This window comes from Molossus molossus, unplaced genomic scaffold, assembly GCF_014108415.1.
Source record: "Molossus molossus isolate mMolMol1 unplaced genomic scaffold, mMolMol1.p scaffold_m16_p_7, whole genome shotgun sequence".
In the NCBI taxonomy this organism is placed as follows: Eukaryota; Metazoa; Chordata; class Mammalia; order Chiroptera; family Molossidae; genus Molossus; species Molossus molossus.
The window spans coordinates 81,492,244-81,636,422 of record NW_023425401.1 but is presented as its reverse complement, the minus strand read 5'-3'; the positions used below and the strand labels follow the sequence as shown (position 1 = coordinate 81,636,422).

At 36.5% G+C, this 144,179-nt stretch overlaps 1 pseudogene; it reads left to right on the top strand.

The window, feature by feature from the left end:
- Positions 1-60,027: 60,027 nt before the first annotated feature.
- LOC118619669 lies at positions 60,028-60,667 on the top strand (annotated as a pseudogene).
- The last annotated feature ends 83,512 nt before the right edge of the window (positions 60,668-144,179 follow it).

Sequence of the window (144,179 nt, the reverse complement as noted above, 5' to 3'; positions counted from 1 at the left end):
ATCTCTAATAGACTATCTAACCTCAAAACTTAAAAAACTAGAGAGCAAACAAAAAGAAAACCCCAGAGCAAGTAGCAGAAAGGAAATAGTAAAGATCAGAGCAGAAATAAATGACATAGAATCCAAAAGAACAATTCAAAGGATCAATGAAACCAAGAGCTGGTTTTTCGAAAAGATCAACAAGATTGATGGAGGTCCCAGTTTGGTTTCCAGCCAGGGCACATGCCCACGTTGCAGACCCCATCCCCAGTGGAGGGTGTGCCGGAGGCAGCCAGTTGATGTTTCTCTCTCACATTGATGTTTCTATCTCTCTTCCCCTTCCTTTCTCTCTAAAATCAATAACAAACCAAAAAAAAAAAAAAAAAGAACCATACTTAAAAACCCTCTACAGGTATATGCCAGCAAATATTCAGCCATTCTGTTGCCTTGCTCTCAGAAACCAGTAGGTGTATTATTTGGAATTAGTCATAATAGCCAGGATCATATGTTCTAAAATTAAAGCAAATTCCTTTGCAAACCCATTGGGGTCCTGGAGAGAGTCACAGATATCTTTAGTTAAATTTCTTTATCCTGTTCTAGTCCAAGGAACATATACAATCATGACTTCCTCTCAACCTGAAACAGGCTTTTCCCCAAAGGCAGTTGCTAGAATTCCTGGATTTTCTTTGTCTTAATTTGATTCTCATTTTCTTCTAGGTCAGTAGGGAGTGGTCGTGAAGGAGATAGGAAAAAGAAGAAACTCAGAGAGCAAAGGGTATAGTGGAGAAGCTGTAGAAGGGGGAGATATAGGGTAATAGCATTTATTGGCTTTAGAGCCTTCTTTATTTCAGAGACAGTCTCTAAAATTGTCTTGTTAACTTCCTGAAGGGAAGATAATTTATCTGAGGTTCTCCTAGAAGCTTCTAATTTTCAATCAAGATAAATTTTCCACTTATTCCATTTTATTTTAGAACCAGCTTTAAAAATATATATTTATTTTATTTTATTTGTTTTTTAAATAATTAATTTTTGTTACAGATGATTCTCCATTTCCACCCATTGACACCCTCCTCCTGATCCCACCCCCCACTTTCACACCATTGTTGTATACGTCCATTGGTTATGCATATATGCATATGAACTCTTTGGTTTATGTCTTCCCTCCCCTTGCCACCCTCCTCTGAGGTTTGTCAGTCTGAACCCAACTTCTATGTCTCTGGGTCTATTTTGCTCATCAGTTTATTTGGTTTATTATATTCCACAAATAAGTGAGATCATGTGATATTTGTCTTTCTCTGATTGGCTTACTTCGCTTTGCATAATACTCTCCAGGTCCCTTCTTCCATGTTGTCTCAAAGGACAAGAGATCTTTCTTTATAGTATAACCTGAAATCTGATAATGTGATTCATCCTACTTTATTCTTCATTTTCAAGATTACTGTGGCTATTTGGGGCTTTTATGGTTCCATATAAACTTTTGGTTTGTTCTAGTTCTGTGAAGTATGTCGTTGGTATTTTGATGGAAATTGCATTGAATCTATAGATTGCTTTGGGTAATATGGACATTTTAATGATGTTAATTCGTCCAAGTCATAAATAAGTTGTACGCTTCCACTTTTTTATATCTTCCTCTATTTCTTCTTTTCAATGTCCTATAGTTTTCTGTGGACAGGTTCTTTACTTCTTCGGTTTATTCCTAGGTATCTTATTTTTTTATTTATTTTTTTATTTTGCTGCAATGGTAAATGGAATTTTTTTTTTTTTAATTTTCCCTTTCTGCGTTCATTATTGGTATATGAGAATGCCATGGATTTCTTGATGTTAACTTTGTATCCTGCTACTTTGCTATATTCATTTATTAAATCTATGTTTCTAGCTCTCCCTTCCTTTCTCTCTAAAAAAAAAAAAATTCAATAAATACATGTTTTAAAAAATGGACCTTTGTTAGCAAAAAATATTTCCTGCGTATATGACTACCTGCCATAAACTGCCTTTCGTTAAAAAGGTTTCATTTCAGCCATCCCATGTGGTTACTTTAGGACTCTGAGTTTGTAAAGCCACCATGCAGGCCTCCTCTGAGCTTGTCAGGTTTAGTAGATTCCTGCCTTTCATCCATACTTGATATATATAAAAAGCATTAAAATGTATATACACAGAATTATACTTCTATGAGTTTACCTAATTGAGATGTGTACAAAACATGTTTATGGATATTCAACAGAACATACTGTATCCTTCTTTTCTCACATAACAGTATACCATTCTCCATTTCAATAAGACATTCTTTATAAAAATCTTTATTAAAAGCTTCATAATATTTTATATTGGAATTCTACACTTTATTTAGTTATCACTCAAGTGTTACTTCTGCATTTTCTTCATTACAAATAATGTTGCAAAGCATACCTTCTCTGAATAAATTTTAGGCTAGAGTCTTAGAAGAGAATTACTGGGCAAAAGGGTGAATACACTTAAAATATGGATGCATATGTCTTAATTTATTTCAAATTAACTTTGAGTGATAACTCAGTTTCCAATAGCAGTATATATGAACTATTTCACTGTGACTTTATTAGTATTATATTTTAAAAATAATTTTAATTCAATACATTTAAAAACTCTTACTATTGCTCTTTTATTTTCTGTTGTACATTTTAATCTTTTGTTACATTTGTGGTTAATTTGTAATTTTTCTATTTATTGTCTTTACTGTTTCTGTATTAATCCTTCCTTAAGTGGTTTTGTACTACAGATTTGTATGAAATTTATATATTAAACATATCAACATCACTAGTACACTGTATCACAATTTTATGTAATTACAACAATATATCTTTTTTCTTGAGAAAGAAACAAATAATTACATATTTTAAAAATATTTATTATTTCAAAAACTAATTAAATATTCATCTACATCGTTGTTTTTGCTTTACATTTATGCTTTAATTTACTTGGAATACATAAATTTGCCGGAGGGAGCTATGATTCCAAATATTTTCTAATATCATTTGTTTAAAAAAACTACTTCTTCCATTTTCTTTTTTTATCCTCACCTGAGGATACTTTCTCACCTTTTGTTTAGATAGAGTGGGAGGGAGAGAGAGAGAAACATCGATGTGAAAGGGACACATCGAGTGGTTGCCTCCCGCACGACCCAACCAGGGCTGGGAATAAACTGCAACTGAGGTACATGCCCCCAGCAGGAACCAAACCCGGGTCTCTCTGGACTGCAGGCTGATGCTCTAACCGCTGAGCCAAACTGGCCAGGGCACTCCTTCCGTTTTTAATTAATATACAACTAATTCTTCCTTTATTTTGTATTAGTTTTCTATACATAGCTTTATTATATATTAATTTTCTATGCACACTTGGCCGGTGTGGCTTAGTAATTAAAGTGTCAGCTCATGCACTGAAGGGTCACAGTTTCAATTCCCAGTTAAAGACATCCCCAGCCCCAGTTGGGGCATGTGCAGGAGGCAATCAATCATTATATCTCTCTCCCATTGGTGTCTTTCTCTCTCTCTCACTCTCTTTCTCTTCCCCCACCCCTTCCCTTTCACTCTCTCTAAAAATCAATGGAAAAAATATCGTCAGGTGAGGATTAACAACAACAAAAATTGTACTGGGCATGAAGTTAATGCTTACTAAAACACCTCTTAAAATAATAAAATATAAGATGAAAGATAAAGTTTCTAACATAGCAAAATGCTGAGAACCAAGAAAGACACAGTATATACTATAAGAGTTGTTAATTATAGCAAGGTTTAGTAGTCTTCAGTGGACATTTGAAGAACTGATTTTGCTAGAGGTTTGGAAAGAGTGGAATCTTCCCAACTGAGACATAGCAATGGCTGGCTTGAGCTCAGACTACCAACCTTAGTCATTCACTTAGCAAGATTCAGCTTCCTGAAATTAGACTTTTAGAAAAGGTAAAGAAAAGAATTATAAACTGCATGTACTCACACAAGTACAAAGATGACTAACCTCTCAAAGGTATTCTAACTTCAAACTCAGGAGATGACAACTGGATAAAACATCGATTACATTTCATATTGTTTTATTAGAAAAATATACTATGATGAACTATAAAAGTAAATACAAATGGGATTTATGAGTTTTTAGAAGATGCCTTGGGCCAAATTTCAGGGTCAATTAATTTCTTTCTGACTATAATGCTCATAATGACTCCTTTATACACCTCAGAGTAAATAGCTTGTCTAATGTTGTCTTTTTAGAACACACAGTAAGTGAAGTTTTCTTCACACAAAAAAAGTGTTTCTTATTAGAATCAAGTTAGTTATTGAATCTTCTCAACAAAGTTGTTATAAATTCTAAGATAATACTGAATTGTATAGGACTTCTCTCTGAAAATATCATATATTTATTTCTCCACTGGAGTCTCATTTCTAAAAATAATTCTTTAGGTATATGGCTAAAAATAGAGGCTAAAAATAATAGAGGCTAAAATATAACAAAGTGATAATAAATAGGAGTGGTTTATAAGCACTCAAAGGAGAATAAAAAAATGTTTTATATTTTTTTCATTTGATAAAAGATTCCTAAAATCATATACTTAGGAAAATTAATTTTAGGAGGATTAAAATAAAATTAACGTTCATTCATATATATAATCACTAACACGCACACACATATATATACATATATATATATATGTATATCCCACCCATACTTCCCTATTGGTGTATATTAGTGTATTAGTGTAAAAATAAAATATATTGTTTTAAATAACACATGTACATTTTTGGTGGGGAGTGGACTTTGATACTGTTTATAAAGTGTTGATTCATTGCCAAGAATAAACCAATGGTGCATTTATATGTTTTTTTACTATATAGAGATGATTACTAATATACTACCTCGTAATCAAGAACTGGAATATTCCCAGAATTCCAGTGCAAATGAAATATATTTATTTATTCACTCTTTTATTTACTAAGCATGCATTGTGTACCCAGTATATTTCCAGACACTGCACTTGCCCTATGGATGAAAAGATGCATAAGAAACGGGTTTAAGATACTCATAACTGAGGTTAGTCTAATAGTGAAGCTCACACTACTAAAAGCTAAAATTCTTTTTCCAAAGACACTGAAAATTTTTTTCTTTTTCTTTCTATTTTTTTTATGGTTTCACACTGTTACTAAGTTTTCTATATTATTTATTTTCATTTTTATTGGATTTATGATGATGACATTGGTTAATACGATTATGTTGGGTTCTTTGTCTTCCTTTTGTTGAGTTGTATGAGCACTCTGTATACTTTGGAAATTAACCCCTTATCTGGTGTATCATTGGCAATTATGCTCTCCCATACAGTGGGTTCCCTTTTCATATTCATGCTTGTTTCTTTTGCTGTGCAAAAGCTTTTTAGTTTGATGTAGTCCCATGTGCTCATTTTTTTTCTTCATTTCTGTTGCCTTGGGTGATGCATCAGGGAAAATTCTGCTGTCTGAAATTTTGTTGCCTACTTTGTCTTTTAGGATTTACAACTCACATTTAAGTCTTTTGTCCATTTTGAGTTTATTCTTGTGTATGGTATAGGTTGATGGCCTAGTTTCAAACATTTTTTGCAATGTAGCTGTCCAATTTTTCCAACATCATTTATTAAAGAGGCTGTCTTTACTCCATTGTATGCTCTTGCCACCCTTGTCAAATATTAATTGAGCATAATTTCTTGGATCAATTTCTGGGTTCTCTGTTCTATTCCATTGATCTATATGTCTATTCTGTGCCAGTACCAGGCTGTTTTGATTACAGTAGCTTTGTAGTATAACCTGATATCCAGTATTGTGATCCCATTTACTTTGTCCTTCATTTTCAAGATTGTTGTGGCTACTTAGGGTTTTGTTGTTGTTGTTGTTCCATATAAATTTTGAAGTATTTCTTCTAGTTCTGTGAAATATGTTGTTGGTATTTTGATGGGGATTGCATTGAATCTATAGATTGCTTTGTGTAATACAGACATTTGAATGATGTTAATTCTTCCAATTCATAAACAAGGTGTGTGCCTCCACATTTTTATATATTCCTTTATTTCTTTTTCAATGTCCTGTAGTTTTCTGCAAATAGGCCCCTTGCTTCTTTGGCTAACTTTATTCTTAGGTATCTTAATTTTTTTCTGCAGTGGTAAATAAGATTGCTTTTTAAATTTCTCTTTCTTTGAGTTCATTATTGGTGTATAAGAATACATCAATTTCTTGATGTTAATTTTCTACCTTGCCGAATTCATTTATTAAATCTAGCATATTTTCAGTGGAGTCTTTAGGGTTTTCTAGGTAAAATATCATGTCATTTTCAAATAATTACAGTATCACTTCCTCCTTTCCAATTTGGATCTCTTTTATTTTTTTTTCCTGTATGATTGCTGTGGCATATTCCAGCACTGTGTTAAATAAGAGTGGTGAAAGTGGGCAACCCTGCCTTGTTCCTGTTCATAAGGAAAATGTTTTTAGTTTTTGCTATTGAGTATGATGTTGGTTGTAAGTCTTTCATATATGGCCTTTATTATGTCGAGATATGATCTCTCTATTCCCACATTGCTAAGCATTTTTACCAGAAATGGGAGTGGGATTTAGTTGAATGCTTTTTCAGCATCTATTGATATGATCAAATAGTTTTTATCTTTCTTTTTGTCTATGTGGTTTATTACATTTTTTGATTTGCAAATATTAAACTAGCCTTGCATTCCTGGAATGAATCCCACTTTTTTATGGTGAATTATTTTTTTAATGTACTGCTGGATCTGATTTGCTAGCATTTTGTTCAGAATTTTGGCATTTATGTTCATCAGGGATATTGGCCTGTAGTTTTCTTTCTTTGTAGTGCCTTTATCTGCTTTTGGAATTAGAATTATTCTGGCCTAATAAATCGAGTTTGGAAGTCTTCCTTCTTCTTGAATGTTTTGGAATAGTTTGAGAAGAATGGGTGTTAATTCTTCTTTGAATGTTTGGTAAAATTTTTCCGTGAAGCCTTCCAGGTCCAAACTTTTGTTTGCTGGGAGAGTGTTGATTACATCTTCAATTTCCTTAGTTGTTATTTGTCTGTTCAAGTTTTCTATCTGTTCCTGGTTCAGTTTTGGGAGACTATATGTTGCTAGAAATTGTCCATTTTGCTTAGATTGTCCAATTTATTGCCATATAGTTATTCATAGTATTTGTTAATGATCCTTTGTATTTCTGTCATGTCGGTTGTTACTTCTCTTTTGTTTCTGATTTTGTGCATTTGGGTTCTGTCTCTTTGTTTCTTGGTAAGTCTAGATAAGGGTCCATCAGTCTTGTTTATCTTTTTGAAAAATCAGCTCTTTATTTCATTGATCCTATGAATTGTTTTTGTGGTCTCTATGTCATTTATTTTTGCTCTAATCTTTACTATTTATTTCCTTCTACTTGCTCTGGGGTTTTCTTTTTGTTTGCTTTCTAGTTCTTTAAGTTGTGAAGTTAGATAGTCAATTAAAATTTTTTCTTATTTCTTAAGGTAGGCCTGCAGTGCTATGAACTTCCCTCTCAGAACTCCTTTCACTGCCTCCCATAGACTTTGTGTTGTGTGTGTTCATTTTCACTGGTTTCTAGGAAGTTTTTTATTTCTTCCTCGATCTCCTTGGTAACCCATTCATTGTTTAATAACATGTTATTTTGCCTCCACATGTTCAATTTTTTTTGCACGTTCTTGTTGCAATTGATTTCTAGTTGAATGCCATTGTGATCTGAGAAGATGCTTGATATGATTTCAATCTTCTTGAAATTGTAGTAACTTAACTTGTGTCCTAACATGTGGTCTATATTTGAGAATGTTCCATGTGCACTTGAGAAGAATGTGAATTCTGCACTTTTGGGGTGTAATTCTCTGTAGATAACTATTAAATCCATTTGGTCTAGAACTTCATTTAGAGTCTGTGTTTTCTTGTTAACTTTTTGTCTAGATGATCTATCCAGTGATGTCAGCAGGGTATTGAAGTTCCCTGCTATGATTGTATTGCTGTTGATTTCTCCTTTGAAGTCCTCCAGAAGATTTTTAATATATTTTGGTGCTCCTGTAATGGGTGCATATATGTTTACCAAGGTTATATCTTCCTGTTGGATAGATTCTTTCAAAATTATTCAGTGGCCTTCTTTGTCTCTAGTTATGGCCTTCATTTTGAAATCTATTTTATCAGATATGAGTATTGCTACTCCAGCTTTTTGTTTCTTTCCATTTTCTTGGAAGATCAGTTTTCACTCCTTAACTTTTAACCTATGTGAGTCTTTTGTTGTGAGGTGGGTCTCTTGTAAACTGCATATATATGAGTCATGTTTTCTTATCTTACCAGCTACTCTGTGTCTTTTGATCGGAGCATGCAGTCTATTTACATTTAAGGTTATTATTGATATGTACTTATTTAATGCCAGATTTGTTTATTGTGGTATATTTTTCTTCCAATTTTTTTATGCTAATTACAGTACTCCTTTTAACATTTCTTGCAGTGCTGGTTTGGTACTAATGTATTCACTTAGCCTTTTTTTGTTTGGGAAGCTCTTTATTTGACTTTCTATTTTGAATGATAGCCTTGCTGAATAGGGTAGTCTTGAATTCAGATCTTCATTTTTCATGACCTTGATTACTTCATGCCATTCCCTTCTGGTCTGTAGTGTTTCTGTTGAGAAGTCAGCTGATAGCCTTATGGGGGTTCCTTTGTAGGTAACCTGTTGCTTATCTCTTGGTGCCTTTATGATTCTCTCTTTATCTTTATTTTTTGGCATTTTAATTATTATGTGTCTTTGTGTGAGCCTGTTTGAGTTCCTCTTACTTGGGGCTCTCTGTGCTTCTTGAACTTGAGTCCCTTCTTCCTTCACCAAACTAGGAATGTTTTCTGTTACTATTGCTTCAAATATATTTTCTAACCCTTGCTCATTTTCTTCTACTTTGGGGACTCCTATGATGCAATTATTATTACGTTTCCAGTTGTCCCACAGTTCTCTTAAGCTGTCTCCCTGTTTTTGAAATGTTTTTTCCTTTTGATTTTCTGATTTTTTTATTTTTTCTACACTGTCTTCTAATTCAATGATCGGGTCCTCAGCTTCTTCTACTCTGCTTGCTATTTCTTCCAATGTGTTCTTTAATACTGCTTTGTTATTCTTCATTTCCACTTGGTTGGTTTTTAATATTTCTATATTTTTACTCATGCAGTTGAGCTTCCTCAGTATCATTGCTCTGACCTTTACCTCTTATAACTTGCTTAATTGCATTTTATCTATCTCATCTTTAGTCGAGTTGTCTTGTTCTTTCATTTGGAATGTGTTTCTTTGATTTACCATTTTGGCTCTCTCAGTGGGTTTTGAAGCCTGCCAAATTTTCTTTGTGGTTGTTGATGTTCTGCTAGTTGTGGTTTCCTCTCCTGGGTTTGAATGAGTGTGGGAAGACCCACATTAAACATCACTGTCAAGTCTTACTTTCCTGGGTAGATTTGCAAGCCCAGGGAAGGTTCAGTTATTCTCTAGCTTTTTTTCCTGGAGGTTATTAGTGTCAGTTACTTGATGAGCCTTGGATTGTAGCCCTCAGCTGAATGAAAAACTCCCTCAGGTATTCAGTGTAAGAGGATTTCCAGAGCATGGGGCAGATGCTGGTTGTAAATGAGTCTAAATTGCATTTCCCTGGCCTAGCTGGGTGAGGATAAATCTCTTAGGGAGGAACTAGTGCTTCTTCCTAGAGCTCCAGGAAGGGGTTTCCCGAGCAAAATTACCACCTGGTAGACTGCCACTGTCCTATGTGGCTGTGACTCAGCAAAAATCTGAGGGCCCTCTAAATTCTGAGTGTCCGGGCACAGTTCAAGTCCAGTCTGCCCTCCCCCTGCTGGAGCCCAAGGTGAGTGGCTAATTTAGTGCTCTGTTCTGGCCCTCTGTGCTGTGGAGCCAACTTAAGATTTTAACCCAAAGGAGCTCACAGCTGAAACAGCTGCTGTTCCTGGGCTCCTAGCCCACACTCTTGCACCTCCACAGGCCTACCAGGTTTCATTCAGTGTCTTTTTTTCCTGTCCGTGGTTATGTGAGTTCTCTCCAGCTGCTTTTCTATTGCTTTTTCCTGACAATTTGTCTTTATTTTAAATGTAATTCCAGTTTGGTCCTTGGAGATGGTCTGTGTAGCTCCCATTCACTCTGCCACCATTTTGGAACCCCCCTCCCCAATTCATTTATAGTTAGAGTGATAATTCAGATGTACATATTTAAAAGGTCCTATATAATGCAAGAGTTATTTCCACTTAAATTGAGGTGGCAAAATACTGATTGTCAGTATACTCATGTGTAGTAAAGTGTAAATTTTGTTAACCCTAGATTTAAAAAAAATTAAAATTGCAATAAAGTAAAAATAATGCTAAAGCAAAAAGTATCTATTAAGGTTTGTTTAAATACCCACCCCTCCAAATAAAGAATAGATAGAGGAATAATAAACAGTGAAAATAAGCAGGAACCATAATAAAACAATTGGCCCAACTCCAAACATATCAATATTTATAATAAATGTACTTGGTCTGAACAAATCAATGAAAAGATAGAGATTTTAAGAAAGGATTAAAAAATATGACTCACTGTTACCTTTTTACAAAAACTCAAAGTAAAATGACATCGGTGGGATGAAAGAATAAAATTATCATAAAAATATATATCATACTAAAACAAGTAAAAATAAAATAGTGGTAGCACCTATAGTCAACAATACTATATTGTGAATGTAAAATTTTATTAAGAGTTTAGATCTCACACTAAGTGTCCTTACAAGTGAGAAAGAGACTGAGAGAGCTAGAGAGAGAGACAGAAAGAAGGAAACTTTTGGAAGTGATGGATCTGTCTATTACATTGATTGTGGTGATTGTTTCATGGGTGTTTTCATATATGCAAGTTCATTACATTGCAAACATAATATATGTAAAATTTTTTAATATGAATTATACATTGATGAATTGATAATTCTGGATGTTTTAAAAATAAGAATGAATCTTAAGAAATTGAAGAAATACAAAGGAAGATGCTAGTGCTGAAATATAATAGTGTTGACTACAAGATGACTCCTTGTAAAGTATCTTGCACAAGAGTAGGAATAAGAGGAAAATGCTAAATAGAAGAAAGATGTTTACAGAGATAAGTGGAGATGCGAGAGATGATATAGTCTCATGGAGAGAGGTGAAGGTGAGCCTAGAAGTGCAATAATTCTCCAACTACAATCTCTACCATGACCTTGAAGCACTGTACCCTTGGATTCTATCTATCTGTATGTCATAGAAGTTCCCTGAACTATCTGGAGTAAAACCTTTCTTTCTTTGTAACTACAAGAACTTGGACTAGTGAATGGAATCAAAAATAGAGTTCCTGAGCATTATTAACATTGTAATTTTTAGTTTACATTCCTGAATCTCCTACTAAAAATTCGGAACATTATGAGAACATGTTGTTGACCCATTTATATTTGTATAAACAATGCCTAAACACTAAAACTAATGGTTTAATAAATAAATGTAAAATGATTTCATTTACAAAGAGAACCCATGCCCGGCCAGTGTGGATCAGTGGCTGAGCACTGACCCATGCACCAAGAGGTTGCTGGTTCAATTCCTGGTCAGGGCACTTGCCCAGGTTTTGGGCCTGGTCTCCAGTGGGAGGCATGCAGGAGGTGACCAATCGATGTTCTCTCTCTTCAATGTTTCTAGCTCTCTCTCCTTCTTCCTTCTTCTCTCTAAAATCAATAAAGTAACAAAATTTACAAAAAAGAAAAAGAAATAGAACCCATTTTCCTCTATTCTCTTAACATCACTAACCTGAGAAAAAAGAGCAGGCATTATAACAACACAAAGTCACTCTTGTAAAAAGGAAAAAAAAAAAAAAAAAGATGGGATTTGGGAAATAGTAAGGAGAAGGAAAATAATTCTAACAGTCATGGCTTAAGGGAAATTTAAGAGAAGATTCAGGTGGGAAGAGAGGATACCAGCAGATAAGGTTTAGTTTGTTATTCTGTTTAATAGCATGGATACTTTCAATTTTTAAACCAAATGATTTATTTTCTACTAAAAGAAATCTAGGCATTAATTATGTACACATAGATACACTTCTCTTTTATTCACCTGGAATATGCCTGCATATTTCTAAGATCTCGATTGCATTCTTCTCATTCGGAAACAGAGGAGTGGAAGGAGAAGAATACTCACGGAGGAAAGCCTTGGAATTATAGCAGCCTAAATACATCATTTTCTTCATAAAGGTATAAATATCTACCACTATCAGTTGTTCAGCAATAAAAGAGGTTGAAACCCACATCCACTGACACTCTCAGGACATGTTTAGTCCTCAGGGTTTTCAGTGGAAATATAACAGCATTTTATTCTGAAGGCACCTTGCCTGCTGTGACTTGAAATTGCCTTTATTCAGAATTTCCATCACCTTTAATAAAGATCCTCTGCCTTGATTTTTTTTTCTCAGTAATATTACAATTGTATTACTCTCCTTTGACATCCTAAGAAGGACTCCATAAATGCGCACTGTTCATTGAATTTCTAATGCAACCACACTGAGTGCATTTTTGACATCATCACAGTGCCTTAGTCTTGCATTGACACAAATGGTATTTACTACAAAGTCACATTGACGTTATATTGGGAACACTGTGAAAGCATCTTATTTTCCATCAAAGTGAATAAAGTACATTTGGATAAATTCACTTGAAGGAAAAAGTATGACATAGGACCTAAACATAATTATCATAGTTTTTACATTTTCACAATCTGAATATTTATTATTATTATTATTTTTTATCCTCACCCAAGGATATTTTTCCATTTTTTGTACAGATAGAGTGGGAGGGAGAGAGAGGAAGGGAGAGAGAGTGAGAAACATCGACGTGAAGGGACACATCGAGTGGCTGCCACCCGCACGACCAACCAGGGCCGGGGACAAACTGCAACCGAAGTACGTGCCCTTGGCGGGAACCGAACCCGGGTCTCTCAGGACCGCAGGCCGACGCTCTAACCGCTGAGCCAAACTGGCCAGGGCCTGAATATTTATTAAAAGTTTGTTCTAGTTCAGTGGTAGATAAAGAGACCAAACGTTGCAGTTTTTACAAGTATAGAAAAAGTATTTTGCCTGAAAGAGAGTAGCTGATACTATAGACAGTCAGAGATTGCCAGTGAGTCTCCCCCATTGGTCAAGATGGTGCAGGAGGAGATTCTTACACTGGGCATGCCAAAAGTTAGAAAGAAGAATGGACAGGGCCCAAGTGCACTAAAGATAGCATGATAATTAGATAGAAAAATAAGCCCTTTCCTCCCTATCCCTATAAGTACTGTGGGCTTCAGCACGAATGGGGAATGATCTTTGAAATGGGAGACCAACATCCTCCTGGGTCACAGTACCTAAAAAAACCTCTTTCCTTTTTCACCAGCACCTGCCTCAGGAGTTTGGCTTTCATGGTACAGGCAACAAAACCTGAATTTTTTTTTCAAAACTGAATTTTGGTTACACTCACATAAAGAATTTAATGTGTTAACTAGATGCATATTAGTAATTCACAAGTAGCTTGGAAGCTCTTTAGCACTGACTGCATATTATTTAGGGTAAATTGCTAAAAAAAATTTTGTTTTTCTGAAGCAATACTATAGAAGGAACAAGGTATGGTTTATGCCTAGATGTTACTGGAGTGTACATGTTCAATTGTATCATATGAGACATTCTTTAGACTGAAGAAATGATGAAATCCTGTTAGAAAACAGAATGACTATATGATCAGATATAACTGAGCATAGTGAATTACTTTTTATTCAGTTCATAATAAAGAGGAATCAAAATATTTCAGTATCAATATGTCAGGAGATGTTATTTTAAACTATGTAGGTAAAGTCGACATTTAGAACAGTTGACTCAATAAAGAAAAATAAATTAAAAAGCTTGATATTCAGGTAGAGACACCAAGAATTGACCATCTGTCGGAAACAGAATCCAGCAAAAGTGAACTTGATATTTCCCAGGAGGAAATGATAGGACTGATCCATGGATCTAGTAGGTTAGTGGTGCTGGGAGGTGGTACCTAATAGTGCTTGTCACCAGAAAGTCTTTGCCTTTATAGGTTACTGGCATGATTGCAACAGTAGAGTGTCTGGTTGGGTAGCAGCTATTAAGCATTACACAGAATTATTTCAAATAAATTTTATTTCCAGGATGTAGAAGCTTCCTTTTTATAAAAATCATTTTTAACAGCAAATTAAACACAAAAGGCTCAAAGACCAATACTTGAAGAATGCTTTCAGGTAATAATAGTGTGGTTAAGAGCATGGACTTTAAAGGCAGAACACCTTGGTTTGAATTCTGACACCTGAGGTTTCTATACTTCAGTTTTCTCATCTTTAAAATAGGGTAATAATAGTACTTTTTTTTGAGTTTCACTTTATCATTTTATTTTTATTTTTTTATTTTTTTTATCCTCACCCGAGGACATTTTTCCATTTTTTGTTCAGGTAGAGTAGGAGGGGGAGAGAGGAACAGAGAGAGAGAGAAACATCGACGTGAAGGGACACATCGAGTGGCTGCCATCCGTACGACTGACCAGAGCCGGGGACAAACTGCAACCAAGGCACACGCCCCTAGCGGGAACCGAACCCGGGTCTCTCGGGACCGCAGGCCGACGCTCTAACCGCTGAGCCAAACCGGCCAGGGCTATTTTTTTTATTTTTATTTATTTTTTTATTAATTAATTTTTGTTACAGATGTTTCTCCTTTTCCCCGACTTATTCCCCCTCCCCCTCCCTCCCTGCGCTTTCCCCAGTTTGTTGTCCATGTCCACTGTTCATGCATACATGCATATAAGTTCTGTGGTTTATCTCTTCCCCACCACCCCCCTATTTAGGAGATTGTCAGTCTGTATCACATTTCTGTGTCTCTGGGACTACCCCCTTCCTCAGACTGTTATGTTCATTATATTCCACAAATAAGTGAGATCATATGAAACTTCTCTTTCTCTGTTTGGCTTGTTTTGCTTAGGATGATACTTTCCAGGTCCCTCCATGTAGTCTCAAAGGATAAGAGGTCTTTCTTTCTTACAGCTGCATAGTACTCCATTGTGTATATGTACCACAGCTTCTTTATCCATTCGTCTACTGATGGACACTTGGGCTGTTTCCAGATCTTAGCTATTGTAAATAGTGCTGCTATGAACATGGCAGTACATATATTTTTTTCTGATTGGTGTTTCAGGCTTCTTAGGGTATATTCCTAGAAGCGGGTTCACTGGGTCAAATGAAAGTTCGATTTTTAATTTTTTGAGGTAACACCATATTTTTTTCCATAGGGGCTGAACCAGTCTGCATTCTCACCAGCAGTGTACTACAGTCCCCTTTTCTCCACACCCTCGCCAACACTTGCTGTTTGATGATTTGTTGATGGTGGCCATTCTGACAGGTGTGAGGTGATACCTCATTGTTGTTTTAATTTGCATCTCTCTGATGATTAGTGATGACGAGCATTTCTTCATATGTTTCTTAGCCATTTGTATGTCCTGTTTGAAGAGGTGTCTATTCAGTTCCTCTGCCCATTTTTTAATTGGATTCTTTGTCTTCCTTTTGTAGAGTTGTATGAGCACTCTATATGTATTGGAAATTAACCCCTTATCTGATATATCATTGGCGATTATGCTCTCCCATACAGTGGGTAGCCTTTCCGTTTTGATAATTGTATCTTTCACTGTGCAGAAGATTTTGAGTTTGATGTAGTCCCATGTGTTCATTTTCTCCTTTGTTTCTATTGCCTTAGTTGATGTGTCAGTAAAAATACTGCTGCGTATGATGTCTGAAATTTTGTTGCCTACAGTCTCTTCTAGGATTTTTATGGATTCATGAGTTACATTTAAGTCTTTTATCCATTTTGAGTTTATTCTCATGCAGGGTATAAGTTGATGGTCTAGTTTCATTTTTCTCCAAGTAGCAGTTCAATTTTCCCAGCACCACTTATTAAAGAGGCTGTCCTTACTCCACTGTATGCTCTTGCCACCTTTGTCAAATATTAATTGAGCATATTGTCTTGGGTCCATTTCTGGGTTCTCTGTTCTGTTCCACTGGTCCATATGCCTGTTCTTGTGCCAGTACCAGGCTGTTTTGATTACAGTGGCTTTGTAGTATAACCTGAAATCTGGTATTGTGATCCCTCCAACTTTGTTCTTCCTTTTCAAGATTGCTGTGGCTATTCGAGGCCTTTTTTGGTTCCATATGAACATTTGAAATAATTGTTCTAATTCTGTGAAGTACTATGCTGTTGGTATTTTGATGGGGATTGCGTTGAATCTATAGCTTGCTTTGGGTAATATGGACATTTTAATGATGTTAATTCTCCCAATCCATAAACAGGGTATGTGCTTCCACTTTTTTATATCTTCCTCTATTTCTTTTTTCAATGACTTGTAGTTTTCTGTGAATAGGTCCTTTATTTCTTTGGTTAAGTTTATTCCTAGGTATCTTAATTTTTTGCTGCAATGGTAAATGGAATTGTTTTCTTAGTTTCTCTTTCTGTGAGTTCATCATTGGTGTATAAGAATGCCATCCATTTCTTGACGTTAATTTTGTATCCTGCTACTTTGCCAAATTCATTTATTAAATCTAGTAAACTTTTGATGGAGTCTGTGGGGTTTTCTATGTATAGTATCATGTCATCTGCAAATAATGACAATTCCACTTCCTCCTTTCCAATTTGGATCCCTTTTATTTTTTCTTCCTGTCTGATTGCTGTGGCTAAGACTTCCAGTACTGTGTTAAATAGCAGTGGTGAAAGTGGGCATCCTTGCCTTGTTCCTGTTCTTAAGGGAAATGCTTTTAGTATTTGCCCATTGAGTATGATGTTGGCTTTAGGTCTTTCGGATATGGCCTTTATTATGTCTAGATATGATCTCTCTATTCCCACACTGCTGAGCATTTTTATCAGAAATGGATGCTGGATTTTGTCGAAGGCTTTTTCAGCATCTATTGATATTATCATGTGGTTTTTATTCTTCATTTAATTTATGTGGTGTATCACATTTATGGATTTGCGAATATTGTACCAGCCTTGCATCCCTGGAATGAATCCCACTTGGTCATGGTGGATAATTTTTTTGGTGTATTGCGGGATCCAATTTGCTAGTATTTTGTTTAGGATTTTGGCATCTATGTTCATCAGGGATATTGGCCTGTAGTTTTCTTTCTTTGTTGTGTCTTTTTCTGGTTTTGGAATTAGAATTATGCTGGCTTCATAAAACGAGTTTGGCAGTCTTCCTTCTTCTTGAATTTTTTGAAATAGTTTGAGGAGAATGGGTATTAGTTCTTCTTTGAATGTTCGGTAAAACTCCCCCGTGAAGCTATCCGGGCCGGGGCTTTTGTTTGCTGGGAGAGTCTTGATTATATCTTCAGTTTCTTCTGTTGTTATTGTTCTGTTCAAGTTTTCTATCTCTTCCTGATCTAGTTTTGGGAGACTATGTGTATCTAGAAATTTGTCCATTTCACTTAGATTGTTGAATTTGTTGCCATATAATTGTTCATAGTAGTTGTTAACGATCTCTTGTATTTCTGTGGTGTCAGTTGCTATTTTTCCTCTTTCATTTCTGATTCTGTGTATTTGGGTTCCCTCTCTTTGTTTCTTGGTGAGTCTAGCTAAGGTTCCATCAATCTTGTTTATCTTTTCAAAAAACCAGCTCTTTGTTTTATTGATCCTTTGAATTATTTTTTTGGTCTCTATGTCATTTATTTCTGCTCTGATCTTTACTATTTCCTTCCTTCTACTTGCTCTGGGGTTTTCTTTTTGTTTGCTCTCTAGTTCTTTAAGTTGTGAAATTAGATAGTCTATTAGAGATTGTTCTTCTTTTTTGAGGTAGGCCTGTAATGCTATGAACTTCCCTCTCAGAACTGCTTTCGCCGCGTCCCTTAGATTTTGTGTTGTTGTGTGTTCATTTTCATTGGTTTCCAGGAAGTTTTTGATTTCTTCCTTGATCTCCTCGGTGACCCATTCATTGTTTAATAACATGTTATTTAGCTTCCATGTGTTCAAATGTCTTTGTATGTTCTTGTTGCAATTGATTTCTAGTTGAATGCCATTGTGATCTGAGAAGATGCTTGATAAAATTTCAGTCTTCTTGAACTTGTAGAGAATTAGTTTGTGCCCTAACATGTGGTCTATCTTTGAGATTGTCTAATGTGCACTTGAGAAGAATGTGAATTCTGTAGTTTTGGGATGTAGCTCTCTGTAGATATCTATGGAATCCATTTGGTCTAGTGCTTCATTTAGAGTCTCTGTTTCCTTACCAATTTTTTGTCTAGAGGATCTATCCAGCGATGTCAGCGGGGTGTTGAAGTTCCCTGTTATGACTGTATTGCTATTGATTTCTCCTTTGGAGTCCTCCAGAAGTTTTTAAATATATTTTGGTGCTCCTATATTTGGTGCATATATGTTAATCAAGGTTATATCTTCATGTTGGATAGATCCTTTCAATATTATGTAGTGGCCTTCTTTGTCTCTAATTATGGCCTTCATTCTGAAATCTATTTTATCAGATATGAGTATTACTACCCCAGCTTTTTTTCTTTTCCGTTTGCTTGGAAGATTTTTTTCCATCCCTTCACTTTCAACCTATGTGAGTCTTTTGTTGTGAGGTGAGTCTCTTGTAACCAACATATAGATGAGTCATGCTTTCTTATCCAATCAGCTACTCTGTGTCTTTTTATGGGAGCATTCAGTCCATTTACGTTTAAGGGGATTATTGATATGTACTTATTTATTGACATTTTTGTTTAGTGTGGTTCTATTTCTCTTCCTATTTCTCCTGGTAATTACAGCAGTCCTTTTAAAATTTCTTGCAGTGCTGGTTTGGTGCTAGTGTATTCCCTTAGCCTTTTTTTGTCTGGGAAGCTCTTTATATGACCTTCTGTTTTGAATGATAGCCTTGCTGGGTTGAGTAGTCTTGGATTCAGATCCTTGTTTTTCATGATCTTGATTACTTCATGCTATTCCCTTCTTGCCTGTAGTGTTTCTTGTGAAAAATCAGCTGAGAGCCTTATGTGGTTTCCTTTGTAGGTAACCTGTTGCTTATCTCTTGCTGCTTTTAGAATTCTCTCTTTGTCTTTAATTTGTGGCAGTTTGATTACTAGTGTCTTGGTGTGGGTCTGTTTGGGTTCTTCTTACTTGGGGCTCTCTGTGCTTCTTGAACTTGAATGCCTCCTTCCTTCACCAATTAGGCAAGTTTTCTGTCACTATTTCTTTGAATATATTCTCTAACCCTTGCTTCTTTTCTTCTTCTTCAGGGACCCCTATGATGCGAATATTATTCCGTTTCCAGTTGTCCCACAGTTCTCTTAAGCTGTCTTCCTGTTTTTTAATCATTTTTTTTTTTTTTCCTTTTTGTTTTCTGATTAGTTGATTTTTTCTAGCCTGTCTTCTTCACTGATCCGGTCCTCAGCTTCCCCTACTCTGCTTTTTAGACCTTTCAATGTGTTTTTCATTTGTGATATGTCATTCTTCATTTCTTCCTGTAGGTTTTTAATTTCCATCTGGTTGATTTTCAACATTTCTATGTCTTCACTCATTGTGCTCATATCCTTACACATGCTGTTGAGCTTCCTCAACATCATGGCTCTAAATTCTATTTCTGTTAACTTGCTTAACTGCACCTCATTTATCTCATCTTCCATAGAGGTCTCATGTTCTTTCATTTGGCTTTTGTTTCTGTTTTTCACCATTTTGGCTATCACAGTGGGCTTTGGAGTCTGCCAAATTTTCCCTGTGGGTGTTGTTGTTCTGCTGTTTGTGGTTCCCTCTCCTAGGTTTGGATGAGCCAGGACTGACCCACTTTAAACACCACCTTCAAGTCTTAGCTTTTCTGGTTAGTGTTGCTAGCCCAGGGAATGGTAGTTATCCTCTAGCTTTTTATTTTTTTTTTTTTTGCCTGGAGGCTATTTGTAAAGGTCACCTGAGACCCTTGGTTTCTGGGTTGCCTGAAAAACTCCCTCAGGTGCTCAGTGTAAGGGGATTTCCCGAGGTTGGGGCAGCTGCTGATTGTTAATGTGCCTCATGTAGCATTTCAATGACCACCAGGTGGGACTGAATCTCTGAGGGAGGGGTCTCCGCCTAGCCTCTCCCCAGGGCCCTGGGAAGGAGTAAAATGACCACAGTCCTGTGTGGCTGCACTCAGTGAAATCTCTTAGCACCCTCCAAAACCTGAGTGTCCCCACACATTTTCAGTCCAGTCTGCCTTCCCTCTGCTGAAGCTCAAGGTGAGTGGCTGCTGCCAATTTAGCCTCTGTCTAGACTCTGCGTCTGGAGCTGCCTGGGTCTTTTAACCCGAGAGCGCTGCTTCCTGCCAAGGGTGGCCACGGCTGTGGCACCAGCAGAGGGTTTTGCACTCACCAGAAGCCCCAGGACTGAGCCGCAGTAGCAGGACTCTGCTGGGGTGGCAGCAGCTTTCAGCAGAGTCCCCTGGTCCCCGCAAGTCTGTGCGGCACCAGCCGAGGGCTTAGCATGCAGAGTTCACAGGAGGAAGCCTGGGTAGCGTCCAGTTGAGACCCCTGTTTGGAGCCAGTCCGTGCCAGCTCGTGCGGCACCAGCCGAGGCTTAGCAGGCAACAGGGTTCGCAGGTCTCAGGTGGGGTCACAGCGGAGGCCTTAGCAGCAACTTCCCGCCACCACCGCCGAGTTCCCTGGCCCCAGGGAGTGCATGATGCACCAGCCAAGGGCTTGGGAGGCAGCAGAGTTAGCAGGACTCGGCAGGGTTGCAGCAGAGGCTTTAGCAGCAACTTCCTGCTGCAGTGTTTCCCGTCCCCACCCTGGTCGCGGAGGCTTTACCAGCAACTTCCCGCCACCGAATCCCCAGGTCTCCACTCAGGCCTCTGCAGACTGTGGGCTCCCGGCCCCCTCTCGCGTCCTCACAAGCCTACCAGGATTGAGTCGATGTCCCTGGTTATGTGGTCCTCCAAGGTGTCTTTCGGTTGCCCCTTCCTGAAGATTCGCCTTTATTTTCCTTGTGAATCCAGTTTGGTCCTGGGAGATGGTCTGTGTAGCAACATTCACTCCGCTGCCATTTTTTCGGATCCTCATTTTATTTTTCTTAAACTTTTTTATTTATTTTTGTTACAGATCTTTCTCCTTTTTTTTTTTTTTTTAATTGACACCCTCCTCCCCATCCCCCCACCCCATACCCAGCTCTGTTGTCCTTATTCATTGGTTATGCATACATGCATGTAAGCTCTGTTGTTTAACTCTTCCCTCTCCCTCTTCTGAGGGTTGTCAGTATGTACCCTACTTCCACATCTCTGGGTCTACCCTATTCCTCAGACTGTTATGTTCATTATATTCCACAAATAAGTGAGATTATGTGATATTTGTCTTTCTCTACTTGGCTTGTTTCGCTTAGGATAATACTTTCTAAGTCCTTCCATATCATCTCAAAGGATGAGATCTTTCTTTCTTACAGCTGCACAGTACTCCATTGTGTATATGTACCACAGCTTTTTTATCCACTTGTCTACTGATGGACATTTGGGTTGTTTCCAGGCCTCAGCTATTATAAATAGTGGTGCCATGAACATGGGGGTACATATATTCTTTCTGATTGGTGTTTCAGCCTTCTTAGGGTATATTCCTAGGAGTGGGATAACTGGGTCAAATGGCAATTCAATTTTTAATTTTTTGAAGTAACAGCATAGTGTTTTCCATAGCAGCTGCAACAGTTTGCATTCCCACCAGCAGTGTACGAGAGTTCCCTTTTCCCACACCCTCACAAACACTTGTTGTTTGATGATTTGTTGACAGTGGCCTTTCTGACAGGTGTGAGGTGATACCTCATTGTTGTGTTAATTTGCATGTCTCTGATGATTAGTGATGTTGAGCATTTCTTCATATGCCTCATGGCCATTTGTATGCCCTGTATGGAGAGGTGCCTATTTAGCTCCACTGCCCATTTTTTAATTGGGTTCTTTGTCTTCCTTTTGTTGAGTTGTATGAGCACTCTATATATTTTGGAAATTAACCCCGTATCTGATGTATCATTGGCAATAATGCTCTCCCATACAGTGGTTTGCCTTTCCATTTTGATGGTTGTTTTTTTTTGTTTGTTTGTTTTTTTTGCTGTGCAGAAGCTTTTTAGTTTGATATAGTCCCATGTGTTTATTTTCTCCTTTGTTTCTCTTGCTTTACGTGATGTATCAGTGAAAATTCTGCTGCATATGATGTCTGAAATTTTGTTGCCTACATTTTCTTCTAAGATTTTTTATGGATTCACGGGTCACATTTAAATCTTTTATCCATTTTGAGTTTATTCTTGTGTATGGTATAAGTTGATGGTCTAGTTTCATTTTTTTTGCATGTAGCTGTCCAATTTTCCCAACACCATTTATTAAAGCGGCTGTCTTTACTCCACTGTACAATCTTTTCTTCTTTCTCAAATATTAATTGAGCATAATGTCTTGGGTCCATTTCTAGGTTTTCTGTTCTGTTCCACTGGTCTATATGCCTGTTCTTGTGCCAGTACCAGGCTGTTTTGATTACAGTAGCTTTGTAGTACAACCTGATATCCGGTATTGTGATTCCACCTACTTTATCCTTCTTTTTCAAGATTGCTGTGGCTTCAACCTATGAGAGTCTTTTGTTGTGTGTGGGTGTCTTGTAAACAACATATAGATGAGTCATACTTTCCTATCCAGTCACCTACTCTGTGTCTTTTTATCAGAGCATTCAATCCATTTATATTTAAGGTAATTATTTATATGTACTCATTTATTGCCATTTTTGTTTAGTGTGGTTCTATTTTTCTTCCTATTTCTTCTACTAATTACAGCTGTCCGTTTAACATTTTTGCAGTGCTAGTTTGGTGCTAATGTATTCCCTTAGCTTTTTTTTTGTTTGGGAAGCTCTTTATTTGACCTTCTATTTTGACTGATAGCCTTGCTGGGTTGAGTAGTCTTGGATTCAGAACCTTGTTTTTCATGACCTTGATTACCTCATGCCATTCCCTTCTGGCCTGTATTGCTTCTGTTGAGAAGTCAGCTGAGAGCCTTATGGAGGTTCCTTTGTAGGCAATCTGTTGCTTATCATTTTCTGCCTTTAGAGCTCTCTCTTTGTTTTTAGTTTTTGGCATTTTAATTAGTATGTGTCTTGATGAGGACCTGTTTGGGTTCTTCTTACTTGGGGCTCTCTGCGCTTCTTTAACTTGAATGCCTTCTTCCTTCACCAAATTAGGAAAGTTTTCTTTCACTATTTCTTCAAATATATTCTCTAACCTTTGTTCATTTTCTTCTTCTTCGCAGACTCCAATGATGCAAATATTATTACGTTTCCAATTGTCCCATAGTTCCCTTAAGCTGTCTTCCTGTTTTTATTTTATTTTTTCCTTTTGGTTTTCTGATTAATTGATTTTTTCTACCATGTTTTCTAATTCACTGATCTGATCCTCATCTTTCTCTACTCTGTTTAGTCCTTCCAATGTGCTCTTTATTTCTGCTATGTTATCCTTCATTTCTTCTATGTAGTTTTTAATTTCCAATTGGTTGATTTTCAATTTTTCTATGTCTTACTCATGGTGTTGATGTTTTTACTCATGCTGTTGAGTTTCCTCAAGTTCATGGCTCTGAATTCTAGCTGTGTTAACTTGCTTAATTGCATTTCATTTATCTCATCTTCATTAGAGGTCTCTTGTTCTTCATTTGGGATTTGTTTCTTTCTTTCACCATTTTGGCTATTTCAGTGGGTTTTGGAGCCTGCAAAATTTTTCCTGTGGGTGTTGGTGTTCTGCTGTTTGTGGCTCCCTCTACTGGGTTTGGGAGGACCCACATTAAACACCACTGTCAAGTCTTACTTTCCTGGGTAGACTTGTAAGCCCAGGAATGGTTCAGTTATCCTTTAGTTTTTTGCCTTGAAGCTATTAGTCTGGGTTACTTAAAGAGCCTTGGGTTCTCAGTTGAATGAAAAACTCCCTCAAGTGTTTAGCATAAGGAGATATCCAGAGGGTGAGGTAGATACTGGTTGTTAATGAGATGATGGTTGTTAATTTGCATTTCAATGGCCCACCAGGTTGGGTTGAATCTCTGTGAAGGGGCTGCCACCTCTCCCCACATCCCTAGGAAGGAGTAAGATGACCACAGTCCTGTGTGGCCGCAACTCAGCAAAAGCTCTGAGCACCCTCCCAATCCCGAGTGTCCCCACACAGTTCCAGTCCAGTCTGCCCGCCATCTGCTGGAGCCCAAGTAAATGGCTGTGGCTATTTTAGGGCTCTGTCCCAGCCATCTGCCCTCTGGAGCGGGCTTGGGAGTTTAACCTGATGGTGCTGCTCATAGCTAAGACTATTGCTATCTGTGGGCTTCCAGCCCGCCTTTCGCACCTCTGCAATCCTACCAGAATCAATTCAGTGCCCCTGGTTATATAGTCCTCACAAGCTGCTATTCTGTTGCTTTTCTCCTGATGATTTGTCTTTATTTTAGTTTTAATTCCAGTTTGGCCCTGGGAGATGGTCTGTGTAGCTTCCATTCACTCTGCCACCATTTTGGACTGAGTTTCTAAAATAGGATAATAATATTACTTTATTAGGTTATAGAGATTACGTAAATTAATATTCATAAATAGTGCATGGCATGGCATGTGGTATGTGCTATATAAGAATTTGTAAATAAAACTGGTTTGTTATAAAAATTGAGCATTTAATTCTGAAGATGTCTGCCTTAAAAACTTAATAAACATTAAATTATTTCCCTCCATACTTTATTTTCATCTTTCTCAATATATGGTATTTTTAACATGGTTGTAATTTGTTCAGACAATAGATTTGTAGAATGATATTTAAGGGAAAAACATAAGCACATACAGTTTTAATTGTGTACTTATATAAAAGCTCCCAAACAGATAGGTTGTCCTGTATGTAGAAGTAACCACTGTTGTATGCGCCTTAATTGGGGATTGAACCCACAACCTTGGAACTTAAGGACTATACTCTAACCAACTGAGGGTCCCGGCCAGGACACAGCGATGTATCTTCATATGAATCTAGATATCAAGTGAAGTGATCTTTCAAGAAGTATAGACTATCTTTAAGTCAAAATCTATTTTTATTAACTGTTAGAGTAGGCCAGTAATATGTTTAAACCCAACAGTACATTTTATTTTTTTATATTTTATTTTATTTCTTTTTCTTGTCACTCGAGGACATTCTTGCATTCATCTTCAGATAGAGTGGGAGGGAGAGTGGTAGGAAGAGAGAGAGAGAGAAACATTGATGTGAGAGAGAAACATCAACTGGTTGAAACCCACATGACCCTAACCAGGACCCAGGACAAACTGCAACTGAGGTATGTGCCCTTAGGAAGAACCGAACCCCGGACTCTCCAGTTCATGGGCCGATGTTCTAACCACTGAGCAAAACTGGCCAGGGCTCAACAGTACATTTTAGATAAACATTTTTGCATCTGCTGTATTATGTCATACATATATTTGTAATTGCCCTGATAAAATTTAATAAATATCTCTAGGTATTTGCAAGACAGGGGAAAAAATAAAATTATAATGGCTAATATTTTTATAGTATCCACTCTGTGCCAAATTCTGCTAACCCAACATTTTATGTATAACTTAATTTAGTCATGTAAAAAGTCTTATGATATATCTGTAATTTTTACTAACACTATGCCAATGAGAAAAACCTTTCAAGCGGTACATCATTTTTTAAGGGCACAGAGCCACTAAGTATTGGAGTTGGAATCTGAACAAGTCTGACTCAGTGTCCATGTTACAAAACCACTTTTTGAAAGAAGAGAAAAGGAAAACTGGAGCCAGAAGTCTGCATGTGGTGGGGTGTGGTTGAGCATACACACAGATATCTCCACTACCTTAACATAGTGTTTATTGTTTGCATTCCTTCCAGGGAGGTTGGTAGAAAGCAAGTGTCTCTGACCAACAGCAATGACTGGTAAACCCACAGTAGGACTTCCACATTATGTCTGGTAAGATCATGTCTAAAAGGAATAGCTGAAGGTCATCATGTTTCAGAGAAGTGTGAATGGGCTTTTCTAGAATCAAAGTACCACCAGGTCTTCTGAATTTTAGGCTATTGCTACTACTACTCTGGAAAATACTTCTATTTTATAAATTATTTAGGTTTAGGGTTCAGCATCATGGGGTATCTAGTCCCAGTTTAGATATCACCTATCATATATTCAGAAATATTAATTTTCATACTACAGTTTTATTTTAGCTGTAGCTACTTATGGCTTAGTTCATTTAACTTTATATTTTGATTCTCTTAAACATACTTTGGCTAAACATTATTTATTTTCATTAATTGTATTACCAAATTGGCAGAGTTCCCTCTAAATAAACGTCAGAGCAGCAGCAACTGGGCTTCCAAGTCAAGTCACTTATGCAAATTAATCTAATATACTTTATTTTAGGTACCAAATTATTATTTTTTAATAATTATCCAATATTTTTGTCAGAATCTTCTGCCCATATAAAAATTTATCAAATATTTTCCATGTTGATTTCAGGAAATATTGAATTTTTTTTCCTTAAAATGTCATTGTGTAGAGAGAGCCACTAAGCGACACTGGAACATTTTCTATGACCTGAAATTTTTCAAGTCAAAAACTAAATACATTTTTTTCTGTCTCACTTATTGGCCCTATGATGTGAATTCACTGATTCATCATTCAAACATGGAATTAACTTGGTGATGTCTTAAGACAATTTAACAAAATAAAATAATTTTCTCATGCTTTTAGTTCTGACCTGAAATTGCCCCAAAATGTTAATCACTAGATAATTACTCCTGAAAAAAATTGCTCAACTTAATTCATTTTTTCAATTATGGTCTTAGGAATTTCAATAAAATGTGTGTTTCCCAGAGACTTCAAAATAAATGGATTTTCCTGGCTATGTTAAAATTATTCCTACATATGGGAGCTGGATGAGACTCAACATAACCAAATATATTTCTAGTTTGTTGCCTTCAGTTTAGAAAAAATATTTTGTGTAAGTAATTACCTTGAAAGTGAGTGCTACCTGAACCCCTGAATTTATATATATAAGGTGGGTTAAAATATGACTTTTCCCAGAAACCTTAAAATTTACATATAATGTTTAAGGATTCCTTAGATTCACAATTTCTGTAACAATACTCAAAATCATCCCATAAGTAGGTAGGTATATGATAAAAAATCTGAATTAACTTACCAAGGTGATGCTCCAAGAGCAAGACCAGGAGGGTATGGAACTCATAGCAGTATAACTCTGAAGTTAATGCTCTGACATTTTCTGAGGAACTTCAATAGCACAGAGAAATTATAATGATATTATTTAGATAGGAAACAAATTCCTCACTTTCTCTTCCCATCCCACTGAGTATCTGGTGGAATGCTCCTTTTCATTTTTACTTTCATGTTTGCTGTAGCATACATATTTTTAAATATGTAGCATTCACTCCAATTAAATTCTTCAAGGGAGCACTTGCTGTTTGCCTATGGCACCTTTTGAACTCACTGGAAGTCTTCAGCAGAAGAATGAGCCAAGAGGAATTTACCTGTGGAACTGAAATGAAATGTCAAGACACATGCATGAGCAAAGAGAGAGAAAGGATAGATTAGAAATAACGAGATGAATATATATATATATATATATATATATATATATATATATATGCATATACACATATATTAGTTAATTAAGGTTTTAAATTTAAACCCTGGTATTATATCTATTGAACTGACAAGTCTTATTGCCATTCAACACTACTTTTATCTTGGCTAGAAAAACATGATAGTATTAAAGACAAGATGCAAAAGTCATGTCAAAGAAAACTGATTAACTATTGAGCAATGTTGACTTTGAATAAATGGGAAAAAAAAAGCACAAATCTTGAGATACTTGAATGTGGAAAAATTCTGAAAAAAGTACTTACTTCGTCTTTTATTTAGAATTAAATGTTCAAAGGTTGCAGCTTGGCTGATGGGCTGTAAGCCTTTGAAAGATTTCTAGTTTGACATAAATACAGGTTCAGATTTGCCTTAAAAAGATCAGCTAAGTAGTTGTGCAGGTAATGGTCTGAAGTAAGTGAAACCAGAAGGGTGAGGGATAGACAGGGCAGAATTAGGGCAGCAATAGAAATTGTGCTAACTTTAATGTTTATAGCCTCACACATGGTAAGCACTGAAGATGTTAAACTGTTACACATTTCCTTTAAATAACTCAATCCTTAATAAAGAGCTCCTTGATTCTAAGAGGGTATTTGCTACTTCTGAGCAGTATTTGTCATGTAGGGATTTGATTGATATTCTTTCAAATAGACAGAAAATAGGAGATTTTTCTTTCATTTATTTTCATGACCATGAAGAAAAGAAAAAGTCTAGAAACTCAATGCCCAGTCTGTCATCTCAGGTTAGCTCCTGCCTCTTCCATAAGGAACAGTTAGTAAATATACAGGCATGGAGATTCTGAGTGAATGATTAACCACATTAAAATGATTAAAAATGTCAAGTTCTAAATATATGCTAATATTTTACACAATCAGTATATTAAGTATTTATATTTACCACCTCATTTTTGATCCTCCGATTTCTATCTTAAAAGATTAGTGGGGGAAAAAAAAATGGATGTAAAACTTGTTTAATCAGTATGTAAACCCCATAAGAGCTGGCCTTCAAAATATAACACAAAAATGCTGTATCCATAGGGTATGCTTTGATTGTTGAATTTCTAAACCTGCTGACAGATTAAGGTATGTACAATTTGTTAAGCTTCTATTAAATTTAAATGAAACTTGTAAAATAAGCTAACCTTTTGTATAGATAATTGTTTTTCATTTATGAGAGCAACATCTCTATTACAATCTAAGAATGTAAGATATCAACAGTGACTTCTTTCTAATTAGTTTCATTTTTAAATCATCAGCTTAATTTATCAATGGGTATCTCCTGTTTTGGACCTCTATTTATGTTAATGAAAATAAAAATTATTATAAGTTACTTTTAGGAAATGTAACTGGCTCAAAAGGGGTATGAGCAAAATATAAACTACTTTATCTAGGCCTAGAATTTCAAATATAAAAACTAATTATGAAAATTATATAATTTTGGATAAAAAATATAAAATGTACATCTTTATGTACATTTTCAATTATTTTTATATTTTATATGTGTATTTGTTAGGAGCTCAGCTGGGCTAGGACAGAGAGAATGGAGCTGTCAAATATAGGAGGAGCCAGTTAAAGCAACAAACCATAGCTTGGCCGGGTGGCTCAGTTGGTTGAGTGTCATACCATGAACAGAAAGGTCACGTGTTCAATTTGCTGGCTCAATCCCCAGTAGGGGTATGTGGGAGATGGCTGATTGATGTTTCTCTCCCTCTCCCTTCCTCTCTCCCTAAAATCATTTTTTTTTTAAAGGTAACACACCATAAGTGGAAAAGAGATAAGCCTTTTTATCCACTCATCTACTGATGGGCACTTGTACATTTATACTACTTGGCTGTAAAAAACAAGGACATGTTACCTTTTGTAACAGCATGGATGGACCTGGAGAGTATTATGCTCAGTGACATAAGCCAGTCATAGGAAGACAAGTAGCATATAATTTCACTCATATGTGGAATCTAATAAACAAAATAAACTAATAAAGTAGAAACAGATTCATAGATATAGAATATAGACTGCCAGTGTCAGAGGAAAGGAAGATGGAGGACTAGGTGAAAAAGGTGAAGGGATTAAGCAAAACAAAACCCTCATAGACACAGGCAACAATACGGTAACTACTACAGGGAAAGGGAATGGAGGACATAGAGGAGGGTAAAGCAGGGATAAATGGTGGTGCAAGGAGACTTCACTTTGAGTCATGAACACAGTAGAATATAGAGCTGATGTATTATGGAATTGTACACTCAAAACCTATATAATTTAATAACCGATATCACCACAATAAATTCAACTCATTTTTAAAAGTGATAAACTTTTAATCACTTACTTTGATAAGTAAGCAAGAGTCAATGGGGGAAAAGGAGAAATATCTGTAACAAAAATAAATTAATAAAAATAATTTTTTTTAAAAAGAAACATTTTTCACTATGGAACAGGCACACTGGCCAAGGAGCCCTGAATAAAATGTCAGGCAATTTTCTGGTGGAGGATTAGGAAAGGCTAGGAATAGGAAGGCACTGAGTACTGAATCAGAATGCTGAAAAACGTCTTTAAAGTTCCTCCTTCCCCCCATATGGAGACTTGGCAAGTGTGTGAAGATGACCTCTGCCCAAGGCAAAGTCTCAGATACGGAAGCTAGGAATGAAGGCACCTGAACTAGTAATGAAAATATGCGAGTCTGGCCGGTGTGGCTCAGTGGTTGAGCATCAACCCATGTACCAAGAAGGCGCTGGTTCAAGTCCTGGTCAGGGCACATGCCCAGGTTGTGGGCCCAATCTCCAGTGGAAGGTATGCAGAAGGCGGCCAGTTGATGTTCCTCTCTTCCTAAAATCAACAAAGAAAAAAAATTAAAAAGAAAATATGTGAAAGAGCATGAACACCCAGCAGGGCCTGAGTACTGGATCAGAAAAGACAAATACCACATGATCTCACTTATATATCAAATATAATGAATGCAACAGTCTGAGGAATAGGGTAGACCCAAAAATACGTAAGTAGGGTACAGACTGACAACCCTCAGAAGAGGGGGTGGTGGGGGCTTGGAAGAGATAAACCACAGAACTTATATGCATGTACGTATAACCAATGGACATGGACAACAAAGCTGGGGATGGGGCGGGGGAGATGAGGAGGAGGGTGTCAATGGGGTAAAAAAGGAGGAACATTTGTAACAAAAATAAAAATAAATAAATAAATAAAAAATAATAATAATAATAAAAGAAGTCCCTTCAAGTACTACAATGACTATGCACTCACACTCAATAAGGTGTGTGGAGGGCAGTTTTCCTGTGGGGCCTGCCAGGTAAAAACTCTATAATTGCCTCTAGTCAGTCTTGAAAATTACATTAATTGTTGTGGAAAATAACCATATCAAATAAAATGCCTGTTAGTTTAGTACTTCTGCATGGCTAGTAAAAAAGGCCAGTTCTATAACCTGACTGTAAAAATTAGTATACTGGTAACTCTGTGCATTTTTGGCACATGAATGAAGCACCTATCTAATTGATGGACTAATTTTCTATTTCCCAGTTAGGATTATATCTTCTGTATACAAAAGTTACCTCTTCCATAATCCATGTTTTGGTAACAGATAATTACACTTATTACTTATTTTCATTACAGCTTATTCTTTAGCTGTTTTTAACTGTGTTATTCCTTGGGGTTTTGTCAAGATAATACAAAATTAAGTAATTAATCTGAATTCAAGACCAGTGAATTGACTGTTCTCAATTTATTGTTTATATATTGCTGGCTATTTTATTTTTTTAACTTAAATTTTTTTTTCCTTCATTGATTTTAGAGAGAGAGGAAGGGAGAGGGAGAGAAAGATAAAAACATCAATGAGAAAGAACATTGATTGGCTACCTCCTGCATGCCACCCACTGGGGATCTGGCTCACAACCTAGGCATGTGCCCTGACCAGGAATCAAACCAGTAACCTGTTGGTGCATGGGTTGTCGCTCAACCACTGAGCCACACTGGCCGGGCTTCCTAACTATTTTACATTTTGCTGCTACAAAATGAGTCTAGAGATTAAATGAATAATAAATGTACAGTCTTCCAGGCTTGGAAGCTATGTAAATACACAAAATTTTTGTTTTATTTTTACCCAACAGTTAACTGAGTTGAGTCATAAACCTGTTTGTGAAATTAAATGACACTTATCCCAAGTTATTTAAATTTAACTTTTCCAATGTATATATTTTAAAAGTAGTTTGCAACCCATATCCATTTCTACTTCTCCTTCATTTTATTTGTGGTAATAAAAATAGCTTCTTCATAATTTTACATTTCTTCATGTTTGCCTATTGAAAGGAATGAATTATACCCAAAGATGAGAGAAATGAATCAGAAACCAGAGATCATTAATTTTAACTGAGTAACTTATATTGTGTGTGTATTGATAGTTTTTAAACTTATTTTTAATATATCTATTTATTTATTTGAATATGAATAACAATGCCTTAGGATGTTGGGAAAGATAAGTTTCCTAATTTGTAATTTTAGCAAGGATTTTTTTCCGAATAAAATCTACCTAAACTTTTTATCAAGCAAGAGCAAAAACATAAAGTAAATTAGGACAGCCTAGCTGGCGTGGCTCAGTGGTAGAGCATTGAGCCATGTGCCAAGTGGTCACTGGTTCAATACCCAGTAACGGCATATGCCCAGGTTGTGGGCCCAGTCCCCAGTTGGGGGCAGGGGCATACAGGAGGTGGCCAATCGATGTTCTCTCTCATTGTTGTTTCTATCTATCTCTCCCTCTCCCTTCCTCTCTGTAAAATCAATTAAAAAATATTTAAAATGAATAAATAAGAATATTTAATAAACATTAAATAATTAAATCTGAGTAATTGTGTGAATTTAAAAGTAACAATACTTTCCTTGCTTCAATGCTTTCCTTGTAATTCAGTATATTCATTCATTCAGGCCTAAGTACTCCAGATTCGAGGCATCTTAATTTTTTGTGAAATGATCAATGTGTCCTGTCTTTCAAATGAACTACCAGATAACAGCAAACCTAGAAATCAAGAAAACAACAGTCTATTATTTATTTAGCCCTCTGAGATTTCACTCCTAGTTTAGTCATCAAAAAGTTCACCTATTTTTTGAAGAAACACCATATTGTTTGTTTGTGGCTGCATCAGTCTGCATTACCACTAGCAGTGTAGTAAAGTACCCTCTTCTCCACATCTTTGCCAGTATTTGCTGTTTAAGGATTTGTTGATGGCTGCCACTCTGGCAGATGTGAAGTGATATCTCATAGTCATTTTAATTTGCATCTTTCTGATGATTAGAGATGCTGAGCATTTTTTCATATGTACCCTGGCCATTTGTATGTCCTCTTTGGAGAAGTATCTATTCAGGTCCTCCGCCCATTTTTTAATTGGATTGTTTGTCTTCATTTTGTTCAGTTGTATGAGTACTTTATGTATACTTTTATATTAACCTCTTATCCCATGTATCATTGGCAAATATGTTCTCTCAGAGAGTGGGTTCCCTTTTCATTCTGATGCTGGTTTCTTTTGCCATGCAGAAGCTTTTTAGTTTGATGGAGAAAAGGGGACTCTAGTACACTGCTGATGGGAATGTAGACTGATGCAGCCACTATGGAAAACAATATGGTGTTTCCTCAAAAAATAAAAATAGGACTGCTATTTGACCCAGGGATTCCACTTCTGGGAATATATCCTAAGAATCCTGGAACACCAATCAGAACGAATATATCTACCCCTATGTTCATAGCAGCACTATTTGCAATAGCCAAGATCTGGAAACAGACCAAGTGCCCATCAGTAGATGAGAGAATAATAAAATCTGTGTTATATTTATACAGTGGAATACTATGCAGCTGTAAGACAGAGAGATCTCTTATCCTTTGAGACTACATGGAGGGACCTGGAGAATATTATGCTAAGTGAAATAAGCCAATCAGAGAAAGACAAGTACCAAATGATCTCACTTATTTGTGGAACATAATGAACAAATAAGCTGTCAAGCAAAAGAGATCCAGAGCTATGGTAGTAGGGTACAGACTAAAAAAACTCAGAGGGATAGAGGGTGGGAGGAGTGGGAAGAGATAAATCATAGAATTTAAATGCATATATGCACAGCCAATGGACCTACAGATATTAAGTTGGGGAAAGCAGGAGGAGGGTGGGAATGGGAAGGAGGGGTCAGTGGGGAAAAAAGGGGGACATGTGTAATACTTTCAAAATAAAAATAAAAAGTTGTCCTATTAAAATAGCTGCTCAGAATCAGCCCCAGACTGGCTGTTTTTATAAATCTCTTGCAAAAATATTAATTTAGAGACAAAAATAGAGTTTTGTAAATTTTTAAAAATTATGATCATATCAAGTAGTTGTTTATATTTCTTGACAAAAATCTAAACTATGGAAGCAGAATCAATTTAGCAAATGTATTAGCCAATAGCTAAGAAATTTAATTTATTCTGTTCTTATTAAAAACTTAGTTCCAAAATTCATTATATTTTCTTTAGACAACAGAAGAAAACTTATTTCAACAAGTGTGGGATTCCACAGAATTTGGCCAATATTGACCAATATTACCTCAAAAAATCTATTTATTCTTCTAATTATAATTCTAATATACATAAATAATAATAATATACAAATATAATTCTATATACATGTATAGAATTCTAATTATACCTTCTCATCTTGTCTTCGTGACAGTCTTCTAAGAGGCAGAAGGCTGAAGGAAAGAGAAAGGGGAGAATTGTGGTTGAGAGGCAGAAAAAGAGATGGACAAAAATTGAGGAACATAAAAAAAATTGGAATGAACCATATGAAATTAATGATATTCTAAAATAGTCATAAGATGCTATTATTAATTACTACTTATGAACATATATATTGTTATAGAAATGTAAAGTCCTAAAATATTTTCATAACAATCTATTCTCCAAAAGATAAATTCTACTTAGTGTAACTTAATATTCCTTTTAGAAAATATATATGAAGAATATATTGATAAAGAGTAAAAGTGTATTTGGTATATTCACAAGGACTATATTTGTAAATATTCTCTATATTCAAAAATATGTTTTTCTGCCCTTCAATCTCCCTCTTTCTCTGTCCCTAGTTCTCCAGCTATTTCCATATGGCTGGGAATCAGGAGGGCATTAAATATTACCTTAAAACATTTTAGGAATTCAATTATTACATATAGTAAATTTTTGATGGAGTTTTTAGGGTTTTCTATGTATACTATCATGTTATCAGCGAATAAAAAAAATTAGCCTGGTACTGGCATAAGGAATGTAACAGAATAGAGAACCCAGAAATGGACCCAAGGCAATATGCTCAATTAATATTTGACAAAGGTGGCAAGAGCATACAGTGGAGTCAAGACAGCCTCTTTAATAAATGGTGTTGGGAAAATTGGACAGCTACATGCAAAAAAAAAAAAATGAAACAACCATCAACATACACCCTACACGAGAATAAACTCAAAATGGATAAAAGACTTAAATGTGACTCATTAATCCATTAAAATCCTAGAAAAAACTGTAGGCAACAAAATTTCAGACATCATTAGCAGCAGAATTTTCACTGATACATCACGTAAGGCAACAGAAACAAAAGAGAAAGGAACTCATGGGACTACAACAAACTCAAAAGCTTCTGCATAGCAAAAAAATCATCAAAATGGAAAGGCAACCCACTGTATGGCAGAGCATAATTGCCAATGATATATCAAATAAGGGGTTAATTTCCCATATATAGAGAGTGCTTATACAACTAAACAAAAGGTAGACAAAGAACCCAATTATAAAATGGGCAGAGGAACTAAATAGACACCTCTCCAAACAGGACATACAAATGGCTAAGAGACATGAAGACATGCTCAACATCACTAATCATCAGAGAGATGGAAATTTAAACAACAATGAGGTATCACCTCACACCAGTCAGAATGGCTGTCATCAACAAATCATCAAACAACAAGTGTTGGCGAGGGTGTGGAGAAAAGGGGACTCTAGTACACTGCTGGTGGGAATGCAGACTGGTGCAGCCACTATGGAAAACAATATGGTGTTACCTCAAAAAGTTAAAAATTTAATTGCCATTTGATGCAGTGATCCCACTACTAGGAATATACCCTAGGAAGCCTAAAACACCAATCAGAAAGAATATATGTACCCCCATGTTCATAGCAGCACTATTTACAATAGCTAAGATCTGGAAACAGCCCAAATGTTCATCAGTAGATGAATGGATTAAAAGCTGTGGGAATGGATAAAATAAGTGAGATCATCAGATGATCTCACTTATTTGTGGAATATAATGAGCTTAACAGTTTGAGGAATGGGGTCATCCCAGAGACGTAGAAGTGGGGTACAGACTGACAATCCCCAGAAAAGGGGGAGGTGAGGGAGAGATAAACCACAGAACTTATATGCATGTATGCATGAACAATGAACATGGACAACAAAGCTGGGGACAGGGCAGGGAGGGAGTAGGAGGGGAGAATCAGTGGGGGGAAAAGGAGAAACATCTGTAACAAAAATAAATAAATTAATAAAAAAATTAAATTCCAAAATGTGGATCAAGGTTTTTCACATCACAACTATTTATGTAATAGTAAAATGATTAATAATTCCTCACATTAAAAAATAAATTAAACATTTTCACTTAAAACAATAAGTGCTGGTGAGGATGTGGATAAAAGGTCACTTTAGTACACTGCTGGTAGGATTGCAGATTGGTACAGCTACTGTGGAAAACAATATGGTGATTCCTCAAAATAATAAAAATGGGACTGTCATTGAACCCAATCATCCCACTTCATTTTATTAAATATTTTTAATTGATTTGAGAGAGAGAGGAAGGGAGAGGGAGAGAGAGAGAGAGAAACACTGATGAGAGAGAACATCAGTTGACCACCTCCTACATGTCCCCCACTGGGCATTTGGCCCACAACCTGGCTACATGCCCTGATCAGGAATCGAACCAGCAACCTCTCAGTGCATATATTCATAGCAACACTATTTACCAATCAGAAACAATATATGCACCCATATATTCATAGCAACACTATTTACAATAGCTAAGATCTGGAAACAGACCAAGTGTCCTGTAGATGAGTGGTTAAATGAGCTGTGGTATTCAACAGAAGCACAGACCAGCAGCTGAGAAACGTCCCCAAAAACTATATCAAAGGCTGAGCAGGAGTAGAGCCCCATGGGGCAGCAGCACTCCCCAGCTGCCAGCAGTGGGTCCTGGGGCTCCACAGAGGCCTGTGGTACCCAGTGGCCCACAAAGGCGGTGGCAAGGCAGACCCCGAAAGGGACACTGGTACAATACAGCTGCCTGTGGGACCTGCAGGGTGCGGGGGCACCAGAGAGGCCTGTACGACTCAGTTACCCACAAGATAGGCATAGAGCCAGGTCTCCAAAAAGACTGTGCAATCCCGTTACTTACAGGGACTGTGGGGTGCTGGGGCACCAGAGCAGTCTGTGCCACTCAGTTGCTCACAAGTTAGGCATTGGGCCTGGTCTCCAAAAGGATTGAGCAATCCAGCTGCCTGCAGGACCTGTGGGTTGCTAGGGCACCAGAGAGGCCTGTGAGACCCAGATACCCACAAGATAGGTGTGGAGTCGGGTCTCCAAAGGGACTGTGCGATCCAGCTGCCCACAGTACCAGCAAGGAGCGTGGCTCCAACAGGGCCTGAGCTATACAGCTACAGTTGGCACCAGCTACCATCTGGGAACACAGCTCCAGAGGGGCCCACATGATCCAGCAGCAGCACCTACCAGGACACACCAACACCAGCCCCCAGTAGTCAATCCTCCAGGATCCACAGCAGGCAGGAGGTGACATGCAATGAAACATTCTGGAGGCAGAGTAGCCTTGTTTGATATACAGTGAACTGCATACACATCCAAACATCTCTCAGGGGGTCTAGAGCTACCAGACGGCTAACATGGGGAGACAAAGAAACAACCAAGGGAAAGAAAAAGAGGAATACCAGAAAAGGAACTACAGGAAATGGAAGACAGCAAGTTCTCAGATGAATTCAAAGCAATGATTTTAAGGGTGCTCAAACGATTTGGTGAGAACTACAAGCAACTTAATAAGAATTATGACGAGCTCACTGGGAACCACTTCAGCTTAAAAAAAGAGGTAGAAGCTATGCATAAAAATCAAGAGGAAATAAAGAATGACATAGCAGATATTAAAAATACCTTAGAAGGGTTTAATAGTAGATTAGAAGAAGCTGAAGACTGAATCAGTGACTTAGAAGACAAGGTAGAAAAAAACACTCAAATAGAGCAGTATATGGAAAAAAAATTTAAAAGCAGGAGAAAAGTTTAAGGGAGTTGTGGGACAATACAAAACATAACAACATTTCCATTATAGGGATACCAGGAGGAAAAGAAGCAGAGAAAGGTATAGAAAACCTGTTTGAAGAAATAATGACAGAAAACTTCCCTAAACTGGTGAAGGAAAAATTGCACAAGTACAGGAAACACAGAGAGTCCCAAGCAAGATGAATCCCAGAAGATCCACAGCTAGACACATCTTAATAAAAATAGCAAACATTAAAGACAAAGAAAGAATCTTAAAAGAAGCTAGAGAGAAACAGAAAGTTACCTACTAGGGAGCTCCCATTAGACTGTCAATTGATTTCTCAATAGAAACGATTCAGGCCAGAAAGGAGTGGCATGAAGTGTACAAAGTAATGCAAGGCAAGGGTCTGAATCCAAGACTACTCTATCCATCAAGGCTATCATTCAAAATTGAAGGAGAAATAAAGAGCTTCACAGATAAAAAAAAAACACTAAAGGAATTTACCACCACCAAACCAGAACTGCAAGAAATGCTGAAGGAACCATTGTAAGAAGAAGAAAAAACAGAGAGATAAATGAGAGAGAGAGAGAGAGAGACAGGAACACAGGCATGAAATTAAAATAGAAACTAATAACTATCTATCAATAATTACCTTAAAGGTAAATGGCTTAAATGCTCCAATCAAAAGACATAAGGTAACTAATTGGATAAGAAAACATGACCCATATATATACTGTCTACAAGAGATGAAGAAATAATGACAGAAATCTTTTGTCACAATAAGATTTACATAGGATGAAAGTGAAGGGATGGAAAAAAATTTTTTCCAAGCAAATGGAAATAAAAAAATAAAAAAAAACTGGTATAGTAATACTAATATCTAACAAGATAGACTTCAAAACGAGGGCCATAATAAGAGACAGAGAAGGTCACTACATATTAAAAAGAGCAATCCAACAAGAGAGAATATAACCCTGGTGAACCTATACACACCAAATATGGGAGCACCAAAATATATTAAAAAACTTCTGGAAGACTTCAAGGGAGAGATCATTAGCAAGACGATCATAGTGTGTGACTTTAACACACCACTGACACCACTGGATAGATCTTCTAGACAAAAATTAACAAGGACTTAGAGTCCTTACAAGACAAACTAGATCAAATGGACTTAATTAATATTTAGAGAACATTTCACCCCACAGCTGCAGAATATACATTCTTCTCAAGTGCACATGGGTTATTCTCAAAGACAGATCACATGTTAGGACACAAAGCAAGTCTCTACAAATTCAAGAAAGTTAAAATCATATTAAGCATCTTCTCAGATCACAATGGCATGAAACTAGAACTCTATTACATAAAAACACACAAAAACACTCAAACACTTGGAGGCTAAATAACATGTTATTGAACAACAAATCGGTTATTAACGAGATCAAGGACAAAATTATAAACTTCCTGGAAACCAATAAAAACAAACACAAAACAACACAAAATCTATGGGACACACCAAAAGCAGTCCTGAGAAGGAAGTTCATAGCACTACAGGCCTACCTCAAGAAACAAGAAAAATTTCTAATTGAATTTCTAACCCTACAAATTAAAGAACTATAAAGTAAAAAAAAAAGAAAAGAAAACTCCAGAGCAAGTAAAAGAAAAGAAATAGTGAAGGTTAGAGCAGAAATAAAAGACATAGAAACTAAAAAACAAAAAACAAAAAAAAACAATTCAAAAGATCAATGAAACAAAAAGCTGGTTCTTTGAAAAGATAGACAAGATCAATAGACCTTTAGCCAGACTCACCAAGAAACAAAAAGAGAAAAACCAAATAAACAAAATCAGAAATGAAAGAGGAGACAGGACTTCTGGTCAAGATGGTGGCCTAAGTAAATGCGGTATGGCTTCCTCCCACAAGCACATCAAAATTACAACTAAACTACAGAACAACCATCATTCATTCAAAACCATCTGAAATCAAGCTGAATGGAAGTTCTATTAATTAGGAAATTAAAGAAGCAGCAGCATCAAGACTGGAGGAGTGGTGGAGGCACGACAGGCTGGCCCCACATCCACATGCGGTGGATAAAAATTCGGAGGATACCTCTGCTGGGAAGGTACTCCCTGAGGACTGAGGGGTTCCCACCCCACACCAGGCACCTGCTCAGGGTTCCAGTGCCAGGAAGAGAAGCCCCCATTACTTCTGGCTGGAAAACCCAGAGGGAACAGAGGCTCAGGGAGGCTGAGGTGGCTGGAGCCCCAAGCAGCTCCTCTTAAAGGCCCGTGCACAAGCTTATTGGACTTACTCCTTCTGAGCTTGAAGAGGAGGCAGCTTGAGTGGCGCCAGAGACATACAGGAAAGAACTGAGCTGTTTGGCATTGAAGTGATGGCTGGAGAGGCAGCTTTCTCCTGGACAATTGTGCTGTCAGAGGTCTTTGTCCCTTTGGTGAGCCCTTCCCTGGAGTGGCAGACAGCCGCCATATCTGGGACTCCAGCAACCTGGCTCACACTGTTTGCCCCGCCCTGGTGATTCCCTGAGGATCTGCCCCTCCCAACTTTCAGGCCCACCCAAGCTGGTGCCAGTTGCTTTACCATAGGATTGGCCTGTCTTGGATTCTAAATTCTTTCAAATCAACAGCATCTGGTCTTAGTTAGCCCCATACGTCTCATTAAGTAATACATAGAAACAAACACAGGGAGGCAGCCAAAATGAGGAGACAAAGAAACAGGTCCCAAATGAAAGAACAGAAAAAAAACCCAGGAAAAGAACTAAGTGAAATGGAGCTAAGCAACCTAACAGATGCTGAGTTCAAAAAACAGGTGAACAGATTAAGAAGTACAAATAGGTTGCTAGACTGACAAACCTCAAAGGAAAGGGGGGTTGGAGGGAGGAAGAAATAAACTAAAGAACTTGTATGCAAATATGCATAACCAATGGACACAGACAACAGTGTGGGAAAAGGCAGAAGGGGGCGGGAGTGGGGAGGAGGGGGTCAATGGGGAAAAATGAGGAACATCTGTAATACATTCAACAATAAAGATAAAAAAATGAATAAATTTTAAAAATTAAAGAAAAGAAGCCCGACACCAATCTGAAAGAATATATGTACCCCTATGTTCATAGCAGCACTATGTACAATAGCTAAGATCTGGAAACAGCCCAAGTGTCCATCAGTAGAAAAATGGATAAAAAGCTGTGATACATATACACAGTGGAGTACTATGCAGCTGTAAGAAAGAGAGTTATCTTATCCTTTGGGACAACATGGAGGGACCTGAAGAGTATTATCCTAAGCGAAACAAGCCAAGCAGAGAAAGACAAATATCACATGATCTCACTTATTTCCGGAATATAATGAACGAAACAAACTGATGAACAAAATAGACCCAGAGTTATAGAAGTAGGGTGCAGACTGACAATCCTCAGAAGGGGGTGGGGGGAGGGATAAACCACAGAAATTATATGCATGTATGCATAACCAATGGACATAGACAACAAAGCTGGGACAAGGTGGAGGGATGGGGAGGAGGGTGTCAATGGGGAGACAAATGGAAAATCATATGTAACAAAAATAAATTTTAAAAAAGAAATTAAAGAGAAGTAACAACTGACACCACAAAAATACAAAGGATCATTGAAACATACTATGAACAATTATACATCAACAAATGGGACAATGTAGGAGAAATGGACAAATTTCTATAAACACATAGCCTCCCAAAACTGAACCAGGAAGAGATTAAAAACATGAACAGACCATAACAACAAAGGAAATTGAAGATATAATCAAGAAACTCTCAGCAAATAAAAGCTCAGGCCCAGATGCCTTCACGGGGTGGCGGTGGGGAGGGGAGGATTCAAAGATCTAATACCCATTGTCCTCAAACTACTCCAAAAAATCCAAGAAGACGGAACACTTCCAAATTTATTTTATGAGGCCAGCATAATCCTAATTCCAAAACCAGAAAAAGACACTACAGAGAAAGAAAACTACAGGCCAATAACTACGATGAAAACAGATGCCAAAATTCTGAACAAAATATTAGCAAGTCAGATCCAACAATACATCAAAAAAATTATTTATCTTGACCAAGTGGGTTTTACCCATGACGTGCAAGGATGGTACAATATTTGCAAATCAATAAATGTGACACACCACATAAGCAAAAGGAAAGATAAAAACCATACAATCGTATCAATAGATGCTAAAAAATCATTCAACAAAATCCAGCACCCATTTTTGATAAAATCCTTCAGCAATGTGGGAATAGAGAGATTGTATCTCAAAATAATAAAGGTCATATATGAAAAACCACAGTCAACATCATACTCAATGGGCAAAAACTAAACACATTTCCCTTAAGAACAAGAACAAGACAGGGAGGCCCACTCTCGCCACTCTTGTTTAACATAGTACTGGAAGTCTTAGCCACAACAATTAGACATGAAGAAAAAATAAAAGAGATAAAAATTGCAAAGGAGGAAGTAAAACTGTCATTATTTGCAGATGACATGATATTGTACATAGAAAATCCTAAAGATTCCATCAAAAATCTACTAGATTTAATAAATGAATTTGGCAAAGTAGCAGGATACAAAATTAACATCAAGAAATCAACGGCATTCTTATACACCAATGATGAAATCACAGAAAGAGAAACTAAAAAAAAACCTCATTTACCATCGCAGCAAAAAAAATTAAGATACCTAGGAATAAATTTAACCAACGAGTAAAGGACCTCTTCACAGAAAACTATAGGTCCTTGAAAAAAGATAGAGGGAGATATAAAAAAGTGGAAACATATACCTTGTTCATGAATTGGAAGAATTAACATCATTATGATGTCCATACTACCCAAAGCAATCTGTAGATTCAATGCAGTCCCCATCCAAATACCATTGACATACTTCACAGAACTAGAACAAACACTCCAAAAGTTTATATGGAACCAAAAAAGCCCTGAATAGCCTCAGCGATCTTGAAAAAAGAAGAACAAAGCAGGATAGATCACATAACTAGATTTCAGGTTATACTACAAAGCCACTTTAATCAAAAGAGCCTGGTACTGGCACAAGAATTGGCAGATAGGTCAATGGAACAGAATAGAGAACCCAAAATTGACCCAAGACAATATACTCAATTAATATTTGACAAAGGTGGCAAGAGCATACAGTGGAATCAAGACACTCTCGTCAATAAATGGTGTTGGGAAAATTGGACAGCTACTTGCAAAAATATGAAGCTAGAACACCAACTTACACAATACACAAGAATAATCTCAAAATGGTTAAAGTACTTAAATGTAACTTGTGAATCCATAAAAAATTCTAGAAGAAAATGTGGGCAACAAAATCTCAGACATCATACGCAGAAGAATTTTCACTGATACAACACCTAAGGCAAGAGAAACAATGAAAAAAATGAACACATGGAACTACATCAAACTCTTCTACATCAAAAGCTTCTGCACAGCAAAAAAAAAAAAAAATCATCAAAACAAAAAGGATCCCACTATATGGGAGACCATAATTGCCAATGATGCATCAGATAAGGGGTTAATTTCCAAAATATATAGAGTGCTCATACAACTCAATGAAAGGAAGACAAAGAACCCAATTTAAAAATGGGCAGAAGACCTAAATAGACCCCTCTCCAAACAGGATATACAAATGGCCAAGAAACATATGAAGAAATGCTCACCATTACTAATCATCAGAGAAATACAAATTAAAAAAACTATGAAGTATCACCTCACACCTGTCAGAATCATCAAACAAGTGTTGGTGAGAGTGTGGAGAAAAGGGGACTTTAGAACACTGCTGGTGGGAATGCAGACTGGTGCAGCCACTATGCAAAAAATATGCTGTTTCCTCAAAAAGTTAAAAATTGAACTGCCATTTGACCCAGTGATCCCACTTCTAGGAATATACCCTAAGAAACCTGAAACACCAATCAGAAAGAATATATGTTCCTCTATGTTCATAGCAGCACTATTACGATAGCTAAGATCTGGAAACAACCCAAGTGTCCATCAGTAGATGAGTGGATTAAAAAACTGTGGTACATGTACACAATGGAATACTATGCAGCTGTAAGAAAGATCTCTTATCCTTTGAGATGGCATGGAAGGACGAGGAGAGTATTATTCTAAGCAAAACAAGCCAAGCGGAGAAAGACAAATATCACATGATCTCACTTATTTGTGAGATATAATGAACTAAAAAATCTACTGAACAAAACTAACCCAGAGACATAGAGGTGGAGTACAGACTGACAAGCTCAGAGGAGGGGGGGGGGAGTTGGAGGTGGGAAGAGATAAACCACAGAACTTACATGCATGTATGCATGACCAATGAACAGAGACAACAAAGCTGGGGATCAGGCAGGGAGGAAGGGGAGGAGAGTGTTAATGGGGAAAAATGAGAAATGTCTAACAAAAACAAATTAATAAATAAAAAATAAATTAAAGAAACATGAGCTGTGGTACATTTACACAATGTAATACTATGCATCCATAAAAAAGAAAGATATCTTACCCTTTGAGGTGGTATGGAGGGACCTGGAGAGTATTATATTAAGCAAAATAAGCCAGTCAGAAAAAAATCAGGTATCACATGATCTCACTTATTTATGGAATATAATGAACAAAATAAGCTTATGAACAAAATAGATCAAGAGACATGGATGTAGAGAACAGACTAAGAAATCTCAGAGGGATGAGGTTGGGGGAGAGATAAACCAAAGAACTTATACGCATATACATACAACCAATGGCCACAGACAACAGAGTGGTGAAGGCAGGTGGGGTTGGGAGTGGGGAGGAGGATGTCTACATGGGGGGAAAAGAGGAACATCTGTAATATTTTTGACAATAAAGATAATATATATATATATGTATATATACACACACATACATACACACACGCACACACATTAAATTGGTAACTTTAAATAGTTCCAATATTCTAATAGAGTGAAATTTAAAGCACAAATTGTTATGAAGCACTTTTAATATTATTCATTATAAAGAAACTGAAATGCCTAGATATCACAAAAGTGATATAACTTTCTTATAAAATCAGAGTAATTAGAGCAACTGTTTGCATGAAAACATTATAGACCTTCTTTCTCTGAATTATTATCAAACAGGCAGGACTGGTACATTTGTGCTTTATTTTTATCAGACTTAAGACAGTACTTTAAAAATATCCTACATTCATAAAATTTTATATTCACGTTAAATATTTCATTCATGTAAAATTTATAGTTTATTAAAATAGTGTACTGAATGTCCTTTGAATTGTTTTTTAATTAGAGAACTTCCATTCCCTTCTCAAGGTGATAAGTTGTCAGATTATTTTAGAAACAACAAAATAGAAAGCAGGAGGCAAGCAGATATTCGTTTTACGTTACTTTACAATAAACTTTTCCTGGAATTTTTGTAGAGACTTATTTTCATCTGGAAAACTATTATTGGCTCATTGCTTCAATATGGGATGGTGTAAATTTCTGCTCACAATAACAGAAAGAAAGAACCAACAAAAAGAATTAGAAATTAGCGTGTCCCAAGTAAGGTATTTATGAAGAGAGGTCTGGACTCACAGATGTAAGATTCCAGGCTGGCTTCCCTCCAAATCAATATCCTTAATATAATATAATATGTTCAATATCTGTTAATGTGAACAAGTATAAACTGATTGTCCACTTATTAAAAATGCATATTTCTGTCTTTATATTCAAAATAATGGTCATGCTATAAATAGGAAATATAATATTCTATTTTAACTTATTATCTATTTGGATTTATGTTTATATCATTGTTTTTTTCTTCACTCCTGTAATGAACAGTATGGTTACTCAGGCTCAAGGTTTGGGTTAGCAGACGTTTTCCATAGGATTGCCAGATTTATATTTAAGACAACAACAGCAAGATAGTTAAATTTGAAGTTCTGATAAGCAGAAAATAATTTTAAAAGCAATATATTCTGAATAATTTATCCTATATTTTAATCTAAGTATGTCTCAATTTTAAAGTATATTTATACTACAAGTGTATTTATTGCTTATCTGAAGTTCAGATTTAATTGAATGCCCTGTATTTAACTTGGTAACCCTACCACCCATACTGAGGAATGTGGAATTCAAGTTAAAACATAATAGCCAGAATTTTCAATGCCCCAAAGTCTTCACAAGATATACATTTTTAAAAGAATTAGTGCAGGCTACGTATCCTGGGCAAAGAATGCTTCTGGGAGGTAGATGCAGTTGGAGAGCTCAGGCTTTTATCTATTCAGACAGTAGATAAAGGATCCTTACCCTAGGAAGACAGTGGAAGAACTAAAGAGAAAATAGAATTATGGAATACGAAAGTGGTAAAATAAACAAGGAAAGCTACTTGTCTCAACCAGTGATTTTCAAACTTTTTCATCTCATGGCACATGTACACTAATTACTAAATTTCTGAGGCTCATCAAAAATATATTTTGAGGATTTGACAAAAAATAGGTATAATTTTGACTCATTGAGCTTCACTTGGTCATCCCCCAACCTTCTAGCTACACTAGCTCTCTGTCTCTCAGGCCTGGTATTGCTCCTTCTGCAACAGGGCTTTTGAATTTTTTTAAATTTAATTCTCTAAGTCATGTGACTCCCATACATCCTTCTAAAGTGTCACTTTCTGTCAGAAGTTGTTCTAGACCTCCCTGGCTATATCAAATCATATATACTGTTATAAAACTGGTTGTCTCTTCTCTCTACCACTTGTCAAGAGTTCAATATTCTCATGGTTACCACTCTTCATTATAGCAAATATTAGAGATAAACAAATAGAAAGAGTAAGATAATGAAGCCTCAGTTCCCCATTGTCCAGATCAAATAAATAGCAATTAATAGCAGCCTCATTCACCATGTCCTCACCCAGACACCAGTCATATTATTTTGAGACAATTCCCACTTCCCCTCAAATAATTTATTAAAGGATACTCTAAAGAATACTCTTTTTAGAAAATATACTGCAGCTTAAATTTTAAATATGTTCGCATGATTATTTGGATTATTTGATTCATGTCTGTCTCCCCCACTGGACTATAAAATTCAAAAGGACAGAAACTATATCTGGTTTTAATTATCCTTCTATCACAATAACAAATACAATTTTGATTGCAGAGCAATTTCTCTAGCCTATAGATGTTAATTCAATCTTCTATATATTTTTTTTTAAAATGTACCTTACTCTTTTTGGTCTAAATTTTTATTTATATTATTTCTAGTTTTATATTTTATAACTAGAAACATAATTACTACCACAGGGTAGTATAAGTTAGTACCTCAAAGTCTTTATAAGCATGTCAAATGAATTTACTACTCCTGCTACAGTTGTAGTTTAAGGATATACTCAAGGGAAGGTTGATGGATGAATGCCTAACACAGCAGAACCTGAAATGCAGTGAAGTCAGGCAGAAAGTTTCCTCAAATGCTGATACACCACATATAATTTTTAGAGTAGATATTTTAATAAAATGAAATCTCACAAGATGAAATGTAATAAAGACCTACACTCATAGTTAAAAAACACTTCATAATTTCCAAGTGAAGACATGTTTAATGAAGCTCTATGGAAAAGAATAAAGAAATTTCATTAAATGTGTTTCACTAAAATGTATAAACTCACTGTTCAATATCTGCTTGCCTATAACAGAGACTGTACTCAGTAGATATTCATTAAGTACCCAATGAATGCAAACAAAATGAGTGAACTGTCAGTTCTAACTGCTACAAAAATTCATTTAAAGCTTCAGTTATATTAACTGAACCAGGGAAGAGACAGCCCTGTTCTACTCTTGATAGCCAGACTACAACTGTGGTAGGGTTGTATTCAGTTCTAAACCATATACTTTAAGTGGATGTCTAAAGCCAGAATAGTCAAAGGAAGGTTACCAAAATGATGACAACACTGAAAACCTAATAGGAATAGTCAAAGATATGACTGAAAGTGATTCAGTAGAGTCACCATGTTTAAATGTACAAAGAGCCATTTATATAAAAAGGTAATGGGTTAGATTGGCTCTAGGTGGTACCAATGGATAGAATTAGACTAAGTGACTAGAAGAAAAAATTCAGCTCAAAATGCAGGATGTGCTCCAAGTAAGACATCCACAAATGCCAGGGAAGAGTTCGAAACTAGCTTTTTGTTTTCTTTTTTCTTTTTTTGTGTTTGTTTTGCCTTTTGAGATGTTCAAACACCACGAGAATATACAGAATCCTACATGAGGTCTGGCCAGCAGAGAGCAAATAAACCTCATCCCACCCTCACCTCTGTTAATGCAACATCACAGAATACCATTGACTTACATTGAGTTTACAACCACTGAAGCTAAAGTTCTTCTCATTACTCAATATAAATTGTCCTGTTAACTAGCACAAGTACTGATTAGCAAATAATCAAAGTGTCTATATAAATAGTATTATGAAGTTCCCACATAGTAATAAACTATTACTCAATTAGCAAATAATACAGTGAGTGTTATTAATCCCATTTTATGCAAAAATTAAATGCAGATTAAGTAACATGTTGAGACTGATAACCAAGGATTAACAAAAATTAATCTAGAATTATCCGAGGCATGTGCATTGACCATTTCACTCTACCATATTACCCTCTCATGAATATTTTCCATAATCTTCAATAAGCACTATTCATAACAAGTAAAATTCTTCATACAGCAATATGTAATGAATGAATAAAAATATATACTATTAATGTCCTGTTTTCTATCCTCCTGTGTACATACTTTAAAAACATGTGACCAAAGGTTTGTGGGGTTTTTTAACACTTTTGAAAAAGAAGTTTATCTTAAAATATTTTTTTTAAAAAACTACCTTTAATTCAAGGTGACAGGTAAGGGCCTAGAATTACAAAGCTAGCATTTTATACTAAGACTCTTGAGAGAGCAAAAAAAAATAAGAATGATGTGCTTAAACAAACACATAAACTATGGTTTAAAAATGTATTATTATGAACTTAAAGTCATTTTAAAAATTGAAAATAATATAGTTTTCATCAGCTTTTCAGTTTCATTCCAGCAGTGAATTGAACAAATCCATTACAGCTAAAAACATATTTCAAAAGAGAGAAAGTTCCTGTAGGATCCTGCTGAACAGACTGTGGTTGATGCCCAGGAAGCAACAGGAAGGTCCTTGAATTGGGATACCTGAAGAACTTTAATAAGTGTAATTTATACATCACTTGGTAGGTCTGGAAAATCCTTACTTGCTTCTATTTTCAGAGACATATATGTAGTAACATCTGCAATTAATTATTTTTGTAAGTTGCTGTAATATATCATGGGATAATATCACAAGGGCTATTTAAAAGAGAATCACATTTTCTCTAAATTCACTTGGAGCTCTGTACAGCCTTCTGGTGCATCTTGTGGAAAACAAGATGAAAATTTCTCATCTGCAACTACTAATTATCTCCCAAGAGTGGGGACACGCTGATCTAGCTATGTCTAGCAATCATTACTAGACAAGTGATGTTCATTTTGTAATGTGACCAGCTATGACAACCTCTCACCTTCCCTGATGATAACACGCTCCATGATCATTGAAAGTATGCCATTTTACCTTGTCATATTTTATTCATTCTCTTGCCTCCTCCTCTTAGGAGCCTCGTTGGGTCCTTTCTGGCTTGATAAGAAACACACTCTGCAACCTGAAAAGGTTTTGTTCTATAAAATATTCATTAGGTCATGCAGCAAAATGCTCCCTTATTGTTTTATTCTCTCTTTCAAGGACAATCAAGAGTAAAGCTTTCCTTTCCCTTTGAGAAGTTTAAACACTTACCTTTCCTCTAGAGAGACACATGGGGCTTGCAGAAATTGCACTAATATATATTTTTAAAATTTATTATGGATTATTTTTAAATGAAAAGAAAACTGGACTTGAGGCCTTGTCACTGAATTCAAACAATACCACCTATGAGGATAATAAAGTTATCTCTGAGTTTGGATTTCTTTACAGACTTAACACAATATCTATCTCTGAAAGATATTGTAATAAAATTACAAAAAAGTGTGTAAAAACTCCTGGCCCAATTTATGGTATTTAGTAGTTCTCTTAAATGTTTGTTAAATCTTAAGCAAATACTTCAATTAATATGATACTTTGTTTATTCTTAACTGGATACATAATTCTTTAGACAAACAGCCATTGTTTTCCAAAGACTAAACCATCTTTTAGGAGTTTGTTAAATGAATAAAAATGATTAACCAGGGACACAAATATATATTATGGTAACAGAAGGTGGTAAAATCTCTGAAGAATAAATTAAATGTGTGCTACTAACTATACCTTACATATTGACAACATCATTAAAAAGCAACCCCGGAATATTATTATTGCACAGATTTCATTCTGAATACCAGAGCTTTATGTCCAAAATGACATGTTTTACATACGTTGCTTCTAATTTTATATGAGAAATAAATACCAAATATCTATAGCAGTCAAAAGGCCTAAGAGAAGAGTGATGTTTACAGGTCACAGAAATCTAAAATTTTATTTAAAAAAATAAAATTTCTTCTCTTTTGCTCTCTCCCACACCCCATTATTTCCTTACTGATAACAATGTCAGCATTAGTTCTTGACAGATATAGGGGCCACAACAGATTCCTTTTTTTATGATAAATTGGCTTTATATTTTAGATACAGAAATAGAATGTTCTTGAGGACACAGAATGCCTGCTTTAGCTTTCTTCTAAGTGATAGGGTTCCCTGCAATTTTGTCACTACAGAGAACTGGAGGAAAAAAATGTAAGATAACACTCCTTTGTTCATCTGAATAAAATTCCTATTGCAACAGAACAATGAAAACTTACAAAGAATGTGACCATAACATTTGTATTAGTGGATACATAGGTATATTTTAACTCTTCTATAATGTGGTAAAATTTTGATTTTCAGAAGCTAGTAGTAAATTTACTTTTCATGGAAGAATATGGATGAAAGTGATTCTTGGGATCAACTCACTTTTCAGAGAAATCTGAAAACCAGACCTCTTGAGAGTGTATCATTTAATGTGAGAGCATGTAACGTAAGAACAACACGTTCTTTGTGTGCACATTTAAACAACAGAAGACTAGCAGGAGCTTTTCATGGCATTAAGCACATGTATAAAATACATATATGAACAAGATTGGGAGGCATTTTTTGTTAATTTTATAAACTGTCTCAAGGTAAATTATCACATCTCTAAAGAAATAAGCAATAAAACCATTTAAAAATTTAAGTCTTCTAAAGGACATACTGCAAGTTGAATGCCTGATATAATTTAAATTTATAAGGAGTCCAGTATGTAGTTCTCAAACACTTACAACTTTTGATATTGTCAAAGGTGACCTAGAGACTGAAATGCTAAAGAAACCTGGAATGGGATTAGCTCTGAGACACTCTTCCAATACAGACCATATCATATCTTTACCAGGGTCTTTCCAGATACTGAGTTTACAATCCAAATGACCACTAACCATGTGAACTTCAGTTTTCACTCATATTTGAAAGCAATTTTTTGCTTATTTCCCTAAAGCATTTTGTTACTTATTTTACTGTATGTTGTTTATAGACATATCACTTACTTATCAAATAATACAAAAACTCTACAAGACGTTGATATCTGACTGCCAACATATGGTATCATTACTTTCACAGTAACTCATCATGAATAATGATAATTCCTTCTTTTATTCTTACTTCATTTTACAATGCAGCTACATGTGTTCTGATTTCTCCTCATTCATTGTAACACATGTTGTATATCTCATTCTTAAATGTAACTTGATTCAGTTATTTGTTGTCTGTAGTTTCCTCACTATATTATGTCTTTCTTATTTATTAATTTGTTTTTGTTATAGTTGTTTCTCATATTTCTCCCATTGACACCCTCCTCCCCTTCCCCCTTACCCCATCCCCAGCTTTGTTGTCTATGTTCATTGGTCATGCTTACATGCTTATAAGTTCTATGGTTTATTTCTTCCCCCCAACAACCCCTCCTCTGAGGCTTGTCAGTCTGTACAGATATTATGTCTTTTTTTAAGTTTTAGTGCATGTTTTCTTTTTTCTATCAAACACTGACAAAACACCCATAGGGAGGAATAAAATCACAGTTCTCTTATATTCAAGAAAAATTAGGTAATAGATATGATTTACTGAAACTTACAGTGGATTTGGATATTATTTTTATTATTTCTGTGTACATAATACTTTAAGAATTATTGTATTCACTATTACAAGCTTTATCATGAGAATTTGGAATTTTTTTTTTCTGTTGCAATGTAAGGTTTTGATAGTAAAATTGATGAAATGTGTTCTACGTTTGTTCAAGTGTTTCAAAGAGAAATAGAACTCATGTAAAACTTCTAAAAAAATGAACCTTATTTCTGTTGATACCATGATTTTTAAGGCATTCAATTTTTTGCCCCTCGTTTCCTACATAGTCTCAGTTCTCAGAGACTTCTTACAACTGGCAATATTCATCAGTTCATAAATAAAACATAGTCTATTATAGCAAATCTTGGTCATATGCAACTAGAAAATGTGAAGGGAAGAAACAAAAATCAGTATGATATCAATGAAGATAGTTTTCTTTCAATTGTGTACACTATGTAATTAAAACTGACTCAAAAAAAGCATATATGCGTGTTATCATTTTAATAACAAATCTTCTATAAAATGCCTCTCTAGACAATATAAATTATTGGGAGAAATGAACATCTCTTGAAATATTTATATCAATAATTCAATTTCCCAGAACCTGGAAATGAGCCTCATTACATCAATAAATTATGAGAGTTGGAGAATATATATAATTACTACTACACCACCATGTTTTTTTTGACTTCTAAATTTTACTTCATTGTTTTTCTTCAGTTTTTCATTTGTTCAACTAATGTTGATGTTATGTTTGTGTTATATATGTATAATTTTCTTTCAGAATAATGAATGAACTATTTTTATTTACTTATTTAGTTATATTTAAATTTATTTATTTATTTTTGTTACAGATGTTTCTTTTTCCCCCCCACTGATTCCCCCCTCTCCAACAATCCCGACCCTGTCCCCAGCTTTGTTGTCCATGTCCATTGTTCAGGCATACATGCATTTAAGTTCTGTGGTTTATCTCTCCCCCATCACCCTCTTTTCTAGGGGTTGTCAGTCTGTACCCAACTTCCACGTCTCTAGGACTACACCATTCCCCAGACTGTTAATTATATTCCACAAATAAGTGAGATCATATGATATTTGTCTTTCTCTGTTTGGCTTGTTTTGCTTAGGATGATGCTTTCCAGGTCCCTCCATGTCGTTTCAAAGAATAAGAGATCTTTCTTTCTTATAGCTGCATAGTACTCCATTGTGTATATGTACCACTGCTTTTTTATCCATTCGTCTACTGATGAACATTTGGGCTGTTTCCAGATCATAGCTATTGTAAATAGTGCTGCTATGAACACGGGGGTACATATATTCTTTCTGATTGGTGTTTCAGGCTTCTTAGGGTATATTCCTAGAAGTGGGATCACTGGGTCAAATGGAAGTTCAATTTTTCATTTTTTGAGGTAACACCATATTGTTTTCCATACTGGCTGCACCAGTTTGCATTCCCACCAGCAGTGTACTATAACAAAAAAAAAACAAAAAAAAAATTTAAAAAATTAAATAAAATAAATAAAACAACCAGGTACTCAGGTGAGGATAAAAAAATAAATAATTAAAAAAAATTTTTAAAATTAATTAGGCCTACTTAGTATGTTAAATTATATAGGAGACATTGTCAAATAAATGATACTAAATCTTTGACAATAAAAAAAAAATATGCTGGTCTCATAAACCTATTTTGGAAGTCTTCCTACTTCTTGCATTATTTTGGAATAGTTTGAGGAGGATGGGTGTTAGTTTTCTTTGAATGTTCAGTAAAATTCCCCCATGAAGCCGTCCAGGTCTGGGCTTTTGTTTTATGGGAGAGTCTTGATTAAATCTTCAATTTCTTTTGTTGTTATTGGTCTGTTCAAGTTTTCTATCTCTTCTTGGTTCAGTTTTGGGAGACTATATATTTCTAAAATTTTGTCCATTTAACTTAGATTGTCAAATTTGTTGCCGTATAATTGTTCATATTATTCGTTCACAATCCGTTGCATTTCTGTGGTGTCAGTTATTATTTCTCCTCTTTCATTTCTGATTTTGTATATTTGGGTTTTCTCGCTTTGTTTCTGGTGAGTCTAGCTAAGGGTCCATCAATCTTGTTTATCTTTTCTAAGAACCATATCTTTGTTTCATTGATCCTTTAAATTTTTTGTGGTCTCCATGTAATTTATTTCTGCTCGCATCTTTACTATTTCCTTCCTTCTACTTGCTTTGGGGTTATTTTTTGTTTGCTTGCTTTCTAGTTCTTTAAGTTATGAGGTTAGATAGTGTATTAGAAATTTTTCTATTTCTTGATGTAGGCCTGTAGTGCTACAAACTTGTCTCTCAGAACTGATTCTTCTAAATCTCATAGATTTTTGTGTTGTTATGTGTTCATTTTCATTAGTTTCCAGGAAGTTTTTAATTTCTTCCTTGATGTCCATGATAACCCATTAATTGTTCAATAACATGCTATTTAGCCTCCATGTTTTCAAATGTGTTTGCATGTTCTTGTTCCAATTGATTTCTGGATTCATGCCATTGTGATCTGAGAAGTTGCTTGACACGATTTCAATCTTCTTGAACTTGTAGAGACTTAGTTTGTGCCCTAACATGAGGTCTATCTTTGAGAATGTCCCATGTAAATTTGAGAAGAATGTGGATTCTGCAATTTTGGGGTGTAATTCTCTGTAGATATCTATGAAAACCATTTGATCTAGTGCTTCGTTTAGAGCCTGTGTTTCATTGTTAACTTTTTGTCTAAAAGATCTATCCAGTGATGTCAGCAGGGTATTGAAGTCCCCTGGTATGATGGTATTGCTGTTGAATTCTCCTTTGAAGTCCTCCAAAAGATTTTTAATATATGTTGGTGCTCCTATATTGGGTGCATATATGTTTACCAAGGTTATATATTCCTGTTGGATAGATCCTTTCAATATTATGTAGTGGCCTTCTTTGTCTCTAGTCATGGCCTTTATTTTGAAATCTACTTTATCAGATTTGAGTATTGCTACCCCAGCTTTTATTTCCTTTCCATTTGCTTAGAAGATTTTTTTCCATCCCTTCATGTTCAACCTATGTGAGTCTTTTTTTGTGAGGTGGGTCTCTTGTGAACAACATATATGTCAGTCATGCTTTCTTATCCAGTCAGCTACTCTATGTCTTCTTATCAGAGCATTCAAATTATTCACTTTTAAGGTGATAATTGATATGTACTTATTTATTGCCACTTTTGTTTAGTGCGGTTATATTTTTCTTCCTATTTCTTCTTTTCAGCAGTCCTTTCAGCATATATTGCAGTGCTGGTTTGGTGTTAATATATTCCCTTAGCCTTCTTTTTGTCTGGAAAGCTCTTTATTTGCCCTCATATTTTGAATGATAGCTTTGCTGGATAGAGTATTCTTGGATTCAGATCCTTGTTTTTCATGACCTTGATTACTTCATGCCCCTCCTTTATGGCCTGTAGTGTTTCTGTTGAGAAGTCAGCTGAGAGACTCATGGGGTTTCCTTTGTAGTTAACCTGTGGCTTATCTCTTGCTGCTTTTATGATTCTGTCCTTGTCTTTAAATTTTGGCATTTCAATTACTATGTGTCTTGTTGTGGGCCTGTTTGGGTTCTTCTTATTTGGGGCTCTCTGTGCTTCTTAAATTTGAATGCCTTCTTCCTTCACCAAGTTAGGAAAGTTTTCTGTTACCATTTCTTCAAATATATTCTCTAACCCTTGACCATTTTCTTCCTCTTTGGGGACTCCTATGATGTGAATGTTATTATGTTTCTAGTTGTCCCATAGTTCTCTTAAGCTGTCTTCCTGTTTTTAATTGTTTTTTTCTTTTCTTTTGGTTTTCTGATTGGTTGATTTTTTTCTACCCTATCTTCTAAGTTACTGATCCAGTCCTTAGCTTCCCATGCTCTGCTGGTTAGTCTCTCCAATGTGTTCTTAATTTCTGCTATGTCATTCTTCATTTCCACTTGGTTGGTTTTCAATGTTACTATATCCTTACTCATGGTGCTGATGTCCTTACTCATGCTGTTGAGCTTCCTCAAGATCATGGCTCTGAACTCTACCTCTGATAATTTGCTTAGCTGCATTTCATTGATCTCATCTTCAATAGAGTTCTCCTGTTCTTTCATTTGAGATGTGTTTCTTTGTTTCACCATTTTGGCTATCTCAGTGGGTTTTGGAGCCTGCCTAATTTTTTCCTGTGGGTGTTGGTATTCTGCTGTTTGTGGCTCTCTCTACTGGGTTTGGATGAGCCTGGGTGAGCCCACATTAAACACCACTGTCAAGTCTTACTTTCCTGTATAGATTTGCAAGTCCAGGAAAGGTTCAGTTATTCTCTAGCTTTTTCCTGGTGGCTAGTAGTCTCAGTTACTCAGTGACTTGGAATGTAGCCCTGGTGTTCTGCATAAGAGGATTTCCAGAGGGTGGGATAAAGCTGGTTGTTAATGAGCCTCAATTTGCATTTCTTTGTCCCACCTGAGAAAGGCTGAATCTCCAAGTGGGGGGGCTGCTGCTTTTCCCCACAGCTCTGGGAAGGAGCACAATGGCCACTGTCCTTTGTGGCTGCAACTCAGCAAAAAAAACTCTGAGTGCCTTCTCAATCCAGGGTGTCCCTATAGAGTTCCAGCTCAGTCTGCCCTCCCTCTTCCGTAGTGCCCAGGTGAGTGGCTGTGGCTATTTTAGCGCTCTGTCCCGGCTTTCTGTGCTATGTAGCTGGCTCGGTCTTTATTTCCCAAGGGTGCTGCTCACAGCTAAGACTGCTGCTGTCCATGGGCTCCCAGCCTACCACCCTCTCATGCCTCTGCAGGTCCTACCTGTGTCCCTGATTATATGGTCCTGTCCTGCTGCTTTTCTATTGCTTTTTCTCGAGGATTTGTCTTTATTTAATTGTTATTTCCATTTGGTCCTGGGAGATCATCTGTGTAGCTTCTATTCACTCCGCCTCTATTTTCACATCCTCTAAGCCTATATTGTGTGCAGCTGAGTAGCACAGGCCTTTCTGGTGCCCCCGCACCCTGCAGGTCCTGAGGGTAACTGGATGGCACAGTCCCTTTGGGGACCCGGCTCTATGCCTATGTTTTGGGCTGCTGGGTCGCACTGGCCTCTCTGGTGCTTCAGCACCCCACAGTCCCCTTGGGTAACTAGATCGTGCAGTCTCTGCTGGGTTGCATAGTCCTCTATGGTGCTTCAGCACCCCACAAGTCCAGATGGCAACTAGATTGCATAGTCCCTGCTGGGTCACACAGGCCTCTCTGGTGCCCCTGCACCCTGCAGGTCCTGTGGGCAGGCAGCTGGATTGCACCAGTGTCTCTAAGGCTTCACCCTGATCTTATGAGCTATTGGACCACACAGGCCTCTGTGGAGCCCCAGGTACCACTATTGGTGGCTGGGGAGTGCTGCTGCCCCAAGGGGCTCAACTCCTGCTCAGCTTTTGATGTAGTTTTGGGGGATAGGTCTTAGCTGCTGGTCTGTGCTTCTGTTGCCAGGGGATAGATGTCTGCTCCCCAGCCTCTGTTGCTGGGGGTATATCTGGACTCTGATCAGGCTGCTACTATGGGGGATGGTGCTGGGCTCCAGGCTATTTGCGGCTTCTATGACTGGCACCTTGGGAGCCCAACTACTGTGCATTGGTTTCTATTGAAACAGAATGTCCACTGGTTGGATGGTGCCAGGTGCACTGGTTGTCTCAGGTCTGGGCCTTAATTGCTCCTCGTGCCTCCTCCCAGGGAAGACCAGGGATCTTCCAAAATGGTGGGACCTCTCTGCGGTGCAGGGAGAAGTACCCTGAAGTGCAGCTTATCGAGGTAGCCGGCTGCTCAGGTCCACAGCACAGAAACCTTCTGCTCAGCGGCTCAGCACTTCTCAGGTTTGGTTGTCCACCTTCACTTCCACTCACACTCTCTCTCACACTCTCTCACACACTCTCTCACACACTCTCACTCTCTCACACACTCTCACTCTCTCACACACTCCCCCTCCCTTCGGTCCTGCCTGCTGCCATCTTTTTTCATGAATGAACTATTAAATACAACCTGAGGGTGAGCTCACCGTTTAGAAGACTTCAGCTGTCATCTAGATTTGAGAATCTCAAATTTACCACATTTTTATTGAACATTGTTCTTTTCTCCTCTGAAAAGTATAGGATTTTAGTCCATGGGTTGGTCAGCATTCTCTAGTAAATATTTTAGTATTCATAGGTTATGTACATTCTCCATCACATTACTTGTGTTTTTTGGAAACTTTAAATATGTAGGACACTATTCTTAGCTGACAGTTGTATAAAAACAGGCGATGGGCCTACTTTGATCGGAAAGCAGTATGTTGGGAATTGCTGCGGAAAGTGCTAAGGTACTTTGAGGGCTACTTCTCTCACTCAAGGCTGCTTCACACTGGCATGATGTTAACTCTCAAGGAACCAGGCTTCCTGGCTTCATCCTCTCTCCACTGCTCTAATGGAAGCCTCAGCTACAGTTCCCTGTAGCTCCTTTCTGAAACACTCTCTGAACAGGACTCAATAAACTGTGCTCATGAAAGGTGCTGAGCTTTGGAGCTGTACAAGCCTGATCCAGATTCTGGCTGTGTGACATCCTGGCAGTGTGTACTCATTTAAGTTAAAGGGTGATGTATTCAATTTCCTTCCTAGTGAAACAGGGATACTAAAACCAGTACTGTGTAGATGCACTGAAATATGATAACATTTGAGCAAGTGAGTTCTTACAGCCTAGAGATTGTATTGGCTCAGTCCCTGCCAGGTTCCTCCTCCTTCCTCCAGGCCACTGCCCAGCAGCAGGAGCAGCTGCAGCAGCACCAGGCGCTGACACCTTGTAAAAGTCAGTGCTGCATGGCCCAGGCAGTTCCTTTCTCTCAGCAGCTGGCCAGCTCTGTGTTACTCTCAGAATCCTTTCTTTCCACTGAATTCACTGTCTGCAAACATTTATGAGGACATAGCTGTTTGTTAAGGCACCTAGTCAAAATGCCAGAGCATGGAACTAAGGAAATGTGTCCATGAAAGGGTGTTCTAGAAGCCTCACACTCACCTACCCTGGAACCACCTCTTCCCTAAACTAACTCCGGGAAGGTATTTGGTTTGATTATGTAAACTTAATGAGGTAATGTCAAAATAATACTTATTATTTTATATAAAGAGTTGACCATTTCTGCTTTTAGAAGTAATATTATTATATCATTATATTTGTATAAGAGAGCTCTATTTGATTTTACTATTAAGTCTTTGATATGATTTTGTACCTTCTTAGATTGTTCTCTTGAATCATGGTCATCAATTGTTACAGGGATTTGCACCCACTGTGCAGATCAGTGCAATAGCTCCTAGATCTAAAAAATAACTAATTATTTTTTAGTTTCATTTCCCTTATTGTTATAAAACACCTAGTTTCCACTACTGATTATCAGTTCCCAAGCCTACAAAGAGATTTCACACTGAAATTCCTGGCAGGTAGTCTACAATGGTATTGATAATAAATATTAATAATTTTAGAAAATCAGATTCTTCCTTCAGACACATTATTCAAGACACAACATGCCACACAGGTCTATCCTGTTATGTGCCATCCCTGTGCAAAAGTTTGCATCATGCTTCTTCATTCTATGATCACATAGTCAACTAACCAAAATTTACTTTATTGAGCCCTCAACATTGTGCTAGACCAGGAGTGTTGAATACTGACTTTGCAATTAAATTTCCTATGGCAGCAATTTTCAACACATGTGACCTGGTGTGACACCAAAATTTTTAAAGGGGCTGGGAGGGGGGCAGAAGGAGTCCTCCACCCTAGGTGGGAGCTCCGCACTGCCCACAAGATGCCAGTGTGGGCAGTCTGAGTAGCTGTAGCTAAGACCTGGGAGTAGGCTGCACAGGGTAAAGGAAACACAGCACATAGCAGGGACCATGGAGGGGCAAAGCAGCCACTGAAAAATTGTGGTGGTGAGGGATACAGAGTGTGGCAAGATGGCACTGTTGCAGGTGTTTGCCACAGATGCCTGCCCCAGGAGTTATGTCACCACCACATTGGAGGACTACACTGCAAGCTTTGAGATAGACAAGGGCTGCATTGAGCTCAACATGTGGGACACTTCGGGTTCTTCTTACTATGATAACATCTTGTCCCTGGCCTATCCTGATTCAGACACTGTACTCATCTGCTTTGACATTAGTCTACCAGAAACACTGGAAAGTGTCCTTAAAAAGTGGCAAAGGGAGATTCAGGAGTTTTGCCCCAATGTCAAGGTTGTGCTGATTGTCTATGAACTGGATATGCAGATGACCTGGTCACACTGAGGGAGATGTCCAAGCAAAGGTTTATCTGTATTACACTTGAGCAGAGCATTGTGCTGGTCAAGCAGGTGCATATTTTTCCCAGTCCTCTGAGTGCTGCGTCATAGATGTCTTCCATGTGGTCACTGTGGCCTCCCTTGGCCATGGCCATAGGCAGCTGAGTCATACTGACCCCCTCTGGGGACTGCAGTGATCCTGTCAGCTGGCAAGATGGCCTGAGTTGGAAAGATACACAAGGATGGACAAGAGTTAAAACCTCATGTGAGGAGCCAGGGAGGGGCAGAGTGTCAAGGGATGGTGAAGGGCACAATTGCTCCCCTGCCTATACCCTGGCATCTTGAACTCCTGACTCTGGTTGAGACTTCAGGGCAGGCTGAATGAGCAGTTGTCCTAGGCAAGGGACTTGGAGGCAGAGGGTGCCACCATTCCCATATCCTCATGTCCCACTTCTCCATAGGAAGGTGAAGGAGCTAGCAGGCCAGGCACCTGGGCCAGGGGCTAGGATGGGGCAGCAGGGTTGGGGAAGTGGCATCAAGCAATGATCTTGGTTGAGTCTCAGTATATGAAGGGTGCCTTCCCTCCCTGCCCTCAGTCCCTATATCTTTGTCCTGGCTTTCTTCCTTAAAGGAAGTGTCCATTCCATGACTTTCCCTTTTCCTTTTCTCTTACTTCTACAGTTGTTTTCACTCATCCTAACCTCCAGGCAACATGTTTAATTTTTATTATTATTCTATTAAATATTCATTTTTCTCCTAATATTAAAATGCAAGTTGAGAAGCCCCAACCCCTGTATATCCATCAGTCCCAGCTCCTCTCTCTCTTCTCTCAATGGTCCTTAAATAAAACACATATCCAATGAAAAAATAATAATAATGATTTTAAAAACATGCAATACCTGACTATGTAGTCAGGGACACTGACCTCTATTCCCTTAGATTGTCAAATAAGAAAAACGACAATAGCCAAAAGAACAATAACCATTCAGTGTGAATGAATCAAAATTATAACTACTCTTTTTTGTTGTCAGGTCAGCAAAAAACATGTTTTTCAGTGTGCCACAGAATTTTAATAATTAGTTTATGTGTGCCATGAGATGTAAAGGGTTGAAAGTTGCTGTCCTATAGCAATCTTTCAATATTATATAGATGACAAGGCCCTATGCCAGATAAGGATTAGGATACCACTTTGTAATTGTCATTTTTAAAAAATCATTTGCAAGTGATTATGATTTGTATTTAGAACTGAGAACATCTGAGCTTGACCTTGCAAGGATACAGAAGGACAAATGAAAAACTTTAATAAGGAATAACCTAATAAGTGCTAAGTCTTGTGATTAATTTATATTGCAACTTAATCTTTATTATTATTCTATTAAATATTAATTTTTCTCCTAATATTAAAAATTATGTTCTAACTATAAAATAGCTTTCAAGATGAAGTCAGACCTCCTACCCCAAAAAATGTCTGGTCATTTCCATCAGATAAAAACCCCACAACCACCCTGGCTGGTGTAGCTCCATAGGTTGGAGCATCATCTCATACACCAAAAGATAATGGGTTTGATTCCTGGTCATGGCACATACCCAGGTTGTGGGTTTGATCCCTGGTCAGTGCATGTACAGGAGACAGCAGCTGGATGTTTCTATCTCACATCTATGTTTCTCTCTCTTTCTTCTCTCTAACAATAAAAAACAAATAACAAAAAAAACAAGAAAGAACCACAACCTTGTTAAGGCAATGAAGCAGTTAATGACTACCAGGATTCCAGGTAGTTAATGACTACCCTGCCCAGATCTTGAAGGTGTCTAGTGTCCCAGTTATTACTGGCTCTACACAGCTACAGTATTTAAGGCCAACACCTTGCAGATGCAAGGCCACTTAGGTTGTAAGCTGATTCAGCCAGAATAAACCTCAGAAAATTTAAGAAAGGCTCATTTTCTAAATGAAGTTTAAAATGTATTTTCCTCTGCCAAACCTGGTATATCTGGAGGAAGGTTAAGAACAACTTTGATAGTAAAGATTAAGTAAAATAATCTAGGTAAAGTTTCCAGCAAGAGGATTTATGTCGGTAAATATCCCAACAGTAACAACCTGCTCCTTCCTATTTCACCCTCTCCTGAAGTGGAAAAACTAAAAACAAAGCAAAACTGGAGCTCTTCTAAATGCCAGGTCAATTGGCTGGTACACTGATGCCTTATTTACTCCTACAGGCTGACATTTTTTTTTTTTCTTTTCTTTGTATCTGTGATCATAACTATCTCATTGTAACTCCTATGGCATCACAGGCCAGGATAAGCTCCTGCGTGGTTATTAACACCTACAATTGAGCCTAGCAGGTCACCCTATGATACAATCATTAAACTTTCTGATCACTTATTTGCATGGATATCCTGTGGGATTATAGGCTTTCCCTTGCTCTTAACAACACATTTTTCTTAATTACCACTCTGTCTTGCCAAGACACAACATACTTAAATTTGGAAGAATTTATGAATTATAAATCTATGAGAAAAAATATCCTTAGTTGTATGTCAATCATACTTCAATTTAAAATATAAAATAAAGATAGAAACACACACAGCTGTAGATACAGAAAACAAAGCTAAATTGCTTTATAAAAATGTGATTTGTGAAAACTAAAGTATAGAATATGGCAAGGTTCTAGTCTGAAGATTTTGTGAAAGATATTACCCCATTTGTAATGATGACAGGTATTGTTATAATACATGGCCTCATGCCAGCACATTATAGATGCTTATCAGATATAATCTACTAGCTCCCATTATCTTTGCTTTCTATTAATGTATTCATCTACACATTGTTTATTAAATATCACTAATTATATTAGGGATCCTTAAGTGAAAAATATTGTCATCCTTAAGATATCCTACTTCATACATCATGGTCCTCAGAATATGAAAAAGCAGGGAGTAAATATAATTCAGTTTCATAAAATATTTTTGAGATGGAAGATAATACCTAGATTTGAGATAATATTTAATATTTGAGACTAATTTCCTTCCAAAACACATATATTATTCTTAAATAATCAAATATTTATATCTATATAACTATATAACTATACATTTTCTACCATACAAGTACACTTAGAAGTAGGACTGTCATCTCTAGGAACACCATCTACCACTTACTTATATGGTTTTCTCACTACCTAGCTATGCTTTCTTTCCAACCTCCTTTATAAATGCTGACTCATAATCTTTCCTTGGACCTAACACTTATTTAACATTTCTCAATATGAGCTCCAGGCAATATAGTTTAATTCTACACAAATTTCTATTCTCTTCTATAATCCCCATTAATATGTTCAGCATAAAGACAAGGAAAAAAACATTTGTTTCCCCTTTCTTCATATTTTGTGAATGATAATATTTTGATCAATCACTTCTGTGACCTGGCTGACAACATCTAATGCTCTCCAGACGCCATAACTAGTGCTCATATGCTTTCATATTTTAAATGTATTCATCTTTTCTCTAAGTACAGTGACCTCTTTCTTCCCCTGTTAAAATATGCTTTAAATCTCTTAATGCTTATTCATATACTTACATATTTACATCTACCATAACCTAGTTTGCTCACATTTAAGTGTCTTGTCAGTTCCAATATTGCTTATTGTTCCAGCCATATTATAATGTTCTACATTATTACTTTATTTTATAACAAAATGGAATCCTAGCAGGTTTCACAATATTACCATTAAATTTTTCTAATAATCTCTTGTTTCAGGAAAAGCTTTTCTAGCATAATTATGCCAATTTTATATTAAGTGAAAATAATGCAGTCTTCTCATAAGAATGTACATAATTATAAATAAAATGGAATATAGCTGGTTTACTGTTTTGAGAATAGAACAAAATGACAAGACTGTTGTCTCCAGATGCATTAAGCCCTGGAAAACTCTGAGGTCACTAGTCACTAGAGCTTGTATTTTGCTTCTTTAAATCCAAAAGAGATGGAAATTTCAACAACTAGTCCAAATGGTTTATTTCTTATTTTTCCTCAGTAAAATAGCAAACAATATTCAGATATTACCTACCATCTTTTTAACTCTGTTAAAATTAAATTCTTAAATAGTCCTAACAGTCCTAGATCTCAACTTCATAGATCACAACTTGGTTTGTTGCAGTGGTTGAACATAGAGAGACTTCGTAGCATACAGTAGCACTATCAGGTTTAATCATGTGGAAACTACAGAAAAAAAGGCTTGTTATGTTACCTTTTCTGATGTACCCTTTCGGCAGAAATTGGGGGCTCTTATTGGAATCCTTCTTGACTCTGTGACCTGTGCAAGAAGGTGCAGGTCCTACCTTGTGCAAAGACAGCTTATCCACCTGCACGAGTCTTTACTGGCACTTCTCTAACTGACCAGTCTAGAAAAACACACTGCCTTCCACGGGAAACTTCTCAAACTGCAGGTGGGGTCGGGCGGAGGGCCAGGGCATGTGCGGGTGCCCACACCAAGGAGCAGCAGCGCTCAGCGCACATTGCACGGTGTTTCGGGCCTGGCGATCTACAAGTCTGGCCTCCAGAAAAGTGCGCAGGTGAGCGGGTAGGTGCCCCACAGACGAAGCACTGGTGTGGAGATGCTGAGGGAGTAGGGAGAAGCAGGAGCAGAGATCATCTGAACTCATCCGAGTGATTTTCAGTCCACTCCCCAAAGTATGACATCGGTTTCCTTCCATAGAAGGAAAGGTGATTGGCGTTGGGCTCCTCAGGCCAACGGTGAGAGGAGTGATGTGCCAGCAACCCGGCACACAGAGCTCAGAGGTTTAAGGGGTGCCCGTGGGGACGTGGGGAAGTGCAGCCAAATATTCTGATGGGGATCCATAATCTGAAGAAGAATCAAATAGAAGAGCTAATTGGGACACTTAGGGGGAGGGCTGGACATTTTCTGCATCCCCTTGGAGGTGTGGTGTTTCCCCTTCCAATTCGCCTCTGCACCAGGGAGCAGGCCACCCAACTTCACAGTGTTCTAAGGGTAGCTTTCAGTTGGCTGGTTTTAAGTGAATGCATAAGCAACTCCTACAACAGAAAGAACAGAAATAATACAACCCCATCAAGGAAAATAATAGTGGTAGCTCTTATAGATTAGTTTAGACACATCTTGAATGAGGCCAGGCTGAAATTAGAATTTAGTTAGAAATTATAATTTTGTTAAGTACATACAGCAGCATTCTTTTATATTTACCCAACAACTTAATATTAGAACAACGTTGGGGAGAAATCAGGCAATAAGAATAAAACCTTGTGCAATATGTCAACTGTATTGTCTGAAAAAGCTTTTAATAAAATTCAAATGATACACGTGCACTCACACTGTCTCTCTCTCTCACACACACACACACATTGAGTCACAAAGGACTGGAAAATACTTCCATTTTGGTATCTAAGACTAAGTGTCACTTGAGAAGGAAAACATTACTATTTCATTCAAGTCATGGATAGGAAGTGATTATCTATAATCACTATTCTGTGTTCATTAGAAGTAAAATATGAAATATCAACAAATAACCTAAAAATATATAGGAGTACTTGAAATAGTATAACGTCCCTAAAGATCAATTAAAAAGAAAAAAAAATGAATGGAATGTTTCACTGTGATCCCCAAATGATATCACTTCTTAAAGTGTGATTTCTTCCCACACCAACCTTCAAGTGACTTAAATTCAAAGAGAGTATCAATGAGCTTTTTATTTAAATTATATTATGTAAACTAACCATCAGGAATAACACACTTGTAATAATAAAACATTTTAGGGGAGAAAACTGCTGATGTAACTTTCCATCAGACTAATAAAATATTTTCTAGAGTTTCATTCATTAAAATAGAATCTAATTGAGAGAAGAACCACACATATTAAATAGAATAAAAAATTACTCTAGTGGGCTCAACTGTTGCCTGGCTATTATGATAGTCTGTAATCTATTTATAGTCTCAGTTTTGTATCACTATTCCATACCTTCTCCATCATCATTCAGTAATTTATCCACCTGTCTTTAGATGGGCTGATAACTTTCTTTTTTATATATATATATATGTTTGTAATAACACCTTTATTGAGACATAATTCACATCATAAAATTTAACCTTTTAAAGTATACAATATTTTAGTATATTTAGAGTAGTGCAACCATCATCTATATCTAATTCTAAAACATTTTTTTTTAATTTTATTAATTTATTTTTGTTACAGATGTTTCTCCTCTTTCTCCCCAGACACCTTCCTCCCTATCGTGTGCACCCTGCCCCAAGCATTGTTGCCTATGTCCATTGGTTATGCACACATTTATAACATGCATATAAGTTCTTTGGTTTATCTCATCCCTCCCAACTCTGCCATCTCTCTCCTCTGGTTTGTCCATCTGAACCGTATTCCTTTTCATGTCTCTGGCAGCTTTTTTTTTTTTTTTCATTGTGTTCCACAAATAAGTGAGATCATGTGGTATTTGTCTTTCTCTGACTGGCTTATTTCATTCAGTATAATACTTTCTAGGTCCCTCCATGCTGTCTCAAAGGATATGAGATCTTTCTTTCTTACATAGTGGAACACTGCATAGTGTTCCATTGTGTATATGTATCAGAGCTTTTTTTTTTTATCCTCACCCGAGGACACTTTTTCTTTTTGATATTTTGTTCAGATAGAGTGGGAGGGAGAGAGAGAGAGAGAGAAACATCGACATGAAAAGGACACATCGAGTAGTTGCCACCCGCACAACCCAACCAGGGCCGGGGACAAACTGCAACCGAGGCACGTGCCCTTAGCGGGAACCGAACCAGGGTCTCTGGGGACCGCAGGCCGACGCTCTAACCACTGAGCCAAACCGGCCAGGGCTATCACAGCTTTTTTATCCACTCATCTATTAATGGACACTTGAGCTGTTTCCAGATCTTAGAAATTATAAATAGTGCTGCTATTTATATAGAGATACATATATTATTTCTGATTGTTGTTTCAGTTTTCTTAGGATATATTTTTAGATGTGAATCACTGGGTCGAATGGCAATTCTATTCTTAATTTTTTGAGGAAACACCATATTGATTTCCACAGTGGCTGCACCAGTCTGCATTCCCACCAGCAGTGTATTAGAGTCCACTTTTCTCCAAACCCTAGCCAGCACTTGTTTGATGATAAGAAAGCATGACTCATATATATGTAGTTTACAAGAGAACCACCTCACAACAAAAGATTCATATAGATCGAAAATGAAGGGATGGAAAATAATCTTCTAAGCAAATGAAAAGGAAAAAAGAGCTGGGGTAACAATACTCATATCCGATAAATTAGACTTCAAAATGAATAGAGATGAAGAAAGCCATACATAATATTGAAAGGATCTATCCAACAGGAGAATATAACCTTGGTAAACATATATGCACTCAATATAGGGGAACCTAAATATATTAAAAATCTTCTGGAGGACTACAAAGGAGAAATCGACAGCAATACCATCATAGCAGGTGACTTCAACACCCCATTGACCTCACTGGATAGATCTTCTAGACAGAAAATTAATAAGGATACAGAGTCTGTAAATGATGCACTAGATCAAATGGATTTAATAGATATCTACAGAGAATTATACCTTCAAATTGCAGAATTCACACAGAAAATTATAACTTTCTATTTGATTGAAAAGAGGTAAAGCCACTAGAAGATAATTGGCTCAAGCTCTTAAGACTACATTTGCCCACTTGGGTGCACCTTGCTTCTCTTTTGTAATTATGAAATATCCCAGCTCCCATATAAGTTAGCCCTTCCTCTTGGGAAATAGAGTTCACCTCTTAGCTTCTTAAGGATATTGCTCATTTCATTATTCCCTGTAAGTTGTGAGATAATGCACTAGAAAGCCCTCAAAAGTATCTTTCTTTTAGTGTAACTGCTTTTCACTCGGCCTGTGTCAGTGGTCATCCATCCAGTTGTGGTGATATCCTAATGAAGAGAAATGCCAGCTGGATCTCATTCCACCTATGCTCCAGTGTAAAATGAATTTGATTCATCTTCTAGAATAAAAGTGAATTTATTCCATTTAAGTATCACTAGTTGATGTAAATTTTGGAATAGTCATTGTTTATTTCTAGAATATAGTATATTAACAGACAGTTCAGTGCCAGAAGGAAAAATGTGCAGCTATCCTGCTAGAACCTGGTGCAGACCCAAATCTCTGTGATAACAACAACAACAACAAAACACTGTTGTACATTCTGCAGCTTGTGTAAAAGCATGTAAGTATCAGCAACACTGTGATTAGATTAGCCCGATCTGAATAATTCAGGATAACCTCCTTGCTAGCATCCTTTTATCTACAACCTTTATTCCTCCTTGCCATGGTAATGTAACATAACATAGTCTATTCATAGGTTTTGAGGATTAGGATATGGGTATGTTTGGGGACCATTATTCTGCCTATCACACTGCTTGGTTTCTTAGTTTCTATCCTTACCCCTACACTTGAAAAGTTAAATGCAGTTTTTTAAGAAGTGAGTGTGTGACTGGAAAGATGGCAACAGAGTAAGTGGGTCTCTTTCCCACCTTATCCCAGAATCTAACTGGGATTAGAACTGAATTGGGGAATATTCACCCTGAAATACCAGCTAAAGAGTGGCTGAAGAGTAGACTTTTAAACAAGGAAGGACAAAGACTGGTAAGAATGGCGGGGGCATGAGAGGCACTGGCCAAGCTCTCAGGAGCTATGGCTTAAAGATGAGGAGCTATGGCTTAAAGAGAAGAGAGAGGCCAGGACTCCAGGCAGGGCACCTCAGCCTGGACAGTCAGAGTCGGCAACAGCTGCCCATGCAGCAACCAGTGGTAGCATCTAGCAGCCAGATAGCTGAGCTGTCCAGAGAGGAATTCACTTTTTAAAGCACAGGTATATAGGATTCTTATTCCCACTCACCCTAGGGTTTGGCAGAGAAAGGGTGATGCTCATTGGAGTCGCCTCAAGAAAGACAGGAGGAAGAAATTAGGGAGAGTGGCAGGGAAGACAGCTATCAGGACCTGTGCTGAGTCATCCCCTGATATACCAGCAGCCGTTTCTCCTAAAAAACAAGCCACTCCCAAAAACTGAAGCCTGGAGAAAAGCAAATACTCCACCCCTTAAAATACAGTTTGCCCTACCCTAAAGAGTCCTGCTCACCCCACATGCACCACAACCCCAGCTGAGGAAACAGCAGCCTCATAGAGTAACAGTCTCAGGGAGCATCAGTGGCTGGTTGTGGGGTGGAGACATCCCCCCAAATTCCTGGGAACCTGGCTGGCACTTCTCTGTCATGGGAGAACTGATAGAAACTCCTGTCTTCCAGCATACCCAACTAGCCTACCTAAGAGGTACCCTACCTAAATAGGGTACACAACTTCCTCTTGCCCAAGGGCCCCATGCTGCTAAAAAGTTGACCTAGGAGCTCAGCTTGGCTCCTCCTGTGGGCAGACAATCCCAGTGAAAGCAGCCAAAAGCTGTGAATCACTTAAACTTCAAACAGGATGCCAGAAGACAAACTTGAACAGCTTCTAACATTCCTGGCACAAAAGTACCTCTCAGGAGGTCCTAAAGCAGCATATAGAACAGCCTCAGACAACATAAGAGCAGAATCCAAAGGGAATCTGAGCAGGCACTAAAATCTGCTGAGATGAACTTCATTTGGAAGTTTTTTGTTTTTCAATATTTTCTTTCTTTTTTTTTCTTTTGTATTACTTTGGTAGTATTATTATTATTTTTTCTCTTTTCACTCTCAGTTCTTTCATATCTCTAATTTGCTTCCTTCCTTTTCCTACTCCACTCTTTATTTTTATTTTTTGATTATTTTTTTCACTTTATGATTCTCTTATTTTTACCATTTTATAATTGTATAATTTTTATTTCTTCTTATCATTTTTACTATTTTTCTTTTCCTACTCTTTACTCTTATTTTTTCTTTCCCTTCTTTTTTTTTTCAGATTCTATTTTCTGCCTTTTTTCCCTTCCATTATTCGTTTTATTTTTATTTTATTACTAGTATTATTATCTTTTTTGTTTGTTTATTATTATTAATCTTTTTTCTCTTTCCTAATTTTTGTGTGTGTGTGTGTGTGTGTGTGTGTGTGTGTGTGTGTGTTTCTGCTGATGCTGTCAGGATCTTTTGTGTGTTTTTGTTTGATTCCTCTTTTTTTGTTTTGTTTTGCCCTCTGAGCACCTATACAACAGATCACATGACCTGGGTGGAGTTGAGCTTTACATTTAGCCAGGAACAGAAGAGATCCCACCCACAAATGGGACAACAACAATCAAGACCCAATTATAACAGCAAAGCTCAAATAACCCACAAAAATGTCACTTAGAATGCACCCAGTTTGGGAATTCAAGGATACCATCCCACTGGGTCTCACTGGCCACTTACTACAAAAGGCCACCCCATAAAAACTAGGAGTTATAACAGGTTTATCTAATGAATAGAAACAAACACAAAGAGACAACTAAAATAAGGAGACAAAGATATAACTCCCAAATTAAAGAAAAGGAGGAATCTCCAGAAAAAGAAATAAATGACATGGAGGTAAACAACTTATCAGATATAGAGTTTAGAGTAATGGCTTTAAACGTGCTCAAGGAACTTAGTGAGAATTACAAGAACTTTATGTGAACTACAAGGAAATTAGTGTGAATCACATGAGCATAAAAAAGGACTTATAAACTGTGAAAAGGAACAAAATAGGAATGAAGAATACTGTATCTGACATCAAGAACAAACTGAAATAAATTAAAATCGGGCCTGAAGAAGTTTAGAATCGAGTCAGCAATATGGAAGACAAGGTAGAAAAAACAATTAATTAGAGCAGCAAAAAGGAAAACACTTAAAAACTATAAGAAAAACGTATACAATGAGTTAATATGAGAAGAAACATCTGCATCATAGGGGGACCACAGGGAGAAGAAAGTAAGCAAGGATTAGAGAAACTGTTTGAAGAAATAATGACAGAAAGCTTCCCAAACTTCATGAAGGAAAAAGTCACACAAGCTCAGGAAGCACAGAGTCCCAGTTGAGAGAAACCCAAGAAGCCCACATCAAGACACAAAATAATTAAAATGGCAAATGTTAAAGATAAAGAGAGAATCTTAAGGGCAGCAAGGGAGAGACAGTCAGTTATCTACAAGGGAGCTACCATAATGCTGTCAGCTGATTAATCAACAGAAATACTACATTCCAGAAGGGAATGACATAAGGCATTCAAATAAATGAAAAGTAAGGATTTGAAACCAAGACTACTGTATCCAGCAAAACTATCATTCAAAATTGAAGGTAAAATAAAGAGCTTCCCAGACAAACAACAATAGCAACAAAACATAAAGGAGTATATTACCACCAAACCAGCATTGCAAAATGCTAAAGGGACTGTTTTAAGAATAAGAAAAAACTAGAGAGAGAGAGAAAGAAATATAGGCATAAAGAAAAAAATTGCAATAAATAAGTACCTGTCAATAATAACATTAAGCGTAAATGAATTAAATGCTCCAATCAAAACACATAACATAGCTGAATGGATAAGAAAGTGTGACCTGTACATATGCTGTCTACAAAAGACCCACCTCAGAACAACAAACAAACAAACAAACAAAAAAACAAAAACCCACACAGGTTGAAGGTGAAGGAATGGGGACAATTTTTCCAAGCAAATGGAAACAAACAAACAAAGAAAAGTAGAGTTAGCAATTCTTATAACTGACAAAATAGACTTCAAAACAAAGGCCATAGCAAAAGAATTTTAAAAAGTCACTACATAATAATACTAAAGGGATCATTCCAATATGAGGATAGAATGTGAGAGAGAGAGCAATACAATAATAGTAGGGAATTTTGACACCCCACTGACATCATCACTAAATAGATCTTCCATAAAAAAATCAACAAGGAAACAGTAACTTTAAAGGACAACTTGGTCAGATGGATTTGATTGAAATTAATAGAATATTTTATCCCAAAGCTGCAAATTATATGTTCTTCTCAAGTGCATGTAGGGCATTCTCAAAGATTGATTACATGTTAGGACACAAAACAAGTCTCTACAGGTTCAAGAAGATTGAAATCATATCAAGCATCTTCTTGGATCACAAGGGCATGAAGCTAGAAATCAACTACAATTTTAAAAATTCAAACACATGGAAGCTAAATAGTATGTTAGTAAACAATGATTGAGTTATCAGTGAGATCCAGGAAGAAATAAAAAACTTCTAAGATTCTAAGTGAAATAAGCCAATATCACATGACCTCATTTATTTGTGGAATATAATGAACAAAATAAGCTTATGAATAAAATAGATCAAGAGACATAGAAAGGAGTATGGTTCAGACTGAGAAACCTCAGAGGAGGGGGGCAGAGGGGATGGATGAGATAAACCAAAGAACTTATATGCATGTATGTGTGACCAATGGACATAGACAACAAAGCTGGGGGGTGGGGTGCAGGATGGAGCAGAAAAGGCCTCAGGGGGGAAAGGAGAAACATCCGTAACAAAAATAAATTAATAAAAATTGCAAAAAAATAAACTTCCAGGATAATCAAATGGACTCAGCCAAAGTAGTCCTGAGAGGGAAGTCCATACCATTGCAGGTCTACTTCAAAAAATAAGAAACAGCTCAAATAAATTATTAACCCTAAAATTAAATAATTAGAAAAAGAACAACAAGAAATACACAGAGGAAATAGAAGAAAATAATAAAAATGAGTGCAGCCCTGCCCATGTGGCTTAGTGGTTGAGCATTGACCTGTATACCAGGAGGTCGCCAGTTTGATTCCCGGTCATGGAAAATGTCCAGGTCGTGGGCCAAATCCCCAGTGGGGGGCATGCAGGAGGTGGCCTGTCGATATTTTCTCTCACCGATGTTTCTACCTCTGTCTTCCTCTCTCTTCCTCTCTCTCTGAAATCAAGAAGAAAAAATAAAATAAGTGAAAAAATAAATAACATAGAGACTAATAAAAAAAAATCAATGAAACCAAAAGGGGGCTCTTTGAAAAGATAAACACGACTGATGAATCTTTAGCTAGATTCATCAAGAAACAAAGAGAGAAGAACCAAACAAATAAAATGAGAAATGAAAGAGGCAAAGTAATAGCTGACACCACCGAAATACAAAGGATTTTAAGAAAATACTACGAACATCTGTATGTCAACAAGCTGTACAACCTGGGTGATATGGATGAGCTCCTGGAAACATACAATCTTCCAAAACTCAATGAGTAGAAATCAGAAAAACTGATTAGGCCAATAACAACTAATAAAATGGAGGTAGTAATAACAAATAAACAAAGAAACACAAGCAAACAAAAGTCCTTGACCAGATGGATTTACAGGTGAGATTTACCAAATATTCAAAGAAAAATTAACACCTATTCTCATCAATTATTCCAAAAAGTTCAAGAAAAGAGAAGACTTCCAAGCTCTTTTTATGAGCCCACTTTATCCTAATTCCATAACCAGATAAAGATACTACAAACAAGCAACAAAAAAATACAGGTCAATATCCCTGATGAACATTGATGCTAAAATCCTCAACAAAGTATTAGCAAATTGAATCCAACAGTACATTAAAAAGATTATACATCATGGCCAACTGGGATTTATTCCAGGGATGTATGCTTAGTATAATATTTGCAAATCAATAATTGTGATATATCACATAAGGAAAGTGAAAGATAAAAATAACATCATCATATTAATAGACACAGAAAAGCATTTGACAAAATCCAGCACCCATTTTTGTTAAAAGCCCTCAGGAGAGCGGGAATAGAGGCAACATACCTCAACATAATAAAGGCCACATGTGACAAACCTATAGCCAACATCATACTCAATGGGCAAAAAGTAAAAAGGTTTTCCTTAAAAAGAGGAAAGACAGGGGTGTCAATGTTCACCACTCTTATTCAACATAGTACTGGAGATTCTAGCCACAGTGATCAGACAAGAAGACAAAATAAAAGACATCCAAATTGAAAAGGGAAAATAAAACTGTAATTATTCACAGATGATGTAATATTGTACATTGAAATTCCTAAAGACTATACCAAAGAATTCCTAGAGTTAATAAATGAATTTGGCAAAGCAGCAGGATACAAAATTAGCTTCCAGAAATCAATGGCGTTTTTATAGACCAATTATGACCTATCAGAAAGAGAAATTTAAAACATAATCCCGTTTATCATTGCAACAACAACAAAAAGATATCTAAGTATAAACTTAATCAAGGAGATAAAAGACCTATTCTCAGAAAATGATGAGATACTGAGAAAAGAAATAGAAGAAGATATAAATAAGTGGAAGCATTTGCCATGTTCATGAATTGTCAAAATTAATATTATTAAAATGTCCAAACTACCCAAAGCAATCAATAGATTCAATGAAATCCTTATTAAAATACTAACTGTGTATTTCAAAGATTTAGAATAAATATTTCAAAAATGCATATGGAACCAAAAAGAACCCAAATAGCTGCAGCAATGTTTAGAAAGAAGAACAAAGTTGGAGGGATGACAATACCTGATATCAAATTATAGTACAAAGCCACTGTAACCAAAACTGACAGGTACTGGCACAAGAACAGGCATATAGATCAATGGTACAGAACAGAGACCTCAGAAATTTACCTATGCCAATATGATCAATTAATATTTGACAAAAGTGGCAAGAGCATACAATGAAATAAAGACAATCTTTTCAATAAATGGTGTTGGGGACATTAGACAGGTACGTGCACAAAAATTTAACTAGGTCACCAAATTACACCATACACAAGAATAAACTCAGAATAGATAAAAGACTTAAATGTAAGTCATGAAACCATAAATGTCCTAGAAGAAAACATAAGCAGTAAAATCTCAGACATCTCACATAGCAGAAATTTTGCCTATACATTTGCTAGGGCAAGACAAAAAATAAATGAATGGAACTACTTCAAACTAAAAAGGTTCTGCATAGCAAAAGAAATCATCTTTAAAATGGAAAGGAAACCCACTGTATGGGAGAACATATTTGCCAATGATAGATACATCTGGTAAGGGGTTAATTTCCAAAGTGTATAAAGAACTCATACAACTCAACAAAAGGAAGAGAAACAAACCAATTAAAAAATAGGCAAGGGACCCACAGATGGCCAAGAGACATATTAAAAATGCTCAATATCACTAATCATCAGAGAGAGGCAACTTGAAACTACAATAAGGTATTACCTCATACCTACCAAAAGGACTATGTTCAAGTGCTAGCAAGGATGGGGGAAAAGGGTACCCTCGTGCACTTATGGTAGGAATGCAGACTGGTGCAGCCATGGTGGAAAACAGTATAGAGATTCCTCAAAAAATTAAAAATGGAACTGCTGTTTGACCCAACAATCCCACTTCTGGGGATATATCTTAAAAATCATGAAATACCTATCAGAAAGAATATATGCACCCCTATGTTCATAGCAGTGTTATTTACAGTATCTAAGATCTGGAAATAGCCCAAGTGTCTATGAGTAGATGAGTCGATAAAAAAGCTGTGGTACATTTGCACAATGGAATACTATACAGCTGTAGAAAAGAAGGATCTTATCCTTTAACACAGCATGGATGGTTCTGGAGATTATTTGCTAAGCAAATAAGCCAGTCAGAGAAAGACAGATATCACCCAATCTCACTTATATATGGAATCTAATGAACAAATAAGCTGATGACAAAATAGGTCCAGAGACATGGAAGCATGGAACAGACTTGACAGATCTCAGAGGAAAGGGAGGTGCAGGAAGAGATTAACCAAAGAATTTATATGCATACATATATAACCCATGGACACAAGCAATAGCGCAGTGAAGGCCTGGAGTAAGGCAGGAGACGAGCGAAGGGGTACAAAGCGGGGGAAAGTGAGGAACATCTGTATTACCCTCAACAATAAAAATTTAATTTAATTTAATTATTTAATTTAATTTAATTTAATTTAAAAAGTGACTGTGTTAGGCTAATAGTGGCTCCAAAAAATGTTTGTGTTCAAATCTTTGGAGACTGTGACTATAGCCTTATGTGGAAAGGACATTTTGCAGATGTGATTAAGGATTTAAAAATAAGTAAATAATCTTAAATTTTCTGGGTGGTCTCTAAATTCTACCACAAATGTCTTTATAAAAGAGAGATGGAGAAAGATTATACACACAAAATGTGTGTATGTGACCACTTAGGCAGAGCTAGGCATGATGCAGCACAAATCAAAAAATGCTGGTAGTCACCAGAAGCTGGAGAGGGAAAGAGAAACGTTCTCCCTCAGTGAAAGGAGCACAGCCCTGCCAGCTCTTGCCTTTCAGCTCAGTGAAACTAACTGATTTTGGACTTCTGGTCTAAATTTGTGTTGTTTAAGCCACTAAATTTAAGGTTATTTGTTATAAGAATCTCAAGAAATATATACAATGGTGCTTAAATTTTATCTAAATTCCTAAGTGATAAAAAAAATTGCCATAATCATGAGAGATGAGACTCAAACCATTGTCCAGTACACTAGTTCTCAACTAGGATTGTGCATTACAGTCACTTAAGAGAATAATCCAATGCAGCTTCTACCCCTGAATATTCAGTAAGTCCAATAATACTAATAACTCCAGGACATGAATATTTCAATATACTATTTCTTTTACTTCAGGTATATTACCTCAGTATATTTTCTTGATTGTAAGGACGTTAAATTAGCATCCTTACTATGTGTGTCTTACATTTTTGTAAGCTGGCGGGGCAAGATGCTTCTTTGTGTGTGTGTGTATGTGTTTACTTTTTATTTATTTAATTTTTTGAGCTAATTCATAATGGTGAACACACAATGCCTTATGACTATTACCATCTATTAATGTTTTGTTATACATGGGAGAGGCAGATATTCAGTTGGTGAAATATATCAAATAGTTATTTAAATAATTTAAATTTCTTAAGGGTTAAATATATATCTTTAGAATTTTATGAACTTCAAAAATAATGTAGATTCATTTTCCCTGCTCCTCAGACAATAACCACTTAGCGGGTAAGTACTGTTATACCACAATAAATGTCCATTCTGGGAAGCAATGCTTTCTTACACTACCTGGAGGCATTTCACGGCCCAGCCTGAGGTAGCTCCTTCAGCTTCTTCAGAGAGCACGAGCAGGGGCCAGGGAAGCCCTTGAAACACCAAATATACCTAGTAGACCAAAAGTATCACTGTAAATACTGAAAAAAAAATTGTCATTGAGACCATAGCACTCAAAACTAGGGTAAATTTCATGTGGTAAACCTAAATAGGATGATTGCCAAAATAAAAAATTTAAATAGGAGCCAGAGTCTCTCAACATAACAGCCAAAACGTCCAGGATACAAAAGAAAATCACTGTCACACCAAAAACCAGGATGACAAAATTTGACTGAGAAAAGATGCAGTATAAATTCAAATCAGAAAAACTAATTTTGCATCGTGCTTTTTGTCAAGGACCAGAAATGAATAAAATGTGTTGTAGAAGACATATCATTCCTCTTAGTACTAACCTGAGGGCAAAAACATGAAGAATTTGTAATCAAAGAAAGCAAACTGGAATGTAGAAAACATTTCAAACTAATCACAAATGAGTTAAAGTGCAAGTTTAGTAAAAATATTTGAAATACTAATGTATCCCTGTGAAAGAAGAATGAGTGCAAGACAAGCAAGAAAAATAAACAAACTTAAGGTTTGTAACTTCAAGTTTAAAAACTTCAAGTTCAAGGGAAGGGGCATGTTTGAGGTGTCTGTCTCTGTAGTACTCACATCAGTTCCTGAATAAAGAGACCTCAGTCTTGAAAATGCTATTCCATCTCATTTAAAATCCATGCAATTGTTATACCTATTTGAGTAATCTCTAATTTTAAAATGACAATAAATTGCACTTTGACAATAAATTGCTGAATATATTTTAGCAAAATGAAGAAGGTATTTATAATGATGCAGAATTTTTTAAAAAATTAACCAGCCCAGAAACAGTTGTAACTGAAACGTTAGAGAGAGAAATAAAATTCAGCAGAAAAAATGGTGGCTGAGTGAACGGAGCTACACAGATCTCCCAGAACCAAACTGGAATTACAACTATAACACAGACAAATCGACGGGAAAAACCAACAGAAAAGCAGCTTGCGAGGACCATACAACGAGGGACACTGACTCCATCCCAGTAGGCGCGAGACAGGGCTGGGAGCCCAGGGTCTGCAGCTCAGCAGGAGCCTTAGCTGAGAGCTAAGCCCTTGGGTTACACTCCCAGGCAGCGCCAGAGCACAGAGCCGGGACAGAGGCTAAAACAGCCACAGCCACTCACCTTGGGCTCCAGCAGAGGGAGGGCAGACTGGACTGGAACTGCGTCCAGACACTCGGGGTTTGGAGGGCGCTCAGAGCTTTGCCTGCGTTGCTGTCACCAAGGACGGTGGCCACATTGCTCCTTCCCAGGGCTCTGAGGAGAGGCAGCAGCCCCTCCCTGGGATATCCAACCCCACCCTGTGGGCCATTGAAGTGTTAATTGAGGCTCACTAACAACCAGCATCTGCCCCACCCTCCTGAAAGCCCCTTGGCTGAGCACCAGAGGGATTTTTTCAATCAACTGACAACCCAAAACTCATCAATTAACCTAGACTGCTAGTCTCCAGGCAAAAAGCTAGAGGATAACAGTACGTTTCCTGGGCTGGCAACTTTAACCAGGAAAGTAAGACTTGACAGTGGTGTTCAACATGGGTCCTCCCTCGCTCATCTAAACACAGGAGAGGGAGCCACAAACAGCAGAACACCAACACCCACAGGGAGAACTTGACAGGCTCCATAGCCCACAGTGATAGCCAAAATGGTGAAACACAGAAACAGAAGCCAAATGAAAGGTCAAGACACCTCCACCGAAGATGAGATCAATGTGGAGTAATTAGGCATGTTAACAGAGCTAGAATTCAGAGCCATGATCTTGAGGAAGCTGAACAGCATTAGTAAGGACATACAGACACTGAAAATAAGCCAATTGGAAATTAAAAACCATCAAGAAGAGATAAAAAATGACATATCAGAAATGAAAAACACATTGGAAGGTTTAAAAAGCAGAGTAGGGGAAGCTGAGGACCGGATCAGTGAATTAGAAGACAGGGTAGAAAAAATCAACCAATCAGAAAAACAAAAGGAAAAAACTATTAAAAAACAGGAAGACAACTTAAGAGAACTATGGGACAACTGGAAACGTAATAATATTCGCATCATAGGAGTCCCCAAAGAAGAAGAAAATGAGCAAGGGATAGAGAATATATTCAAAAAAATCGTGAGAGAAAACTTCCCTAATTTGGTGAAGGAAGAAGGCATTCAAGTTGAAGAAGCACAGAGAGTCCCAAGTAAGAAGAAACCAAACAGGACCACACCAAGACACATAGTAAATAAAATGCCACAAATTAAAGACAAAGAGAGAATCCTAAAAGCAGCAAGAGATAAGCAACAGGTTACCTACAAAGGGAACCCCATAAGGCTCTCAGCTGACTTCTCACAAGAAACACTACAGGCTAGAAGAGAATGGCATGAAGTAATCAAAGTCATGAAAAACAAGAACATGAATCCAAGACTACTCTACCCAGCAAGGCTATCATTCAAAATAGAAGATCAAATAAAGAGCTTCCCAGACAAAAAAGGCTAAGGGAAAACATTAGCACCAAACCAGCACTGCAAGAAATGTTAAAATGACTGCTGTAATTACCAGGAGAAATGGGAAGAAAAATAGAACTACACTAAACAAAAATGGCAATAAATAAGTACATATCAATAATCACCTTAAATGTAAATGGACTGATTGCTCCCATAAAGAGACACAGAGTAGCTGATTGGATAAGAAAGCATGACTCATCTATATGTTGTTTACAAGAGACCCACCTCTCAACAAAAGTCTCACATAGGTTGAAAGTGAAGGGATGGAAAAAAATTTTCCAAGCAAATGGAAAGCAAAAAAAAGCTGGGGTAGCAATTCTCATATCTGATAAAATAGATTTCAAAATGAAGACCATAACTAGAGACAAAGACAGCCACTACATAATATTGAAAGGATCTATCCAACAGGAAGATATAACCTTGATAAACATATATGCACCCAATATAGGAGCACCAAAATATATTAAAAATCTTCTGGAGGACTTCCAAGGAGAAATCGACAACAATACAATCATAGCAGGGGACTTCAACACCCCGTTGACAGCACTGGATAGATCCTCTAGGCAAAAAAATTAGCAAGAAAACAGAGACTCTAAATGAAGCACTAGACCAAATGGATTTAATAGATGTCTACAGAGAATTACACCCCAAAACTACAGAATACACATTCTTCTCAAGTGCACATGGGACATTCTCAAAGATAGACCACATGATAGGACACAAACTAAATCTCTTCAAGTTCAAAAAGATTGAAATCATATCAAGCATCTTCTCAGATCACAATGGCATGAAACTAGAAATCAATTGCAACAAGAACATGCAAAGACATTTCAACACATGGAGGCTAAATAGCATGTTATTAAACAATGAATGGGTCACCGAGGAGATCAAGGAAGAAATTAAAAACTTCCTGGAAACCAATGAAAATGAACACACAACAACACAAAATCTATGGGATGCAGCGAAAGCAGTTCTGAGAGGGAAGTTCATAGCACCCCAGAGCAAGTAGAAGGAAGGAAATAGTAAAGATCAGAGCAGAAATAAATGACATAGAGACCAAAAAAACAATTCAAAGGATCAATGAAACAAAGAGCTGGTTTTTCAAAAAGATAAACAAGATTGATGGACCCTTAGCTAGACTCACCAAGAAACAAAGAGAGAGAACCCAAATACACAAAATCAGAAATGAAAGAGGAGAAGTAACAACCAACACCACGGAAATACAAAAGATCGTTAACAACTACTATGAACAACTATATGGCAACAAATTCGACAATCTAAGCGAAATGGACAAATTTCTAGAAACACACTGTCTCCCAAACTATTCCCGGGAGAGACAGAAAACTTGAACAGACCAATAACAACTAAGGAAATTGAAGAGGTAATCAAGACTCTCCCAGCACAAAAGCCCAGGCCCAGATGGTTTCACAGGGGAGTTTTACCTAACATTCAAAAAAGAACTAGCACCCATTCTCCTCAAACTATTTCAAAAAATTCAAGAAGAAGGAAGACTTCCAAGCACGTTCTATGAGGCCAGCATAATTCTAATTCCAAAACCAGAAAAAGACAGTACGAAGAAAGAAAACTACAGGCCAATATCCCTGATGAACATAGACGCCAAAATCCTGAACAAAATATTAGCAAATCGGATCCAGAAATACATCAAAAAAATTATTCACCATGACCAAGTGGGATTCATTCCAGGGATGCAAGGCTGGTACAATATTCGCAAATCAATAAACGTGATACACCACATAAACAAAATGAAGAATAAAAACCACATGATCAATAGATGCTGAAAAAGCATTCGACAAAATCCAGCATCCATTTCTGATAAAAACTCTCAGCAATGTAGGAATAGAGGGATCATATCTCGACATAATAAAGGCCCTATATGAAAGACCTACAGCCAACATCATACTCAATGGACAGAAACTAAAAACATTTCCATTAAGAACAGGAACAAGACAGGGATGTCCACTTTCGCCACTCTTATTTAACATTGTACTGGAAGTCTTAGCCACAGCAATCAGACATTAACAAAAAATAAAAGGGATCCAAATTGGAAAGGAGGAAGTGAAACTGTCATTATTTGCAGATGACATGATATTGTACATAGAAAACTCTAAAGACTCCATCAAAAATCCATTAGACTTAATAAATGAATTTGGCAAAGTAGCAGGATACAAAATTAATGTCAAGAAATCGATGGCATTCTTGTACATCGATGATGAACTCACAGAAAGAGAAACTGAAAAAACAATTCCATTTACCATCGCTCCAAAAAAATTACGATACCTAGGAATAAACTTAACCAAAGAAGTAAAGGACCTATTTGCAGAAAACTACAGGTCATTGAAAAAAGAAATAGAGGAAGATATAAAAAAGTGGAAGCACATACCCTGTTCATGGATTGGAAGAATTAACATCATTAAAATGTCCATACTACCCAAAGCAATCTATAGATTCAATGCAATCCCCATCAAAATACCAATGACATATTTCATAGAACTAGAACAAATACTTCAAAAGTTCATATGGAACCAAAAAAGTCCCCGAATAACCACAGCAATCTTGAAAAAGAAGAACAAAGTAGGTGGGATCACAATACCAGATATCAGGTTATACTACAAAGCGACTGTAACCAAAACAGCCTGGTACTATCACAAGAACAGGCATATAGACCAGTGGAACAGAACTGAAACCCCAGAAATGGACCCAAGGCAATATGCTCAATTAATATTTGACAAAGGTGGCAAGAGCATACATTGGAGAAAAGACAGCCTCTTTAATAAATGGTGTTGGGAAAATTGGACAGCTACATGCAAAAAAATGAAACTAGACCATCAACTTACACCATACACAAAAATAAACTCGAAATGGATAAAAGACTTAAATGTGACGCGTGAATCCATAAAAATTCTAGAAGAAATTGTAGGCAACAAAATTTCGGACATCATACGGAGCAGAATTTTCACTGATACATCACCTAAGGCAACAGAAATAAAGGAGAAAATGAACACATGAGACTACATCAAACTAAAAAGCTTCTGCACAGCAAAAGAAACAATCATCAAAATGGAAAGGCAACCCACTGTATGGGAGAACATCATTGCCAATGATGTATCAGATAAGGGGTTAATTTCCAATATATAGAGAGTGCTCATACAACTCCACAAAAGGAAGACAAAGAACCCAATTAAAAAATGGGCAGAGGAGCTGAATAGACACCTCTCCAAACAGGACATACAAATGGCCAAGAGACATATTAAGAAATGCTCAACATCACTAATCATCAGAGAGATGCAAATTAAAACAACAATGAGGTATCACCTCACACCTGTCAGAATGGCCGCCATCAACAAATCATCAAACAACAAGTGTTGGCGAGGGTGTGGAGAAAAGGGGACTCTAATACACTGCAGCTGGGAATGCAGACTGGTGCAGCCGCTATGGAAAACAAGATGGTGCTACCTCAAAAAATTAAAAATTGAACTTCCATTTCACCCAGTGATCCCAATGCTGGGAATATACCCTAAGAAGCCTGAAACACCAATCAGGAAGAATATATGTACCCCCATGTTCATAGCAGCACTATTTACAATAGTTAAGATCTGGAAACAGCCCAAGTGTCCACCAGTAGACAAATGGATCAAAAAGCAGTGGTACATATACACAATGGAGTACTATGCAGCGGTAATAAAGAAAGATCTCTTATTCTTTGAGACGACATGGAGGGACCTGTTAAGTATTATCCTAAGTGAAAGAAGCCAAGTAGAAAAAGACAAATACCACATGATCTCACTTATATATGGAATATAATGAACATAACAGTCTGAGGAATACAGTAGACCCAGTCACATGGAAGTAGGGCACAGATTGACATCCCTCAGAAGAGGGGATGGGGGGTGGGGGGGTGGGAAGAGATAAACCACAGAACTTATATGCATGTATGCATGACCAATGGACATGGACAACTAAGCTGGGGACAGGGTGGAGGTGGGGGAGGGGGTGCCAATGGGGTATAAAGGTAAAATATCTGTAACAAAAAAATAAATAAAAATTCATAAAAAAAATAAAAATAAAAAAAATAAAATAAAATAAAATTCAGCAAAACTTTGATACATGGTTTACCTTCTCCAGTGAAAATCAAGATTACTAGGAAAACACAACCAGTGACTAAGGAAAGTCTAGAACCTTAATTAGAACATGAGAGTTTCTCAAAATAAAACTACCTAAGAGATTTTGTATAATAAAAAAAAAAAATGAAGACATGATGATGAGAACATTTGTGAATATACATATATAAGGCATTATCTTTATTATTTTATAAAGTATCATTAAAGTATAATAATGTTTTATGATAAAAAGTTAATGTAGATTATGTTGAATTGTTTAACTATAATTGAATTTACATTTAGTTTTAATAAATTACATGAAACTACAGGTATGTCTATTAATATGTATTTAAAATTATATGAGTAAAATTCAGAAATGCTTTTTTTCTTATATTCTATTTTCCTGCAATTCTTGCTCCAAATTACAGTCTAGGTATTGGTTTCATTCAGTAAGTGTACTACCAATTGCAGACCTTGGTTTATTCTAGTCAAATATTGGATGCCATGTGAAAGGAATCAGTTGTGGGAGAAAAAAAAAAAAGGCATACAAGTGAATATTACAGAAATAGCTTCAAAGGAACAATTTGAATGTAAATTACTCTTAACAAATTAATCATTCCTCTCTGAGGTCTTGAGTCGTCCAGTTTCTGTGGACTCCATATCGCTATGCTGTTTTCAAACAGATAATTTTTTTATCCCTACTTAGATTTCTGAGAATTTACCATCAGCTACTCCATCCTTCTGGAAAGTAAAAGTCACACTTTCTCACATTTTTTATTATAAAGTCATGTGCTGCATAAAAAGTTTCAGATGATGATTGACAGCACACTCAACAGTGGTACACCATGTAGCCTAGATGTGTAGTAGGCTATTCCTAGGTTTGTGTAAGAACACTCTAGGATGTTTGCACAATGATGAAATCAGCTAATGATGCATTTCTCAGAACATATCTCCACTGTTAGGTTGCACATGATTGTATTCCATTGTTCCTAACTTACATTTTTTAGCGTTCATAACTCTGTTGATGGCTATGGTGGTGGCAGATACTGCTGTGCCTATCTCATAACCTTTATTCCACACTTACTAGTAGCATCCAGTTTTGTTTAAAGTTATCACTAAAAATGTATCTTTTCCAACATCTCTTCTAGTAAAGCGTAGCCATGTGACGAAGTTCTGGCCAGTGACCACTTTGGAAAGATTTAATTCAATATCCTAGGAGATTTAATGATTAATATCACTATTATCAGAGGGTTTATTAAAATAATATTATAAATTAAACCAGTACTATACAAAGTATTAATTATTTTATTAATTAACTCAAGCTTCCGACAAAGGTGAACTTTACCAATATGACGATGTTATTATGGACTGGGATTTAAATGAAAGAGCAAATCTCTGTTATATAAGTATTCCAATCTTTGGTAATTACAATCATATGTCCTATTTCATATTACAAGGAGGTGTGGATAAAAGTTACCAGTAGGCCTTAGATTTAAATAGACCTTGTATTTAAATAATGTACAACTTCTCATCACTAGTAGAATCCCAGTGAATTTTAATAGGTTTCCAATCCCAACCAGCAATTTCACCTATCTAGTTTGTGTTTATGTGTGGGACCTTGGCTGTTAGAAAGCATTTATGCAGATTACATTTTCTATTTATGTATTCTTACAAATTAGGGCCATTAGTTTCCCACAAGTTCATTCCTTGAGCTTACACTGCCAGATCCCAGGCCATTGCTGTTTCTACTTTCCATCTGGCAGAGCATGATAAACAGCACTGCTGTTTCAGCACACATACTATTTCCATGTTTGCTTCTGAGTATGATGTCTAATTACCTTTTCAGTTGTTTTTTTTTTCTAGTTTTCTAAAACGGTTCTGCCTATTTAAACTACTTTCTATCTTTTCTTCCTGAAGTGTTAACCCTTATAAGCATCCAATAGAGGCCAATCAGTATTTTGCCTTGATATGTCTCTCTTCATTAAAAATACCTTCAACTTGCCCTAATACTACTAACCTTGTGACAGTTTCACCCCACATCCCCTTTGGAGGGTTTTGACCAGTGTTGGTTTATCCACCAAACACAATGTTGCCACTGAGTGCTTATTGCTGGGATATAATTAGAGTACATATTTCACATCTGAACTATTTAGTTCCGAGAATTATGTAATTTGGATGGTAGTGAACCCAAATATACTTAAGTTTGAGTAGCAAAATATTTTTCATATATGAAATCAATGAGCATTGTGGCTTTCAATGGTTTACTCCTAAACCAATATTTGTTTTACTTTTTTAATATGCTTTACTTAAATCATTGCTGTCCATCCACAAAGACAAGGTATATACACATTAAAATAATATGGAACCATAGCAGCTAGGACACTCTCCAGGTAGCCATTGTATTCCACTGCCTTTCTCAACCGATTATCATCTAAATGATCAGGTACAGAGCGACACATGGTCTTTTGTTTGCATTCAGGAAGCAACAGTTTCTGCATGGTCCTTCCTAAAAGGTGTCTGTTGTAATAGATAATCCTGTAAAATGAAAACCAAAACACCATTAAGATTATTCTAAGTGTTTCTTAAATATGTATTATTAGTACTCTTGAGACACATAATGTAGATATCCCAGACTGAATGCTTCTTAAATCATCCAGAGCCAATATGTACATCAACCTCCCTTAAAAGAGAAGGAGTCAAAGACAATGGCTTCACCCTTATACACATCTGTAAATATAGCTAAGAGTTTATAGTCTTCTTCTTTTCTTACTCTCTCACAAGGTACCAAGGAAATGTTAGAATTTTTCTCTTGCAATTTCCATTCATTGTTTTCCATAAATCATTACTTTTCATTCTTTATAATTATCATTAATTTTTATTCAGCTTATTTCCTCCCCCCCCCAATTTGGGACTGTCAAATTCAGCAAGAAGACTGCAGAAATATGAGTATGACCATTGCTTCCCCTGTCATTTATTTCCAGTCTAATGAATTAAGTGTAAGAGTAAGAAATCATACTATGAATGGATTAAGGATATGAATCTTTTCTTGGCCCACCATTTCACATTCTCCCTATTTTGCCTTGTAGAAATATTTATCATTCCACCTGTAAGGCACTATCTTGTTTGATTGATTCCATCTCCCACTAAAGCTGTAAATATTGTATAGAAGGGATCATATTTTATTTATCTTTATGGAGCAGCATCTAACACTGTTTTAGTACAAAGAGACAATAGAATTAATGAATAAATGAAAGAATGAAGCTAGGTAAACCAAACACAAATAGAAGGTAAGAAATTTCCATATACATTGTATGGAAAGAGGAGTAATAAACCTTGATAAGCTATCTGTAAGACTAATTATAATTAATTGGAGGTAAAGTGATAAGAAAATAAAGAATCAATGTTAGGAATTATTTTTCTGTGTTGAACACTTGAAATAAAATATATTTTTTTTTCTGTTTGTTATATTCTATTCTGAATATTTATTCATTTACCAGGATCCTACTGATTGCTCATTAATGTATCTCTTTTCTAACCATCCAGTGATAAGAAAAATTTACGTGTTAGGAAGCAGTGGCTAAAAGGAAGACAAAAGGTGTCATTTTCTACTTTCAACTGTATCATTAACTCACTTTGTGAGTTGTACACATTATTTAAGTCCTTTTGCCTCTGTCAGCTCAGTTTAAAATTGGGTGGAAATCTATAACTGACGGTTCACAAAGGGTTTGATTAACAATGTCCAAGAAAATTAAATCATATTGAATTTAAAATGCCTTCTGAGACAGAAATTAAATCAGACTAAACATTTCATAAAGTTGTTAAAGTCTCTATCAATAATAGAAATTATCCTATTTTGTTTTAAAGTTTCATGTTCCAATAAGATAAAGCAAAGTTATCATAGGTAATTTGTTTCCGAGAAAGTTGTTCTGTCTCCATTTTTCTCTAGGAAGGCTCAGATCTCATGAATTTAAATATCATTGCAAATCTATTTACACTTGCAAGCTTCTATTGGGTTTCCCTGTGACTGTAGTTTTTCCTTCTCTTGTTCCTCTTCCTCCTTCTCTTATTCCTCCTCCTCCTCCCTGTCCTCATTTTAGGATCATTGGGTCTTAATTTGGATTTGTTTAATGGGTTTAGTAGGTAGACCATTTTTTTAAAAAAAGTCCCATTTGGACACTTTTTTTTTTAACTGAAGTGGACATTGAGGTTCAAAGTGGGTAGAACTTTTTATAATATTATTGTGAATTGTAGCTAGAAAAGAAAACAAGGGAACAGCTTAAGTTTTTTATTATTTTCAAATATTAAAAAGATAATGAATATTTGCATGAAGCATGTTGTCTCTATTATAACTGGCCTTAGAAGAATGACACAAGAACAAATTTCAGTTATTAAAGTGTTTTGAAAGCATAACATGACATATAATGGGACAGAAGACACAGACAAAAATAGTTGACTTTATATTGTTTAAAATAAGGAATAACACAAGGTCATATATATTTTTTTAAAAACTAAGAAAGAGTTTAATTTTAGCAAGCAGACATGTGATAAAGCTTTATACTTAGATGTATTATTTGAGCCGGAAATGTGAATCTATTTTAGAGAGATGTAGTTATTAGCAACTTACAGGTCACTGTATTCATCAAAGTGAATTAAAAAATAATTGTGTGTTTCGAATTAAATTTTGATAGCATCTTAGTATTTGAAGTTTACCTGAACTGTATCTGGTCTTTATGCTGATCACACTGAAGGATATAAAGCTATTAAAATAATATTAATTATAAATTAGGTTTTTGTTCTACTTAGCATTTGTTATATAGAATTTCTGAATTTTTTTTCACTTCATTCCTAAGTCTCATGCATCAGTGTATTTCATGATACAGACAGATAACCGTCTGCATAAATGTAACCCACAGACTAATTGAAATAAAATTTTATGTCTATACTGATATATGTTTAGTAATAGTACAATACTTGTTTTATAGTCCCAGACTCCATGAGAGAATTATATAAGCCTTTGGTCCTTTAAAATACTCTAATATTACCTAAGGAATATCAGACAATGGTGTTATAGCTTAAGGAATGACTAACACCAGAAATATGACTATAGATTCTACTCTCAGGCCAGGAGTTAATGAGGTCACATTTTGTAATAACGTGTAAAACAAAAGAATCAATTGAAGCAAATATTTATTACTTTTAAACTTTCTCATTTGGCTGATGGACATTTCACATATTTTAGGGCCATAAACTTCAGTTTATCTTTAATAGAAAATGTTATTAAAACTTAAATTTTCCTAACTCCTAAATGAACCTCAGTATTCTCCTATGATTCTCAATAGCCTACTGTATTGTTTTGTATTAAATAACTTTTTTTTTTTTTTGGTAAGCAATTGGATCTGTCTTATTAGTTTAAAATTTTCACAGCAGTCTATACAGCTAACCTCAACTTCCATCTTGAAGCCCCAGCTCTCAGATTACAAGAAAACACACTGAAGTTTTCTTCCAACATCATGGCGTCTTCTCCTCTTCCCAGAGATTCCTCTTCCTACTACACTCTACTGAAATTGGGCCAAGTCTTTTGAGCGCTCTCCTCCCCATGTTTGTGACTATCAATACAGTAGTTTTTCCTTGCAGTATGCACCAAATGTATATTGTTAATCCAGATGTCCTCTCACCATGTTCTGTTTTCTACTTGCCATCTCAACTGCACAGCCCAAATTCAGATATCTCTGCATGCTCGTTTTGGCTCCCCTGTTGGGTATTTAGCAAAAAATTGGTTCAGAATATTAGTTGCAAATAGCTGAGCTCCAGAAGCACCCATTATGAGGTCCTTTCCTTTATCAGGAAATCTGTATTATTTGGTGATCAGAAAAAATATTATTTATACCCTTTACTTATAAATATGTAAAGCAGTGGGAAAAACAGTCCCTTTGTTGAGGAATGTTGCTTGGTGAATTGAGCTATCTATACCAGATCAAAGCACATTACTCAGAGGATGGTGAGAGGACAGGGTCTCATGAAGTGAGAAATTTCTCCAACAAAGCTTACTTTACCCTTACCCATATGTCCCCTTTATATGATAAACTCCTCCCGAAATATATTCCTTTCCTAGTAAAGGGCACCATCAATTAAAAAATGTTTTAATCCATGCACTTGCAGTCACTCTATAGTCCTCCTGTCCTTCACCTTCACATGACTTTTATCTATTTTGTCTAATCTGCATCCAAAATACACCTTAAACGTATCTCTCTACCCAATATCATTCCTCTGTCCACAGCCCATCATGATTTTTAACTATTGCAATAACCTCCTAACCAGTTTTTTCCCTTGCACTCTTGAATCTATTTCTCCATGCAGCAAGCAGAAAAACTGATCAGCTTCAAGTGGATCATGTCACTGCTCTTAAAATCAGTGACCTTCAGTATACTTAAAATAGTACTTATATTTCTTAGCAAGGTGTATGAACCCAAACTTTTTTCTCTAACCTCATCTCATACTCTCCTAATGACAACTAAGTCACCAATTACTCGTTACTGTTACTTTCTTTCCTGGAAAAAAAATTATACTCTTTCCTGCCACAGCACCTTTACAGATGCTATTTCCAATAATGGAAAAGTTGCCTCACAAAGGATCTCTGTTCCTGGCTCCCTCTCTGGCCATTCACCTACTTTTCTTATCTCCAAAAAGGCATTCAATAACAATCCAATGGGAATTAGCCCCACCCCTTTACTTTCAGTCAAATTGTTACTTTGATTTTTCTACTTTATTATAAAATGTATTTTTATAGTTAATGTTTATCAACTTATTTTATTTTATTTATCTTTTTACTTCTTCACTGGAATATAGTTTCCACGTTGCTTCCTATCATACCCAGTGTTGACAAGTTATATATACATCTAATAAATGTTTGCTAAATGATTGAAAGATTGGTTTATCATAATTTTGATTTTTAAATTTTAAGTAACTATTTTTTCCAATTTTGTGGTATAATAAATAAAAAGTGTATATATTTAGTTTATACAGCAAAATGAGTTAATAAATATATATACATTGTGAAATGATTACTGTAATCAAGTTAACACATGTATTACTTCACATAGTTACAATTTTTTGTGGTCAGATACAATATTATTAACTGTAGCAACCAGGCTGTGCATTAGATCCTCAGAACTTTTTCGTCTTATAACTGAAAGTTTGTATTCTTTGACCAACATTACCCATTTCTCCCACCCCATACCTTTGACAACCACTGTTCTACACTATGTCATATGAGTTTGACTCTTTAAAATTCTCTATATAAGTAACATCACATAGTATTTTTCTTTCTGTGTCTGGCTTATTTCACTCAGAATAATGTCCTCCAGTTTTATCCATATTGTTGCAAATGGCAGGATTTCCTTCTTTTGTATAACTGGATAATATAACTGTGTCTCTGTGTATATCATAATTTTTAAATTTATTCACTCATGGATGAACACTTGCATTGTTTGTATATTTTGACTGTTGTTAATAGTGCTGCACTAAACATGGAAGTGCAGGAGTCTCTTCAATATCCTGATTTCCTTTCCTTTGGAAGTGGGATTGCTGGGTCATATAGTAGTTCTATTTTTAATTTCTTGAGGAATATCTATACTATTTTTTATAATGATTGTAACAATTTACATTCCAACCAATAAGTTACAAAGGTTTCCTTTTTTCACATTTCACCAACACTTATCTCTTATATTTCTGATAATTGCTATTTAACAGATGTGAAATGATATATTGTGGTTTTGATTTGTATTTCCCTGATGATTAGTCATATTGAGTGTGTGTGTGTATATATATAAATATATATATATATATATATATATATATATATATATATCCACATTTGTATATATTCTTTGAGAAAATGTCCATTCCAGTTGTTTGCCTATTTTTAAATTGGTTTATTTGATTTTTTTTTTTTTTTTTACTTTTGAGTAATATGAGTTTCTTATATTTTCGGGATAGTAACCCCAGTCAAGTGTATTACTTATAAATATTTTCTCCCCTTCCGTAGGTTGCTTTTTCATTTTGTTGATTTTTCTTTGCCGTTTGGAACCTTTTTAGTTTTCTGTCGTCCCACCTGATTTTTTGTTTTGTTGCTTGTGCTTTTGGTGTCATATCCTCCCCAAAATTATCATTGAGTGAGAAGTACTTCATTAGTGTAATTTATATAATATTCAAAGCTCTAAAAGAGAGCATATTTTATTTAACTTCAATAACCTCCATTAAAAGTTTAAACATCTTTAATAGGTTTTAGAAAATTGAAATTTTAAATGTTTTCTGTCACAGAGTGAAAAAAATCTGGTTTGGGTACACACTTGCTAGGTGTACTTATATAATTCAATACTTGTAATCCTAATTCGGTGTTGATTTACAAAGTGATTTTCTTTTCAGAGTAATAATGTCTCTTTTTGTTGCACTAGAAACTATGTGTATTTTCAATTAAGCATTTAATTGGTCCAGGTGCTTTTGCAGCTTTTTTTTTTTTTTTTTTTAGTTTTAGTTTTGTCTACAGAAGCCACTTCAAAATACGCCTTGGCTGGTTTCATTGTATAAAAAAATAAAATAAAAAATTTAGACTAAATTAAAATTTCCACCTTATTACTTTTTCAGACTTTTCCTTTACTTTAGTACTAATAGCAATTTAGAGGATACCCAATTAATATTCCATTGAAAATAATACACATTCATAAGAACCATTTCATCAAGCTTTATTTAAAGAGCTAGAACTATATTCTATTGCATATAATCTATAAAAAAATTATATAAATCTTCTTATTTGTCCTCATTCTTCCATTTGCTCTTTGGAATTATTACAAAGGTCTCTCTTTTTTTTTTTTTTTGTCTACCTGCATGTATTTATTTAAAGGTTCTCTCATTCAATACTTTTGCAGTATGATTTTTTTGTTTGTTTTTATTTTTTAATTTAATTTATTTTATTCTTTTTACAGTTGTTATTTTTTTTTACCCCATTGACGCCCTCCTCCCCATTCCCCACCTCGTCCCCGGCTTTGTTGTCCATGTCCATTGGTTATGAGTAAATATATATAAGTTCCGTGGTTTATCTCTTCTCTCCTCCACCACTCCCTCTTCCGAGGATTGTCAGTCTGTACCATATTTCCACTTCTCCGGGTCTACCCTATTCCTCAGACTGTTATGATCATTATATTCCACAAATAAGTGAGACCATATGGTATTTGTCTTTTTCTGCTTGGCTTGTTTTGCTTAGGATAATACTTTCCAGGTCCCTCCATGTCATCTCAAAGGATGAGATCTTTCTTTCTTACAGCTGCACAGCAAAAGAAACAACCATCAAAATGGAAAGGCAACCCACTGTATGGGAGAACATCATTGCCAATGATACATCAGATAAAGGGTTAATTTCCAAAATATATAGAGTGCTCACACAACTCAACAAAAGGAATACAAACAACCCAATTAAAAAATGGGCAGAGGAGCTGAATAGACCCCTCTCCAAACAGGACATACAAATGGCTAAGAGACTTATAAAGAAATGCTTAACATCACTAATCATCAGAGAGATGGAAATTAAAACAACAATGAGGTATCACCTCACACCTGTCAGAATGGCCGCCATCAACAAATCATCAAACAACAAGTGTTGATGAGGGTGTGGAGAAAAGGGGACTCAAGTACACTGCTGGTGGGAATGCAGACTGGTGCAGTCACTATGTAAAACACTATGGTGTTACCTCAAAAAAATTAAAAATTGAATTGCCATTTGACCCAGTGATCCCACTTCTAGAAATATACCCTAGGAAGCCTAAAACACCAACCAGAAAGAATATATGTACCCCCATATTCATAGCAGCATTATTTACAATAGCTAAGATCTGGAAACAGTCCAAGTGTCCATCAGTAGAAGAATGGATAAAAAATCAGTGGTACATATACACAATGGAGTATTATGCAGCTGTAAGAAAAAAAGATCTCTTATCCTTGCAGGATGATTTTGGTTGCTATTTTTAACTCATTTAGTTATTGCAAAATGATATATTTTTTAAAAAATTATAAGAAAAATGTGATGGCTATAACTTATGATTGTTATTATCCAGATGTGTTATTATTATTATTTTTTAATCCTCACCTGAGGACATTTTTGCATTTATCTTCAGGTAGAGCTGGAGGGAGAGATGGAGAAAGAGAGAGAGAGAGAAACATCGATGTGAGAGAGACCCATCGAGTGGTTGCCACTTACACAACCCCAACCGGGGCACGAGACAAGATGCAACCAAGGTACATGCCCTTAGTGGGAACCAAACCCAGGACTCTCTGGTCTGTGGGACAATGCTCTAACCACTGAGAAAACTGGCCAGGGCCAGATGTGCTATAATAGCACATGTAAAAATGGGCTCAGTGTTTATATAACAACACTGTTGAACCCCTTCATAAAGTCATGATTAATGGTATCCCAGAGGATATCATGGCAACCAAAGCTCTGTTCAGTTGAAGAACATGTTCTCAGTTCATGTCCCAAGTGGGAATTTGCTCATGTAGTGAAGTAGAGAACAAAATATCATCCCTTCCATTTTTACAGTGAGGACATGTCACAAAGGAGCAGAGGGTTTATTTTTAGAGCTTGACTTTAAGAGTAGACTTGTGACAAAGGTTAAACATGGAAAGAAGCCCTTTAGAGGACAGCAAGTCAATAACACAGGTACTTAGCAGGGTTGTTATTAGTGCCAACCTCCTCAGGAGTTGAGGAAGATGTTGTACTTCAAGTTAACTTTGAGTAAGTTCAGATATAGAGATTGAATTGTTTTTTAAATAATAATATGTCTGAGAAATAAGAGCGCATCATAGGAAAGGAAGTGTTTGATATAACAAGATCAGCCTCACTAGGATAAGACAAGGATTCGAAGAATCACTGTGAGCTTCAGGAGCTCCCATTGTCTATCACCACTACCTATAAAGTGCCTGGTGCAAAGAAGATATTTAATAAATATTTGTTTGATAGAATAACTAGTGTAGAATATATATTATAAGTCACCCTGGATTTTTTACCACTTTAAAGAAGAAAAGTTGGAAACCAATTTAGAATGTTCATATTCAATATTCTTTAATGGTTATACTACTTGAACAGTATAATGTACTTGCTAGTTATTATATAGGAACAATTCAAACATCTCAACTTAATCATTATTTCTTGATTTAAAGAAAACATCCTTGGTACCTGGGCTTTGTGGATTTCTGTCAAGAATTTGGTGGCCAGAATTAATAAAGCATAGTAAGCTGAATCTTGTAAAGGCACGATCTTAGCCCAGCTGATTTCATTTAGAAAATATGTTATCTGACGTGGAGTCATGCACTTACTACAGGAGAGTCATCTTAACCACCTTTAGAAGAAAATGTCTTGTTATGGTATGTACAATATGAACTGAACCTGAAAACACACTAAAATATAAGCTTGGAATAAAAGTTTATTGCGAGCTATACTTAAGTTCTAAATTTTTATTTCATTAATGTTTCTGTCCCCCACCCCCAAAGACTTACCTGATTTTGAAATATCTGAATATTTTATTTAGACTTTGTTTTGCTTTAGAAAAATTTCATGGCTTCTTTCATTATTTTTACTGTAAAATACTTCAGGTCTTACAGCATGAATTTTTAAAGCCATATTTGGCTTTTTGAGATTTCTTTTTAAAGGACTGTACTTATTTTATGGTGAAGAAATGGGATGAGAAATATTTTCATCTCTACTAAAAGTGCTTCTTTTGGAGGCTTCCTGGGGAGTGATTCTAATAAATACTGTATTCATTTGCCATATATGCTACATCTTCTTTAAAGATGAGCTATACAAGTTTAGAACCAGATAACTCTGGAGTCAGGGAACCAGAGAGAGAGAGAGAGAGAGAGAGAGAGAGAGAGAGAGAGAGAGAAAGAGAGAGTGTCTGGGACTGGTTATGGAGGACAGTATGTGCAGACACAGTTAAGCACTGTAGCACTGTAGCTGGGGTACAGAAACTAGTGATAAGTGGTGCAAAAGAGAGAATAGTTATATGAACCATCAGATAGAGTGACTAATGGTTGATTTTGAGTTATTTTTAAATAGTGTTCCTGTAACATTTCCTTTACAGAATTGTAAGGCACTTATGTACCTGTTTTATGGAGAATAGTGTCATGTCTTGTGTAGCTACCACATTTAATTTTCAAAGAAATCCCGAAAAGTCCTATAAATTCTATAAGAAACCTAGAAAACACAAATGGTTTATTAATATACATCTGTTATGTGGATAAGTGTATGTGCACTATAAAGTATATCTAAAGCACATTTTAATTTCAATTATTTAACAAGCTTAAAAATACTAAGTACTATTATTCCCTACATAGAGGTATATAAAGTTTGATCTGAGCGTAAGGTGTGTGTGTGTGTGTGTGTGTGTGTGTGTGTGTGTGTTTGTGTGTGTGTAGTTTGACCTGAGAGTAAGCTTCTTGAGGGGAGGAAAAGTGACTTATCTTTAATCCTTTTTTAATGATTAAAGAGAAAATGCTCTTGCTTTAGCAATATTTAAATAATCTCTCATTTCAGTGGTCTCTAATGGCCTGAGGAACCACACATCTTCTTTAGCCTTAAGGTCTCCAAAAGTTTGATTCATTTTGAGATGCTTAAATTTCTAAAGTATATTTATATCTATCATTCAAAATTATGTTCTCATCAACTGTGGCCAGTTTGGTTCAGTGGTTAGAACGTCGGCGTGCAGACCAGAGAGTCCTGGATTCAGTTCCCGCTAAAGGCACATACCTTGGTTGCAGTTCGTCTGGGCCATGGTTGGGGTCATGTGGGTGGCAACCAGTCAATGTGTCTCTCTCACATTGATGTTTTTCTCTCTCTCTCTACTCACTTCTCTCCCTCCTGCTCTATCTGAAGATAAATGCAAAAATGTCCTCAGGTGAGGATAAAAAAAAAAAAATACAAAGATTATGTTCTCATCATACTATAGCACCCTAGTAATGACTACAGTGATCTTTTCTTTCTTTTCATTTTTTTTTTCTAGTTATATACTTTTAAAAAAGCCATTCTACTTCTATTATTTTCCTCAACCAGATCATTTCAACTAGCCTGTGCTGAAAAGGCCTATTAATTTTTAAAGAAAGAATAATTGTTTTTAATTTGCGACATAATCTCACACCCATTAAGATGACTACTATTAAAAATAACAATAACATGTTGGTGAGGTGGTAGAGAAATTAGAGCCCTTGTGCACTGTTGGTGGGATTTATAATGGTGCAGCTGCAATGAGAAACTACATATTAGTTCTTGAAAAGTTAAAAATAGAATTACCATATGAAACAGCATTCTCCTTCTGGGTAAATACACAAATTAATTGAAAACAAGGTCTCAAAGACATAGTGATACACCTGTCTTTATAACATAATGAACAAACAATAGCCAAAATATGGAAGCAACCTAAGTTTTCATTGACAGAAGAATAGATAAGCAAATTGTTATATATATATTTTGAAATATTGTTCATCCTTAGAAAGGAAGTTCAGACACATGCTACTCTATGAATAAACCATGGGGGCATTATGCTAAGTGAGCCAGTCACAAAGTGATAAATACCATTTGATTCCACTTATATGAGGTACCTAAAGTGATCAAACACATAAAGACAGAAAGCAGAATGATGGTTGCCAGGGGCTGGAGGTATGGGAGAATGAGGAACGGTTAATGGGTATAGATTTCCAATTTTGCAACAGTTCTGGGGATTGTTTGCATGACAATGTGAATGTACTTAGAACTGCTGAACTCTAACCTTAAATATTGTTAAGATAGTAAATGTTATTATGTTTTGTATAATTTGACATCATTTTTTAAAAATAAAAAACTGTGAAATCAAACAATAGACAAAATAATTCTAGAAATTGTTGTATTCACCCACCAATATGTCAAATTTATATCATTTTTTCTAATTGCATAAATGTTTTACTATGACTGGCAGTTAAATGTTTCCTTTGAATTTTTTTTATTTCTTACTACTGTAATTATTCATCAATATAGGGAATAACATGTCTTTTGTCATTTATTTCAAATGTGTGTATATATATATATATATATATATATATATATACACAGATGTTTTATAATTAACACAATAGATCATAGTGGTGGCAACTGCACTTTTAAGACTGGTAAGAAAAATATATGGATAAACATGCATGTGGCTTTTAGAATATTTTGGGGAGACAAAATCTTATCAATGCAAATTTACTGATTATGATTTCACAAAAATGGCTATTATATGCTATTTTCAGGCCAATTCTTTGTGCAATATCTACTTCACATTGTTATGCAGTGTTTACAGGTTGCATGCATGATGTTCTCTGTTCTCCTTAAAAGTGATTCAATAATCAGGAGTAGAAAACAGAATCCAAGTTTTGAAATAAATTATTTAAACCTCAAAGAAATTATGCTGGCCAAATATATAATCATGCATAGACTCTAAGAAGGGTGGAGTGTGCCCTGGCGAGTTTAGTTCAGCAGTTAAGAGTGTCAGCCCATGGATCAAGAGTCATGGGTTCGATTCCAGCAAAGGCATGTACCTCAGTTGCAGTTCAGTCCCCGACCCTGGTCGGGGTCATGCGGGAGGCAACCAATCAATGTATCTCTCTAACATCTCTCTCTCTCTCTCTCTCTCTCTCTCTCTCTCTCTCTCTCTCCCTCTCCCTCTCTCTCTCTCCATCTCTCTCCATCCCACCCACTCTGTCTGAAAATGAAAAAAAATATTCTTGGGTGAGGAATAAAAAAAACAGGAGTTTTAAATGCCATGAAAGTTGCACTTCATTATTGAACAAAGCTTATTAAAACATGCTCATGTTCTTACACATGCTGTTGAGCTTCCTCAAGATCATGGCTCTGAATTCTAGTTCTGTTACTTGCTTAACTGCTCCACATTTATCTCATCTTTGGTAGAGGTCTCTTGTTCTTTCATTTGGCTTTTGTTTCTGTGTGTCACCATTTTGGCTATCACAGTGGGTTTTGGAGCCTGCCAAATTTTCCCTGTGGGTGTTGGTGTTCTGCTGTTTGTGGCTTGCTCTCCTGGGTTTGGATGAGCCAGGGAGGACCCTAGTTAAACACCACTGTCAAGTCGTACTTTCCTGGTTAGAGTTGCTAGCCCAGGAATGGTACTATTATCCTCTAGCTTTTTGCCTGGAGGCTATCAGTAGTCGTTACTTGAAGAGCATTGGATTCTCAGTTGAATGAAAAACTTAGGTGCTCAGTGTAAGGGGATTTCCCAAGAGTGGGGCAGATGCTGGTTGTTAATGAGTCTCGATTTGCATTTCAGTGGCTCACCTGGTGGGATTGAATCTCCAAGGGAGGGGCCACTGCCTCTCCCTAGAGCCCTGGGAAGGAGCAAGATGACCACCGTCCAGCGTGGCTGCAACTCAGCAAAAGCTCTGAGCGCCCTCCAAATCTCGTGTCCCCACACAGTTTTAGTCTAGTCACCCTCCATCTGCTGGAGCCCAAGGTGAGTGGCTGTGGCTATTTCAGCTTCTGTCCTGACTCTGCACTGTGGAGCTGCTTAGGAGTTTAACCTGAGGGCACTGCTCACAGCTAAGGCCACTGCTGCTGTCTGTGGGCTCCCAGCCCCCCTCTTGCGCCTCTGCAATTCTACCAGATTCAAGTCAGTGTTCCTGGTTATATGATCCTTGCAAGCTGCTTTTCTGTTGCTTGTTTCCATCGATTTGTCTGTGTTTTCATTGTAATTACAGTTTGGTCCTGAGAGACGGTCTATGTAGCTTCCATTCACTTTGCTGCCATTTTCCAGTCTACTTTTTAAATGCCTAACTGACAAACTTCCTACTCTATTTTTAAGAGGCTCTCTTAGCAATGCTCCTTCCATTTTTTTTCTCCTTTATTAGTAGCTATGCAACTAAGTATTTGAAAATGAAATTATTGTGTAATATTCACATAAATGTGAAATTATGGTACTAGATCCAGCCTGTAGCTCTGGCAGTGGTGCTTCTGTCATCCAGCACAGCCAACATGTGGGTTTGATATCTCAGTGCATTACTCTTGACTCAGGCTCATGAGTCTGTTCTGTCAAACGTATGACATCACACCTAACCAGGAAGGTAGATACCATTATCGCATTTACATGCAGTGAAGTCACAAGTTACTTTATAATTATTCATTGAGTAGACCTAAGTTTAAAATCAGATTAGAAACTTTTAGAGAAACTTAAAAAGAAAAGCAACAACTATTTGTCTTGCAGTTGATAAATTGATTAACCAAATGCACACCAACAAATATTAACAGATGTGAACATTTCTCAGGACAATACACTTTTGTTTTATGTCTTCACTAGCAATAATTTGTATTTATGCCTAAAAGGAAAAACTATAGGTCATAGATCCTGCAGCTTTTGTCAGAATGATATGTGCATTATCCCTGTCTTCTTAAATCTTACACAAGCCTTATTCCAGTATGCACAGCTGCTAAATCATTATTCTCTGCATGAGCAATTGTTGCAAATGTTCATACTGATTAATGGGGAACAGCTATATTTATGGTGATTTTAGTGTGGCAACTCTGCAACTAAGACTGCTCTTAAGATAAAGAGCATTGTGTTGTGATGCTAAAATATGGGGCTAATGAATGATGGCCACTGCTTACTACTTTAGCCTTGCAAGATTCTTTCCCAAATCCTCTCTCCACCCAACAGACATGATCCTACTTTCATTGAACACAAGAGATATTTTATAGAAGGGACATTTTCACATTGCCAAATGTTACAAATAAGGTTTTCTCTCTCTTAATCTCAAATTCAATAGCACCAACATAAGTGATCACCAACAAGTGATTCTCTGGGAGCCTATTTCTTGAGCCTTCTATTTGTTGACTATATCCTATTTGGTTATTACATTATATTTTTTAATTGATTGACTAGGGAATAAATCTTTAGAAAAAGATTGAACAAGTAAATAAACTGGGTCAAGGAGGCAGCATGAAATGTTCAACAGAACAGACTGTTGTCATTTTTTACTTTTTATTTTGCTTGTCAGTTTGTTTGTTTAATAAATCTAGTTCTGACTCTAAATAGTTGGTGACCTACTGTCTCAATTTGCCTGGGTCTGAGGGTATTCTTAGGACACAGGTCTTTCAGATTAAAATGGGTATTCCTAGGGTAAACTTGTCACTCTTAGCTAGGTAAATAGGACTGATTGTTTAAAAATATGTTTTTTATTGATTTTTTTAGAGAGAAAGGGAGAGAGAGAGAGAAACATCCAGTGAGAGAGAAATATCAATCGCCTACCTCCTGCATGCCTCCTATTGGGGATCAAGCCTGCAACTCAGGCATCAAACCCAGACCTCTCAATCCACAGGACAAACTCAATCCACTGAACCACATTGGCCAGGCAAAGGCCTGATTTCTTAACCTTTATGTACTTCATAAATTTTCTCATGTGTAAATGAATTAAGTTGGTAAACTGCCCATCACTTTATTTGCTATATAGCATGTGCATAATAGGTAATAGTTCCTTTTCTTTTCCTTCCCCCAATTTGAAATTACATTTGTATACTCTTTAAGGGTAGAGAGCAGGTATTTACTTTTTATAGTATATAGCCAGACTAATACTTGGAACCAAGATACCTGGTAGCTGCTTGATAAACAGCTACTGAATAAATGAAATCCTAAGATTGGTTTTGAGATAATCAAGAAATTGCCATATTATTTTTATCACTAAGAAAACAGTTCGGCTGGTGTGGCTCAGTGGTTGAGCATTGACCCATGCACCAAGAAGTCACCAGTTCAAATCCCGGTCAGGACAAACGCCTACATTGTGGGCCTGCTCCCCAGTGGGGGGCATGCAGGAGGCGGCCAATCGATGTTCTCTCTCATCGATGTTTCTATCTTTCTCTCCCTCTCCCTTCCTCTCTCTCTAAAATCAAGAAAATAAAATTTAGAAAAAAAAAGCAAAGGGCCGGGCCTTTGTGGCTCAGTGGATTGAAAGTAGTATGATGCACAAAGAGGTTGCCAGTTTAATTCTGGATCAGGGCACATGCTTGAGATGCAGGCCCCATCCCCAGTAGGGGGCATGCAGTAGGCAGCTGATTAATGTTTCTCTCTCATAGATGTTTCTATTTCTCTCTTCTTTTTCCTTCCTTTCTAAAAATTAATAAAAACATATTTTTAAAAAAGAAAGTAAATGAAATAAAAAAGGGGGGACATCTATAATACTCTTGACTATAAAGATAAAAAAAAATATTAGTATACAAAAGGCAACAGCACCATTATTATAAAAATAGAAAGAGAAATATGTAAATGATATATTTTAATCAAATAAATTAAATACTATGCAAGTATAATATTTAATTTTTTTATTGTAGAAAGTATTACAGATGTCCCCATTTTTTCCCCATTAACCCTCTCCTCCAAGCTCCACCCCCCTAGTGCTTCCCCAATTTAGTGTCCATGTTAATTGGTTGTACATATATGCATATAAGTTCTTTGGTTTATCTCTTCCTCCCCTCGCCCCTCCATCCCTCTGAGGTTTGTCACTTTGTTTCCTACTTCTATGATTCTGGATCTCTTTTGGTTGACAGCTTATTTTGTTTATGTTCCACAAAAAAAGTGAAATCATGTGGTACTTGTCTTTCTCTTACTGGCTTATTTTGCTTAGCATAATACTCTCCAGGTTTCTCCATGTTGTCTCAAAGGGTAAGAGATATCTCTTTCTTACAGCTGCATAGTATTCCATTGTGAAAATGGACAGCACCTTTTTTATCAACTCATCTACTGACAGGCACTTGGGTTATTTCTGGATCTTAGCTTTGTAAATAGTGCTGCTATGAACATACAGGTGCATATATTCTTTCTGAATAGTGTTTCAGGTATCTTAGGATATATTGCAAGAAGTGGGATTACTGGGTCAAATGGCAGTTTTATTTTTAAATTTTTGAGGAAATACCATATTTTTTTTTTCATAGTGGATGCACCAGTCTGCACTCCTACCAGCAGTGTGCTAGGGTATACTTTTCTTGACATCCTCCCCAGCATTTGTTGTTTAAGGATTTGTTAATGGTCACCATGCTGGCAGACGTGAGGTGATATCTCATAGTCATTTAAATTGCACCCTAAGAAGCCTGAAACACCAATCAGAAAGAATATATGTACCCCCATGTTTGTAGCAGCACTATTTACAATAGCTAAGATCTGGAAACAGCCCAAGTGTCCACCAGTAGACGAATGGATCAAAAAGCTGTGGTACATATACACAATGGAGTACTATGCAGCTGTAAGAAAGAAAGATCTCTTATCTTTTGAGACTACATGGAGGGACCTGGAAAGTATCATCCTAAGTGAAACAAGCCAAACAGAGAAAGACAAGTATCATATGATCTCACTTATTTGTGGAATATAATGAACATAACAGTCTGAGGAATGGGGTAGTCCCAGAAACGTGGAAGTGGGGTAAAGACTGACAATCCCCAGAAGAGGGGGTGGTGGGGGAGAGATAAACCACAGAACTTATATGCATGTATGCATGAACAGTGGACATGGACAACAAACTGGGGACAGGGTGGGGATGGAGGGGGAGGGGGGAATCAGTGGGGAGAAAGGAGAAACATCTGTAACAAAAATTAATTAATAAAAAAATAAAATAAAATAAAATGCATCTCTCAGATGATTACAGATGATGAGTATTTTTTAATGTCTCCTGGACTTTTGTATGTTCTGATTGGAGAAGTATCGATTCAGGTCCTCTGCCCATTTGTTAATTAGATTGTTTATCTTCCTTTTGTTGAGTTGTATAGGTACTCTCTATATTTTGGATATTAATCTCTTATCTGATATATCATTGGAAAATATGTTCTAACAGAGAGGGGGTTTCCTTTTCATTTTGATGATGGTTTCTTTTGCACTGCAGAAGTTTTTAGAGTTTGATGTAGTCCAATTTATTAATTTTTTCCTTTGTTTCTCTTGCCTTAGATGATGTACCAATAAAAATGCCACTACATATAATGTCTGGACTTTTTTTTGATATATTTTATTTGGAGATTTTTATTGTTTCACAATTACATTTAAGTCTTTTATTCATTTTAATTTTATTCTTGTGTATGGTATAAGTCGGTGGTCTAGTTTCAATTTTTTGCATGTAGCTGTCCAATTTTGCAACAATCATTTAAGAAAGAGGCTGTCTTTACTTCATTGTATGCTCTTGCCACCTTTGTCAAATATTAATTGAGCATAATGTCTTAGGGTTCTCTGTTCTGTTCCATTGATCTATATGCCTGTTCCTGTGCCACTACCAGGCTGTTTTGAATACAATGCTTTGTAGTATAGCCTAATATCCAGTATTGTGAGGCCTCCTACTTTGTTCTTCCTTTTCAAGATTGTTGTGGCTACTCGGGGTCTTTTTTGGTTCCATATAAATTTTTGAAGTATTTGTTCTAGTTCTATGAAACATGACATTAGTATTTTAATGGGGATTACATTCAATCTATAGATTGTTTTGGGTAGTATGGACATTTTAATGATGTTGATGCTTCCAATCCATGAACATGGTATACGTTTTACTTTTTTATATCTTCTACTATTTTTTTTTTCCAATGTCCTGTAGTTTTCTGAGAACAGGTATTTTACCTCCTTGATTAACTTTATTCCTAGGTATTTTTTATTGCTATTGCAAAGGTAAATGGTGTTTTTTGTTTGTTTGTTTGTTTCCCTTTCTGAGTGTTCATTATTGTTGTATAAGAATGACATTGATTTCTGGATGATAATATTGTATCCTGCTTTTTTGCTGAATTTATTTATTAAACCTAGTAGGTTTTTGATGTAGTCTTTAGGGTTTTCTATATACTATGTTGTCAGCAAGTAGTGACAGTTTCACTTCCTCCATTCCGATTTGGATACCATTTATTTATTCTTCTTGTCTAATTGCTATGGCTAAGACTTCCAGAACTCTGTTAACTAAGAGTGTCAAAAGTGAGCATCCCTGTCTTGATCCTGTTCTTAAAAAAATGCTTTTAGTTTTTGCCCACTGAGTATGATGTTGACTGTAGGTCTTTCATATATGGCCTTTATTATGTTGAGATATGATCCCTCTATTCCCACATTGCTGAGCATTTTTATCAGAAATGGGTGCTGTATTTTGTTGAATGCTTTTTCAGCATCTATTGATATGATCATATTGTTTTTATCTTTCATATTGTTTATGTGGTGTATCACATTTATTGATTTGTGAATATTGTACCAGCTTTCATCCCTGGGATAAATCCCACTTGGTCATGGTAAATAGTGCTGCTACAAAAATGGGGGTACAATTTTTTTTTATGACTGATGTTTTGGGCTTCTTAGGGTATATTCTTAGAAGTGGGATCACTGGGTCAAATGGCAATACAATTTTTAATTTTTTGAGGTAACACCATATTGTTTTCCACAGTGGCTGCACCAATCTGCATTCCCACCAGCAATGTATTAGAGTCACCTTTTGTCCACACCCTCACCAACACTTGTTGTTTGATGATGTGCTGATGGCAGCCATTCTGACAGGTGTGAGGTGATACCTCATAGTTTTTTAAATTTGCATCTCTCTGATGATTAGTGATGTTGAGCATTTCTGTATATGTCTCTTGGCCATGTGTATGCCCTGTTTGGAGAGCTATCTATTCAGCTCCTCTGCCCATTTTTCAATTGGGTTCTATGTCTTCCTTTTGTTGAGTTGTATGAGTACTCTATATATTTTGGAAATTAACCCCTTGTGTGATCTATCATTGTTAATTATGCTCTCCCATACAGTGGGTCTTTCCATTATGATGGTTGTTTCCTTTGCTGCAGAGAAGCTTTTTAGTTTGATATAGGCCCATGTGTTCATTTTCTCCTTTGTTTCTGTTGCCTTAGGGGATGTATCAGTGAAAATTCTGCTGCATATGATGTCCGAAATTTTGTTGCCTACATTTTCTTCTAGGATTTTTATCGATTCATGAGTCACATTTAAGTCTTTTATCCATTTAGAGTTTATTTTTGTGTATGGTGTAAGTTGATGGTGTAGTTTCATTTTTTTTTTTTTTTTTGCATGTAGCTATCCAGTTTTCCCAACATCATTCATTAAAGAGACTGTCTTTACTCCATTTTATGCTCTTGACACCTTTGTCAAATATTAATTGAGCATAATGTCTTGGCCCAGATGGCTTTACGAGGGAGTGTTACCAAACATTTAAAGAAGAACTAACACCCATTCTACTCTGTATCTTTTGATTGGGGCATTTAATCCCTTTATGTTTAACGTTATTATTATATGTACTTATTTATTGCCATTTTTATTTATTATTGTTATGTTTCTTTTTTTATTTCTTCTGTTTATTAAAGCAGTTCTTTTAACATTTTTTACAGTGTTGGTTTGGTGCTAGTCTATTCCCTTAGTCTCTCTTTTCTTTTTTTTGGTCTGAGAAACTCTTTATTTTACCTTTCATTCTGAATGATAGCCTTGCTGGATAGAGTAGTCTTAGGTTCAAATCTTTGTTTTTCATTACCTTGAACACTTCATGCCATTTTCTTCTGGCCTGTAGGGTTTCTGTTAAGAAATCATCTGATAGCCCTATGAAGGCTCCTTTGTAGGTAACCTGTTGCTTATCTCTTGCTGCCTTTAGGATTCTCTCTTTGTCTTTAATTTTTGGCATTTTAATTATAATGTTTCTTGGTATGGACGTCTTTGGATTTTTTTTTATTTGGAGCTTTTTTGTGCTTCTTCAACTTGTATGCCTTTTTCCTTCACCAAGTTAGGGATGTGTTTTGCTACTGTTTCTTCAAATATATTATCTAACCCTTGCTTCTTTTCTTCTTCTTCTGGAACTCTTATGATGTAGATATTGTTTTGTTTCATATTGTCTCACAGTTCTCTTAGGTTGTCCTCCTGTTTTATAATTGATTTTTCTTTTTGGTTCTCCAATTGGGTGATTTTTTTTTTCTACCCTGTCTTCTAATTAACTAATTTGATTCTTGGCTTCCCCTAATCTTCTTGTTCTTTCTTCCAAAGTGTTCTTTATTTCTGCTATGTCATTCTTTATTTTCACTTGGTGTTTTCTAATTCCCAATAGGTTGATTTTCATTGTTTCTATCTTTACTTATGATGTTGATCTCTTTACTCATACTGTTGAGCTTCCTCATAGTCATTACTCTTATCTCTACCTCTGATGTTACTTAATTCCATTTCATTTATCTTTTGTTCTGTATAATCCTCTTTTTCTTTTATATGGGATTTGTTTCTTCGCTTTACCATTGGTTACCTTAATAGGTTTTGGAGCCTTCCAATTTTTTCTTGATGGTATTAGTATTCTTCTGATTGTGGCTCTCTCTACTGGATTTGGATGACTGTGTGAGTGCCCACATTAAACACCAATGCCAACTCTTACTTTCCTGGTAGATTCACAGGCCAAGAAAAGATTCAGTTATCCTATAGCTTTTGTCTGGAGGCTATCAGTCTCAGTTACTTGATGAGTCTTGGTTTTAGCACTCAGCTGAATGAACAATCCCTCAGGTGGACAGGGTAAGAGGATTTCCAATGGAAGGAGCAATTGCTTTTCCTTGGGTTAAAATTTCTTTGATAAGAAAGTGGTTTCTGAAATGTGGATTGCTCATTTCAAGGGTCAAGGGTTGGGGTGGTCCTGGCCTCTGTCTTCATAGCTCAGTCCCCAGAGTCTCAGGGTGGTGTTATATTCCCTAGGGAGAGAAAGTTGCTTTTCCCCAGACTAAAATAGAGGGCTACTTGACAGAGATAGCTACTGAAGCCATGGGGGAGGGGCTCAGCATAATTTTTAAAAGTTTTAAGGAAAAGAAAGGAAATACAAGTTTCTTTTTTTTGCCATTGTTGTAGTTTCCTCTAAGTCAGTATTTATTAATATTTTTTTTTATTATCATCCTTGTAAAGTGAAAAACTGTATTTAAATAAAAAACACCTAATGACAAAAAGTTAAATAGTAAAAATAAGATATATTTACATAGGGTTGAGCCACAAACTATTTTAATACCTAAGGTATTTGCTCCCTCTACAAGAATCTATTCTGCCCCTTTGGGAATAATAATGCTTTTGTCAAGTAAAATTGTATAGCTCATTTGAAATTAAGTTTTATCTTTATTAGTTCCCCGGGATTAGTTCTTCAATTATATGATAATATTTTAAGAATGGTAATTCAAATGTTCTAGAAAGAGTACTGATCACATACCATGTGTATCTTGATAAATTAAATGTCCAAAGGAGATGCAAACCCCTGTAACTTAGATTCTTCAAAGAGAGACACTGTGAATATACAAAGCAATTTAGAGCAAGGAAAAATGGGAACAAGTCTGAGTAGTACAAACATCAGCCTTAAGGACCATAGTTATTTATTATTAACTGAAAGTCTATTAACCTTCTGAGCCTCCTTTCCTGATCTCAAGAGTGAAACTCACAACCACCCTCCAATTTATGGCAGGTTTAAAGCATAAATGAGACAGAATAGGTGATAACATTTTGGAAGCTCCAACCACTGAACAAGCATATGCTAGAAATATATTGAAAGAGCAGGAGATGGAACTTTCAGAAGAGAGAAGCTTAGGAAAGAAAAGAGGGACATAAGCTGTGATGGCCCTTGCTCTTCCAGAAGATCACAGAGCTGGGGAGGTGTGAGCAAACGTGCTTGTCTCTATGCCAGTTAGAAGTAAACATGGACCTGGTGGAGACCCCTGAGTATAGCTTGGACTGCTTTGTCAGTAAGGCAGCCTGGAAGGAACTGGATTCATTTCTCCTCCACATGATAGAGAGTGGGAGGTTTTTGTGAACATCATGTTGAGAAGTACTTAAGAACATCTGAAATGACACTTATAAACAAGGAAGAAACAATTTATCCCATCTGTGTTTTGATGGAACATAATATAAGTAAAACATGATGTGTTTCACAGTATTAATCAGGAAGCTGAGGAAATAGAAGTGAATATAACCTGTGTGTTGCTGACATCAAGGTTTAGGACAGAGCAGCAACTGCTTCAGTCTATGAGGATCCCTCTAGGGCACAGGATTTTAGCTTTAATCCCACTGAGTATTTTCAATGCATCAGTTTAATCATTTCATCCAGACCTGATCATGAGAGTGTGGCCCATTGCCTTTGATCAAGCATCCATCTCTTAACAGCCATCACTTGGTTTTGTTGTCTGTTGAGAATCTTCCTGTGTTATTTACTTTCCATGTCATGGATTTGTTTGCTGGAAGACTTCCTGTACAGCATAATCTCTAGATATGATGTCCTTGTGTCACATACAGCTATCTATAAATTAGACTGACATCATTTTCAGTTTAGAGATCAAAGACCTATGAAAGAGGAGGAGACAAGTAATTGTCATCACTAGGTTGCAAATGAGCCCTTTAAGGCAATGTTAACAGTTCCTCTGGCACCATGGGAAAATACTGAGGAAAGCTGGTCAGATACCACTAATACAAGTCACTGGACCCAAGTAATTCAAAATTCAGTGGCTTGTGAAATACTCCATATTTCTTTTTCTTTCCAGAATATTAGTTTGTATCTATAGCCCTTGCTTGTTCATGACTAATTTTTTTAAGAAAGAAGGAGAAGAAAATATTTATTGATGGATGTAGAGACTTAAGTATTTCAAAGCTAAGGTTTTTTAAAAAAGGAGAATATAAAGGGAAAACACTTTGAATATAATAAACATAATCTTTTCTAAAAGTTTCAGGTGAAGTAGCATAGCAGTTAAAAGCAGGACTCTGGAGCTGGACTCTTTATGTTTGAATCTCAGCTCTGCAACTTACAAGTTGTGTGAACTTTCTCAATTAACCTCTGCAATCTCCTTTATTATATCAATAAAATGGATATAATAATTAGTACCTATGGCATCATCATAGGTTGTTGTGAAGAGTGTGCCTATTTAACAGGATTGTTATGAGGATTAAACTGGCTGATGTATATAAAGCATGTGTGCATGGTACAGAGTACTTAAGTATTGATTATTTGTAATAATAACTTTTAAATGGATAGATTTTCTGATATTCTTACTATGTCAAATATATAGTCAAGAAATATCATATTAAGGATAAGCAATAATATTTCTCTAAGAATATTTTGGAAATTTTAACTTATTTTAAGATGTTATATGGCATTATATTTTTGTTTAGGTATAAGGGACCTCCCTCTTATTTGAATTATAGCATTTTCTAAAAGACTGCATTATTACTAATAGTATTGCTATTGCCATAGTTTTTCTAAGTTTATATTTTAAGATACACTAACACTTGTTCTGACTGGTAGATACTCATATCATTCACATCTAGTGCTGAATATGTTAAATATCAACCTATATTAGTCACAGTTCTCTAAATGTGTGAGTGTGTGTGCACATGTGTATGTACAGGGGTGGACAACTGTAGGTTTACAGTTGTAAGTATGCAAAATGCAGAGTTTATTCTTATACTATTTATTTATTAATCATTATATTATTTATTTTATTATTTATAAACATACTTTTTCCCACTCTTGTATTTGTTTATATTTATGTATATGGTCATAGAGAGAAGTGAAGGAGGGAGGAGAGAAACTGAGAAATGGATTTTAAGAAAAGGGCTCACATGATTGTAGAGATTAACTGATAGAAGTGCAAAATCTGCAAGGTAGACCAGCAGGCTGGAGACCCAGGGAAGCATTGCAGTTTGAGTAAAGACAGTCTGCTGTCAGAATTCCTTCTAGTTCAGGGGAGATTTGTTTTCCTTTCCTTACATCTTTTAACTCATTAGATGAAACTCACTCACATTATGTGAGCAATCTGCTTTACTCAAAGTGTTCTGATTTATATATTAATCCCATCCAAAATTAATTTCTTCACAAAACCATTTTGAAATTTGACCAAATGTTGAGCTCCTGTGGCTTAGCCAAATTTACACATAAAATTAACTATTATATTTCTTGTACCTCACATGAAAATATATTGTTGAGACAAAAACAAGGTATAAAATATAAAACTTGATTATATTTTAAAAATATAATTTACACACATAAACTAATTAGATAAAAAGTGTAATGGTATAAAGATGTGCTGAAATGTATTTAAGCTATAAGTATAATAGGAATCAATAGAAGACACTTTTTAATTTTTTAAAATTATTTTTGGAAAATTATGTATATAGAGAAGACACAGCTTCTTGCTTAAATATATGAAACAATCTACTAGTAGAATAGAATTTATTTTTAGTTAATTTTAGTCCATCCTATAACATAAACATTTACGCAGTGGAATACTACATGGCCATAAAAAAAAAAGAGGGATATCTTATCTCTTGCCATAGCGTGGGTGAACCTAGAGATTAGTATGCTAAGTGAAATAACCAAGTCAGAGAAAGACAAATACCATATGATCTCACTTATATGTAGAATCCAATGAACAAAATAAACTGACAAACAAAATAGAAACAGAGGCATAAATACATGGAACAGACTGACAACTCTCAGAGAGGAGAAGGCATGGGGGACTGAATGAAGGAAGTTGAAGAGATTAACCAAAGAACATATATGCATAATGCATAGACACAGACAACAGTTTGGTGTTGGCAAAGGGAAGGATGGAAGGAGTTGGGTGGAGGTAAGCAATGAGTGGGGGGAAATTGGAACATTTGTAATAGTGTCAACAATAAAAATAAAGAAACAATGTTTAGTCAATAAGTTCTGAAATCAAAGGAAAATGAACTAATAAACAAAATCAAGCACATTGTCAGAGTAATTCTGGTAGGAAAGACTGTTGGTGTTCTTCTACCCAGTTAGTGTGAAATTATAAGCAAGACTACTCTTCTTCAACATTCAGGAAAAGACCAATAGATATCATGTAAAATACTGCCTCCTTGTTTTGGCTGGTGGCTCATTTGGTTGGAGCAACATCCTGTACATCAAAAGATTTGGGGTTTGATTCCCATTCAGGGCACATACCTAGGTTGCAGGTTCAAACCCTGGTCGAGGTGCATTTGGGAGGCAACTGACTGACATTTCTCTCTCTTTTTCTCTTTGCCTTCCTCTCTCTAAAGGTTGTTCTTGGGTGAGGATTAAAATAATAATAATAATAAATATATATATTTTTTAATTTATATATATATATTATCCCTGAAAATTCACGATTTAACTACATGCCAACTTATCCACATACCTACCTACCTACGTATATACTTAATGATTTCTATCTTAATGCTTCAGCCATTAAGGTTCATGTTTTATTGTCAACGAGCAATGAAAAACATATGTAAATGAAGTGAAATTTAAAATTATACTAAAATTTTAATAACAAAAAACCTTTTTTACATAGAAAAAAATACCCAACTGTTGACCAAGATGAGAATGGTTAAATAAGCTAATGTATTAATGAAAATTCCTACAGACAAAAGTTTAAAAATTGTGATAGACTAACACAAGATTTCTCCAAGTTATATAATATATGAAAGAAGCAGGTTGTGTATATACAATTTATATTAAATAAGCATCACATAAAATAATACTATAAAGCTGGCTTTAACAAGCCATGGCCAAAAGGCTTAATCTGGTCTTCATCCTTATCGTTTTTTTGGAAATAAAGTTACTTTGTAACATGTTATGCCTATTCATTTGCCTCTTATCTATGACTTCTTTCATGCTGCAATGGCAAAGTTGAGTTGTTGTGACGGAGATTCCACATACAAGTGAAATCATGTGGTACTTGTCTTTCTCTGACTGGCTTATTTCACTTAGCATAATGTTTTCCAGGTTCATCCATGTGTCACAAAGAGTAAAATGTTCTTCTTTTATACAGCCAAGTAGTATTCCATTGTGTAAATGTATCATAGCTATTTCATTCACTCTTCTACTGATGAAAATTGGGTTGCTTCCAAATCATGTAGTCACTGTGGAAAGCAGTGTGGAGTTAGTTTTAAAAATTAAAAATGGAACTGCCTTATTACCCAGCAAGTCCACTTCTGGGAATTTATCCAAAAAATCTGATACAGTAATTTAAAAGAATATATGCACCCCTTTGTTCATTGCAACATTATTTACAGTAACCAAGATTTTGAAGTAGCCCATACTTTTATTTTAACTTATCTTTAAATGACAGAATCTAACCAGGATTGGTGATGGGAGACAGTGAGGGTACACTTCTAACCCAGTTGTTTAAATCAGGCCTACTAATTATTGATTGTTATATAAATATTCTCTTCACATAGAAAAAAATAACTAGAAGTTAAATTTTTAAAACAGTTTTTGGAAAAATAAGGGAGCATGCTAATTAAAAATATTATATATTTTTAATACTAAGATATTGTAGAACAGTGTACTAAGAACATAAGCTCTGAAGCCAGACCCTTGTATTCAGATCCTGGACTCGTTATTTATTAGCTAAGTAGCAAAAAAGTATAAACTCTTAGTTTTTCGATTTCATATTCTGCAAAATAAGAATAATAATGACATTTACCACAGGATTTACATGAGTATTGAAAGACGTAGTACATATAATGTACTTAGGATAGAGCCTGACCTATAGCACATCCTCAATAATATTTTGATGGTGATGATGATCTTAGCCACAAATTGTATTGCTTTCAAATGGAGAGACAAAACTGAAGAAGAAAAAAAAAAAGTTTGATAGTAAAAAAAATAGTGAAATAAACTTATTTATAAGACTAAATTTTATCATTCAAATGAAATATAAATCATTTTAATTTTTAAATTGGTATTAAAGAATGGAATTCCATATGATTACCTCTTAGCACAAGCTATTAGAGCTATCACATGACCTACTCTATTTTAGGAAATAAAAACTGAAGCAATTAATGTTCAAAGGAGACAAATTATTATTATTTTTTTTTCTTCTAAACTTGTCTACAAAATCAGTGGAGAATAAGACTTACAGTGGTCATTACTGATTGATGTTATTTTTGCCTAAGGCTTAGAAATATTCAAAGTGAAAAGGAGATAACTTTGATTATATAGAAAAAGTGCTATTTAACATCATTTTATCAATATAATAATCATTATAGAAAGAACAATATATTTCATGAATCATTCTAAAATTTTCAAATTTTGAATTGAGTTCATAATTGTAAAATAAATCATCTAAGACTTTCCACTGATAGAATTTATTTCAAGTCTTGGTTGTGACTTATATTTATGACTTGACAAATCATTTCAAACAAAAACACTTGGAAACAGTGTACCTACTCTGTTACAACTACGCTTTCATTTTCATCCATGAATTTTTACAGATAGGCACAATTATACTTGGTCTCAGTACCTTTGTTGCTCCTGTACTTGGATTATTTTCTTCTTCCTGCTTTCTTATATATTTATTTTTACCTTAATCTTATGCCTTTTACCTTTTATTTTTCTGAATCGACTGATGAAAATTTAGGTTTTCTAAAATATTTTTACAGTCTTTATTATAGCAGGATTTATTTTCTTCATTAGAGCTCGGTTTAATATTTAAAAGATCCATTGACAAGATTAGATTTCTGTTAAAAGGGACTTATTTTGAACATTTCATCTCATTACATTAAAGTCCACATGGCTGAACACCGTGTTTTGAGACATTGTGGTTCTAGTAGGAAATTTTCATCTGAACAGATATTTTAAAGTTCAGTTTCTCTGAATGAATGTGAACTTCTAGCACAGTGTGTGTGCTACATACTCTGAATGGCAAACATGTTTTTTGTTTTTTTTTAAATAAACATGAACTTTTAAATCCCTAATTAGCATTTAGAAACAAGTATTCCATTTTGAATGGTACATGTTTGTAGCCTATTAGAAGACAAGGAAGAAAGGAGAGCATTAAGATTGGCTAAATATTAATAGAGTTAAAATGTGATTTTGTTTTACAATAATCAAAATACAGAACTTGTGTAGTATTAGAAAAATTACATCTGTCGTAAGTAATTAACCTTATTGAGAGAAGTCCTTGATCTCTAAGTTACTGGAATATTATGCCTGATGAGACTGTATTTGTTTACTTGGGGTCTTTGGCCTATGCCAGACAGTGTAATAGTGTGATTTAGGGTGAGGTGCTAGAGATTGAGGTTGGCTATTTAAGTGCCCAATTATATTTAGAAGGCCAAGCCCCCAAACTCTGGAATACAAGGTTCTGGTATGCTTGACTGGTTGGCAATAGTTCATATGCATTGTCACATGTAATTGATGGGAATTTAGAATTGATGGGACCTCAAGGAGAGAGGACAGTTGGAAGTTCCACATGTGGAACTTTCCTGGACTCTGCCCCATGCATCTCTTCCATTAGTTTATTTTGGTCTGTATCCTTTCACTGCAATAAACTGTAACCATAAGTATGACAGTTTTCAGTGACCTCTAAGTCCTTCCAGCAAATTCTAAAACCTGAGGGTGGTCATGAGGACCTCCAGACTTGCAGTTGGTGTCAGAAGTAAGGGTGGCCTTGGGGACTGCTCTATAACTTTACAGATTTTTTTGCATGTGATTTTCTCATTTTTTTATTGCTTAAAAATCCTCAGGGCAGCAATGAAGTTGAAAATATAATTTTCTTTTTTATTTGCTACTATTATTTATTGATGGTTTGTTATATTGATAAGTGCTGTTCAGTATGTCTCAATATGTAATAAAACATAATGGATATTTAAGATTTTTTCTTTATTTTATTTAATTGTTTTCCATCACCATTTATCTCCCCATACCCTCTTCCACCTCTACCCACTCCCCTTTCCCGCCCCTCCCCATAGTCACCACAGTGTTGTTTGTGTCCACGAGTTGTTTCTCTTTTTTTGCTCATTCTACCCACTCCTTAATATCACCCCCACCAGAGCTGTCTGCCTACTCTCTATCTTAGAGTCTGCTTCTAATTTCCTTGTTAGTTCAGTTGTTTATTTTTTCTTTCGTTAAAGAAATTTAAAATTAAAGGCTTGATTTGAATAATCTGAACTAAAGTTTAAAAATTTCAGTAGTAAATAAGTGTGAAGACTTTTCTTTTTCTATAATTGTTTTAGTTTTCTTGATTGTTAATCTATAAAATATCCTTTTCCATATGTTTCTAGAAAAATAAATTTATTTAGCCTTCTGTATTGACTTTTTATTTTATTTTTTAAAATCTTTATTGTTGGATGTAAAATGTATTACAGATGTTCCACATTTTTCCCTCATTGACCCCCTCCTCCCCACTCCCACCCCCCTCCCACCTTTTCCCACACTATTGTCTGTGTCCATTGGTTATGCCCATTGGTTCATTTCTTCCCACCCCCCCAACCCCTTTCCCTTTGAGGTTTGTCAGTCTAGCAATGAATTTGTACTTCTTAATCCCTTCACATTTTTCACACATTCCCCCAACCCCCCTCCCAACTGGCAACCAACAAAATGTTCTCTGTATCTATGAGAATGTTTCTGTTCTGCCTGTTCATTTTGATTGTAGATTCCATTGTTGATAGATATGTATTCATTGCCATTTTGTTTGTTCATACATTTTATCTTTTTCTTCAAAAAGACCCTTCATCATTTCATATAATAACGGTTTGGTAGTAATGAACTCCTTTAACTTTTTCTTGTCTGGGAAAGTTTTTATATGTCCATCGATTCTAAATGACAGCTTTGCAAAATAGAGTAATCTTGGTTGTAGTTCTTGCTTTTCATCACTCTGAAGATTTCTTGCCACTCCCTTCTGGCCTGCAAAGTTTCTTTTGAGAAATCAGCTGACAGCCTAATGGGAACTCCCTTGTAGGTAACTAGCTGCCTTTCTCTTGCTGCTTTTAAGATTCTCTCTTTGTCTTGAACCTTTTGCATTTTGATGATGATGTGTCTTGGTGTGGGCCTCTTAGGGTTCATCTTGTTTGGGACTCTCTGTGCTTCCTGGACTTGTATGTTTGTTTCCTTCACCAAGTTAGGAAAGTTTTCTGCCATTATTGTTTCAAACAGGTTTTCGATTTCATTTCTTGTTCTCGTTCTTCTTCTGGCACTCCCAAGATGCGAATGTTGGGATGCTTGAAATTGTCCCAGAGGCTCCTTACACTATCCTCATTTTTTTTGGATTCCTTTTTCTTTTTGCTGTTCTGATTGGGCATTTTTTTGCTTCCTTATATTCCAAATCGATGATTTGCTCCTTGGATTTACGTACTCTATTATTGAAGATGTGTAAATTATTTTTTATTTTAGTTAATGCCTCCTTCAATTCTGTGTATCCATGATTTCTAACTGGTCCTTTTTTATGCTCTTGAGGCCCTCCCTAAGTTCACTGAGGTTCTCACTAAGTTCATTGAGCATCCTTATAAGCAGTATTTTGAACTCAGTATCTGTTAGGTTGCTTATCTCCATTTCGCTTAGTTCTTTTCTTGGGGTTTTGTTCTGTTCTTTCATTTGGGACCTGTTTCTTTGTCTCCTCATTTTGGCTGCCTCCCTGTGTTTGTTTTAGTGTATTACTTAATGAGAGGTATGGGGCTCGCTGAGACCAGATGATGCTCGTTTGAAAGAATTTAGGAAAAATCTGAAGCAGGATCCCAGACAGGCCAATCCTATGGTTAAGCAAGTGGCAACAGCTTGGGTGGGCTTGAAAGTTGGGTGGGGTGGGGCGGGGCCTCAGGGGGTAACCAGGGCGGGGCCACCAGTGTGAGCCAGATTGCTGGAGTCCCAGATATGGCTTCTGTCTGCCGCCCCCGGGAAGGGCTCACCAAAGGAACAAAGGCCTCTTACAGCACGTTTGTCCCCGAGGAAGCCCCCTCTCCAGCCCTCGCTCCAGTGCCAAACAGCTCAGTTCTTCCCTGTATGTCTCTGGTGCCCCTCAAGCTGCCTCCTCTCCAAGCTTAGAGGGAGAGAGTCCGATAAGTCCGTGCGCGGGCCCTTTAGGGAGCTGCCTGGGGCTCCAGCCGCTTCAGCTTCCCTGAGCCTCAGTTCCCACTGGTTTTTCCAGCCAGAAGTAATGGGGATTCTCTTCCTGGCACTGGAACCCTGAGGGCGGCACCTGCTTTGGGACGGGGACCCCTCAGTCCTCAGGAAGGACCTTCCCAGCTGAGGGAGCCTCCTGATTTTTATCCGCCACACTTGGGTGTGGGACCAGCCCATCTTGCCGCGCCGCCACCGCTGCGCCGCAGCCCCTCGCACTGCCGCCCCTCCTACCAGTCTGGATGTGGCTGCTGCTTTAATTTCGCAGATGTAGGACTTCCATTCAGCTTGATTTCAGGTGGTTTTGAATGATAGTTGTTCTGTAGTTTAGTTGTAACTTTGATGTGGTTGTGGGAGGACATGATACCGCGTTTACCTACGCTGCCATCTTGAACGGCTCCCTGTATTGACTTTTTATATTAATGAGTGCTTAGATACAAAATCCCATTACTTTCTTCCTCAAAACTAGATTTTTCTTTTATAGACACTTAACATAGCTTAAAAATAAAAGTTCCACTGACTTTTAATAAAAGGACTGATTTTATGTTAAGTAGATTTTATTCCCTCACATTAGACTTTTGTCATCTAAAATAAGAACTTCATTGATTTTATGTCGTTCTCTCCCAGACAAGAAAACAATGAGCAAATAACAGTGCAAGTAGCCTTAAAAGTTAGTTTTCTAACAAGAAATATTAGTAATAAAACAATTTAATTCTTATGATCTAATCCATTTCTAAAATTATATAACTTCCTTAAATAACTTAAAAAAAATGACACTTTAAAAATTACATTTATGCATTAATAATTAAAAATAGTTTTTGGTACTATGCTTCTCTGAATTCAGTATCTTAAATACAGCAGCCATTTATGCTTCAAATTATGTGTGTGTGTAGTTTCCTATGACCACTTTTACAAGTTATCACAAATTTGGTGGATGGAAAAAAGCAGAACTTTTAGTCTCACCATCCTGAAGGCCAGGAGTCTAAAACGGTGCACTCCCTCCAGAGGCTCTAGAGAACACATTCTTCCCTTCTTCTAGCTTCTGGTGGTTATAACACTATAATCTTTTGCTCCGTGAATACCATTACCTTTTCCTCTTTGTTATGAAAAATCTTGTTGCCTCCTTCTTATAAAACCACATGTGACTGCATTTGGGGCTCACCAGGATAATCGAGAACAATTTACCTACATGTTTGTTTGTTTGTTTTGTATAAGGTAACATAGGTTCCAGGGACTAGAATCATGATTTTTTTAGGGGGTTAGGAGTATATGGGGGGACATTTTCAGACTACCACAGTGTATATCTTTATAACTTTGTTTGCTCTTTGGAATATCAAATTTATATTAAACTAACAACATTTAGTATTGTTTCTGTATCTATTAAGTGATAATGCTTTTAAATCATGGCTTTGCTTTGTATTTATTCTATTGTTATGTGTTCTATATGACCAGAAGTATTTCAAGTATATATTAAGTAAATAAAATATACATGTTATTAATAATTTTGGGGGGAATTGAGATTTCTATTGTTTAAGGAAGAAAAAAAGAAGGCCTTCCTAATATTTTCCCTAAAAGTTCTAAATCGCATATAAAAGAAATAAAAGCTTTTGATCATAAGAAATTACCTGAATTTAATCAAATATTTTATCTCAGAACATTTTATTTCCTCTTTTCTACACTCACTTTAGAAAAATTAAAATTAATTTAATGTTTGGTAATTCAAATTATGTTTCCAAAATTGAATGATTAAATCTAATACCTCAAGGTAAAGTATTAGTTGTGTAATAAGGCATGAATACAAAAGCATTAATAGAACATATACATTAATTTATTCTTATATCCCCACCTACAGGAAGACCTCTAGTAATCATATACAAAAGTCAAAATGTGCTAAGAAAATCATACATATTATATAAGAGAAAGGAGACTTACTTCCTATCACTAAACTGGGAGTTCTATTGTTCTGAGATTATACCTTTATGCTCGAAAAAGTCTGAATTCTTACTTATAGAACCAATGAAATACAAAACTAGAAAAAAGGGGCAACAGCTATGCAATAAAAGTGCAATGGGAAATGAGACCAATTAAGAATAAAATGATATTGATTGTTCTTTGTCAATATACTTATATATATGGTAACTAAAGTACTAGTCAGTTTTATCACATGAAAATATAGTAAGTAATTATAAATCTATAATGGTCACTCCATAAATATTTATGTGTGAAAATTGTTCCCCCTGAGTGAGTAGGAAGATTTAGGTATTGGTGTACAGTAGAATTACCTCAGAGGATAACTATGCCCCTTAGTGCTCAACTGAAATACTCAGTGGAAAAAATTACACTGTAATCTTTTTGTCAACCACTCTATGGATTTATTAACAAATTTTATGTGACTAGTTATAAGGTACAATGCTTGCTCTGGTGGCCATTTTGAATGATATGCCAAGGAAAACATAATTTAATATATAGATACTTCTGTTTGTCAGGGTTTATTTTTCCTTTTTTCCTTGACTGAAAATGCATCAGACTATAGTGTAGTTGTTTTTTAAAAAAATTACAATTGAAGTGAAGCATTAGATGCCTGTCAAAATGAAATTACAGTGGAAAATAGAGAGAATGCTTTTTTTTTTTTTTTTTATCCTCACCCGAGGACATTTTCCCATTTTTTGTGCAGAGAGAGTGGGAGGGAGAGAGAGGAAGGGAGAGAGAGAGAGAGAAACATCGACGCGAAGGGACACATCGAGTGGCTGCCACCGGCACGACCAACCAGGGCCGGGGACAAACTGCAACCGAGGGACATGCCCTTAGCGGGAACCGAACCCGGGTCTCTCAGGACCGCAGGCCGACGCTCTAACCGCTGAGCCAAACCGGCCAGGGCGAGAATGCTTTTTTTTTTTAATCCTCACCCAAGGACATTTTTTCTGTTTTTTAATTTATTATTATTTTTTATTATTAATTAATTTTGTTACAGATGTTTTTCCTTTTCCCCCCACTGATTCCCCCTCCCCCTCCATCCCTTCCCTGTCCCCAGATTTGTTGTCCATGTCCATTGTTCATGCATACATGCATATAAGTTCTATAGTTTATCTCTCTCCCACCACCCCTTCTTCTGGGGATTGTCAGTCTGTACCCCACTTCCACGTCTCTGGGACTACCCCATTCCTTAGACTGTTATGTTAATTATATTCCACAAATAAGTGAGATCATATGATACTTGTCTTTCTCTGTTTGGCTTGTTTCACTTAGGATGATACTTTCCAGGTCCCTCCATGTAGTCTCAAAGGATAAGAGATCTTTCTTTCTTACAGCTGCATAGTACTCCATTGTGTATATGTACCACTGCTTTTTGATCCATTCGTCTACTGATGGACACTTGGGCTGTTTCCAGATCTTAGCTATTGTAAATAGTGCTGCTACAAACATGGGGGTACATATATTCTTTCTGATTGGTGTTTCAGGCTTCTTAGGGTATATTCCTAGAAGTGGGAGCACTGGGTCAAATGGAAGTTCCATTTTTAATTTTTTGAGGTAACACCATATTGTTTTCCATAGTGGCTGCACCAGTCTGCATTCCCACCAGCAGTGTACTAGAGTCCTCTTTTCTCCACACCCTCGCCAACACTTGTTGTTTGATGATTTGTTGATGGCGGCCATTCTGACAGGTGATACCTCATTGTTGTTTTAATTTGCATCTTTCTGATGATTAGTGATGTTGAGCATGTCTTCATATGTCTCTTAGCCATTTGTATGTCCTGTTTGGAGAGGTGTCTATTTAGTTCCTCTGCCCAGGGACATTTATTCATTTTCTGTTCAAATAGAATGGGAGGGAGAGAGAGGAGAGAGAATGCTTTTTAACATTTGTAGGGGGGCGGGAATCATTTATGTTCTTCTGATCCTCTGTCATTCTCCAGAATTCTTGCTCTAAAAGACAGGGTTACTAAAGTTTCCTACAAAAATTTTCCAAGTCTAGTATCATAAATGATCATAAGTTTAAGGGGTCTTTTTGTTCTATAATAACCATAGGCTAGACCAAACACACTTTTTGAAGTTCTGTTCATTCTTTGAAAGGTAGGAGATAACTCAAGAAATACTCCTATCATAATTGGGACAGGAACTAAAGTCTGACTGCCTGCCACCACAAAAACCAAACTCATAAGGCAGATGCTGGTGAAAAGGAAAGAGATTTATTTAAGTGCTGGTAACCTGTAAAGATGGGGGTCTCTTGTCACAAAACCCATCTCAACATCTCAGAGCAGGCAGAGATTTTTATAATGAGGAAGAGTCAAAGCAGAACAAATAAATCAAGGGAACAAGGTTGAAAAGTTCTCTATGTGCAGACTAACACAGTCCATTCCAATAAGGATCTCAAAAGTGGTCAAGTTATGGTCTGGTGTTCCTCATCCTCGTTCTTCATTATCCTGGTTCTACGTTTGAAGCTAAGCAAATTTCCTTGAACCCAGATGACTGCAGGTCAGAGTCTGTATCTTCTGAAGTTAGTTCTTAACATTGTTATAGAAACATGCTGTTTATCTATAAGCTACATAAAAGAGTCAGCATTTACAGAAATAATGTCAAAAGAATAGTGGGGTCAGTTACAATTTTTCACTGTTATATAACAAACCCTGGGATTGAAAATGGAGACCAAACAAATGAGAAAAGAAAAGACTATTTATTTAGAATATTTATATAGAGCTGGCAAGAAAGTTAGCCACCATTGCTTGTGTTTTGGTGGGTACTCAAAGGCAAGCAGAGGGTTTGGAAAGCTTTATTGTGGGGAATATGGGATGGCTTTAGGTATGCCTTGATTGAAGACTGTTAGCATGGAAGCTATAGGCAGGTTAACTAGAAGTGGGGTATTCTTTTGTGACTAATTAGGAATATGTATTTTTTTTCCCTCTGGTTGGTCCTAATTTGGAAACAAGGAAAAATTAAGGAAAATTAATAATCAGTTATTAATCAAGTCCTAACCATCTGGGGCCTGTTTGTTGTTAGAGAAGTTATTGTTGACCTTTCTGGATTGTCACTAGAAATAGAGATCTGGCTTTCTGCAAGTCTAATATCTAACAGCTTGCCTTGTTGGATTGCTTATTGTAGATGAGGTGTTAATTTCCTGGGAAGGTTGCTGCTGATTATGGTCAAAGTTCTATTTTTATATATGGTCTCACCATTTGTTTTTATATTTTGTCACCCCAAACAAAATAAATCATGGACAAGCCCATTGTGAACCAATGCTGGGCCTGAGGAGCTTGCCCAAAGCAGCTGGTAGCTGGAAGACTAGGATTAGACCAAAGGTTGGAGTCCTCTTAAGTCAGTGGTTCTCAACCATCCTAATGCCACCACCCTTTAATATAGTTCCTCATGTTGTATGTGGGTGTATCTGCATGTGGGCAGACCCGCCTGGAGAGGGATAGAGGAGTGGTGTCTTGGTTCCTAAGACCATTGGAAATATGTTTTCTGTGGGAGACTGTTTGCATGGCATCCATTTTGTTAAAATCTGCTCTGCCATCTCCTGCCCCAAGGCAGGATATCTCTGCATCTCTGCATACAATGTTTCTGCATTCCTTTAAGTAACAATTTACTCAGCCAGTTATGCTCTGTTTATCTTTTGTTCCACTCATGATATTTACATGATATTTACTTGAAATTGCTTCGGGGTGGTTATCACAAACTTATCTCGGCAACAAATGTTCTTTTTTTTTTCTGCTTCTTGCCCTATATATTGTGTGGATCTCCCCAAAATAAACGAGACTTGATCAGAACCCTGTCTTGTCTCCATTTCTCATGTCTCTTGTCCCTCCTCGTCCTCACTCCCCCTCTAGAGTCCTCGTTGCTTGACTTGGAAGGACGCCGTTCGAGTGACCGGCAGAAAGGAAAAGAAAAGAGGGAACGACCTTGGAACCTGCTACGTCTGCACCCCTCGGGTAAGCGAATGGCGATTATGGGTCAAGCATTGAGCCAACATAAGATGTTCGTTGAAGGACTAGGAAAGGCTATCAAGGCAAGAGGAATAAAGGTAAAAATTAAGCATTTGTGTCAGTATTTTGATTATATTAAGGAAGTTTGTCCTTGGTTTCCTACAAAGGGAACTATAGATCAAAAATGATGGAAAATAGTCGGTGATGCTTTTAGAGATTACTATAAGACTTATGGACCCGAGAAGGTCCCGGTAACTGCTTTTTCTTATTGGAATTTAATAGATGAAATTCTGTCTCAGAGACATTCTGATCCTCTCGCTGCCAATGTAATAGAAAATGGCGAGGGTATATTACAGAAAGAAAAAAGGGAAATAAAGAAAAAAAAGGGGAATGAAAATGAAAGTAAAGAATGTGAGGACTTCATGTCATTTGATAGTGATAATGAGGAAGAAAAAACTGAGCCCACTTGGAATAAAATTATGCCTAACAACCACCCATGAGGGGAGCCACCCCAAAGATCCCTCCCCGCACGCAGCCTGCACCGGAGCTGGATGATATAGAGGCTTTTCCAGTAACAGAAACAGTGGACGCACAAGGACAGGCTTGGCGTCACCATAGCGGGTTTGATTTTAAATTAATAAAGGAGTTAAAGACCGCTGTAGCACAATAAAGAGCCACAGCCCCGTATACTACGGCAATTTTAGAATCAGTAGCCGAGAATTGGCTTATGCCTGGGGATTGGCAGACATTAGCCTGAGCGACACTTGCTGAAGGAGACTATCTCCTATGGAAATCAGAATATGTAGAGAACAGCAGGGACATTGCTAAACGCAACGCGCAGACTGGTAATGGATGGAATTTTGATATGCTGATAGGAGAAGGAAATTATGTTAATAGTGATGCCCAAATGCAATTTGATGCAGGTCTTTTTGCGCAAGTTCAGGCTGCAGGCACTAGAGCATGGAGGAAACTGCCCACCAAGGGCAACATGAGCTCTTCCCTTACTAACATTAAACAAGGACCTGATGAGCCTTTTGCAGATTTTGTTCACCGCCTAATTACTGCAGCAGGCAGAATTTTCGGTAATGCAGACGCCGGCACAGATACAGATTTTGTTAAACAATTGGCTTTTGAAAACGCTAATGCTGCCTGTCAAGCCGCTATTAGACCTTATAAGAAAAAGACTGATTTAACTGGCTGTATTCGCCTATGCTGCCTATATTGGGGCTGCCTATCAACAGGGCCTTGCCATGGCTGCTGCCTTGCAAGGGTAGACAGTTAGACAGTTCTTATCCCAACAAAACAAGAGTAAATGTTTTAACTGTGGGGAAACTGGCCATTTTGAAAGGAATTGTAAAGGAAATCCCACTAATAACTCAAAAACTCAGACTCCAGGAGTTTGCCCTAGATGTAAAACGGGAAAACATTGGGCTAATGAATGTAGGTCTAAAAAGAATGTTCAGGGTAACGAACTACCCCCGATGGAGGGAAACAGGCACAGGGGCCAGCCCCAGGCCCCCAAACCCAAACAAATCTTTGGGGCAGTCAGTTTTGTTCCAGCAAACAACAATCCATTTCAAACCTCCTCACAGCCACCACAGGAAGCGCAGAATTGGACCTCAGTTCCACCACCTGCACAGTATTAACTCCTGAAATGGGAGTTCAGGCCCTTCCTACTGGAATTTTTGGCCCTCTGCCTGAAAACACATTTGGACTAATAATAGGACGTAGCACTTCAACAATGAATGGACTACAAGTCCTTCCAGGAGTTATAGACAATGACTACTCCGGAGAAATTAAGGTTATGGTGTCATCCCCAAAAAATATTAGTACTGTCATCACAGGACAAAGATTTGCTCAATTGCTGCTCCTGCCTTTGATGCCCACCACAAATAGGGCAGTATCAGGACAAAGAGGTGATCAAGGCTTTGGATCATCAGATGTTTACTGGGCAGAGGTCATATCAGCACAAAAACCCATTATGTCTCTCTGGTTAAATGGTAAGAAATTTTCGGGGCTTATAGATACAGGGGCTGATGTTACAATAATTAAAAAGGAAGACTGGCCTACACCCTGGCCCCTAGACGCAACTCTGACTCACCTAAAAGGAATAGGGCAAAGTCAAAACCCAGAGAGAAGTTCAAATCTATTAACTTGGAAAGATCAGGAAGGTCATCAGGGCACCATACAACCATATGTTATAGCTGGATTGCCTATAAATCTTTGGGGTAGAGACCTCTTATCCCAATTGGGATTAATAATGGGAAGCCCGAATGCTTTTATTACTACCCAAATGTTGAAAACCGGATATCTACCAGGCCAAGGGCTGGGAAAAAATAATACGGGTATAACAGAACCCATAGAGCCCTCCCCAAAGACTGATAGGGCAGGATTAGGCCATTTTCCATAGGGGCCATTGACACTCCTGTGACCCATGCAGAAAAGATCACGTGGCTATCTGAGGAGCCAGTGTGGGTTGATCAATGGCCTCTAACAGCAGAAAAACGGATGGCTGCACAACAGCTGGTACAGGAGCAGCTTGATGCTGGCCACATTGTCCCTAGTAACGCCCCTTGGAATACTCCTATTTTTGTCATTAAAAAGAAATCTGGCAAATGGCAGCTATTGCAAGACTTAAGAGCTGTAAATAAGACTATAGTACTAATGGGAGCCTTACAACCAGGACTCCCCTCACCTGTTGCCATACCTTTGGGTTATTTCAAAGTCATTGTTGATCTAAAGGATTGTTTTTTCAGGATTCCTCTGCATCCAGATGATCAGAGGCGATTTGCATTTAGCTTACCAGCTATAAATTTCAAAGCGCCTATGAAAAGATTCCAGTGGCGCATTCTGCCACAGGGAATGGCTAATAGCCCTACCCTATGCCAATCCTTTGTGGCCTCAGCCTTACAATTAGTTAGAGATAGTTGGCCAAATATGTACATTATACATTACATGGATGATATCCTCATAGCTGGAAAAGAAGGGAGCGAGGTTTTGAAATGCTATGAGATGATGCACGTTGCCTTACGAGACAAAGGCCTGGAAATAGCCCCTGACAAGGTCCAACTTGCAGACCCTTATACATATCTTGGTTTTCAAATGTGAGGGTCCCTAATTTCCTCTCAAAAAGTAGAACTAAAATTAGACAAGCTTAAAACCCTAAATGATTTTCAAAAATTGCTAGGGGACATTAATTGGCTTATGCCCTATTTAAAAATCAGTAAAGGAGAACTTAAACCCCTGTATGATATATTGCAGGGAGATGCCAACCCTACTTCTCCCCGTGAACTTACCTTAGAAAGAAAATAGGCTATACACAAAGTCAAACAGGCTATCCATTCTCAAACAACCACATTTATGGATTACACTAAACCTTTAAAGTTTATTATTTGTAAGACTGCTCTCTCCCCTACCGCTGTTTTCTGGCAGACAGCGCCCTTAACGTGGATTCACTTGCCTGCCACACCTAAAAAGGTCATGGAGACCAAATTAGCTGGCTCATGCAAAATACTGAATTTTGGCCCATTTTCCTAGCCTCTTCATCTAAGCCTTTGAGAAATGCTTTACTAGTATTTACTGATGGGTCCTCAACAGGTAGAGCTGCTTACACTTATCTAGACCAAACAGTGTCATTTATGACCAGCAGCACATCTGCTCAACTAACAGAACTACAAGCCATTATTGCTGTTTTTTCTGCCTTCCCAGATCAATCTCTCAATATTTACACAGATAGTGCATACATCGCACATTCTATACCTCTATTAGAAACAGCTGGACAAATAAAAAACATATCCAATGCAGGAAATTTGTTTAGGCAGTTACAGAAACTAATTACAAAAAGAGTTCACCCATTTTACATAGGCCTGCCAGGACCTCTTGCTGAGGGAAACCAAAAAGCTGACCTAGCTACTCGCCTCCAGGATTCTAATCAAGTGTTTACAGCCATTGCTAACAGCTCTGATAAAATCACACTAGTGCAGAACAGTCATCAATTACATCATCTCAATGCTAAAACGCTTCGCCTCATGCATCAGATTACTTGGGAACAAGTTAGGCAAATTGTTAAAAACTGCCCCTCATGTGCCACTCATTTGCCGGTCCCCCACATTGGAGTAGCCCCAAGGGGACTAATCCCTAATGCATTATGGCAGATGGATGTTAGTCACATCTCTGAATTTGGAAATCTTAAATATGTACATGTTATCATAGATACCTTTAGTGGATTCATTTATGCTTCCCTCCAAACTGGTGAAGCCACAAAACATGTGATCAGTCACATGCTAACCACATTTACAGTTCTGGGATGCCCACAGCAATTGAAAACCAATAACAGCCCAGGCTATACAAGTTCAGCCTTCTCCCAATTTTGCAAATGCCTCAATATTCAACACATAACAGGTATACCTTACAACCCTCAGGGCCAAGGGATTGTAGAGAGAGTACATCTGTCTTTAAAAATCACCATTGATAAAATAAAAAAGGGGGAATAGTACCCCATGAGGGGGTCACCCAGAAATATTCTCTCTCATGCCTCATTTATCCTCAATTTTTTAAATTTGAACACTGACGGGTGATCTGCTGCTAATCGCTTTGGCATACAGAAACTCAAAAACAATTTGCTTCAGTATTGTGGAAAGATCCCTTGACTAACTCTTGGCATGGCCCAGACCCAGTCCTCATCTGGGGCTGAGGTTCTGTATGCACTTACTCTAAGAAAATAAAATCTGCCAGATGGCTACCAGAGCGTCTGGTTAAACAGATTGATCAAGTTAAAGGAATAACAGATAACCATATAGATATCTCCAGGGACAAAAATTCGTCCTGAGAGCCGTTTCCTGTTTTTTTCTTTATTTCAGGAATGGACCGGAAGGCTGAAATCTTACTTCTAGGGATACTACTGCATCTTTGCCTGCTTGTGGAAAGAGGTTTGGGGCCTCCTCCACACCCCGAGGAGCTTCTGAGGCCCTTATTTGGCCCCCCATGCAACTGCCTTGCAGGAACGTTGCTGCTTCTATGCCAATAAGTCTGGTGTCGTCCGGGACAAGATCAAGAAATTGCAAGAAGACCTGATAAAAAGGAGAAAAGAACTTTTCAATAACCCCCTTTGGAGTGGCCTAAATGGGGTGCTGCCTTATCTTTTCCCTCTGTTGGGCCCCTTACTTGGCCTTTTACTGATTGTATCACTAGGACCTTTCCTCTTCAATAATGTGACGGCTTTCATCAAGCAGCAGATAGATGCCATTAAGATGCTACCTATATAGGTCCACTATCATAGACTTGAAATGACCCACAGAGAAGCTCACTCTAGCTGTGAGTCAGTAAGCTATGACTATGCCCGAGATGGCAAATAGTGAGTCTCAAAAACCTTGTTACCTTGGTGCGCTGGACTGGATAGCCAGAGACGGGCAACTGGAACTCACACGCATTGCCAACCACCACCTAAGACAGGAACAAGGCCTTATGCTGCCTTGCTATTCCAATGACGGGTTCGGACAGGTTGGCACCATGTGCAAGTTTCCTGACCTAAGACAGGCACAGACCCCTCAAGGTATTATTTCGGTCTTAAAATTAAAGAAAAGTTGGACCTGTGGGAGACTTTTTCCATGGAATCCATTTAGTTAAAATCTGCTCTGCCATCTCCTGCCCCAAGGCAGGATACCTCTGTATACAATGTTTCTGCATTCCTTTAAGTAACCATTTACTCAGCCAGTTATGCTCTGTTTATCTTTTGTTCCACCGGGGATATTTATTTGAAATTGCTTCGGGGTGGTTACCACAAACTTATCGCTTGGCAACAAATGTTCTTGTTTTTCTGCTTCTTGCCCTATATGTTGTGTGGATCTCCCCAGAATAAACGAGACTTGATCAGAACCCTGTCTTATCTCCATTTCTCGTGTCTCTTGTCCCTCCTCATCCTCACTCCTCCTCTAGAGTCCTCGTTGCTCGACCTGGAGGATGGGTCAGTTTTCCGATGGTTTAGGCGACCCCTGTGAAAGAGTCATTCAACCCCCAAAGGGGTTGCAACCCAAGGCTGAGAACTGCTGTTTTAAGTATTTTGAACATTGGAGGACATGTACAGTGAGAAGGCTGAATATTTAATTCTTTTTCCAAAATCCAAACCTTCAGGGGTACTGAAATGGTCCTAGTTTGTGGAAATGCTCATACTACCAATGGAATGGAAAACAGATATTCCTATTCTAAAATGTTCTTGCAAAACTCCCATAAAATAATACTGAGAAATAAACTCAACAAAACAGAGTATCAAATATACTACTAGAAGACAAACTACAGTGAAGGGGATAATAGAAATCAAAAGCAACAAATTAGTCTCCCAGGAACTACATAAATTGCAGTAATGAGATTAAAAATATGGAATATATACATATGAAATTTTTAAAAATACACAATTCACTAAAACATAAGCAGATTTTTAAAAACTATCAAAATAAACAAACAGAAAAATAATTTACTTCCTGTAATGAAAAGTAAAATTTTGGAATAAGAAACTCACTAGACAGATTAGTCCCCAGATTAAGCATAGTTGAAAGGAGAATTAGTGAACATAAAGATATATGAAAGAGGATAGTAAGAGTCATGAAGGATAGAGTGAGAATGAATGAATGCATCTCAAGAGAATCTAAAATGAAGAGCATTAAGCTTATGGATATAAATTTCTAGCACTAATGACATGAATGTTTTCATATACACTACATACACAGCATGTATCATTCATATATCTTGAGGGGAACTGGAGAAAAAAATACACAAACTATAAAAGAATGACAATGAGACTAATAGCAGAATAACATCAAGGCTGAAATCACTATCTTATTGCTTGATTTTTTTTCCCCCAGTTATTTTGACTATGATTACAGTATTTGCTATATACATACATAAAACTTAGTTTATCCAAACCATTAAAGCAGTTCTCAGATGTGTAAATAATGTATGTCTCACAGGTAATTACATTGTTTTGAAGAACAAGACTTACATCACATAATATAAATATAGCCTATAAATTAGATTGATGTAGCTATGATGTAACCTAGAATATTCTGTTAAATAGAGTTGATATTATAGATATTGGTTAATTTATACTCAAAAAATGTTGATTAATTGCCCGGCCAGTGTGGCTCACTGATTGAACATTAGCCCATGCACCAAGAGGTCGCTGATTCGATTCCCAGTTAGGGCACATGCCCAGATTGTGGGCCAAATCCCCGGTGGGGGGAATGAAGGAGGGGACCCTCTCCCTTCCTCTCTCTCTAAAATCAATAAAGAAAAAAATCTTATAAAAAACATGTTGATTGACAAGTATTTTGTGCCAGGATTATGCCAGGCATTGGGGATGCACATGTGAAAGCTTGGTGGTGGTTCTTTATTTTAGAATCTATGTTTATTAATGTTAAAGCAGATTAAATCACAGAAAATCTACATATGAATTATATATTTTATATACTATATTATACACATTTCATATATTTTAGTCGGTGTTTGAAAAGTGTACTTTTAAACTACGTATATTGCCCTGGCCGGTTTGGCTCAGCAGTTAGAGCGTCGGCCTGCATTTCAGAGAGACCCAGGTTTGGTTCCCACTAAGGGCACGTACTTTGCTTGCAGTTTGTCCCCAGCCCTGGTTGGGTTGTGCAGGTGGCAACCACTCGATGTGTCCCTTTCACGTCGATGTTTCTCTCTCTTCCTCTCTTTCCCTCCCACTCTATCTGAACAAAAAAATGGAAAAGTGTCCTCGGGTGAGGATAAAAAAGAAAACTACGTATATTAAAGATGATTGTACTGGATATGTTTTCAATTGCTACTTAGTAGATACTGAATTTTCAAAAAACTTATACTAATAACTCTTTTTAACAGAGGTGATTTTATTTGGGGAATTGTTTCCTAAGAAAACAATTTCAGTTAGTAGAAAAGAGCTTAAATCAGAATTTTCAGCTTGATTGTTACATTCAGAATATAGATATATTTAAAATACTTAACATAGAGAAATTAGTTTTAAATCCATTCACAGTTTTTTGAATATACACAATCTTTTTTCTTAGATGGAGTATCTCAAAATGAAATAAAAGTACACCTAAAATTAAAATATATCAGATTAATCTTTATAGGTTTTTATATTAGAGGTTTTTATTCATAATTTAAAATAGTACCATTCACACCAAAAAACTTACTAAGCACCTAATATGTGTAAGACACTCTTACCAAAGCTTTACATATATTATCTCAGTGACAATACTCTGAGACTAGTATTAACAAACAACTAGTTTCACATTTGATGGAACTCAATTTTAGGAAGATTGAATAACATGCTCTGAATCATAGATCTGTTGATGGTCAGAATTAGAATTTTATGATCTTTACCAAAGTCAGTGTTCATAACAGCTACAATGTGGTTTTCTCTAGGATGCACTTGTCTGTATTTCTTTTTAAGGGGCCATAGAACAACTAGCATTTCACAGATTTTTCTCTAAATGGTAAGCACCAAAATATTACCTTTTCTTCTTTTTTCATTTGTTTTTAAATTGCAACCTGTAAAATTAAATGCGCACACACACACACACACACAGGCACACTGGGTTTGTGTGTGTGTGTGTATAAAATATTTAAATTTTAAATGCCTTGAGACCAGGGATTGTATTTATATTCATTTACTTTGCCTTATTAGCTATTATAAGTTCTGCCACATAATAGGGGATAGTAATTCTATTCTTAAATATCTTGAATATATGCAAGCTACTGATTTCAAGTATGTTGTATACAAGGCTAAAATTTATTAATAGCTCAAAGACATACCATTGTTCATTTAATACTAGTTCTATTATAAGAAAAGTTTCATTCAATGTGCTGCTTCGAATAGCTCCCTGTAATTTTCAATTACAATTGTGAACAAATGAAAGCCTGTCTGCAAAATGAATCGGCATCATTTCTTATAAACATCAGACGGATCTAAAGCAGCACTCTGTGGTCGTGTTTACTTGATAATGTTTTCCACTAGCAGTGCTCTATTTTTCTGGGCAAATGATCAGAAAATTGAACATTCTAACAAAATAACTTGAAGTGGAAGAGGTAAAGGAACCAAAACAAATTGCATGTCTCCCTCACATTTGGAAGGCTTGAATATTTTTTTGAAATGAAGAGATGCCACTTTGGGTTTCACTTTGAATTTGAACCACAAATTTTCTTATTTTCTCATTGAATTAAATACTTAGTTCTATGTAAAGTTTTGAATCTTCAGAACCACAGAGCTGGAAAAAGAATATTTTCTGTACTTTAAAACATACTAATTATAATTGCTAGAGACAGAAAAATCTTGCCTTAATGCCTTTGTCTGCCCTTAATTTTTATTTCTTCCTCTATTCCTTTCCATTCTTTCTAATATTTTGTTGAAGTGACTTCCTTTATGTAATTACATGTTATACCTTCTTTTGTTGTGTGTATAGTATAGAAGGTTATATATGTGTATGTGAATGTGTGTGTGTTCCTCCCACTGCTCATCTATTCTTTGTGCTATTTTTTTATTTGATCTTTTTTCTCTTCAAGTCCTCTTAGTTTATTATTTTCCTATTGCTGTTGTCTAACACCACCCCCACACCTGCCAAAAAATAGGCAAAACTTTAATTGCTCTTCTCTCCCTCTCCCATCTATTGTACTCAAATGTACAAATGGTACAAGTTAAAGTGTAAACAATTTGTCTTTAAGGGAAATAAAAAAAAAACAACCTTGACTTTATACTTTCTAAATGTTTTTTTTTCATATTGTAAATAAAATAATGCAATATTACAAAATTGACCATTTAATTCATAAAGAGTTCACAATAATGTCTGAAACAAATATTTTATTGGCTCATATGCTCTATTTAAACTGTAGCCATCAGCAGATGTATTACATCTCTTCCCAAAGCTACATCTTATACAATCCAGTGGCTTCTGTGAAATATTGGCTACCTGGCAATTATTTTAGTTTGTTTTCAAATGTGATAAGAATAGGACCCATTTTTATTATGACCAGTTAAGTGCCTCTTTTCTTTTTTTTCAGTACTCCAAAGAAATATTTAAGACTTCACACAATTTATCTTAATTCTTTTGGGAAGACCAAGACTGGTGTAATAAGCAGTGTGTATGTACGTATGTATGTATGTATGTATGTATGTGTATGTATACACACACACACACACACACATATCAAGCCTTTGAGCACTTTTGAAAAAATACATTTTTTCCTGAAGAACCAATTTTGTTTTGTGATAATGAGTCTATATAATATCACTAATTAAGAGCTCTTTGTTCATGCCAAATTGACCAGTGAATTTTTATTGACTTTATTCTTTTCTGTATCTTTTTGTTTTGTTTTTGTCCCACAATAAATATGGCAATTTTAAAATGTAGAAATAAATATCTTTTGGGGGTATGTGTTGCACAACTTTCATTTTTCAGAAAAAAGAAAAGATATTTTGGTAAAAGTTATTGATCCAAAGCTTTGGTAAAGTTTCTCTGCATAAATATAGACAGCCTGATAAATTCTGAAAAGGGACTAGTGCCTCAGTACTTTGATCTAGATATTTTCACTGAAGTTATATAGTTCTCTATTTTATGACTTTCAAATAAAAGCACTTTTCATGTAGAATATAGCAAGAGATGGGCTTCATTTAAACTTAGTGCTTTCAACATTTCTAGCAATTAGGGGGAAAAAATGGACATATCATAGAGACAAAGAATCAGAGTTAATATATCTCCATAATTTCTGAATCTGTTTAACTTACTGTTCTGAAGTTCTCATCTTTTCTTCGAAACAAAATTACTTTCATCCACCTTTGTCTTTACATATACTACTCAATCAAGTAGCCAAAATGCTGGATGCATTAAATTAGAAAAGAGATGTTTCTAGATTACCCCTGGGTTACACAAATAGGTTCCTGACAAGATGGTCGGTTTATTAGCACAGTCACTTTCTTTATCTAATTTGTGAATAGCACATATGTTAATTGGCACCATATAATTTTGAAAAGAGATTTGGAAATGATCTGGTTTTTGAAGCCAAAGAAATTTAATATCAATTCCCCTACTGGCTGCATGAGTCTGCACTCCCACCACTGTGTACTAGAGTGTCCTTTCTTCCACAGCCTCACCAACACTTGTTGTTTGATGATTTGTTGATGGCGGCCATTCCGACAGGTGTGAGGTGATACCTCATTGTTGTTTTGATTTGCATCTCTTTGATGATTAGTGATGAGGAGCATTTCTTCATATGTCTCTTAGCCATTTGTATGTCCTGTTTGGAGAGGTGTCTATTTAGTTCCTCTGCCCATTTTTTAATTGAGTTCTTTGTTTTCCTTTTGTTAAGCTGTATGAGCACTCAATATCTGTTGGAAATGAACCGCTTATCTGATGTATCATTGGCTTTTATGCTTTTCTCTAAAGTGGGTTGCCTTTCCATTTTGGTAGTTATTTTTTTGCTGTGCAGAAGCTTTTTAGTTTGATGTAGTCCCATGTGTTCATTTTCCGCTTTGTTTCTCTTGCCTTAGGTGATGTATCAGTGAAAATTCTGCTGCTTATCATGTCTGAAATTTTGTTGCCTACAGTTTCTTCTAGGATTTTAATGGATTCATGAGTCGCATTTAAGTCTTTTATCCATTTTGACTTTATTCTTGTGTGTGGTGTAAGTTGATGGTCTAGTTTCATGTTTTTTTGCACGTAGCTGTCCAATTTTCCCAACACCATTTATTAAAGAGGCTGTCTTTATTTCATTGTATGCTCTTGTCTCCTTTGTCAAATATTTATTGAGCATATTGCCTTGGGTCCATTTCTAGGTTCTCTTTTCTATTCTATTGATCTATGTGCCTGTTCTTGTGCCAATACCATGCTGTTTTGATTATAGTAGCTTTATAGTATAACCTGATATTCTGTATTATCCCTCCTGCTTTGTCCTTCTTTTTCAAGATTGCTGTGGCTATTCAGGGTCTTTTTCACTTCCATATAAACTTCTGATATATTTGTTCCAGTTCTATGAAGTATGTCATTGGTATTTTGATAGGGATTGCATTGATTACTTTGGGTAATATGGACATTTTAATGATGTTAATTCTTCTAATTAATGAACAAGGTATGTGCTTCCACTTTTTTTATATCTTCCTCTATTTCCTTCTTCAATGTCCTATAGTTTTCTGTGAATAGGTCCTTTATTTTTTTGGTTAAATTTATTCCTAGGTATCTTACTTTTTTTGCCACAATGGTAAATGGATTTTTTTTTTCAGTTTCTCTTTCTGTAAGTTCATCATTGGTGTATAAGAATGTCGTTGATTTCTTGATGTTAATTTTGTAACCTGCTACTTTGCCAAATTCATTTATTAAGTCTAGTAGATTTTTGATGGACTCTTTGGGGTTTTCTATGTATAATAACATGTTATTTGCGAATAATGACAGTTTCAATTCCCCTTTCCAATTTTGATACCATTTATTTTTTCTTCCTGTCTGATTGCTGTGGCTAAGACTTCCAGTACCATGTTAAATAAGAGTGGAGAAAGTGGGCATCCTTGTCTTGTTCCTGTTCTTAAGGAAAGTGCTTTTAATTTTTGCCCATTGAGTATGATGTTGACTGTATGTCTTTCATATATGGTCTTTATGTTGAGATATTATCCCTATATTCCCAAATTGATGAGTATTTTTATAAGAAATGGGTGGTGGATTTTCTTGAATGCTTTTTCAGCATCTATTGATATAATCATATAATTTATATCTTTCATTTTGTTTAAGTAGTATATCACATTTATTGATTTGCAAATATTGTATCAGCCTTCAATCCCTGGGATAAATTTCACTTGGTCATAATAAATACCTTTTTTGATGTATTGCTGGATTCGATTTGCTACTATTTTGTTCAGGATTTTGGCATCTGTGTTCATCAGGGATATTGGCCTGTAGATTTCTTACTTCAAAGTGTCTTTTTTCTGATTTTGGAATTAGAATTATGCTGGCCTCATAAAACTACTTTGGAAGTCTTCCTTTTTTCTTGAATTTTTTAAAATAGTTTGAGTAGAATGGGTGTTAATTCTTTTTTGAATGTTCGGTAAAACTCCCCCATGAAGCCGTCCGGGCTTCGGCTTTTGTTTGCTGGGAGAGTCTTGATAACCTTTTCTATTTCCTTAGTTGTTATTGGTCTGTTCAAGTTTTTTATCTCTTTCTGGTCCAGTTTTGGGAAACTGTGTGTTTCTAGAAATTTTTCCATTTCACTTAGATTGTCGAATTTGTTGCCATCTAGTTGTTCATAGTAGTTGTTAATGATCTTTTGTATTTCTGTGGAGTCGGTTGTTACTTCTCCTCTTTTATTTCTGATTTTGTGTACCTGGGTTCTCTCTCTTTGTTTCTTGGTTAGTCTAGCTAAGGGTCCATCAATCTTGTTTATATTTCCTAAAAACCAGCTCTTTGTTTCATTGATCCATTGAACTGTTTGTTTGTTTTTTTTCTCTCTCTCTCTGTCATTTATTTCTGCTCTGATTTTATTATTTCCTTCCTTCTACTTGCTCTGGGGTTTTCTTTTTGTTTGCTTTCTAGTTCTTTATGTTTTGAGGTTAGACAGTCAATTAGAAATTTTTCTTGTTTCTTGAGGTAGGCCTGTAGTGCTATGAACTTCCCTCTCAGAACGGCTTTTGCTGCATCCCATAGATTTTGTGTTGTTGTGTGTTCATTTTCATTGGTTTCCAGAAAGTTTTTAATTTCTTTCTTGATCTCCATGGTAACCCATTTATTGTTCAATAACATGCTATTTAGCCTCCATGTTTTCAAATATCTTTGCATGTTCTTGTTGCAATTGATTTCTGCTTTCATGCCATTGTGACCTGAGAAGATGCTTGATATGATTTCAATCTTCTTGAACTTGTAGAAACTTAATTTGTGCCCTAACATGTGGTTTATCTTTGAGAATGTCCCATGTGCACTTGAGAAGAATGTGAATTCTGTAGTTTTGGGGTGTAATTCTCTTTATATATCTATGAAATCCATTTGATCTAACGCTTCATTTAGAGTTTGTGTTTCCTTGTTAATTTTTGGTCTAGATAATCTATCTAGTGATGTTCGTGGGGTTTGATGTCCCCTGCTATGATTGTATTACTGTTGATTTCTCCTTTGAAGTCCTCCAGATGACTTTTAATATATGTTGGTGCTCCTATATTGGGTGCATATATGTTTATCAAGGTTATATCTTCCTGTTGGATAGATCCTTTCAATATTATGCAGTGGCCTTCTTTGTCTCTAATTATGGCCTTCATTTTGAAATCTATTTTATTGGATATGAGTATTGCTACCCCAGCTTTTTTTTTTCCTTTTTATTTTTTGAAAGATTTTTTTTTTTTTTTTTTTTCCCTTCACTTTCAACCTATGGGAGTCTTTTGTTGTGAGATGGGTATCTTGTAAATAACATATATGTGAGTCATGCTTTCTTATCCAGTCAGCTACTCTGTATCTTTTTATTGGAGCCATCAAACCATTCACATTTAAGGTGATTACTGATATGTACTTATTTACTGCCATTTTTGTTTAGTGTGGTTATATATTTTTTCCTATTTCTTTTACTAATTATAGCAGTTTTTGGTTTTTTTGTGTGTGTTTTTTTTTGTTTGTTTTTTAACATATCTTGCAGTACTGGTTTGGTGCTAATATATTTCTGTAGCCTTTTTTTTTGTTGTTTGGGAAGCTCTTTGACCTTCTCTTTTGAATGATAGCCTTGCTGGGTAGAGTAGTCTTGGATTCAGATCCTTGTTTTTCATGAACTTGATTACTTCATGCCATTCCCTTCTGGCCTGTAGTTTTTTGTTGAGAAGTCAGCGGACAACCTTATGGGGGTTCCATTTTAGATAACTTGTTGCTTATCTCTTGCTGCCTTTATGATTCTCTTTTTGTCTTTAATTTTTAGCATTTTAATTATTATGTGTCTTGGTGTGGGCCTGTTTGGGTTCTTCTTACTTGGGCTCTCTGTGCTTCTTGAACCTGAATGCTTTCTTTCTTCACCAAATTAGGAAAATTTTCTGTCACTATTTCTTCAAATATATTCTCTAATCCTTGCCCATTTTCTTCTTCTTTGGGAACTTCTAGGATGCAAATGTTATTACGTTTCCAGTTGTTCCACAGTTCTCTTAAACTATCTTTCTGTCTTTTAATTGTTTTTTTATTTTAGTTTTCTGATTGGTTGATTTTTTCTACCCTGTCTTCTAATTCACTGATCTGGTCCTTAGCTTCCTCTACTCTGCTGGTTAATCCTGCCAATGTGTTTTTTATTTCTGCTCTCATTCTTCATTTCCACTTGGTTTGGTTTTCAGTGTTTCTCTATCTTTATTCATGATGTTTATGTCCTTACTCTTGCTGTTGAGCTTCCTCAAGATCATGGCTCTGAACTCTACCTCTGATAATTTGCTTAACTGCATTTCATTTATCTCACCTTCAGTAGAGTTCTTTTGTTCTTTCAATTGGGATTTGTTTCTTTGTTTCAGCATTTTGCCTATTTCAGTGGGCTTGGAGCCTGCCAAATTTTCCCTGTGGGTGTTAGTGTTCTGCTGTTTGTGGCTCTCTCTATTGAGTTTGGAATGAGAATTGGAGTGCCCACAAAAAACACCACTGTCAAATCCTACTTTCCTCGGTAGATTTGCAAGCCCAGGAATGGTTTAGTTAGTTATCATCTAGCTTTTGCCTGCACGCTATTAGTCTCAGTGACTCAGGGCCCTGGAATGTAGCCCTGGTATTCTGCATAAGAGGATTTCCAGAGGGTAGGACAGATGCTGGTTGCTAATGAGCCTGAATTTGCTTTTTTTTTTTCACCTGGAAATGCTGAATCTCTGAGGGAGAGGCTGCTGATTTTCCCCACAGCTCTGGGAAGGAACAAGCTGGCTACTGTCCTTTGTGGCCTTGTCTCAGCAGCAACACTGAGCACCCTCCAAATCTTGGCTGTCCCCACAGTATCCTAGTTCAGTCTGCCCTCCCTCTCCTGGAGCCCCAGGTGAGTGACTGTAGGCAATGCAGTGCTCTGTTCCAGCCCTCTGTACTGTGGAGCAAGTTAAGTATTTTATCCCTGAGGGCACTGCTCACAACTAAGACTGCTGCCTTCTGTGGGCTCCCAGTCTGCCACCCTCTCACACCTCCACAGATCCTACCAGGGTTCCTGGTTATATGGTCCTGTCCCACTGCTTTTCTGTTTCTTTTTTTTTTTTTTTGACAATTTGTCTTTATTTTAGTTGTAACTCCTGTTTGGTCCTGGAAGAGTGTCTGTGTAACTTCCATTCACTCTGCCACCATTTTCACATTCTTAACTTTTTTTCTTTATGATTTTAGAGAGAGAGGAAGGGAAAGGGAGAGAGAAATAGAAACATCAATGAGAGATAACATCAACTGGCCATCTTCTGCATGCCTCCAACTAGGGATTTGGCCCACAACAGGGCATGTGTCATGTCTGGGAATCGAACCAGCAACCTCTTGGTGTATGGGTTGATGTTCAACCACTGAGCCACACCAGCCTGGCATCATCAATTTTTTGGTATTAATTTTTATCCTGCTACTTCACCCACTTCATTTATTAAATTTAGTAGATTTGTGTTGAAGTTTTTAGGGTTTTCTATGTACATAATCATGTCATCTGAAAATAATGACAGTTTGACGTCCTCCTTTCCAATTTGAATCTCTTTTATTTTTTTCTTAATGTCTAATTGCTATGGCTAATATTTCCAGAATTATGTTAAATAACAGTAGGAAAAGAGGGCATTCCTGTCTTGTTCCTATTCTTAAGGAAAATGCTTTTAACTTTTGTCCACTGAGTACGATGTTGGCTGTAGGTTTTTCATATATGGCCTTTGTTAGGTTGAGATATGGTCCCAGTATTCCCACATTTTTGAGCATTTTTATCAGAAATGGCTGCTGTATTTTGTTGAATGTATTTTCAGCATCTGTTAATATGATCATATGATTTTTACCTTTACTTTTGTTTTTGTGGTGTATCACACTTATTGGTTTGTCAATATTGTACCAGCCCTGCATCCTTGGGATGAATCCCACTTGGTCACAGTGAATAGTTTTTTAATGTATTGCTGGATCTGATTTGCTTATATTTTGTTAAGGATTTTACATCTATATTCATCAAGGATATTGGCCCAACTTTGCTATTTAGTAATGTTGAAAACCAGCCCTGGCAAATTTGGCTCAGTGGTTGGAGCATCAGCCTGCCGACCAGAGAGTCCCAGGTTTGGTTCCTGCTAGGAGCACATAAATAAAATAAAAAAAGAAAGAAAACCAATGGTCTTTCATATTTCTCAGTTAATAAAGTGTTGAAAAAGAATTGAAATCACCAAAATGACAGAATAAGAGTTTTCTACAATTTTCTCCTAAAGAACACTGATTTTAACAATCACCCATGGACAGGAATGCTTTTGTGGAAGTATGGGAGTTCAGCAGAAAAGTTCTAACTCTTTATTGGAGATTGGAAGTAATTCCAGCACTTTGTGTACTTCACCCACACACCTCTTTCATTGGTCAGCTATCTGTTCATGACTTAGGATGATGGACAAAGCCTTTGCAGATACCTGGTGAGCATGCTCAGAAAGCTGAACTAAGCGTCTGGAATTGGGAGAAAACACAAACTTACGCATTCAACATTACCCTGGGGAAAACAAATGAGAGGCTTTCAATAGTGGGCAGACTTTGCAGGATTCATATAAGGAACACATTCTTAAGTATCTCCACCTTGCAAGAGGGACTCGAGTTTGTTTTCTCCTGGATTTATGTCAGAAGAAGTTCTCTCTCATCCTCTCCAAAAGACTATCCTTTCCCCATAAAATGGTCATGGACCATTTTAGTAAAAATCAATTGACCATAAAGATCTGGTTCACTCTGCCTGTCTGGTGTGGCTCAGTGGTTGAGTGTCAACACATGCACCAAGAGGTCACCAGTTTGATTCCTGGTCAGGGTACAAGCCCAGGTTATGGGCCTGATTCCCAGTGTGGGGCATACGGGAAGCGACCAATCAATGTTCTCTCTTATCAATGTTTCTATCTCTCTCTCCCTCTCCCTTCCTCTCTCTCTAAAACCAATAAAGAAAAATGACAACCACAAAAAGAAGATCTGGTTCACTGAAAGGCTACAGAATATTTTTCACCAGTGATGGCTCATAGGTTCTCCTAGTCAAGATTCTGTGATGGAAGGTCCAGCCTAGACATCTGTTTACCTATTTCTATGCCTATGTAGATAGTCCTGCAAGTCTACACAATTCCAGAAAGACAGAAAAGATTATTTTCTGGGGGTAATCCAACATGGCTACAGAATAGCTGGAACCTCCAACCACTTGCTCCAAACACCAGATGGATTTGTAACTGATCTGCAGGGCAACTAGATTTTAAAACCAGTTGAAGTGAAACTGATCTGAAATATTGTGAACATGGTAACTCAGATTACAGTCAGAAGAAGACACAAAGAGAGTGATTCACCTCATACAGGTGCATGGCTGGGAAGCAGGAGAGATATTGTGGCAGCAGAGACCCTGAAACCCTAAAAGAAGGGGGTCTCAGCCCCATGCAGGGATTCCCAATTCAGAAAAACAGAGAAGGAAAGGGGATCCCATGTAGTGCCATAGAGTAGAGATTCAGTCTACCTTAGAATCGCAAACTACAACATCCCAAACAAAGAGTGATCTCTTTGTTGTAACACTAGGGACAATTGCTCTGATCTGGGACTGGGGGAGGGACCACACAGCAAAGCTCTGCAGCACATAGCTCAACTGTGGAGGGGCTGATTGCTACACCCAGCAGTGACTTTGAGACATCCTCCATCCCCTGGTAGAACATTGGGCAGAGAGCTGAACAGCCAGTCTGTATGCCTAGGGAAAAAATGTGTGCCCAGGGAAAAAAGAAAAGAGATCTGCCACCTATACCTCATTTCCATTTCAAACTATTGACAGCACCCTGCCCCCAAACTGCAAATTTGCAAATCAGCTCCATTTTTCTGTGATCAAAGCCAAAGTAAAAACAGTGTGGGGCTGGAAGTCTGCTCCAATACTGCTCATTCAGAGCCTGGGTGGAGGCCCTGCCTAACGGTGGAAGTTTGGGTGAAAAGATTGGAGTGCCAAACAGAGCTGATTTTTTTTTTCCTGATCCCCTCTTACTTTGAATAGCAACTAGGGAGTGCAAGGGAGCCAGGCCCAGCTGCCCCACTGCAACAGTGTCTGCCAAATGGGTTTCTGTCTGGGAAACAGAAGGGCAAATACTGTTTTTTTGGCAACATTATAGGGAAGCAGATCTGAATTCCCTGGTGAGGTATAGCCAGTGCAACCTTGGGAAAAGGGAACGTGCCTGTCCATAGTCCTACATATTACAAGAACTAACCCTCATTGATAGTCTGTATAAACCACCCCAGCCAGATCCCATGAGGAAGGGAGAACAACTCAGAGCAAGGACATTCAAGAGGCCAGACTGAGGCAGACACAGTCTCTGGGCTTCAAAGGACCTGCACACCAGACTTTTTAGGCCTCTGCTTTGTGGAGCATCAGACTGGTGGACAAAAGACAGGTAGGGATAGTGACTGATATTGATTGTTCCAGAGAATCTACCAGGAGGCCTGTGACTGGCACAGCAAGGGGGCAGTCTTAGACAACATCGGACAAAAATCCAGCAAATGTGACAGATAGCAGATCCAAAGAGTGAACACACAGTAGATACCAAAATCTACAGAGTCAAACTCAACTCTTCTTTCCTTTCTTTTTCTCTTTCTCTTTTCCTTTCTTTATTATTTTGTGTATAAACTTCTCTTTATTTATTTTATATTTCACTTCTTTTTTTCTTCCCTTTCGATCTCTTTTAATTTCTCTATGTATTTTTTACTTTTTCTTTGCTTTTCCCTTTTCTCTTTCTATTACATATATTATATTATTAATTATTATTATTACCATTTAAAATTATTATTTCATATATATAATTTTTCTTCTCTTTGATTCTTTTTTTTCTTTCTTTCTTTTCTCCACCTCCATTTCTTTAACATTCTCCTCTTCCATTTTCTCCTTTTTGCTCTAATTCTTTTCGTCTCCTGTATTATAGTATTTCCACCTGTTTCTTTCTCTTCTCTTTTTTTATTCTTTTTTGTTGTTGATTGGGTTGTTTCTGTTCTTCTTACCAGTTTTTAGTGTGTGTGTGTGATTTATGATTT